Here is a 139,320-nt window from a genome sequence, read left to right as displayed (position 1 = left end):
TTTCACACACCTCGCATTGATACGGTTTTTCACCTGTGTGGGTTCTGTAGTGGACTTTCAATGTTGTACTGACATTAAATCTTTTTCCACACAAACCACACTCATAGGGCTTCTCCCCCGTGTGCACGCGGAGATGCCTCGTTAACGATGAGTTGAAAACAAACTCCTTGTTGCAGTACATGCAGCGGAAAAGCTTTTCGCCTGTGTGAACTTTCATGTGCAGTTTCAATTCTGCATTCATTTTGAAACTAGTACCACAAATGCAGCACGTGTGCGGCTCCACTTCGGTTTGAAAATGCTGGTCAACATTTAGGTCTGTGACAGAAATGTCTGTCTTTTCAAACTCAGACCGTATCCATTCACCTGAATAAGTAGACTGCGCTTCTTGCTCTGTCATATTTGGAGTTTGATGAGGATCCAACCGCAGAGTCCCGTCTTCACTGGGGTTGCTTCCCTCACAGGCTGGACTTAACTTAAAGGCCTCTGCAAATAGCTCCTTCTCATCACTGGTGCAGACTTCTTCTTCCTCTTCCTGTTTAACCTGAAGCTCCGGGTCTGCTTGATCCAGACAAGTGTTACTCTCATGGTCGAAATGAACACTCTCCTCTCTGATGGGTGCCTGCGAAACATCTGAAGAAAAGGATCACATTGTTTACTCTTTAGTTTCAGGATATCAACGCAACCACACGTTTCCCTGACGGAGAACGTCTCCCATTATGGCACTGTTACAGCACCCTGAGTGACCTGCGTTGTCTTAAGGAGAGACACCGCAGGTCCTTCCTTCCTGCTGAAGTCAGACTGTTTAACCAAGCCTGCTCCCAGTAGATCATAGCACACACACACAATTCATTACTACTTCTTGTGCAATAATAAGAAGTCGCATGATCTTATCTGTATTTCTAATTTTATTTACATTGCAATAATATTTCATGGTACAAAGTGTGCAATAACATGTCCATCCTCATCCTTGATAGTGTTCATACAGTTTGTACAGACTTACATTCTGAAGTTAGTGGCTCCTTTTAATTATTTTTTCATGCATTTTTTTTTTTACCTAATTTAATTTTTGCACTGTGTCCTGCTATCCTGCTGTAACACTGTAAATGTCTCCATCTGCGAGATGCATAATGAGGTTTGATGATGAGGTTTGCGACATGTCTGCCTTACTAGAACTGTTAGGCTGCATGAAGACGGTGTGGTCCACTGTTCTTTCAGATATCATTCATCGACTCTGTTTCGGGGCATTTTTGATCCAAAGTATGAATAATGAACATTTAAAGAAGTGAAATGTTACACACCTGTCCGTTGTAGTCTTATGTCTGGTTTAAGGACGACATCTAATAGTCTGCGCTGACGGACGATCTCCTCTTGGTAGACGCATAAAGTTTTTTCAAATACTCCGAAGATTTCTTGAGCTGCGACTGTCAGTCTCTCGCTCACAAAAGTTTTCAAACAGTTTACTGAATCTAAAGCCATTGTAATAAAATGACATAAACTTTACAGGCTGAGCACTAGCAGGGCTTGCAGGTTCGTCTTCTTCTTCTACTGCCGCTAAGTCGTTTTCCTTTCTTTCATGGCGGCTGGTAGATATCGCGGTAGCACATTACAGCCACCTACTGGTGTGGAGTATCACTGCAGTAAGTGGAGGTGTGTGTGTGTAGGTGTGTATGTATGTATGTACACAGCATATATATAATATATATATATATATATATGTATATATGTATGTATACATATATGTGTCAAATGAATGTTAACCTAAAATTGCTGACTGCAGAAGTCATAACCTTTTCCCCTTGCTTATACTATATTTTTTAGGGTATTTTTAAAGGAGTTAGATTTCTATCTCTGAACCATTTCATGATATAAAGACATAAACTTACATCTGAGACCAAACTTTTACGCACAAAAAACAGCATTTAAAATGAATTCAAACTGAACTGAAATTAAGACAAGTAAAAACAAAATAAAAATAAAACAGGCAGATTGGAAATGATCCTAACCCCGCTGAAAACAAGGTAAACTGAGTCACCTCCTTCAGGTATGTTCTTTTGTTTTTGATCGACGATTATTAGTCGATTGAAAAATGACTGATACAAAATCTCTTGCATGGAGAGAACAGTATGTGTTTTATTGTCCTTCACTCAGATTCAAGAAGTTAATTACTCACACAAGGTTAATAGACATGATTAAAAAGAATGTGAAGTTGAAGTTATACAATCAAGACACAGCATGTGCTTACATGTGTTCAGTTTCTGCAGCTGTTCAACATGAGTCTGGTTCTGCCTCTTGAATGCAGTTTGTCTTTGCCACTTTTACTTCACTAGATACCTCAGCACACCTGTACAGTTCAAGTGATCCTGACCTGACGAGAGTGGTGAGTTCACAATATGAGGCAGGTGGTCATACGGGCTGATTGGTGGAATCGTGGAGTCTTCTCATGTGGTCTTTCAAGGTTTGTTTATCTCGCACAGATTTGCCACAGGTGTTGCAAGTAAATGGCTTTTCCCCAGTATGAATTAACATGTGAGCCATTAATTCCGTCTTCTGGAAGAATCCTTTTCCACAGGTGAGACAGGAGTGAGGCTTCTCACCTGTGTGTCTTCTGACATGGTTTGAAAAGTTACCTCTTGAATTGAAAGATTTGCTGCATATTTTGCAGGTGTAAGGCTTTTCTCCTGTATGAATTCTCATGTGGGTGAGCCACCCGTCTCTTCGAATGAATCCTTTTCCACAGGAGAAACAGGAGTACAGATACTCACCCGTGTGTGTTCTCATGTGTGCCGTCAAATCCTCCTTTACTCTGAAAGATTTGCTACATGTTTCACAAGTAAATGGCCTTTCCCCTGTATGAATTCTAGTGTGAATTGTCAGTTTTGACTGCCGAAAGAAACTTTTCCCACATGTTTTACAGGAGTGTGGTTTTGTGCCTGCGTGGGTTGACATGTGGACTTTCAAAGAACATTCTCTTTTGAAACTTTTTCCACACGTTTTGCAAGTTTTTGGCTTTGAACGTTTGTGGACTTTTGCATGCGTTTCCAGTAAGCTTTTGAAACCGAATAGTTTACCACAAGTTTTGCATACATACGTCTTCTTACCGGAGTGAACACGCATGTGTGTATTTAACCATGATTTAAAAATAAAACCTTCTCCACATTCGTCACATCTGAAGAGCTCTGCAGCCGTGTGAGGATCACATTGAGTCTCTGACATCTTTGTGTCATTGTTTCTTGTTTGTTGACATTTGTTCTTGGGTTTAAGATTCACATTTCTACTTGATAAGGTTTCTCCCTTCTTGTTGTGAATCTTTAATATTTTACGTTTTCTATTTCTTCTTTTACCTCTTTTTTTGGGGGATGTTGGTTTTGATATTTCAGTTGATATAAAGTCTCCCTGCTTGACTCCTTCAGGACCTTGGTTCTCAGAAACTTGAGAGTTGTGACAGGGGAGCTGAGGGTCACTGTTTGCTTCTGGATCACTGTGCTCACTTTCCTCATAAGCAGGAATCCCCAAGAAAGTTTCAGCCTCCAGCTTCAGATCAAGCTGCTCTCCCTCCTGACTGGTGCTGACTTCCTCCTGCTCCTCTTTAATCTGTGGAGGCTCTGGCTCCTCTTGGTCCAGACTGGAGTTCCTCTCCTGGTTACAGGGCTGCTGGTCAGAGAGATCCTCTTCCTCCTTACAGAAGTACTGTTGTGGGAGCTCTGTAGTGAACAAAGAGCACACATTCTGGTATTACTGTGACAGGAGAGAAACCGTGGATTAAAGTCCGTACACAAACCTGAGAACAAATATAAACCGAGCTCCTCACTTTATAACAAACCTTTTCTGTGTAAGTGTATTTGAGGTTTCCAAATGACATCCAGCAGTCTGCGCTGACGGTCGAGCTCTTCTTCGTACTGGATGATAGTTCTTTGAAAAACTGTGAAGATTTCCTCAGCAGCAGCTGTCAAACGCTCGCTGACAAACTCTCTCAAACAGTCAACCGAAGACATTGTTTTGGTTTTACATGTGTGTGTTTTAAAGGTGAGGTTCGATCAATGGGTCAAAATAATAACTGGACCGCTTATTGCCACTGTGTGTCACACTATTAAGGACCGACAGGGAACGTGTCATAGTGTTTGGTTCCTTCCTCGTTTTTGTTTCGATCAAACCAGCCTTAAGGCGCATTAGCGCCACCTACCGGAGCAGATTGTGGAGCAGTGGATTGGCAGACAAAAGACAAAACATGAAATAGTAATCAAACCCTAAGTCCTTCAAGATTTAGGTCAGGTGAGTATGTTTAGAAAGTGTTTGTATCCATTTAGGAATTAATATTCAACGATTGCACCTGTTACAGAAAACATGACAGGGGTTGATGTTTCAGACCGTTACAGTAAATAAATCTGTCAGGAAAACATAAATAAAAAGAAATTCAAACTCAGGCATCAACATGTTTATATAATAAAAAGAGGTTGCAAATGTTTTTTTTTTTTTTAAAAAGATGTATGTCATTCAGTAAACTCTGCTGTCCACATTAAACTGTGATTGGTCCAGCCAGTGCTGTGCACTCAATTGAGAACAGAGTTCCAAAGACAGAGAAGAAGTGAACATAAAATGCTACTAAAAATGATGTATAGATCAGGTACAGGAAATAATTTGTTTTATTTAACATTTATTTATCCAGGAAAAGTCCCATTGAGGTTAAAAACATCTTTTTCAAGAGAGTCCTGCAAAAGTTACACAACATACAGACAGCAAGTAAAGTTATTTTTAAAAACAGTTAAAAGCCATCAAAGTTATAAAAACGAAGCTCATATGTTCTCAGCTTGGATTTATAGGCATTTTAAGAAATAAGTTATTTTCAAGTCTTTTTGCAGCATATTTAATGTGGAAGGTGAAGAGTGGACGAAGGCCGTTTTTCCCAGTTCTCTGCGGGCGAATGGAACAGCTCGCAACAACTGATGATTTAAACATAAACTTTAAGAATCAACACTTCTCTTTGCGATTAGGTTGCAGATGTAGGAGGAGAGTAGCCTGAGCGTGGCCTTGGAAATGAAAGTGAACCAGCGTCCCAGCCAGCTGGTGGTCAAAGAAGGCCATCCCACTTGAGAATACAGTTCACAATGATGGGCCCGGGCTCCACAGTTAGTAATAAACCTCAGAGAAGCATGATTAACAGCATCAATCTTACTTAGGCACTTAGCTGAAGCATTCATATATATCAGGTCTCCATAATCTAAAACAAATAAAAAATGACGTTGGTGACCACAGGTGGAAGTGATGGGTATGAAATCCTGTTTTATGATATAAATCTGAATCTTATGTTAGCCTCAGGTGAAATCATTCTGCCCATCCTTGCAAAGAAAATAAAACCTGATCTGATCATCTGTAACAGATCGGTCAGGAGGGCCAGTTCTGTCCTCTGGACTCTGTAGAGGAGGTGGGTGAGAGGAGAATGTTCGTGAAACTAACGTCCATCATGAACAATCCTCTCTCACCCCCTGTGTTGGAGCCATTGATGCAAGCTTTTCGTATATTCAGAATCTATTATGTGCTTTGATGTGTGTTGTTCATGCCTGTGCAGCATGCTTAACTGACTATAGCTGCTGACTGGTTGCTGCTCGGAGCATGCTGCCTGTGTTTGCTTGGTTGTTTCATTCGAATCTGTAGAGTCATGGTAGCACACAAAACATTTTGTTTTATTTTACTTTGTAACTTTGGATTTGGATGTAAAAACAAAAAAAAAAGCTTTCAGTAAAGGATTAAAGCGAAGTACCTTGGACTGGAGTTTTTTGTCAAGTAGGCGTCAACCATATGTTTACAGCTCTGCAGTTTGTGTGAACATTTTTCTGGTGAAAATAAGACAGAGGCACACTAACACCCTGCATGACACTGTGGGGAATCTGAGCAGCTGCTTCAACAGCTGACTGAGATACGCACCCTGCAAGACTGAGCGCTACCACAGGTCCTTTATTCCATCTGCAGACAGCATCACCACCTCATGACTCTGCATGATAACCATCAATATCATTAATGCTGCACACTGTGTGTGATTTGAATAACATCTGATCCGTCTTTCCACAAGTCAAAGTGTAAATAGTGTTTATGCCTGGTGTTATTTAATTCGGTTGTACTTTTCTTCCTTTATTTAATTCAAACATGCTTGTAGATGGGGTTTTTTTTAACTTTTTTTTATTGATGCTGTTTATATTCCTGTTTTCAAGCTTTTGTATCAACTACATGTCCCCCAAGGTGAGGGATCAATGAAGTTTATCCTTGTCCTTTTTTCCTAAATGCAAACTCATATGCTTTGTCAAATCAGAAGAATCAAAGAACCTTTTTCCACAGATCTTACAAATTTGCAGCTTCTCCATGCTGTGCATTCTTCTCCTGTGTATCACTAAATCACTACTAATTCTAAAACTTTTGCCACAGTTTATGCAGGAATATGGCTTTTCACCTGTATGAATTCTCTCATGCCGAGTAAGCTCAGCTTTCCGACGGTAAGATTTCCCACAGGTGAGACAGTTGTACGGTCTCTCACCAGTGTGTATCCTCATGTGGATTGTCAATTCACCATGATGTCTGTAATGTTTCCCACATGTTTTGCATATAAAGGGCTTCTCCCCTGTGTGGGTCCTCATGTGGACATGCAACACACCGCTAAATCTGAAATCTTTTCCACATATGTTGCAAGAAAATGGCTTTTCTCCTGTGTGGACTTTCAGGTGTCTCTGCAATCTGGAATTAAACTTAAAAGTTTTCCCACATGTGTCACAGCTGAAACATCTCTTCTCTGAGTGTGGATTGGACTGAACATGTTCTCCTTTCCTTAGTTCTGGAACACTGTGGCCACTTTCTTCACAAGGAGGAATCCCCAAGAAAGTTTCAGCCTCCAGCTTCAGGTCAAGCTGCTCTCCCTCCTGACTGGTGCTGACTTCCTCCTGCTCCTCTTTAATCTGTGGAGGCTCTGGCTCCTCTTGGTCCAGACTGGAGTTCTTCTCCTGGTTACAGAGCTGCTGGTCAGAGAGAACCTCCTCCTCCTCCTTATAGACATTCTGCTGTGGGAGCTCTGGAGGGAGACACAGGAATATTACAAAAAAAGAAAAGAAAAGTGGGCTGCTGACGTCACTGATCAGAAACGCAGACGTGAGGAAAGTATTCAAACAATCGACTGAACACTTAAATGGATCATGCAAGTTGTACAAACCTATTCTGTGTAACTTTATCTCGGGATGTAAAACAACATCCAGCAGTCTGCGCTGACGGTCGATCTCTTCTTCGTACTCGATGACAGTTCTTTTGAAAACACTGAAGATTTCTTCAGCAGCAGCTGTCAAACGCTCGTTGACAAAACCCCGTAAACACTCAATAGAAGACATGTTTGCTTTCTGATGAGTGAAGATAAAACATTTTTAGGAGCAACACATCGTCTGAAACATTTCCATTCATTAAGGTTTTGATCCCAGCAGCGCCTTCATTGTGTACTTCCTGTTGTTGTGACACAGTTGAGCTCCGACAGGGAACATCCGTTAGACATTCGTTCCGCTTTCAAAAATAAACTTCTTCCATGCTTTTTGTTTTATTTTTTATTTATTTTAATGACACCATTTACATAGAGGAGGCATGACCAGAAACAAACTCCTTCGTCAGTATTTCACTTACAGATTTCCAAAAGTCAATTTCAAGAGGCCACATTTTGTATAATTTTTATATTATAATTTATTTATTTTTAAACGATGCGGGTACCCATAGTGTTTTTTTGTTTGTTTTTTTGTGGGATTCATGGACTGTATTTACATTAAAAGCAGAAACATTTGATAAAGTGTAACTGATGTGGAAACAAAAACAAAGACAGACATTTGATTTAAAAGAGATGAGCATGTTCACACAACTCGGAAACAATGACAATTTGTGAACATTAAAAAACATCTGAAAATTATTTTATAAAACATCTTCTGAATTAGGGAGCAGATAACCTAGTGGTTTGGTGACTCCTCTACAGAGGCATTAGTCTCCCGAGCAGGCGGCCCAGGTTTGAGCCCAGCTTGTTGCTCGGTTTTCTTGCTCACACAAACGTATACAAGAACAGGAAATCCAGGAATACTGTGGAATATGTGGAAGTGTTTCACTTCCATTAGATCAGAGTAAGAAGATTTATGATGAGTTTAAGGGTAGTAGGTTTACTGTTCTCATCATTAAGTCTTATGAGATTTGTTTTATGGAGTTGAGCACACGTAATATATTTTGCCCGACTTATCTCATGGAAAAGTTTATGTGACAAACAAGTTCAAGGTTTTGACTTCCATGCGGACCAAGCCGCACAACTTGCAGGACTTCAAGGATCGACTGTGACATCTTGGTGCCAGATACCTCAGCACACCTTTACAGTTCAAGTGAAGTTCATGTCTCATCAGGTAAAGCCTGCTTCGATCCTGACCTGACGAGAGTGGTGAGTTCACAATATGAGGCAGGTGGTCATACGGGCTGATTGGTGGAATCGTGGAGTCTTCTCATGTGGTCTTTCAAGGTTTTTTTATCTCGCAAAGATTTGCCACAGGTGTTGCAAGTAAATGGCTTTTCCCCAGTATGAATTAACATGTGAGCCTTTAATTCCAACTTCACGAAGAATCCTTTTCCACAGGTGAGACAGGAGTGAGGCTTCTCACCTGTGTGTCTTCTGACGTGGTTTGAAAAGTTACCTCTTGAATTGAAAGATTTGCTGCATATTTTGCAGGTGTAAGGCTTTTCTCCCGTATGAATTCTCATGTGGGTGAGCCACCCGTCTCTTCGAATGAATCCTTTTCCACAGGAGAAACAGGAGTACAGATACTCACCTGTGTGTGTTCTCATGTGTGCCGTCAATTCACCTTTTGCTCTGAAAGATTTGCCACATTTTTCACAAGTAAATGGCCTTTCCCCTGTATGAATTCTAGTGTGAATTATCAGCTGTGAATTCAGAGAGAAACCTTTCCCACATGTTTTACAGGAGTGTGGTTTTGTGCCTGCGTGGGTTGACATGTGGACTTTCAAAGAACATTCTCTTTTGAAACTTTTTCCACACGTTTTGCAAGTTTTTGGCTTTGAACGTTTGTGGACTTTTGCATGCGTTTCCAGTAAGCTTTTGAAACCGAATAGTTTACCACAAGTTTTGCATACATACGTCTTCTTACCGGAGTGAACACGCATGTGTGTATTTAACCATGATTTAAAAATAAAACCTTCTCCACATTCGTCACATCTGAAGAGCTCTGCAGCCGTGTGAGGATCACATTGAGTCTCTGACATCTTTGTGTCATTGTTTCTTGTTTGTTGACATTTGTTCTTGGGTTTAAGATTCACATTTCTACTTGATAAGGTTTCTCCCTTCTTGTTGTGAATCTTTGATATTTTACGTTTTCTATTTCTTCTTTTACCTCTTTTTTGGGGGGATGTTGGTTTTGATATTTCAGTTGATATAAAGTCTCCCTGCTTGACTCCTTCAGGACCTTGGTTCTCAGAAACTTGAGAGTTGTGACAGGGGAGCTGAGGGTCACTGTTTGCTTCTGGATCACTGTGCTCACTTTCCTCATAAGCAGGAATCCCCAAGAAAGTTTCAGCCTCCAGCTTCAGATTAAGCTGCTCTCCCTCCTGACTGGTGCTGACTTCCTCCTGCTCCTCTTTAATCTGTGGAGGCTCTGGCTCCTCTTGGTCCAGACTGGAGTTCCTCTCCTGGTTACAGGGCTGCTGGTCAGAGAGATCCTCTTCCTCCACACAGACAGGCTGCTGTGAGAGCTCTGCAGGGAACAAAGAGCACACATCATGGTATTACTGTTAGAGCTGGCCCAAGGCATAAGCAAACTAAGCACCTGCCTAGGGCCTTGTGGCCACTAGGGGGCCCCCAAGACCTATCAACAAAAAAACATATATAACTTTTTTTTTTTTTTTGCATGTATGACTGATGATTTCTACATAATCAAATATATATAATTGTACACAAAACAATGTAAGGTCAACAGAGTGCTGCTGATGATGTCGGCCTAGTGATTCTTCCAACCTGTCAAAGCTCTGCTGCAGGTGTGCCTCCTGCCTTGCAGTGCACACTGTGCAGCCAAAGCCTCGGTAGAGGCAAAATAATGTCACAAAAGGTTCACATGTGGATTATGGTAGTTTATTTAGATCTTTTTTTTTTACTAAACTTGCTGCACATAGTTATGTACATTTACATAGTTTAAGTACCTTGTTATTGAACTTTATATTTGTTTTAAAACTATTTTTGTTACCTTGCATCTGGTAACTCTGTTCATTAACATTATTGAAATATTTGATTTAATTCTCTTTGTTGTTAAACAAACTATTACTATTTTTATATATCTAGGTGATTTTATTGTTGCACTTAATTGTTGTTCTTGCATTATAAATTATTTTTGCACCTTGCTGTTACGGGGGTTTTTTTGTAACCAAAACGTTACATAAAACCTGAATGTTAAACCTCATGCCACTCTTGCAGCTGAATGTTCTACATTTTGAGAAAAGGAATCACATGTGACACCCTGGACATCATTCATCGTTGGTATTATTGCATTTGTATTATGTAAAAACATGCCAGGCTGACACTAGGACAATATAAACAACACTACCAGAGCCGCAATGACTTCATAGTGTGTGAATGATCAACAATCAATATTATAATATAATAGAGGTCCCTAAAATCTAATTTTGCATCGGGCCCCATGGAGGCTGTGACAGGAGAGAAACAGTGGATTAAAGTCCGTACACTGTTTATATCAGATATAAACCGAGCTCCTCACTTTAGAACAAACCTTTTCTGTGTAAGTGTATTTGAGGGTTCCAAACGACATCCAGCAGTCTGCGCTGACGGTCAATCTCTTCTTCGTAATCGATGATAGTTCTTTGAAAAACTGTGAAGATTTCCTCAGCAGCAGCTGTCAAACGCTCGCTGACAAACTCTCTCAAACAATCAACGGAAGACATTGTTTTGGTTTTACATGTGTGTGTGTGTTTTTAAAGGTGAGGTTCGATCAATGCATCTTCTTTCAAAAGAACAACTGATGCTGTCGTGTATTTCATCTCCGCCGTGTGTTACACTATTAAGGACCGACAGGGAGCGTGCTCTAGTATTTGGTTCCTTCATCGTTTCCTCGTGTTTAGATTGGCGGGTGATTGTCGAGCTGTTGATTGGCAGATAAAAACAAAACATGAAATAGTAAACAAACCCAATTTCCTTGAAGAATTAAGTCAGGTGACTTTGTTTCCTTTGAAGCGTTTCCAAGCATTTTTTTTTATCGTGACATTTTACTTAATTGTCTATCGATACAGAGTCCAGTTCCTTTCTGTCCTCTTTATGGCACATTTTTGACAGACTCTGACTCAGGTCGTCTTCAATGGTTCAAACTTCCAGTTTGATCTTTTCCATTTAAAAGAACTAACTAATTCAGCCTTGTACGTCTTACCCTGTGGATGACTCCTTTTACTTTACTGTTCCTGCCCAGCCCTCTACCCAAATGTGCACATTTTTACATTACATTGAAGATATGACAATAAAAGTTTCAGCCTCCAGCTTCAGATCAAGCTGCTCTCCCTCCTGACTGGTGCTGACTTCCTCCTGCTCCTCTTTAATCTGTGGAGGCTCTGGCTCCTCTTGGTCCAGACTGGAGTTCTTCTCCTGGTTACAGAGCTGCTGGTCAGAGAGATCCTCTTCCTCCTTATAGACATGCTGCTGTGGGAGCTCTGGAGGGAGACACAGGAATATTTAGAATAGTGGGCTGCTGACGTCACTGATCAGAAACGCAGACGTGAGGAAAGTATTCAAACAATCGGCTGAAAACTTAAATGGATCATGCAAGTTGTACAAACCTATTCTGTGTAACTTTATCTCGGGATGTAAAACAACATCCAGCAGTCTGCGCTGACGGTCGAGCTCTTCTTCGTACTCGATGATAGTTCTTTTGAAAACTCTGAATATTTCTTCAGCAGCTGCAGTCAAACACTCACTGACAAAGCCACGTAAACATTCAATCGAGGACATTGTTATGTTTATTTATAAAGCAATAAAACGTGATGCAACAACACTGAATTGTCGCGTACTTTCGCACACAAAGACATCCCGACAGCGAAAGTGTAAAACGCGTTTGTTCAGCTTTATCTGTGAAATCAATAGTTAATGTTATATGTAGTTAGTGTCATAATTAAAATGGACTTTCTATGCTCAAAATTTGTCTAATTTAATTTATTTTATTCACACATTGTTTAAAGAAAAGACAGACAGGAAAACAAATCGAATTAAAATAAATAATGTGCAGGTGAAAAACCCATGGATGGACATGATGAACATTACCTAAAAGACATGAACACATAGGTCTCTGGAATAAAATAAAAATAATAACAACACAAAGTAAAATATCAACTAAACGTGTTTTACCCGATTTAAAAAATGACATAAACTCATTGAAAAACGAAGAGAGCAAAACAGGACACATAGGCCTACTGTAAGCTGAGAACATGACAAAAATAAAATTAGATCAATTTACTAGGCTATACATTACCTAGGCTACAAACCTTTCTGACATCAAAGTTATTTTACGTCTAATTTTGCATCAGGAAAAAGTCCTCTTTTATAGTGTGCTCTGTATTTGACTCTACTGGATCTGATGAGATGTAGTCTATGATACAGATTAGAAACGGAATAATACAATGTGAGTTATCTTATACTCCGCTCCAAGAGATGGTGGTAGTGCACCAAATGTACCTAAAAGCTTTTTTTCTATTTCTTTTTTACAAGCGCCGTTTAAGAAGAAGAATATCCACCGGAAGAAAATAGGCGACGCGGGCTGTCGTGTAACTTGTATGAATACACTGCTGATGTGAGTCCATTAAAAACCCATCGTTACACCTTTATTATATTGTAATAAAAAATGTCTTCTATTGAGTGTTTACGGGGTTTTGTCAACGAGCGTTTGACAGCTGCTGCTGAAGAAATATTTGGAGTTTTTAAAAGAACTGTCATCGAGTACGAAGAAGAGATCGACCGTCAGCGCAGACTGCTGAATATCATTTGGAAACCCGAAATAAAGATGTCAGGGATAGGTGGGGAAAACTCTTGTCAACAGGAAGTCATTATAGCCCACATCCAGTTGTTTAGATGCCACTTGCTTTATGTACACTTAGTCATAATAGAAGTAGGCTTGTATCATTTTGTTTTGTGTCCCTCTCCAGAGCTCCCACAGCAGAATGTCTGTAAGGAGGAAGAGGAGGATCTCTCTGACCAGCAGCTCTGTAACCAGGAGAAGAACTCCAGTCTGGACCAGGAGGAGCCAGAGCCTCCACAGATTAAAGAGGAGCAGGAGGAAGTCAGCACCAGTCAGGAGGGAGAGCAGCTTGATCTGAAGCAGGAGATTGATAGCTTCATATACACCCCTGCTTATGAAGGCAGTATCGACAGTTATCCAGAGCCCAAAAGTGATCTCCAGCTTCTCTCTCAAAATGTTCATGTACTTGAGAGCCAAAATCAACAACGCAGCAGGCGTGAAGTCTCAGGATTGACTGAAAATGCAGAGTCACAGTCAGGGACTAGATATGACTTGCATGAAAGTGACAGTGACAATGTAAACAACCCCAACTGGTCAGAGAGTCACTGTAATAATGAAACGGGTAAAAGTGAGTTTAAATGTGACACATGTGGAAGAGTTTTTAAGTATGTTTCACTTTTGCAGAGACACATGAGCATCCACACAGGGGAGAGGCCATTTTCATGCAAAACATGTGGGAAAGATTTTCGATTGAAAGGCTCTTTGAAAGTCCACATGAGAATTCATACAGGTGAGAAGCCGTACATCTGCAAAACATGTGGAAAAGGTTTCAGCGACGTGTCGATGTTTCGAAAACATGCAAAAATCCACCTAGGTGAGAATCCGTATGTTTGCACGATGTGCGAGAAAAGATTCTCCAACATTTCCTTCTTGAAGACCCACATGAGAGACCACACGGGTGAGAAGCCATATACCTGTGACACGTGTGGAAGGGCTTTTCGCTTTGTATCACTCTTGCAGAGACATGTGAGCATCCACACAGGTGAAAGACCATATTCCTGTACGATTTGTGGGAAAAAGTTCAGACTCGACGGTGCCTTGAAAGTCCACATGAGAATCCACACAGGTGAGAAGCCGTACCTTTGCAAAACCTGCGGGAAAAGATTCAGTGACGTGTCATTTTATAAAAAACATACAAGAATCCATACAGGTGAGAAGCCGTACGTGTGCAAGACCTGCGAGAAGGGATTCTTCAGCATGTCAGCTTTGAAGATCCACATCAGAACCCACACTGGTGAGAAGCCATTTGTCTGTGTAACGTGTGGGAGAGCGTTCAGCTTTAATGAAAACTTGATAGTGCACGTGAGAAGAGCACACACTGGGGAAAAGCCCTTCCTGTGCAAGATCTGTGGGAAAGGACACTTTCGTAATTGTGACCTGAAAAGCCACATGAGAACCCACATACGTGAGAATTCTTTAACTCACATAACTGAAAGCGAATAAAAAAAAAACATCGCCTCACATACACAAATTATGTGAAGCAGGATTCAGCATGGGTTGAGTGAGGAGCCGATGCAGAAAGTGTGGGAAAGGATTTCTTCTTAAAATTCTTTAAAACACCTGAATAACAATATAAACAGTGCAGATTCTCTGTCCTCCTCCAGAAGCTTCACATCTTGTCAAACATATCCTGTGACTTGTCTGTTTCTTCCTCTTGACTTCCCTACATTGTGTCAGAGTTACTTAGATAGAGAAGTAGATATACCTGCAGCATCTTTTGAGACACTTATATTCTCTATATTCAAAGGAAAAAGTTAGTTTCAAAGTGAGTGCAGAGTAATTATTGTGCCAAATCTATTTATTACAAATATGTTCTTCTTCTAAGCTTTACATACCGTATTTAACATCCATGTAACTAAGAGGCCTGTAGCATAAACAGTAGGTCAGACTGAACACCTGAGAGGCCACATAAATGTGTTATGTCAACATGTAAGGAAGTCCTACTAAATGTAGGTCCTTGTTTGTTCAGTTTTCGTACACGTCTACATATAATGTCTGAAAAGTCTGTGTTGGAATAAAACACCTGTTTTATATAGAAATAAAGAGACTTAAACTCACACAGTGGTGAGAGGCTGTTTATTGGACTTCAGTGTGATGAAGCACTTCTTTAAAAGGCCACAGAGAAGTCACCGGTGAAAGACTGTCACTGCAGCACAGAGGTTCCAGTAATAGAGTCACTTTACACAAGCAGAGAGTTCCTGAAACGTTGATGCAAATATTGCATTTGAATTGATCTGATTGAAAAGCAGTGAGCATGGCATAGGTCAATTGTAAAAAAATGTTTTCACCACGTGTACGAATCACACATTTGCAGCAGTGTATTCTGTGTAACTACGTAGAAAATGTTTATCTTAATAATAGCATATAATACCGAAGCGGAAAGTTTTCCTTTTAAAAGGACTAACATTTTTATATTTCTGTCTGGAATAATCTTTTTTTATATTTGCACTCCTGAAAATGTTTAGCTTGCTTCTGACATTTTTACACAAGAGTTTCCCTTTTTTGTTGCTTTACAGACAATGAGTTATAAATAAATAAAAACAACAATAAAAAAGGATAAAGTAGGCTGTTCAGATAAAGATTCAAAGAGAAATAAAGGACAATCCCTGTAATATTTATTTATAACCTTATATACTTATACTACATAAGAAATGCAATAAAAATGTACAAAGATAAAAAGACACACACACACAGAAATGTGCAGATATGAATGTTTATTGAATTGCAAAAAACCTCTGGGACATTTGTATAACAGAACACAACCCCACCTGTGCTTATTCCACCCGCCAACTGTTTCATTTATTTTCTCAACATAAATCAGAGCGTGGATATTTTATTTTGCAGGTCTCCTCTGTGGTTCTGGCTCTTTAGTGCTATTTGCTATTTCATCTCTTTGCTATTATTTGAGATTAATTTACAGTAACTGGCCACTATTTTGACAATAAATCGATTTTAAGGCATTTATGAAGCAATAATCTCACAAATTTGGCATCGAGTAAATTGATCAGACTGATAACATGTATCAATAGTTCAAGAAGGCACATTTACATTCAACAGAACTTCCTCTGTATTTAGATCTGACTTCCCTCAAAGATGTTTTAGAGATTTCATACACGACTATTGACTACCATGTGTTCTGATATCTATAACATTTCAAACTAAAATGATTACAAGATCAATAATAAATAGAGATTAAGTAAACCATCAACCACACACACATTACTCTACTTTGACAGACGTTTGCACTTAAAATAAAACCAGAGATTCCCATTGTCATACAAATATATGAAGAGAAATGTACAGTAAGATATGCACATTCAATCAGGAAAGATATAGCAAATGCAGAAAGTCTATTCCAGCTCATGAACGTGTCTACGGGAGTTACATCTCAGTTGCCATATAGAGGCATCCGATATAAAAAAAATCTCAAAGTTTCAACAACTAGGATTATATTTGTGATATAAAAGTAATCAAGTATGTCACTGTAATATGTATTAGCATGACCAAAAATCATCTCGATCAAACCATCATGTAAAGAGACACTGCTTTATCCATTTGACTAATATTTTTAATGATTCCCCAAATGCAGTTTGTAAAAAACAAAGTATATGAAATACACAAGGTGAAGATTAGTGAACATAGACATTTTAGTTAATACAGTAAACATTTTACATTAATTACAAAGTTGTGGTTGTGTAAAGTCAGAAGGTGACCATATAACCACAGGAGTTTCAGCTTTCTTGTTTATAGTGGTTTGTCCTTGTGCTTATTTAAAGGTCACATATTATCCTCCTTCTAACAAGTTTCAATATGTCTCAGAGCTTCCCAAAACATGACCTGTGAAGTTTTGTTATTAACCCACTCTGATCCTGTACTTAATCATGCCTTTAAGCACCTCTATTTCAGCCCTGCTCAGAACAGGCTGTTTCTGTGTCTGTAGCTTTAAATGTACTGTAAGTGAGCTGTCCGACCACGCCCCTCCAGAAGTGGAAATGTTTCCGATTTTTCCGCTCCGTGCTCCATTGTTTACGGTGAAAAAGTTGACTCAAAACAAACACCTTGCTGTAGGAGTGTCACCCACCTGGGGGGCGGGGTTAAGCCCTGAGTGTAATTACTTTTAACTACGCGTACGCAAACGCATGACATCAGCCTTGCATATCCTGCGGTGGTTTGGAGCGTTGGTTGTCCAAGTACTCAGCTACGCCTCCACGAGATGCAGTATGCAGTGTTGAGTTATAAGACCGGATGTGACAACATCAGAAACACTGAACAGCTGTACAACAATGGCGGAAAGTTTTGAAAACGACATAATAGATCACGTCTGTAACTACCAACATCTGTATAATGTGTTGTTGCCGTAAAACAGCGACAAGTGACTTCCTCGAGTTTCGCACGTTTGTTTACCTTTCCAGAATCTCTTGTTCGATGTATTACGCGGTCTAATTTATGTGGTGCTCCCTCTAGAGGAATCCTCCAGTAACACGCGGTGTACAACAGCAGGCATGTAAACGTCTACGTTCACAAAGCACAAGTATGAAAAGTTTAAAAGCAAGTGCATTTGAGCATTTTTTGCCCTTTGTGATGTAACAAAGGTAAAATATCTGCTCTTTCTATTTGAACATACATTTTCTGAAAAGTGGAGCAGGCAAAGGACGGAGAGGATGGACTTTCCTCATAGTGGAGGGTTTTTAGGCAATCTAAGGACACATATTAGTGTTAGAAGAGCATGGCAAAGCGTATTTTGCATCTGTAACCTTGAAAATACAATACTCACAATAAGTTAGGGGTATCCTTAGGTCCTCAGTGGGTTTCATACATAAGGTGTTTGCTTCACTTCAGTGATTTTTAGGAAAGGGAGGCAATTGTATTAGGGTGATAGACACACCTCATTTTGTGTTTTCCATATAATGTCACCTGACCTGAAGCCTATAGAGCCTGTCTGGGAGCAGGGAGTGGATGCTCGTACCCCACCCCCATGTGACCTGGCAGAACTGCGTGGAGCACTTGTGGAGGAGCGGAACGCATTGCCTCAGAATAACATCATGAGGCGTCGCTGTCAAGCCGTCATTTCAGCAAATGCTGGAGACACCGGCTACTGACTGTCAACTTTGGTTATTCTGGGCTATCTTTGTTATTGTCTACATTGTTAATAATGCACTGATAAAAATGGTGCTTATTCTCATTTATTAATAGTATTATCAAAGGGAACGATGACTTATTTCATTAAAATTTAGACCAAATAGTAATAGCACTCGTGTAAATAACAATATCCCTGACTTATTGTGAGTGGTGTATGTAGATTGAAAGCACACGAGTAAAACTTCTCTCACTCACGGTGCACTAATGAGGTTCATTTCTGTGAATTTGTACAGTATGCGTTGTGCAGTGAAACAGGAGAAGTAAATAGTTCCACAACTACAAAGTCTGTATGTAATTTTATGTGCCAGCATATGTCTGTTAAAGTGCAGAGAATTATTTCTTCTTCTGCCGTTTCAGCGGGGTCGACTCTAAGCTGTGTGGGTTTTCGAGTGGTTCACCAGGGAATTCATGTGCCTAAAATCTTTCCCGCACGTTTGGCAAACAAACGGCCTCTCCTCCGAGTGCGTCCTCATGTGAACTGTCAGGTAACTGTTGTGTCGGAAAGCTCTCCCACACGTCTGGCAGACAAACGGCTTCTCGCCTGTGTGAATACTCATGTGCCTTCTCAATACGGACAGGTCACTGAAACCTTTACCGCAGGTCTTGCAAAGGTGCGGCTTCTCACCTGTGTGTGTCCTCATGTGGACTTTCAAAACACACCGGAGTCGGAAATCTTTCCCACATATTCGACAGGTGAACGGCTTCTCACCCGTGTGGATACTCATGTGCGTTTTCAACACTGAAAGGTCGCTGAAGCTTTTACCACAGGTCTTGCAGAGGTGGGGCTTCTCCCCTGTGTGGGTTTTCATATGCCTAATTAATACTGAAATGTCACTGAATCTTTTATCGCAAGACTTACAAGCGTATGGCTTCTCTCCCGTGTGGGTTCTCATGTGGACTATCAAGTAACTGCTCTGTCGGAACTCTTTCCCACATGTTTTGCAGGTAAACGGCTTCTCGCCTGTGTGGACTCTCATATGTTTCACTAAAACCGAAAGCTCACAAAATCGTTTTCCGCAGGTCTTGCAAATGTGCGGCTTCTCCCCCGTGTGGGTTCTCATGTGGACTTTCATGACGCTGCTCAGTCGGAAATCCTTCCCGCATATTTTGCAAGTGAACGGCTTCTCACCGGTGTGGATACTCATGTGCCTTCTCAGCACTGAGAGGTCGCTAAATCTTTTACCACAGGTGGGACAAAAGCATGGCTTCTCACCAGTGTGCACACTCATGTGCCGTTTTAGTACTGAAAGGTCACAGAAGCCTTTACCACATGTATTGCAAAGGTACGGCTTTTCCCCCGTGTGGGTTCTCTGGTGCCGCTGCAATTTGGACTTACATGAGAAGTCTTTACCACATGTGTCACACTGGAAAGACTTTTTACCTGTGTGCGCGTCAGGGTGAACTTCTGGTAAGTTAGATTTGTATACATTGAAAATGTGACTTAAGCTGGTCTCTGGTCGTTGCCCTTCATTTCTCGTTAACTCAAAGTCTTTAAACGCATCTCCTTCCTGATTCTGGCTCTTAACTTTATGAGGGCTAGAAGAGGGGTCCTCCTGGTGTACGTTCAGACCTGGTTCACTGTGGCCACTCTCATCATAAGGAGGGTTAAAAATGAAGGTATCAATCTCCTGCTTCAGTTCAAGCTGCTCTCCCTCCTGACTGCTGGAGGCGTCCTCCTGTTCTTCTTCTTCTTTAATGTGTGAAGGCTCTGGCTCCTCTTGGTCCTGACTGGACTTCCTCTCCTCGTCACAGAGTTCCTGGTCTGAGGAAGCCTCCTCTTCCTCCTCTGTGCTGCTCTGGTCATGCTGCTGTGGGAGCTCTGTGAGGATGAAGGACACAGAAAATACTCAGTGATACGGTCTTTTTTCTTCTTCTATTGAGTGGTGTAAGAACCTGACTCACCTATTCTGTTTAACTTTAATTCTGGGTTCAAAACGACACCCAGCAGTCTGCGCTGCCGATCCATCTCTCCCTCGTACTCGACGATTATTCGTTCAAAAACTACAAATATTTCCTCAGCAGCAGCGGTCAGTCGCTCGCCGACAAACTGTCTGAGATAGTCAACTGATGACATTGTAGTTTCGCATTAATAAACCACAGGAAAGGACTACAATGTCGCCTTCTTCTTCGTTTGACGTTTGCTCGGAGCTCAAATTGTATTTTTATTTACTTCCGCTTGGTGTCACACTGTTACATTCCGTCAGTGGATGTGGAGGAACTTTTCGCTTGGAATTTATCAGCGTACTGAAAAAAAAGAGTGTTTATTTTTGGCACCCTTTGTGCATTTTTTTTGTTTAAGGTAATAACCGTTTTTTTCAACTTCTCTTATGACATATTTGCCTTAAAAAAAAGTAAGCAGTTAACGACATTAAAATGATTATATATACATGTATATATAATCACTACTTAAAACTATATATATATATATATATATATATATATATATATATATATAAAGCATTTAAAGATGGCTGTTCTCCGCTCTCAATACACACACAATCTCCAATCTTTTAATAGAAATTGTTCTCCTTAAACCATAAACTACTAATATATGGCTTTATACAATTAGTTGCATAGTTGTACTTCATTACATTCAGTGTTATTTGTAAAGCAATAATGCAACACTGTTGGCATGCTGTCATCACATAGCACATGTCAGATTAAGGATATTCACATTTAATGGGTCTGGAAGGATTGTTTTTCACTCCTAAATACAATATCTAAATTTAAATCAAATGAATTCTGAGCTGATATAAATAAATGTGGAAAAATAACTATAGAAACCACACCTTTGATGGCAGTCAAATGATCACATTCACTACCTTACCTGTTGTTCTTTTAAACACTTATTGTAAAACCATTGTTTTCCATTCCAGGAAAATGTTAAGAAATACTGTAACCACCAGAAATACAAGGTTTAAAAAAAAAAAAATCATAAACAATGTATTACTATGTATACTAATGTATTAAAAAAAAGTGAACACTCAGTCACAATCAAAATGTCTTCATAGGAATTCTTTTTTGGTAATCGGGGAGACTTCTGAGTTCATGTGTTTAAAGCTAGAACTAAATAATCAATGTGTATCGTAGACATGAGACTCATTGGCTTTGGTGGTCATGGCTTTGCAGTAGAGACACATTGAATGTACACTACTTATCCTTATGGCCATGAGTGTTGAGTTTTTTCACTAACATGGGTGTTCATATGAACCAACAAGTTGCTAACCTGCACGAAGTCTCTTCCACATGTTTTGCAAACATACGGTCTCTCTCTTGTGTTGCTTCCTATTTGGATATTCCAGGCATCCCTCTGTTGGAAAGCTATCCCACATGTTTTGCTATGTCTCGTCAGAGAGGAAAGGACACAGAATCCTTTCCCACATGTATTGCAAATGTACGGCCTCTCCCCCGTGTGGATTCTCATATGGACTTTTAAGACACTAGTATGTCTGAAATCTTTCCCGCATATTTCACATGGATAAGGTTTCTCACCCGTGTGTATTCTCGAATGCCGTTTTAAACCTGCAATGTCACAGAATCGTTTATGGCAGATTGTGCACATGTGTGGCCGCTCGCCTGTGTGTGTTCTCATGTGTAAATTCAGTTTTGAATTACATGTAAAATCTTTTCCACAAATTTTGCACAAATAAGGCTTCTCATCTGCTTGAACGCTCAGGTGTGTCTGTGATGTGGAGTTACACCAGTTGTTGCTGGGATTGTTTTGGTTAAGTTGATTGCTTGTTCCTGGCTGAGAGTTTCCGTCTGATCCTCTAACAGATTCATGCTCTTCATCTGTTTCATCTTGGTTCTCTGCACCATAATGGTTGTCAGAGAGGAGCCATTTGTCACTTAATAGTTCAGGCTCGCCTTCCTCATGAGAAGAAGAAGTTGACCCAAAAAGATCAGTCTCCCGCTTAAGTTCAGGCTGCTCTCCCTCCTGACTGGTGCTGACTTCCTCCTGCTCCTCTTTAATCTGTGGAGGCTCTGGCTCCTCTTGGTCCAGACTGGAGTTCCTCTCCTGGTTACAGAGCTGCTGGTCAGAGAGATCATCCTCCTCCTCCTTACAGACATTCTGCTGTGGGAGCTCTGGAGAGGGACACAAAACAAAATGATACAAGCCTACTTCTATTGTGACTAAGTGTACATCAAGCAAGTGGCATCTAAACAACTGGAAGTGGGCTATATCTAATGACTTCCTGTCGACAACAGTTATCCCCACCTATCCCTGATATCTTTATTTCGGGTTTCTTTATTTCAGTAATCTGTTGAGGCTCTGGTTCCTTTTGGTCCAACATTGAGTTCCAATTCTGGTTACAGAGCTGCTGGTCAGGGGGAACTTCCATATCCTCTTTGAAGACATGTTGCTGTGGAAGCTCTGCAGGAAAACCAAAAAGAAAAAAACATTAAGCGTTAGAAGGAAATACTCCACAGATGGAGGTTAATGCTCTCAGACAAGGACCTTAGGTGTGAAAGACTGATTCAATAGACATCCTCACGCGGTAACAAAACACTGGAGCACACGAATCACACAAGTTATCTAATTTCAGTGTAAAGGACTAACATCTCAATGATCTCTGCGTCTTTCTCAGAGTCAGAGTGACTAAAGAAAAAGCATCTGTTTGCATAATCACAAAAGAGCAGACAGAAAATTACTAAAACAAAACAAACAAGTTAAGGTAATAAACTCCAGGATAGTTACACAATACAAGGAAGGTAAGTGAACAATTGAGTAATCCGTCTTTTCTTTAATTATTGACTTACTATTGTTGTAAATGAGAATCTGTCGATACATGTTTGATTGAATCACATGATTTATGAATAAAAAACACATTTACAAACCTATTCTGTGTAACTTTATCTCGGGATGTAAAACGACATCCAGCAGTCTGCGCTGACGGTCGATCTCCTCTTCGTACTCGATGACAGTTCTCTTAAAAACTCTGAAGATTTCTTCAGCAGCAGCTGTCAAACGCTCGCTGACAAACTCTCTCAAACAATCAACCGAAGACATTGTTTTGGGTTGTTGTTTTTTTATGTAACAATAAGGGAGAGTCGATGTTTTATTTAAAGACAAATTAATGTAGTCTGGTCAAGTCTCTCCACTCTGCTTTGTTCTATTTACTTCCGCTGGGTGTTACACTTTTGAGTTCCGACTGTTGGTTGCAGTATGGCAGTGTAGGTCAGAGCAGGTCTGCTATAATATAGATTTTTAATTTTACACTGCATCAGTAGGGAGAACAGTTTTCTAACATTACAAAAACTCTTAAATGTTTACACCATATATATATATATATATATATATATATATATATATATATATATATATATATATATATATATATATATATATATATATATATATATACACTCCTGTCCGCTAGGTGGTTTGCCAACCGCCAATTAAACTAAAGAAGAAGATCAATTTCCGGGGGAATATTTCACGACGGCACTACTTCCTGTTTTGCTTTTGGAGCAAGCTTGCAAGAATTTACTAGACACGTTTGACAATATAGGAAGAAGTGCAAGGAGTGATATTTAGTGTATGGTGTTCAGCTGCGTCTTATAAACAGTCTAAATGGGTGCACATTACTGCGCCATATGTAGACAAACAACGTTTAACGGAAAAGGACACATCTTCGGGAAACATCACCAAAGCAGACTGAGAGTTGTTCTACTAAAGTTCTTAGAGAAGGTATCGTGGCCATATAACATTTACTACACAAGCTTTAGTTTTTGACAATCTTTGCGTGTTTGTGTATACGCGCGTGCATGTTCGTGTGCATAATGAACATCACCAATGAACAAATGTGACAGATACTCGTGCTGTTTTTCCTGTTGTTGATTAGTTTGTTCACGGGTCCTGGAGTTTAATGTAAAATGACAATGCAATAATTCATATATTATCTATTATTTCACTTCTTTAAACTTGAATTTAATCATTGAGAATAACCAGTAAATAAGGGGGGAAACACCAACACATGTTAAAAGTTCATAATATGACCAAACAACATTTCACCCTTCCATAAGTAGAGATGCATTGATGCACTTTTTAGCAGTTCTGATCTGATTGTGCTACCTATACCGATATTTATTCTGATGTTTCTTTTTATTGTGATTAATATTGTTGTTGGTGTTATGTGTAAAGCTCCACAAAGCTGTAGTAAAGCCATCATTGCTTCTTTTTGAAATAGCAACATTCATAAAAAAAAAAAAAAAAATCATTAAAATACTCATAACTTAACTCAGGACTTTTGAACACAATATAATAATTCCTTCATTCCCCCTCAAATCACCACAACCTCACTTACCTCACTGGACTGTAAAAACAAACACAAAAAAAAGTGCAATATATTTATCTTTATAGCTCCAACAGTAATCTCACATATATATATATATATATATATATATATATATATATATATATATATATATATATATATATATATATATATATATATCCTGCACTACAATGAGCAAATGCAATGAAATGTCTCTCTTATTTGCACTGTAATGTTCAAATGTCAATGACAATAAAGAAAGTCTAAATCTGAATAAATTGATTTATACTTTGTTCTGACTGCAAATACTAACAGGAAGCAGCCACATACGACAAGTTTTTTTAATCAAATATTTGAAACTGGAGTGCAATAATTGTGTTTTTAATGAAGAAGCTGTTCCATGTTGTCTTAACGTCTTGATCTTTCTTGATCGGCGGCATCAGTCCGATATCTGATGTGTAAATTACGTCAATACCGATGTTAGTCATTGGTTGTAATTCAAGTCGAACATTATGTCCTATGTTTGTTTCATCCACTGTCTTCTAGGTGAAAGAAGCTCGCCGGACACTTAAGAAACCCCAAGTCGAGAAGTTTGACTGTACACGACACAAGCAGCAGTTCTGGTGTTACTGCTGTGAGCTTGAAGTTGACAGAAATGTAACAGATGGCAACATGACTGTCCTGTACGGGGGCTTATTAGAACACATGGCCACGTAAGACAATAACGAAATAAAACCACTGACAAGGTCCAAATGAATATGTGTTCTGCATTTGAAAGGAGAGAAAAAAAGTATTTTAGTTAGAGCTCATACTGCAATTATCAAGCAGCTTATTTTCCCAATCTAACAAACAAAGGGATTTGTAAAAGTTGTTTTGATAGGTGTTTTTAATTTGATCTGTTTTCAGCCCAGAACACAAGAAGAGCACTCACAAGTTCTGGTGGGAAAATAAGGCCGACCCGAAATATAGAGACAAATTCATCATCGCAGAGGACGAAACTGAAAGGTAAGCCTGTTAACCTGATGAGCAAAAAGTCTGTATTAAGTTTAAGTTTGTTAAAAATATGATAATCTGTTCATACCATGTGTTGTTTTGTTCCAAGATTTAAAACTGAGGTCGCAAACGCCTTGGAGTCATTTGTGGAAAACGAGGACGAGTTCATTAAACAGGTAACTCAAAGTGGCTTTTTAAACAAACAAGACTCAGACTCAAGCAGCAAATCAAGCAGCTCCCTGCATGTGTGTGTAGAATTTCACGACAATCTGTCCTATAGCTGTTGTGACATTGCACTTTTTAACCCATAATTGTTTAACTGGTGGCTCGAGAAGTCAAGAGAATCCCTTTTTATTATCTGAAAGAAATGTCTGTGCACCTTGGATGTATGATTAAGTGCTTTTCCCACTCTATCTTTTAGACACTGACACATTTTCGAAAAACTATATGTCAGTAAACGCATGCCTGTCGGGGTCTATACAGGAAAAGTCAGTTCAAGTTCAGTGTACCATGAATGTCTGTGTCAACGTTTGCAGGAGTCTATTCCACTGTTCTTTAAATGTGTCCATTTGAACGAAAGTGGCGGTCGTCTGTCATTCAAATCTGTTCTTCCACTGTTTAAACAGCTGTTCTATTTTAACAGACAGAAATCTGCTGATGTGAGATTCCCCCCCCCCGCCTGTTTTTCTTTTCATTCCTGCAGCAAGCTGATCACATCAGGACTCAGGAGAAGCATCGCCAAGACGTCCTTCAGTCTCTTTTAGAGGTTTGTTTTCCAGGGATGCAGTGGCTGTATCCGTCAGTGTGGCTTCCACTGTTTGTTTGTCACGATAGAGAGTTCCATGTCAGATCAGGAATATCACCATTATTCAGCCAAATGCCTGAAACTGCCAAAGTAGACAGCCGAGGATCCTCTGTTCGAGATCCGTTCTAAATCTGAAAATAGTTCTGGCTGGTGCAGCCATGTATTTAGTGGCTACGGTGATTCGAGAAGAGGGTAATTTGCCTCTTCAGGTTACAGTTAAGATGACAGGCTGAGAGCAATATGGTCAGATTTGGATTGAGGTTGAAATAGTAAAACCAAAGTGTAAATACAGAGTGGCTCTAAGATGATGGTGGTAAAGCTCAGATGTATCACTTGACTAGTGCTCAGACTTCCTCTATGAAACACTGTTGGCTTTTCCTGAATCAATATCAGCGTGATGCAGAGCTGGAGTTCTTCAATGGATCCAACGGTGCAGACCTATCTGCAGAGGACGCTGTCAGGTAACACTGTCCCTCCTTTACGTTTGACCCTTCTTGCATTGTATCATTAATGGCTCTTGGTCTGATTGGTTTGGGACTCCTCTTGTTGTCTTTGGAACAGCTCTCCTTTCACATCTCAAGGATCCAACCAGCAGGCGGGTAGCGGCTCTGTCGTGTCAATGGTTGAAGCACCGCGGGCTGCAGCAGGACTGGGCCTGACTTTCATTGGGTATCAGGTAGAGACAAACACATCGCGAGAAGAACGTGTTTACGTGAAATGACAATGTTTTTTTCCTAATCCTTTTCAAAACACGTCCTTCCTCGTTTCTGTGTTGCAGGATTCCTCAAACAGTGGAAATGTTTACACAGGTACTGAAGAAAGTTGAACTGTTGTTACTTTAAACGACTATTGTATAACGTTAATTGTGTGTTAAATTATAACTCCTCTTCTGTATTTTTTAAAAGACTTTGTTTTGTGTTTCACTCTAGCTTAGAGTATATGATGGAACTGTCACTATTTTTCAGTTGTGTTTTCCTTGCTTTCCAAAGCATGTGAAGAAACACAGTTTATATGATGGCTGACAGTCTAGTTCACGTCTAATGTATGATTGATAAAGCATACTCACATAGCCTGTGCGTGTCACAGGCGCTGTCCCTCCTTGGCTCCAGGACGATCCTCTGGAGGGAACCTCGGGAGCTGCAGCACGTTCAGAGATCGGCCCATCGCTCCAAGAGTTCCTCAAACAGAGTAACAAACACACCCTTTTTAAAAAAAAAAATGTAGACGCTTGAGGACATTTTTCATATGCAAAACCACTGCAATAGGACTGCTGCACATTTGAGAATCAAAGCACTTTAGATGATTACCTGTACCTGATCTTGGTCTTAGTCAAGCTTAAAGACACAGGTTAAACCCATGCCATGACCACTTATTTAAAACGCAAGGCAAAAAAAACATCTCATAAAGATTGGTGTAGTACTGTTAACATGTTCCAATTTGTCATCTTTCAGAGGAGAAAGAGAAGCTGAAGAAGCTTCCTCCAAACAGAGTGGGAGCAAACTTTGATCACAGCTCGCAGACAGATGCCAACTGGCTCCCCTCCTTTGGCAGAGTGTGGAACAGTGGCAGGCGCTGGCAGTCCAGGTAAGATCACAACAGTGTTTATCAAGCCTCAGTCTTATCTAGCATAGTTACATATTAACACTCTGCTGCCCTAGTTCCATTCGTTTCAGGTCACACATAGGCACTTTGATATACTGAATGACACTCAGTTTAATGCAATATAAGTGAAATAGTGTGTATATATAGTTTTTACAAAAGTTATGTTCTTCTCCATTTTTATAAGTATATACATAAATTCAGTAGATTAGACTTGCTGGTCAACGTTTTACTTTTCATTGCATTTTAATATAACTTTTTCTCAACAGGCACCAATTCAGACAAGAGGAGGGTCAGAAGAAGAGGCAGAAGAGGAAGAAGGAGCACAGCACAGAGGGGTCAAAAAAAGCCAAATCTGTGGATCCCTTGGCAAATTTAGACACTTAACATTCAGTATGATGTGTGAGAATCCTTAAGTGTGTGTATGTGTATAGTTTCACAGATGTAGTCTGATTAAGCCACTAAGTGTTCATATTAAGCTTCTTAAGAGCTGTCATTGGTTAAAAGCACAGACTGACTAAACTACGCTACTGTTAGCAAAACTATGTATTTAAGTCTGAGTTTGCAATTTTACAATTTGGAAAGTTTGCATTAAACATAAGAATTATGCAAATATACAAATAAAAGCAGAGTTTATATACTTTGTTTTATATATATATATGGGGTTTTTTTTCATGTTAAAAATATGTTAATGATTGATCTAACTTCACAAAATCCTTTCAACATAATGCATGAATGAAAAGGTGAACAATCATCCTTTCATATGAATTTTTCATGAAAAATGGAACACACTTCTTCAAAATCACCAGAGGGGTAAAAACCTCATAGATAGAGCTGCAATTTATTTATTTATTTATTTTTTACCAAGTACAAGTTTTGAATCAGCAATTTGAGATCTGAAGATAGCGTGACTGTTCTGACAAGAAACAGCAGGGGGCGCAGGACAACCAACTTACAAAGTGGACGACATGGCATAAAGGCCATCTGTTGATGCCAACATTTATCACAAGCTTTTAAAAAGATGAACTAAACAATGGCTTTTTCAGGATGTATTAACGAAGAATGTATCAATAACATGATCACCAGCTCACATTTATCAACACATTATCTGTTTTGCAGTTAAACCACCACAAGCGTTCATTCCCCTTTTCTAATGCATGATAAATTGCTGGACAGGTGTGTCACTTTAATCGAGTGCTGAGAACTGAGACTTCAGCCTGTTTCAAATCCCTTATCATTGAAAAAGGAAGCTAGTTAATATTTACAGTTTATGGTTTTAACACATGTTCTTCTGTGTGTAAGGGGTACTATTGCTCTGTAAGTTCAGTACTGATTCCCAAAATCTACATTGAAGGTAGTCTGACAAGAAATCCGAATTCTTCTTGGGGGGGGGGGGGGGGGGGAAGTAACCAAGCATTCGTCACATTTTGCTGTTATTTTGTGCCTGCGACTAAACATTGTGTACAGGCATTGATGGACATTTTAATTTCTACATTTACAACTCCAGGTAAAGGGCAAGGGACATAAACCAATTTTATATCATTACCTTTAAAGGCATGCATCCTTGACTATGTCTGTTATCCTGAATTAATCTATGAAAATGTAATGAGTGTTATGGTGCATAACATGATATAATACCTGGTAAATGGCTTTGTGGTAGCTCTAATTTGTGCAATGAAAAATGCAGTAAATACAGTGCACACTCCATGCATCCAACACCCTGAGTTTTCACCAGGCCTCTCTCTTATTTGTATAGGCCTCATCCTCTCCACTGCCCTGTAAAATCCTAGTGTAGTCTGGATAGATGGGCGTGGAGCTCAGTACAGCTGCAAGTCAATATGGGGATACAACGTGTGGCTGATCTATTCTTAGATCTGTGACAAGATGGCTAAAGCAAAGCTGATTCAGTGCAAATGGAAGAAAAGAGAGGGGATCGCCATTTGAGAGCGAATTTAAAAGTGCCAATAAACCGTCAATTCTAGATTTGTCAGTGATGTAATATTATTTAAGTTTATTGGTTGTATGACAGGCACGATTTGATGTTAGCCCACACATTTTGTTAAAATAGTAAAATGTCTTATCAAAGGCCGGAGCTTCAGCACAACGACAATCCTTTGCACCAAAGAATGGGAGGAGAGGAAAAAGCACGTGTACTGGGCGTTACTATAGCTAATCCATTGTCCAATCACGGATCTGTATTTTGTATAAATCTGCATGTTTTAGAGAAAGGCGTAATCCTCGAGTGGTGATAGGTTACTCGGGGTAGAAGCGACCAATCAGTTAAATGACAGACGCTCAGCTGGCCGTGAAGCCCCGCCTCCTATATATATAAACGGGCAAATCCCGGAAACGTCTTCGCTTAAAGGGACAGAGGAAACATTGCAGGCAAAAGGTTGAAACAACGAAAACAGCTGCGAGCACACAAAAAAAGGCAGCCAGAGAGAGGGAGGAAGAAACGTAGTCAGCCAACTAGCAAGACAGAGTGGGAGGACGAGACTGAAATCCCCGATTATTTTATTCATCAGAAGCCATCCAGGTAGCGTTACTAAGGACGGTCAGCTTCTGATTTTCGCCTTTTCAAGTAAGCAACCTGGAATAACGACAAAGCAGCAGTCAACCTGGAGTGAGATAACAAAAAAAGGCCAAACTAGCAGACGACAAGGACGCGTCAGTCCAAGCTTCTAGGTGTCCTTCTCCTCCCGACTCCTCCTTTTTTATATGAGGTGAGTAGGCCGAGGCTCCACTGGTCAGATATCTCTCTGTTAATCTTCTGCTATGTGTGTGTGCTTTAAAGATAGCTGGACATGGAAACTGTTGGTAATGTATTCCTTCATGTCTGCATGATTACAGTGACATGTTTGCACTCTGAGCCCGCAGGCGGTCACATTGTTAAATGTATCGAGTAATCTATAAATCTGAATAAAGAATGACTGGAATCCAGCCTAGTCCAGTTGATGACCTGCCTGACAGTAGGTTGCAGGTTGCGGGGTGTAGGGGGCGTTCCCTGCTTTGTCTGCTCAACACACACTTGCTTAGTGTGTGTGTGTGTGTGTGTGTGTGTGTGTGTGTGTGTGTGTTCAAAATCCCAATTTAATAATGAAATGCATAGGCGTGTGTAAAAAATATTGATATTTTCTGTCATAACTTCACAAAGATGCACTGCAGGCGTTGTGGCCTGTATGGGATGTGCCTTAAAAAAAGACTGTAGCATATATCTGAGACTATGACTGAGGCTCAGAGTGAAATGGGAGCATCGTTCCATTGGATTTCACATTGGAGTTGCATTGCATCATGCAATGGAGAGATCATGTTTGTGTTGATACAGCAAATTTGAAATCTACTGTGTTTTAAAGTACAGTCAGTTATTACAGTCTCATATGCCCTGCTGCAATGCAATGCAATGCCTCCCATTGTCCTGAAAAAGCAGGGTATTAAAGGCATTGACATCCACATTAGTCACATGTGTATGCAGCTGTTCTCCCTCTATACAGCACACGTGCATAGGATCTTACCAGCTGTCTCAAATGTATGGAAATTGAGGGTTACTGAAAACATCTACACATTGCAGCATCTGTAAGTCTACATTTTACCCTTGCATTGCTCTAACAGCCCCCCCCCCCCCCCCCCCCCCCCCCCCCCCCCCCTCTGTCTGGGAGAAACCAGTGGGCTTTGTCCTCAGCTGAGTGTGACGTCATGCAGATCTTTGCAGAGTAACCAACCCTGAAGGCGAGGTGCATGTTGGCCTGGGTCCTTGGCCCGGGCTTGCCCCAATGCACAATAAGTCTTTGACACCAGTTTCTAATGTGTAATTAAATACACAGGGATTCGTCTCTGCTGTTCAACAGAGACAAAGAAACGTATAAATTCCTCTCACAACTGAAGACAAGGAAGGGATCAAATACTCACCAAGGATGACTGTGAGACATTTAAAAAAAAAAAAAAAAAAACCTCAGCAAGGAAGCCTTATTATCACCTGACTTCAGCGTGTTTATATGAAATGTACTGTGTGCTTACTTCCTTGCCTTACAAGTAAAACAAGAGTGTGGTCATGGGTGGAAGCATGTTTTCATGATATGGAACCATGGGTAACTTGTTACGCTATTTAGAAGAAGAGTGCACAGTGGTCAACATGATACTGACTTGAGACTTGTAATGCTCCAAGTGCTCAGTTTCTCCTGATTATGCCTGAATAGATTAGGTCCAGACTAACAATGTTACATCCTCTGACAAACATTAGCCTATACCGGTAGCCCTTCCTACCCTCAGTTCACAGACAGAATGCAGTTTTATGCATGTAGTTAAGATGATATTCACTGATACTAAGAGCTACATGTTTAGGGTGATCCTGCTGGGCCCTGCCTGCACCCATATCTAAGTTTAAAGAACAGCACATTTACCTTCTGTGGTCTGTTAATGCTTATATGACTGAGAGGTTATGATTCAGTGTTGCAGTTCTCCTTTTTATTGCGTGCGTGTGTGCGTGCGCGCGCGCGCGTGTGTGTGTGTGTGTGTGTGTCAAAGGTGGGGGTGGCTTTTAAATGCTCTGAGCTGATGAAGGCATGTTGTCAGCCCTCCAATGTGTCTCTGCAGGATTTGATGTCAGAGATTACACATGATTATTGTGGGTTACATCCAGTACTCCGGTGCTCCAGCTCTTGGGCTGTATTGATCTCCAGTGTGTAATGTGTTTGCACGAATTGTACTTGCATCCTTATGAGACTTCAATTACCTCTCTTAAATAACGAGTGATTTAATCATTAAGGGTATGATTAAAGGCTAAGAGATAGGCTCCTCACAATAGTGTCATTGTGAAAACATGTTTTAAAGTATCAAGAACTAGAGCCACTAGAGTAGGCAGAAAGGGACAATTAAATACATTAGTCTGGTCTTACAATGGTCAGAAAATGTGTCTTATTGGCTTCAATGTAATTCATCAAACATCTATGTAACAGGGTCACCTTTCGATTTTTCACTTATTTTCTTCGTTTAATGGTAATGTATTCTTTTTGTTTCATCACTAACATTAGGCAGTGTCTGGCCTGAGATGTTTTAAGGATCGCAGGCCTGCGTTTGAGAATCACTACAACTCAAAGTCAGTCAGACAGATGCTCTAGAGTCCAGGGACAGAGTGAAGTTTACTTGAGAGATAAAGTTAATGAGAGGACAGGTCAGTGGTTTGGTTGTATTCTCACCTCGATAAATCCCTGTATGTACACAGCCAGTGAAGGGACATTATATAGTGTAAACTTCTGTTTTAAAGTCATTTTAATGAATTACGATTTTTTTTAAGTGTGTTAAGTGTTAACTCTCTTTCTTCATACCAGCTTATTTCTAAAATAGCTCCTTTGCATGATAACCCTGAAACCCTCACTCTGTCGCCTTTGCTCCTTTAACACTCACAATAACTAAACCGACCATGAAAGGTCAGTCAGTCGACTTAACAGTCTGTCAACAACAGAGACTCGTTAGTCCTCTTACACCTGTCCATTTGTTGCTAATTACTCTCCAACATTAATAGGTAATAGGTTAATGACTGTGTAGGGAACTGAAGGTAATGCCAGGTAGGAGGAATATAAGTGATGGAGTGTGTACAATTATTGTCTTTTTAAGCCAACAAAGCTGTGTTCCTTCTGATTGACCTTGCCAAGGGTGGATACTTAAGAGGACTGAAAAGAAATCAGCTCCTTCACAAGTTTGAATCCAGTTAGAATCATTGCATTTGTAGAATATCTGCAGAATGGAAATATTGAGATTTAGCCAAAAGCTTATATGCCAAATACTACTTCTTCCAGTTTCTTTGTTCACACTCATGTTTTATTAGTAGGAAGCCATCATCCCACATCTTGAGTTTACTCTCCCATCTCCCTCCTTCAGCTGACAAGTCCACAGAGAGGGAGCAACTGTACCACCTGCTGAATAAATCAGCACGGTTTGACATTACACCCTGAGAGGCAAAGCGCTGTGATATCCAGCTCCCTACAGGGTGAGTTCTCTCGAGCTGTCCTTGTGTTGGGAGTAAACACTTTGAAACTTTTCAATATCATTTCAAGAGAAAATGTAAAAGACTTGGTGTAGAGCGCAAGTCGTAACTCGCCTGTCATTGTTTTGTATTCCTATTTAGCGCTTCAGTTAAGCAGATGTGTAGTTTTTGGTCATGTTTAAGGAGAGTAAATAACTGAAGGGTTTGTTTTTTTGTGGTGTCTGAAGATGAGGGCAGTGGGTGCACTCAGAAACAGTGGTGAAAGAGTGAGCTTTAACATGCAACAAAGTGCAGAGGGTCGGAATTAAACCCGGGCTGCAGGTTGCAAAGATTATAGCCTGATTGTACAATTCATCATTGACTTTTTAACATTAACAATTTCCCCCTCCCCAAGAAAATGAATGCCATATTTAATGTTTATGAAAATTATTGTTTCCCTTTTTTTTTTAGCCATTATGAGACTGAGTAAAAATGAGGATTTGCATTTTCCTGGATGTCTTAGGTTTTAGAACAGTTTGGAAGAAACAAACCATCTAAAAATCTCCCCCTTCATCAGATTCAGATTCTTTATTGTCCCACATGGGGAAATTTGTTTTTGCACTACGAGCACACAGAAGACCAGAAGCACAAGCACAGCAGTGCAAAATCTACGTAAAAGCAAAGTTTGCTCTGAACGTCTGACATGCATTCATTCTACACGTTACATCATAACATGCAGCGTGCCACTCTGCTGAAATGGCTTCCATATATAAGCCTGGGACTCGCTGAGTAGATGTTGGAAGGCAGATGTATCTCACTTCATTATATAGGTCAGGTCAGCACAAAGCTTATAAAGCTAAGACCTGTACACTCTCCGTTCCTCTCCCTTTCGACCTTGTCTCTTTTGGCCTCCATCCATTACTCTCCAATGTGATGTCATGTGTTTCATTACCCTTTCCTTGCATCAAAGCCCCCCCAACCCCCCATCTCTCTGTGCTGCATTTATTCACATCTCTCGATCTGGTAGAGGCTGAGAATGTATGGCTGTTTGGCTGGGGGCCTTGGCGTGCATCATCTGTCACTTAAATTGATTTCTATAGAGAACAAAAGAAAATCTGGAAAACTGTGACAACCACTCAGTCGTTTATTTTGTGTTAATGTTAAAAAGACAGTCATGATTTGCAGAAAACCATCCATTGTGGGTCCTTTTCTTGCACTGACGTTGTCTTGCAGAGTTGAAGCTGGACTGGGACCTGTTCAACAAGCACTGCAATGTTATTGCAATATGAAAGCAGCACACAGTCGGGAGTTTGCTGCAGGCCTGAAAGCATTAGTACGTCTCATGTCCTCCCAAACAGTTCCAAAGCTGTGCCACGCACAGGCGCCTGCAGGAGATCCAAGGCTGTGCACAAACTTGTGCGCGTGTGTTCGTCTTTGTTTTTCAAAGTTAATAAACCAAATGAAGTGAGTGCTTATCACTTATCACACCAAACAAGTAGAGCCTTGAAGTTCTTAGTTTATCTTTGGGGCATATCTGTTCCTTTATTTGCACACTTGAGTTGGTTGTGTATAGGTGTGCTGTGGGTATAAATAGTTTTGTGTGTGCCTGTCTTATGCATCTCATCGGGGTTTTTATTCAAACTATGATTAGAGTTAGCCAGTATGTTTATGGCTAATTGTAAGAAGTAGACGACACCATCCGTCAGTGTTTTGATTTTAGTTGAGTGTCAAATGACAAGCTAACAAGGGTACTCGCAGAGTTCAGCATTTATGACTCCTTTGGCGTTGTCACGTGTGTAACTAAGGTGAGTCAAATGTTGACTACTCATCGCGTTTTCAGGGCTGTTTAACGTATCTCAATTCTTCCTGTAAAAACATGACTTAGTGTTTGCAGTGGTTTTCTGCCAATGTGGGGCAACATCATACAGTACATCTTGTGGCTTTTTGCTGTGGACCCAAAAGTAGGTCGTGTAGACGTCATCAGTGGGTCACGAAGGTGTGCCTGGAAAAAAAGTGTCAAAACGTTTATGATGCACTCTTCAAACACGTTTAGTTTTGTTCTGTGTCTTTGTCATGTGACATGTTTTGTACCGCCTAAGATCCAAAGGGCAGCATTTACCATTGAATAAATCTTATTGGGATTAGGGTTGCCATTTTCATGAAGGAGTTGGTGGATCTTCAGCCACAACTTTTGAGATTATTGTACTCGACTAAATTTCCTGTAGAAATCCTTCACAGTGGATTTAGTAGCCTCATAGTTTGGAGTAGCGCTCCTAACTGTGAGCATGTTGACGTTAATGTAAGCATGTCGTCATTGAGAATTAGCCACTTTAGCTGCTCATTGTGACAAAAATGTACAAAGACAGCAAGTTGTAGGCTATCAATTCAAATGTTATGTGTTTTGTCAAAGCACCACTGTGATATGTATGTGTGACGATAAGGATGTTTGTCACACCTTTGACTCAAACACAGGTTTGCAACTCTTCTGGCACCAAAGCTTCCTGTTATTAACGGCTGCCAGGGTGTGTGTGTGTGTCTGTACGTATATGTGTGTGTTTGTGTTTGTGTTGGACTGATCCTCAGGATTAACCCCAGCCAAACCTCTCTCTGCCCTTCACCCTGTAAACCCCTCCGTACCAAAATGGATGAGTCGCTCCACGATCAGCAAAGTGCACATGGTGCAAGCTTCATCAAGTTCAGATTTAGTTCGACAGCCAGACTCGATGTAAAGTTGTTTGTTTTCTCCTTTTGTAGTTATTTAGCTGATTGGTGTTTTTGAGCTCTAAAACTCAACTTTAGCACTTCCCACACAATATCATTGATCCAAAGTGCTATACGTCGCAGATAGAGGAAAAACAAAGCATAGGAAGGTAACAAAGTGAAGGTGACAAAAAAAAATTTAAAACGTAAAAAATATTGCCATGATGATTTTTGAACGACATCAATAACAGCATGCTTTAGTTGCTGACAACACAATTGTTCAAGATGAATCTTCAATCAAGTTAGATGGTAAGAGCCTTCAAGTGGCAGTATTCCCTGGTTGTGGTTAAGTGAGCAATTAGAAAGAGAGGGATGTTTCTCTTCCTTTCTTTTTTGTTTCACTGCCCAGATGGTCGACAGGACTAGCAGTCGGCCGCTACCAGTCTTAGCGGCGCAATACCGCCATGCTGTGCGAGATCTCCAAGCATGAAAGGAGAAAAGGGAATTACTTTGTAACTGTGGGAAGATGGACAGAAAAAAAAATGCTCAAGCTCAAAGGCCAGACGAAGGGAGAAAAGGAACACAGACAAAGGGAGTGGTGTAAAGAGACAGAGAGGTAAAACGACAGGCAGCTGAATTTCGGGTGAAGGATTGAGGACCGAGAGGGGGGAGAAGGGAGGTGCGGAGGGAAAGAGGGAAAGCTTTATTTCCTGTCCTCCATGAATAGGCAACATATTTCTCTGGAACATTCCATCCTCTGAGCTGGCCCGGTCAGCCACCAAGACTCAGGGTGCCATACTCCTCCCCATCTCTGCATTTCTTCCCATTACTGTCTCCCTCTTTTGTCCTTTAACGTCAATCATGACTTGATTTTGTGATTCCTTTGCTAAAGTGAGCTAACTGTGGGGTTTTTTTGTCCAAGCATTTCTGACAAAACACTGAATGGCATCACAAATATCTACTCCTGTAATTTGATTATTTTACTGATTATTAATGTTAATTAAAACAAATCAGAAGATGTTTATTGGTGGGTAAATATATTGGATATTAACCACATTGTTTTTATCTTTAAAACCGATTTTCATTATAGCAAGTGATGACAAAGAACATATTCAATGCTACTAGTGGATTGATTAAGATGTAAAACAAACAGAAGTTATATCAGGTATGTTTAAAAAGGACCAAATAACGAATGTTTTTAGAAAATAATTTTTCTGCAACTGCTCCACCTAAACCCAATCCTATATTTATCTTTCTTTATAGACACCATTAAACCACCATGTTTAGTCCATTATGTAAGTTAAGTATTAAGCTAAACTAATTGCGGGAATCTTAACTTATTTACTTAAATGGCATGTACGTAATCACACAACCATGAGCACTTTTTATGAAAATACTGAGACTTAAATAAACCTGTCTCTTTAAAAATTTGTGAACTTTTTTTTTTTTTTTGATCAACACACAGCTGCTCAAACATTCCCTTCCAGAGCGAGTTCATCTCACCAGATTGTTAAAGTGCTCTGCAAATGTAAATATAAAGAAATCTCTGTGGAGCAGAAAACCACTTAAAAAGAAAGCATGTGGTCTGAGGATGACTTCAGCTTTAGTTCTGGGATCTTTGATTGGGCTGGTTAAATGAACAGGTGAAGCATCTTATTCAAAGGATCTGTTCAGTCTAATCCAGACAACTGAAGTAGAAAGTAAGATGTGCAAAGACGTCTTCAGGCACACATGTTCTTTTTATAATCATGTTGGGACAAATAATAACTGAGGATGCCTAAAATGGAAAATGAAGACTCAGACAAAAAGCATGTGCTCTAAGATTGTGAAAGCTAGTTTTAATTTAGCTCGAACTTATTTGTGTCCCACAAAAAAGGGAAGAGTTTAAAAAAGACTTAAATCTGCTTTAATGATCCGAGTAGGTCAAACGGTACACAAATTGCCGTCACAATAAACTTCTGTCAGCTATCATACAATGTGTCTGGCTTACTGCATACTCACATTCACACTTCATTTATATGTTACAATAAATCCAGAAACATTGCATCACAAAATGCAATGGCTGAGTCAACACAGCCTTGAACACCACTGACACACTCGTCTCCGTATGTGTGTGCTACTAACACACTGTTTGACATTACAGTAGGCATAAACACACACACACACACACACACACACACACACACAGATGCACACACACACACACACACGTGTGTGTCCATGCCTCTTTAAACATGTCCTGTACACACAGCCCTCCCTTCGCACAAGCTTTCCTTTCCCACCCTTCCTCCACCTCCCCTCTTCCTCTTCTCCTCCTTGTGTTCTCTTCCTCCCTGAAGAGGAGGGGGAACTGGACCTTGTTTTGGATTTTCTGAACTGACTAACTGATGAAGACGGTGTTGGTTTAGTCAAGTCAAAACAATAAAAGCGTTGTCGGGCTGTAAATGTTCAGTGCTGGTGGATGAAATCTCCCCCAAAACAGAGCTGGTTATAAAAGCCTCTAAAAACAAAGTATTCTGGTGTCAATGTGTGTCACGCAGACTTTCATCTGTCATAGTTGGAAATGAAACCTGAACGTTGTCTCACAGGCACCAAAATAAACAGTGTCATGTTCTCTCGTCAAGATAGCATCAATGTGTGTGTTTGATGGAATGTGAGTGTTTTCAATGCCTCTTTCTCCTCAGCTGCACTCACAGTGCCCTTGAGGGAGGGTCTTCATGAATAAGACACACCCCCTTTTCCCGTATATGGAAGGCAACTTGGGCTTTTAAAGGAACAGAGTTGTGTGTGTATGTTTGTGTATGCTGCACCACAAAATCTTAAATAACAGTGCTGGTTTGGAGCAGAAAATGATCATTATTGCAGTTCTCTTTTTTTTTTTCACTGGCTTTGCTGTAAAAATAACAGCCGTCAAAGGAATTCTCAAACAGACGCCTAGCCTCGTCTCAATCTTCAGCTGTCTCTCTGTCAGTTTGTCTTCCTCTTGCTGTCTCAGTCTTCTTCACATTCAACCCCCTCCTCGGTCCCCACATCTCTATATTTGGAGGTATGTCACTAGAGACTTTTTTTTTTTTTTCAAACATCTCTGCTCAGTGTCTTTACTCGTGCACCAGAACTACTATGACATACTTTCACACAAATCCAACACTGCATCCGTCATTAAAGATTGACAAAATGTAGAGTGGAGAATATTCATCAAACAGTTTGCAGTTTTTCTTTTTTCTTTTTTTTTTTTTAAATTAGTTTTCATGCTAAACTGTAACATCATGGACAGGAAGGTTTGGGTTTTGGAGTGAAGTTTGTAAAATAGTTTTGAACACATTTAGCTCTGAGATATGTTTGACATTTTTCACTTGTTCTTTACAAACCTGTCACAGGTGTAATATTGCAATATTGAAATGTTTCCTGGTAGCAGCTGGTTGAATGCATGCATGCAAATGGACATTTTAAGAGAACTGCAACCATGGCAGGAAGCTCATCTTTTCAGCAACAGCAGTGGAAGTATAAAACAATAGGCACAAGGTAGAACTAATTGGTATATACATACATCGCAATCACCTTACAAGGATCAAAAACAGTAGATATGAACAATAAAATACAGCTACAACAGATTTGTGCAAAACAGTTAACTTATAAACAAGAAGAAGATGCAGTCACATTAATAAGGATATGCAATGTTTAACATTGAGAATTACATCGATTACAAAAAACGATACTCAAGTTTAAATTACCAATGTGGCAGATTGCCGGTGTTTTTTTAGTTTTTTTTTTCATCCTCAAAGGCAACTGGCAACCATATGGTCCATCCTGTTTTGGAAACATGCACGGTTGCTACAAAACACAGAAAGAGAAAAGACGTAGAGGAGAAACGGTGAGTCAGACACAAAGAGAAGGCGAGCTGTCAAATAGGGTTGTTCTACATGTCGACTGGCACTCATCTGATAACGGGGTTTCCTAAATAAGGAAAAAGCTTAAGTCTGGAGGTGTGTTTTTGCTGGGTAAAGATGAAATAGGTGTTCTTGACGGCTTCATGTGTGCACAGTGCGCTGTGTAATCTCCACCTCTAATATTCGTTTCTGTGTGTTTGAGGTAAAAGAGCAAGTGTGATGTGACTTGCTTGCATGGTGTGTACTTTAACCACACCACTCTGTTCGAAATAGTTCTCGCCTCGTCAACATGCTGCTCCTTATGAGCTAACAGATGGCAAAATACACGCAAACAATCACACACATGCAGCTGAGGGCAGCTCCTGGTGCTCTGCTGATAATTTTTTTTTCACATGCACTTTATCTGTACTCCAGCAGCAGATAAGTGCTATTTGCTCACGTTTGTGTTTGCTATCAGGGCTGTGTACATTTCATATACACACAACAGAATGCCTGTGTGAGGGGGAAAAAGGAGCAATGAAAGGGGGTGGATGCTTGTTTATAGTTATTTGCTTCTTTATTTTCTAAGCCATTAACTTCTTTAGTATCAACTGTTTTTCTTTATTATACAAACACTCACATGTGGCTAGATGACGCTGTAGAAAGACTAAAAACATGCTTGGAGATATATCAAGGCCATAAGTTTAACACAAGTTTAACACACACAGTGCTCTTTGGTTGTTTTACAGCAGAACAGGCTGAGCAGGTGGGTGTGGTTTCAGCTCCCCACAACTCCTCCCACCCTTCACTTCCTGCCCACAGCCAATCACGACCACAGCCACTACAGCTGACCCCCCTTTTCTCCAGCCAATCAGCTCTCAGTGTCAACCCCCACCACCTTTCTTTCCTCCCTGTATGCCTTCACTGCTGAGTGAGCAAAGCATGCGCTGCTCTATCAGCTGAGAGGAAACCGACAGAAAGAAAACACAGCGAGAGAGAGAGAAAAGGGGGTTGAAAGGAGGGGCCTGAGAGTAGACTAGAGGAAGAGTGGAGAGGGTGAGGTAGAGGAGAAATGAGAGGAGAGGGGAAAGGGGGGACGCTAGCATGTGAAGTGGCTTTTGTGTTCGGGATGTTTTGGAGGGGCGCGAATGGGAGAAAGGAAGAAAGAGGGGCAGGAGGGGGAGCTTGAGAGAGAAAAGGAGAGGGAGGGAAAAAGCAAGAGATGGGTGGGGGGTTCGAGTTGTCGATGGGTTTTTGATGTGTGAGGGTGGAGAGAGGTAGACAGGAAGAAAACAAGACACAGAGAGAGAGTGAGAGGTAGTGTATGCTGTCAGGCCTCCTGACAAAACGAGCACAGGAAGGTAGAGAGACTTGACTTGTCTTTGTCATTTTCAACACCAGCGTTTCTGGACGAAGGGAGCACAGAGAGGGACAACAACGGGGGAGTTGATATGAAAAGAAGGCAGTGGAAATAGAGACAGGACAGAAAGAAAAGGCATCAGTGTCACCCATCAGGCCAGCAGACGAAATAGAGGAAGGAAGAACAGAGTCAAGACTGCGAGATAAAACTCCTGCCTTCTGAATAGGGTGAGTGTCACAAGTTGTCCTGCTGATTTGTCCCACTGTACTAATGCTCCTCCTGTCATCTTGTCAGCTGGGCCTTGGCTGACTCGACGTCTCCTAAAATGGCCACATGAAAGGCAGACTGACGGATAGAGCCGGCAGACACACAGATAGACAGACAGAGGTAGGGAGAGAGAGGCAGAAAGGGACCTAGTGTCAAACAGCATTCTCAGCAACTATCTCACTGAGCCAGCTTAGTTTAGACGGCCTTAACTTGCCTGTCAAAGTACTTTGTGTGTGTGTGTGTGTGTCTGTGTGTTGAAAAACTGTCTGTTCAAAGTTTTATGTCTCCTTCTGTCACTTTTTGTTTTTCTTTCTATTTCCTGTCTTCTGCATTTGGCTGATGCTCAAAAACACTCACAAACAGGGGCGGCTGTCATTCCATCCCTTTTGTACACAATCAGATTTCCAAACCTCAGACAGCTTCTGTAATCCAATCAACAGGTGATTGTTTGCAGTGAGCACTTAGCAACTTTTTGTGTCAGCGTGTGTTTATCAGCCTCCAGGCACAGAACGGGCCTGGGAATAGATCTGGCGGAGGGGCAGCTGCTAAGAGTTGATGAGACAAGTGGGGCACTTGGGAGGCTGCTAACTTCTTGCAGATGCAATCACACCTAAAGGGTGGACCGAAGACACAGAGGGAGTAGCTGAGCAGATAAAGGCGAATATTTCCACAAAAGGCCCATTCAAGTTGATTATGTTGCTTATATCACTACGAGAAAGAAATCATGTCCTTAACTGAAACACAAACACAGCTGACAAAGGCTTCTCTTTTATAAGCAAAAGATTTCAAGAAAAAAATCATGTAAAACGTTGTGTGCTGTGCAAGATACTTTGGTAACCAATTGTCAACTATCACTGTCATTTTTATAATACACTTCCATCTGCACTTCTTTTAAAAAGAGTGCCTTTCTTAGTGAAAATCTTAAGGCTAAAAAAAACCAAAACTATCTATTTGGATTACTGTAGAGTTGCATCAGTGCATACCTCCCTAAGGGGTTAATTCTTCCTTTTTTAAAAACAAAACAAAAAACATAAAAAGGGAGTGTCAGGAATAGTCCAAGGCAAATAAGGCTGTTGTGAGAAACTTAATACCCAGAGCTGATTCACAAACATTTAACAATATTCTAACTTAATTATATTCCTAAGGGGAGTAAAAACATGTGGACAATGCAGGGAATTTCCCCCAGGAGCCACTTGTTGATCATTTACAGTCTACTCCTCACACATGTATAGCATAAGGTTAGCAGGGGAGTTTTATGATAATGGTAGAATAGACTCTAGAAAGAGAGTTTGCAAGTTCTCATGAATATAGATTGCTGTGTACAGGGCAGCAGGTTTTTTTTTAAATGTGGACTGCAGAATTCATTACAATAAAATAAAACTGAGTTATGTAGTTGTGGTATTCTAGGCTTTTGTGCGTAATCATCCTCGTGGCTCACGGGCGTTGTGATGAATGTGCACAGGCCAAATGTCAGGGTATTTTCTGAGGCTAGCTGCTGGCTGTGAACTCTGCCCCCTTTACTTTCACACATAGAACGAAGAGCTGGTTACTAGGCCAGGGCCGACCAGCATTCCTCTCAATGACATGTTTATGTCAAACCTCTGTTTGATGTAACTTTTCAGAGTTTACGAGGAGCAACAGGGTCTTGAAGGGTACATTAGTCAGTTTTATAGATTTTTTTTTTTTAAATGACAAACTAATGCTCCATTTGTCAATCCAATAATGTGTCTGAGTCCAAGTAGCTGTTAATAGGCTGTTAAGTGGGTATGATACCAAAGGTGATTGTAAACAATTTGCGACATGTTACTTTTTTAACATTATCTCTCCCATGATGATCATATGACCCCCTTGTCCACCTGATAGGTCATATGACCCAGGACTTTTGGCCTTTGACTTCTTTAAAAAAGTAGTCCTTGGCCTATAGGAACACACATACTCGCAAATATTGACAACATCAGAAGCTATCCTCCTTAAAGGACACCGAACTAAATATTTCAGTTAGACAGAAGGCATGCCTTTATGAGGTCTCCATTTTCGCTTCAGTTTTAGTTCAAACCATTGAGTTGCAAAATGAAGTTATTTGCACGTCTTAGTTCCTCCTTTTTGATTGTTGATAAACTAAAAACTTTTTAGCATTTCCAATATGGCGACCATCATCTTGGGCTTCATCACGCCTCTTCGGAAACCAATGAGTAACATCAGTCAAGACTGTTTCCATGTTTTATACAGCTATGGTTTATTTAGCTGAAACTGTTGTGTGGGATGTTATTCTTTACTAAATATTTCTGAACCATTTACTTAACCTGACAAATATTTCATTTTATAACAGCTTTTTTTTTTCATTTATAATTTATTGATTAGGGATATGGCATCCAATATTAAGATCCATTTGCTCTGTATTGAAACAACCTTTTTAGTGTTATTCAGATTTGATCATTAAGTAAAATAATGTGAACTGTCCAAATATGCTTCTTAAAGTTTTTATTTTTTTTATCTATAAGCTAAAAATCTGTAGCTGGAAAATATACATTATAAAAAAAAGAGTTTATTGATACGCCAAAGAGTTACCTATTAGTAAAGCTTAATAAAAAGGCCAGACCAAAAAAGTCCCAGATCTACAGGTTTATGTATTATTGCCATAAACACTGGAGACTTCTACCTGTATTTACAGTATACCCTCCTCTTTGGCTCATCTGTAGTCTCCTTCTGTTCCCCCCATCTCCTCATCTTTTCTCTCTTTTTTTGTCGCCGTCTCAGTCTGGCAGCTTCCCTGTTGTTGGGCGTTTCTCATTCCTTTGTCTGTCATCTCACCATTTCTACTCTCGCTCCGACTCCTTTTTTTTTTTTTTACTGCTCCATTTCCAGAGATGCTGCAGATGTTACATTAAGATTGTACCTTGCCTGCCACTGATGTGTTAACGTGTTTATGCCACACATCTGCAGTGTTCAATCAATGAGATGTGATATTATAATCAGGCACTGCTTCTTTACAAACACTGAGCTGTAATAAATGCTCTAATATAATAATTGTCATTGATTTAATTCATTTTTATTTTCCAATATCAGGCCACCAAATTAGTCCACTCACCACTTGTCTGTAGAATTATGTTTATCTGTTGGCATTGGAGAAGTGCAGGTGCCAATATTTTAAAATGCACTGTAAGCAATGCAGTTATAGACTCAATTCTGAGCTGGCACACCCACCGAGAAACCTGAAGTCTGTCTCTGGGGAAAGCCTGGGTGTTTCTACTCTCCTGTGTTTGCTCGTGGATCAAGCCTGAAAAGGGTTGTGCAGTCTCTGCCAGCCTCTGGCTCAGCTGGTTTAGAATAAGGACAGAAATCCAGTGGGACCCTGCAGGGACCCTTTAGGTACTCCCTCTGAGCTCTGATATAGACGAAAACTATAAATAGTCATTGCTGACTCCTCTGTCATACTTTTCCCAACCCCCACTCTGTTCTTCGGCCTCTGGGGGCAAACACAGTTGACTCCACCTGTAACAAGGTGATTCCTTGTATTGTGTTGATTGAAGATCCATGTATAAGTAATGCTTATTTTCTGTTATTTGACTTGGTAATGATATAGACTGGAAATCCCTGTTGACTAGAGATGTACTAATAGGACAGCTTTGTTTGTTTATTTAACACCAAATGTTAAATAAATAAAAAAGCAGCATTTGGTTACCATTTATTCTGCAGTTGTGTATTTGGGTCAAAGTGGACGAGACAAGGAGGGGTCTGTCTATCTTTTCTTTCCATTTATGTCCTGCTGTCATCTTTGACATGCGTCCCTACTTCTTGTCAAAGGTTGGAGAGCATATTGAACCAAGTGAATGAAGAAAAGTGAATAACAAAATTGAACACAAAACTTGGCTGTACAAACACTTGCTCTTCAGCCAAGCCTGCAACTGGTTGTGTTGAATGTGGCCCATAACCTCAATGTCAAATAACTTATTTGAGTGCAACTCATTTTGAATGCATTTTGGTGATTTTATTCAATAACCCCTTACACTCCCACCAGTGGATTCATTTCAGCTGTGTTTCATTCTCATGGAAAATACCTACAAACAACTTGCATTACGTACATTTCCCTTTTCTTACAGGCATTTTATTTCCTCTTGCTTAACGTTAAGACAGATGTAACCACGTCTGTGCTGGTAATAGATTTCGTCATGTGTCATCAAAGTTTTGTCATCATTTAAAGTGAAGTAGCTGGTTGCTGTAATGTTGGTCTAAATGGGAACTAACTGCATTTTTCTTTATTACAGATTAAGGTGCCAGCCGTGTGTGTCAGATTAGCTTTCTTGGCTTTTTCCGAAACTACTCCAACTGTCATATTTAAAAATTCAAGCTGTGAATTAAATTTGTAAGCACTTCAATCAAATTATTTTGCCCGCTTTACATTAATCATACAAAATCTTTTATTTTGAGATTTTTGGCTGTCTGTACATGCCTCATGGAGGGCAGCCATTTTTTGTGTTTGAAGGTATTTTCTCGAAGGAGCATCTTTGTGGGTCTATCCCTGGCCCCCAACACCCCCCACTGTTCATCCTCTCTTCTCTAGCTCTGCTTTTTTTCTCTCCCTCTTTGTGGCCAAACACAAAGGAGCCGTTATCCTTGGGCTACTGGTTGCCATAACGACAGCTCACTGTGATTCCCCCCTCTTTCAACATTCCCAAGTTCTGGTCCAAGTGGGTCGGTAAACGTCCTGCTTCTCTTGGCCTTGCAGCATTTAGTGCCAAGTTAGAGCCTTTGGTATCAACTCTCTGGGGGCTTCTCCTCCATTGATTCACTACAGCATTTGATCCTCCACCTGGAGTGTTTTGGCTATTTTTCAACACTAATTTCCTGTTTCTCCATAAAGTATTCATTATTTTATTTGGGATTTCCCCTGAATTTCAACAATGGACTGTAATATTGAAGTCATTTCTGAACCCTATTGTGTTTGTGCATTATGAATACTGCCATCTGTAGTGTGTGCCAGTAAGCGCAGTAACATGATCTATGTGATTCTTAGGGTTTGTTCTCATCTGAAATTCTGAACACATTTATATTTGCTGTTATGTCTTTTTGAGTGAAATCGTCTTTTGTAGTGTTCTGATGAAGCACAACACTGACAACTGGTTTGTTTTGCTTTTTTTTGTCTTTCGGTGTCTTCAGGGATTTATGGTGGAATGATTCTGTCATGATGTCACAGCTGTGCCAAAACCTATGCCCAGGTGATCAACGAGGGCGTTTCTGGTTATCAACCAATCAGAAATGGATCCTAAATAGAGTTACCTCAAAATCCTGTTCAGAGATAGTTCCTTTCAACGACCTCCTGCATCACTGACACTCCAACTCTCAGGTGAGATTAGGCCTCAGTATGCTGTCTGCAGACCAATTTGTTTTTTGGTTTTGTGTAAAGTTTGTAACAAATCATTCTTATAGCCCAAACTACTTAAGCATGCCGACACATTTGCAATGTATACAAGCATAATAAACTGACTTTGTGTCATAAACTTTAATGTCTATGATAGTATTATTTGGTTGTAAATTTGTTTTTCAAAAAAAAAAAAACAACACCCTTTTTTCTTCTTAGGTTGTAGCTCCTTCATTCCTTCTCCTCCTGGATTCCATATTGTTTCAATTTCCTATCTTGGGATGTTGGCGTGGTTTCATGGCAGCTGCCATGGAGAAAGATTAGTTCCTTTCGTAGGTTTTTTTGGAAACAACCTCCAGATGTTGGGCCAGATGCAAGTTGTCCACAAGGGCAGAATTAGAGAAGGACAGGCACAGAGGTGAGACACTGATCATTGGCATTGTCTTCAAAACACTGTATTTTTCACTGAGACTTTAGGCATATGCCTGACAGATATTATATTCTGTAAAATGGCAATGACAGAGCTGCAGTTCTCTTCTGTTTGAAATGTTAAGATTCCAACTAATGTTTAAATGTTATGTTCAATAAAAATATATAACAATTACAACTACCTTATTAACCTTTGCTTTTGTGGAAGGTTTATTTTCTTAGGTCAAAATAAGAACACTTTCACATTGTTCAAATACCATCATGAAATAGTGAGGTCATGACGCCTTATACGTTTCAAGGCTGTTTCTTAAAATCACCAATGAGAGGCACACTATTCTAACAGTCAAAATAAAGAAGGCAGATAATAGGTGTTAAGCTTCCAGCATTCATTATTTTTGTTATAATTGATTGCTTTAAAATCAAAACCTGTCCTGAAAATAATGACTGTTTTTCCTCTCAGGTGCTATGAAGCTCCGCTTCAGAATTCCCACTGTTTGACACCATCACAGCAGGAACTATAGGACTTTCTAATCCTGTGGAACATCTTGCTCTGCCTCTACTAACTATTCAGGACCAATCTGACCCTGTTACAAAAAACTTAGTAAAGACTTTTCTCCATCTTCATAGACACCATGCGGCACATCCACGTTGAGTTAGCCCATAAAAAGACTCCATTAGAGCTTCCAGCCCAGGAGGGAGACCTGCCTCCACCTACATCCCCATTACAGGGACTGGACCCTGGGGTCAGACCTGGGGCACCAAGGCACTTTGGCCAGGAGGAGTTGCGGCTCCAAAAGGTCTATCAGCTCTCCATTTTCTCCCAGTTGGGGGGGTTTTCTAGTTCCACAGAATCCCATGCTGATACCCAACAGAGACCTGTCCGGTTGGCAGTGAAAAGGGGGCTAGAGGAACCCCAGGTGGCACATAAGCGTCCCAACTTAGGGGATTGCTCAGACAAGGATGTGTTGCAGGGAGGGGTGCTTTGTGGGCCTGCCCCTGCTCAAGGAGTTGGAATGGGGTTAGTGACGGGCCCTAGTGGGCTTGGTTCAATTTATTCTTGCACACCAGTGGAGCACAGAGACTCTGAAGGAGGACTGTCACCAAGGTCTCCTTCCCTCTCCCCAGTCCACAACCCTTCCCGACGCCCAACGCAGCACAATCATGACAGGCCGGTTCCTGATGTATTTGCTCCACTCTCTCCTAAATCCCCCCCAATGTGTGACCCACATGGTCACCTCTCTGACCAGGGTTATTCCCTTGGGAGCTCAGCCAGAACGGAGACACTCAATGGGAGCCACACACCCACCTATACAAACGAGAGCTGTAGTAATGGCTCATCTGGAGGCCAGAACAGTCCCCACTTATTTGACGTGTCCACCTATGAGACCCCCAACCCTGCTAGCCCCACTAGCCCTCCAGGCCCTTTCTCTCCCCCACACCACACAGAGCTGCAGGAGCCGGGTGAGGCCACTGAATGGGAAGTTGGACTTGAATCCTCTCCACCTGAGCGAAGTGCCACCCAGGCTGCATCCTCCCCCTCTACTGGCCTGGCTTCCTGGGAGAAAACCCCCAGCAGTAGCCGTCTCTCTTCTGGAGGCCACTGGCCGGCCAAGAAGAGGCTGCTCTCCCCGAGCGACACGGGGGAGTCATGTTCAGAAGATGAGGGACCCTCCACATCGAAGAGAAGCAGGTTATCATTGCTGGCGTCAGGACTGGGCCCAGCGTCATGTCGCAGCACTGATGCTAAAGCTGCACCTTACTGGAACCATCTGCTGCCCTCTGCATGGGACCAGCCTAAGGTCAGCGCGCACACACACACACACACACACACACACACACACACACATACACACACATACACACACACACACACACACACACACACACACACACACACACACACCCCTATCAGATGTTCATTTTGTATAATAGTATGTTTTGCTGAATTCGCTAATACTTTATGCGGTTATTAATTATCTATTGCTGTCATAAAAAAGTGACATCTGGTGTACAGGTTAGCTACTTCACAAGTTAGCTTAGCACAGTGGTTCCCAAAGTGGGGGTTCAAACCCCACTTTGGGGTTGCTAGCCACCATGAGGGGGGTATCCTAATACCTAATAGAAGGGAAATTGCTGTTGGGTTCAAAACAGTTGAGTCCATCACATGCTGAAACTTCTAAGGCTTTGAATTCTGAAAAAGGAATAATGTTTGATTGGTAATAAACCTGTTAGCCTTGAAAGTCTCTGAAAACCCCCAAACTAAGACAATGAATACAGGTGAAAGAATGAAGTGAAGGCCAGTTCATGATCACACCATGCTGGAACAGGCTGAGTAGCTCCAGAATAAAGCCCATTGAGGAAGGGTTCATTGTGTCCAGTGTATCTAACACATGTACACACATGTACACACACACACATACATACTGCGGGGGAAAAAATGGTTCTGGAAGGGAACTGACCATTTTTGTAAAACCAGAGGCCAGAATGCGAGTTTGCTAAAGGGGACAATAGGGTGCATTAGTTCACTAGCTTGGTTTCATGCAGTTGTTAGAAACGTTGTGACCACAGTTGTTTAGGGTATGTGACAGGGATACACGGTGAGAAACAGATGCATGTAAGAAAGACTTGAGGTTTTAAATTAGAGGCAGAAACTTTAGTAGCATAAAGAGTTAAAAAAGGAATGAGACTGAATCATCATCATCATCAATGGTATTTGAGTAAATCAAAAGTTTAGAAAAAGATTTTTGAGGGACACAGAAAGTGTCAACAGGAGGATTGTCGAAGATGCTGTCTACGTTGTCAATCCATGGTGACAATGAGATGACAAGCTGACAAAGAGCGAGGGCTAGAAAGCCAGTGTAACCCCAGGTGAGCTTATATCAAATAGCTAACCATGAGTGATAGTTTAGCTGTTAGCAAATGGCTAGTAGGTAGCATAGGTTTGGCAAGTGATGAGTCTCCTAACAGTTGGGTGACCTTTATGATGAATGGTAGTGTGGAAATGGGGAACGTTTTTGCATCTGACACAACATCCCACGGTCAGAGCTCAGTAAGTAAGAAGAAACCTGAAACAAAAAATGTAGCTTTCAAACTTCTCTTACAGACACACATTAAGTAAAGGAAACAGTCCTTGGCTGTTCTTTTTATTGCTGTTTGCTAATAAAAGTTTCAAGTGATGTGCGTATACTGAAATAGCGAGGTGCTGACATAAATCTTGATATGGTATAATAGTTGTTTTACTGTCTTTCTTCAGACTGCCACAGACTGCACACGACCAGGGAGACGGCTAAAAAGTGGGCTTCGGCTAAAAAGGTGAGTGTCCACTCCACTTCAGACTAAGTTCTGTCATGACAATATCGTTTTAAAAAAAGAGCTTTCTACAAGGATGGAGAAATACATATTTGAACTTCAGCAGGTGCCTTAGATTGGTGTATGCATTAGGGCATGCTTGGATCTTGTCAGTTAGATTCACTGCAAGGAAGTCAACACGGGGGAAAGAAGGGAGTCAGCATAGGCAGCCAGTTATTCTAAATTAAAGGGTACTTTGTCTGGACTTGACACATTCTGATGCATGTGAAATGTTGTGTAATCTTAACCACTAACCAGCAGTCTGTTTTGTGTGTTTGCGGTTGCATTCAGTCGGCAGCTGCGTAGCGGGAGACACGCACAAACCGGCCACTCCACACGTTCCAGTTGGCCATCATCTTCCATCAGCAGAGCTCTCCTCGGCAACTTTGAGGTACACGTTTTAAAGATATTGATAACTTCTTGAGACACTGCAGATCGTATGCAGTATGTCGCTTATGTCCATTTTCTATTGGGAGATCAACATGCAAATCTAATTGAACAAGTCTGAACCCATTTCAGATGGAAGTGGGCAAGTCTTGGTACTTCCAATATCGTGTTTCTAATTGGTTTGTATTCCACATAAACAGGAAGAGGATGGCAAAATATGCCAAACACCTCTTGATTTAGTGTATTAAAGTACAACTTAACATGTTACTATGATTATAGTGTTTAAACATAATTCTGTTTGTCATGCAGTTATAAAAACATTGTCTGAAATTATGCTTTTCTTGGATTATGCTGTTGTGGAAAACAGATGTGTACTAACTTCAACACTGCTCGATTTAATCAGCATGAATACATGAAATATGTTATTTGGATTTTACATTAATTCTGCAGAGTGTTTGTCCAAACGAAACTCGGAGTGCATCAGTAAAGCTTGTTCAAGTCTACATACTTTCTTCTCTGTATCTTGTGTATTCCAGGAGTCCATACTGAAAGGACGGTTCTCCCCATCTGGACGAATCGAAGGCTTCACTGCGGAGATCGGTGCCAGTGGCTCCTATTGCCCACAGCACGTCACTCTGCCTGTGCAGGTCACATACTACGACATCTCAGAGCACAGCGCACCCTCACCCTTCCTGGTCAGTTTTTTTTTTTTTTTGGGTGCAACTTAAGTCAAAAACAAACAATAAACCAAAGAAAAACAGACATTGTTTTATTGCACATGGGAGATCACTTGTTTGCTTCTGAGCAAATACTACAGCCATCCAAAGAAAAACAAACCCGAAACAAATAAAGAATTGGCGAGGACAAAATTGCTGTTGGCTTGCTTCTTCGGCACCAGATGTACAAAATATGTGGCGTGGTTTATCGTCTTGAAGGCCTTTTCTACAACTGTCAACAACAGTACTAAATACAATATTCATAATAAAAAATCCTATAATAGAAGATGACCAAGTCCTTAGTAAGGTAGGACCTGCCATAACATGTAAACAACCTTCATCATGTGTCTAAGAAATGTAAGTTTGTCTCTGTTGTTACACTGGAACCAGCTGTTGTCAGTTTCTTAGCTCCATGTCTTATCTTGACTCTCAATTGTTGTGTGTAAAAATGTAGAATTGTAAGCCTTCTTTTATTAACTTCTAAGTACTTTAAATTAGATTTTATAATCACATATTAGGATGATTTGTGTAGCTGCTGTTTTTTTTGGGGGGGGGGATTGATTGTGTTTAAGCATCTGGTTTTAAATGTTACCTTTCCAGATGTTTCTGAGGATAATAGTCACGCCAATGTCATACAGCTGCTTTAAATTGACACTAATCACTCTTCTGATCTCTATGTAAAAGTTAACAGTTAGTAAAAGAAATGAAAGAATTGCCGTAGCAGTGATTGATAACTTTCTCTGTCTGCCTTACAGGGGGTGGTATCTCTCGAGCCTATTGGAAAGAAAGGATATAGCATACCCAAAGCAGGGACCATACAAGTGGTAAGTTTGTCTTTTCATTTCATCTTCATTTTACCCTGTAAAAACAGAAAATACCTCATTGCTTGTTAAATGAAGCATCTTTGAGATATTTGATCTGTGCTTGCACCATTATCTAAAATGATAACAAAGGAATGTTTTGATATTTTAATAATCATACTTAGATGTTTTTTACTTGTCATTGCAAGGATGAAACTATGGGCACTCCTTTTTTAACTATTTCAGGAGATAAAAAACACTGCACTCATAACTCATGGTTAGGCAGCGGGTGCATATACTAAATATTTTCATCTGTTCTCAGACCTTATTCAATCCCAACAAAACTGTGGTGAAGATGTTCCTGGTGACCTACAACTTTGGAGACATGCCCGTCAATCACATGACCTTCCTGCGCCACAGAATCTTCCTGGTGCCTGTAGAGGAGGGGGTTGAGGGGAGAGGCGAGGTGTCACCAGGGGATGGAGTTCAAGACAGGAAGAAGATTCTCTGCTACTTGATGCATCTCAGGTATAGTAGAGGTTTCATTCACTTGTGTTGTGATGCATGTGCAGTTATTTTCCAGGTTCTAACAGATCTCTTGTTTTCCTCCCAGATTCCAGAGCTCCAAATCTGGAAAGATCTACTTGCACAATGATATCCGGCTGCTATTCTCCCGCAAATCCATTGAAGTGGACACAGGGATCCCTTATGAGCTGAAATCTTTCACCGAGGTGCCAAGAAACCCTAAATACTCCCCCCGCGTGTGACCCCAGCTTGACCCTCCTTAACGTCAATGCAGCCCCTCCTGTGCTTCCTAAAGGAGGAAGAAAAACAAACAGACTGCAAGAATGATGGACACAAAACTTGATTAAACTTGATGAGACACACCACATGCACACGAGACACACATGCACATTTGATACAGTTTTTGTGAGAGTAGAAGTCCTGCTTTAGTACATTTTGCATTAAAAGTAAAACACAAATGTAAAAAAAAAAATGATACTCAACCAGGGCATTCATAGTATCTTCCATTAAGTATAAAAAGATTAGAAATGATGCAGGGGCATGTATGCGGTCAAAAGCTGGACTTTTACAACACCTTAAAGTGTACAAAAATAAAAAGACACAAACACTGACACACACCAAACTGATTAACGAGACTCACACACAGCACATACTTTTCATTTGTGGTGGCGACTCTTCAGTGTTAACATGCATGCCTTTTGACTTAAACACCTGAATTTTTCCTCTAGTGCCGTATCACACTGTCCTTCAATCTGCCTGCAACTCCAGCCGCCTCATTGGACCAATCATTTCCACCTTTAATTGACACTATCAACAAACTATAAGCCCTTTGCTGATTGTGGGGTGTTTTCCCCAAACGTATACTTTACATGAACACTTTCTGACCAGAGAAGTGGGGGCAAGAAGATACATAAACACAAGCGTTCTTTAGTTAGGAAAGGCTGAAACAAAATCAGCCATCTTGATTGGATATTTTATTATTTAAAACATAACTATATAAAAACATACTTGCATAATTTGACGAAACTCAGGACCTCTGTTATAGAATAAATTTAACTTCTCACAATTTCCCAAATCTTGGTACATACCACTGTGTACCCTTCAGACCGAGGGGGTTATACCAGGTCATGAAAACAAGGGGATCCAGTTCACTTTATGTAGCCAGACTGAGGGACACTGTGCTGATTTCTATTTTAGAAAAAACACTTTTATTTTTAGATTCTGTTCAGAACAGACTGATGTTGAAGCATAAAATGAAAAGAAAAAAAACGACAAGCTGTAGTAGATTTTAATTTATGTTTTCGCAAATGTCTTAAAAAGCAATATGCTGCACAAAGTAGAGTGTGTTTTTGTCAGCCGGACGAGCTTTCTCTTTGGAGTGGGGAATGGAGAAAGCGAAGAACTGAGAGTAAGGGCAGGAATGGGAGGGAGGGGGGAGGGGATATTGATGGGTGAGGGGAGGGTGGTGGGGTATTTAATATTGGGGAAAAAGTCTATGTATATTTAAAAGAATAAACCCTGTGACTGGCGAGTAGCACTTGTTTAATGTTTTTTGTTTAAAAGTCTTAACCTACTACTATTTAAGGTGTTGTCCATATATTTATACTTGGTTTACTATATTGAATCATTGTGAAAACATTTAAAAACATTTTAAAGATGCCTCAAGGGTTAAGTGAGGGACAACAAACAGCACTGAGTTCACACTTGACGTGCAATATCCACAATCAGCTGACAACTCCATCTAATTGATGGTCTAAGAGGACGAATCTTTTTAAAGATGAAATGTTTCTGACATGCTGGTTTAAACAGCTGCATGGATGGAAATCAAACTGAATCTCTGTGGTTTCAATGCTTTATGTAGACAATTACATGGCTAATCGTAGTCTGCCTGACCCAGCTTGCAGGCGTAACCTCTTTTTCTGCATAGGCCTACAGCAGTTTGTGTGACTAATTCACCTCTAGCACATCTCTAAAGCTCTAAGGTGTTTTTTGTTGCCTTATTCGATTCTCAAATCTTCCAATCCACACAAATCTCACGTCATATCTATATCAGTTTACGCTATTTAAGAATAGCCAGGAGCATATCCTTTTTAAGCAAGAAAAGTAAAAAAAATAGATGAACCCATTCACCCATCTCATCCACAAACCCACACACAGACTGTTATTCATTTACACACCGAGTTCGACTTCTGCAGCAGCTCGTCTGGGTTTGACAGACTCAATAGACTTTAACCAGGATAGAAACAGCAGTCCTGTATCTACACCAGTGCCCAAACAGGAAGGAGAGCTGATGCATTACAGTTGCTGATTTTCAGCTGGCCGTGGAATACAGCTGGAAATTAGCCTCAAAGGCTAAAACTGCTCATTTTATTGTAAAAGGGGACTGACTGTCCACGAAATAGTAAACTAAAGTAAACCGGGTACACATTTTCCTGCTGCCTCTTTCTTTCCAACCCTCTCTAACGTGTTCATTGCACAATTCTATTTAAAGGCAGAACTGAATTATCCGAGGCATTATCCTGACGTGGATCTGGGAAATTGATCATCTTTCCAGAAAGACTGAGTTTGTTGAAACTGGCCATTAGACTGTCTCAAAGCATTTTCTGACCCCTGGTGGCAGCAGTAAGCATTATCCAGACCTGACAGCAGGGTGCAACAGACTGCATTTAAGGCCCATTAGATCACATGGTTGATTAAAGAAAAACTACCTTGGATTATCAAATATAAACTTTTTTTTTCATCTGCAGGGTAGTGATGATTAAGTATTTTTGTAGCTCTGGTAATCATCTCATGTTGCTTAGATAACTCACATATTGAAGTATTGTTTACTTTATTTAACTGTCGTTGCAACAGTCTTTCTGACTTAAACTTCTTATTTTGTATGCCATTAAATTGAACAACTTTACCAACGGATGGCCTCAATATAGGACTTCTGGAAAGCAAACTGTCAATTTAGAATTTTCTACATAGGCTTTGCATTGTGAGTCTACTTTCCTCATTCCCAGATGGTCGGCTCAGGGTTGCAACTGTTTAATGCTTCCTTCAGATGAAATGGCTTTAAAGTCGCATACAAATGTCACAATAAAAAAGTTACACATCATAATTCCCTATTCATTGTGACTCATTTTGAGAGATTACTGATTTGACAAAGAAAGAATCAAAAGCCTGTTATTTGTTTATTAAAGATGTACATTTAAAAGAAGAGTCAGTAGAAATGTTTGTTGTAGCTTTTAAACACAGTGGCGGTGTGAAGACTTCATTCATGAAAGTGTTTGGTGGAGGAGCTTTAATCATTGATCCCTCTCACTTAAAATCATCCATAAAAGTCCCATCATTGACTAACTGGGTCTCATGGGCTGGAAGTCCCTGTGTTTCAATAAGAAATAATCCCTGAGCCCATTTTTCTCTCCTTGTCCTCCACTATATTACATCCACCAGTGTGTTGGCGGCGCCCTCAATGGCCTGGCTCAGAACTGACAGGTGGTAGTGCACTTTTTCCCAGTCTCTGGATTGTCCTGATGACTCAGCTTTGGCAAAAGCATCGGCAAGGCCAGGAAAGGTTTGCTTTCCAGCACTGCTTGAAGCCCAGATTACATGCCTGTGAATCAAATGGGAAACAAAGATAGATTAATCAAAAATAGGCTGAAATTTTACAAGCAAAAATACATCATCTATATCGTTCACTTATATATTTGACTGTTCTTACAGCTCTGTGAGGCTGTCCTTCAGTAAAGCAGTGCTTGAAAAAACATTTGTACCAGCAGGATAACATGCTAACAATTTCATGCTAATTTTGTAATGCCGATATAACCCTCACTTTATTCATCCTTCTGTTAGCATGAAGCATCATATATTTCTATAAAAATGTCTTTCATAAAAAAAAGTAGATCTTTCGGTAAAGAGAACATTTCTGAAAATATTTTGTTATAAGCCATTTACACAGTGGCTATTTTACTCTGATGTCACGCTATGGAGGAAAGCTCAAACCTTATGTCCTACTCCTGGGTTTTAAAGCAATGCAAATAGAGACTCTGTCGAATCATCCCCTTTTTGAATCACTATGACTTTATGTAAATTATTTTGGGACAAGTTTTGGGAGAGTGAAAATTATCCAAAAATAATTTCAGGTAGGATATAAACTCCTAGCTAACATTACATTAGCTAGGATCAGGAATACCTGATTTTGTTATTGTAGTAATACAACAAGTAATATCAATATCATAATCATGTTAGCCTTTATGGTAGGTCTATAGCCACCATAAAGGCCTACCACAAAAGACAAGATACGAAAATTTCACAATATTACCACACCAATGACCAAGCATAGTTCTTGAGATAGGCATCTTCGACAGCTGAGATTGATAGGGAAATCTTTCGTTCAGCATTTTTTGGATATAAATCTCAGTTTAGGACATGATTGCCTGTAACAATTAAAGGATAGTGATACCAAGGTGGTCCCTATTCCTTTCAGAAATAGCATTGATCAACCTCATGGTGACATGAGAAGAAGTCAAAGAACAGCTAAAATTAGCAGTTGCACAACTGCAAAACTTTTCAACACTCTTTTTTCCTTGTAGTGCCATGTCTTCATAACAAACTGCATACATTAGCACGCTTCATGACATACCTGTATGCATATTTATCTGGAAATGCAAGAGGGTTCAAGAAAGCTCGGTCCATCAGCATGAGCTGGTCGTTAATCCTTCTGACTTTCAGTGGTCTGAGGATGAGAGAGATAAAGAAAGACAAGGGTTATTCATTGCATTTAGTTCACATAGAAAAGCCATTACAATGTGTTGGTACGCCATGTCTGTGCTCTTACGTTTCATTTGCCAGGTCAGAGGTTTGAATCACCTGATCCAAATGAGATGCTGCATTCGTAAAGCTTTCCACTGCACGTTGCAGTGGTTCTGAAACAAGAAACAAATCCGCCATACATAAACATTTTTACCTATCAATTCTTGTCTGACTGCTAACATTCTACTGTTGTTTGTATTGCTCTTTAGTCCAGCCTGGAGATGTTTTTAGCATCATCACTTCAAGGTGTTCATGTTACAAGGATGGTTCAATGCAGGTGTTGTACGGTCCGACCATTTTAAGTATAGAAGTAAGTCAAGTTATTTATCCAGCTGCCTTTACCCAGAATGGATGCACATGTGTTTAAACTATGAAAATATCTTTCCTGTGCTTACCCATGTTAATATTTTTAGCTTGCAGTTGGGTCTTATATAGACTCAATGCTGTATTGAGGTAGGCCTTCAGGACCTCAGAGTAGTCACTGCAGATGAAGGGTAATACCAGGCTGTCAGCCAGTCGGATCAGGATGTTTCCTGCCGTCCTGGCAACGGCCTGGTGACTGGTAAACCCTGAAAGAAAGAAGTGGTACGATGAGAACTAGATAGACAGACAGACAGACAGACAGACAGACAGACAGACAGACAGACAGACAGACAGACAGACAGACAGACAGACAGACAGACAGATAGATAGACAGACAGACAGACAGACAGACAGACAGACAGACAGACAGACAGACAGACAGACAGACAGACAGACAGACAGACAGACAGACAGACAGACAGACAGACAGACAGACAGACAGACAGATAGATAGATAGATAGATAGATAGATAGATAGATAGATAGATAGATAGATAGATAGATAGATAGATAGATAGATAGAGATTTCTCACCCGGATCAATGAACTTTGAGGCATAGTCGAAGGTGTCATATGCTGTGTGGTAAGCAGGATAAATCCGAGCATTTGTTTTACTCTGTAGGAATAAAATACAATCATGATATGAGTTACATTACTAATTAAATAAGTTATACTTAAACATGTTCACACCATTGACTGCATAAAGGGAGCAAGCATACAGTAGTTTCTTAGATTCAAATGTGACCATCTGTTACCAGATGGGAAACAAAAGCAACTTTTCTTTCATATTAATACCTGAGTAGAGAGTCTCATAATGAGTATATTGTCCTAATTGCTAATTTCAAATTTTGCTTTCCTTGTTTATACTTCTGTTTTCAAAATATGTAAAAAAATAAATAAAAAAAAAGCAGATGGAAACACCATAATGTAATACAAATGTTGACATAGCCATGAGTGTGTCACTATGTCCAATTCCTATAAACGGTCTATGATGCAAAAGTAAGCAATGCAGCAAAACTGCAAAGGGCATGTCTTTGACCAAATGAAAATTACAGAAGAAGGATTAACAAACAAAGCTTCATTTAAGACCACTGAGGATATTTTCCGCATTTGCAGCTACCTCATTAGCATGCTGATCCTTGATTCTTTGGTGTAAACATTCAAGTGAATTACAGGTAAAGGACCTGTGAAATCAGAAGACAAATATCTATCACAGTGAAAGGCAGCAGACTTCTTTCATACCCTGTCGTATGTGTATGACATATCTATGGAAGTGATTCCCAGGTAATGGACAAAGGCAGCATAGTCACTCCCTGCTCCTGTCAGGTATCCCATCCTGTCAAATAAGAAAGAAAATAAAGGGAGTCTTTTTTTGGAAGTATCACAACAATGAGTTTTACATTTGGAAGCATACACTACAATGCAAATCAACACCAAAAACAAAGGATAACTACATGGTAATCCTGAAAAAGATAAGTCCTAGAATGTCCACGTTCTACTTCTATGAAGAGCAGCAAAAGTTGTTCAGCCTGTTTCTGTTGTTACTTGGCTCTTTTAAAGAGGCACAAACATAAGATTCATAAAGCCATACTAAAGCTATACTCAAAAATAGGCTGACAACAAATGAGATGTACCAGAGACCATGGTCAATTATCTCCCAAGATGCATTAAAAAAGGGGACAGTATAGTAGTTTATTACTTGGGAATGACTTTGTTTTCTTGGTTTGTCCGATTGGAATACTTGATCCAGTTGTCGTATACAGACGAGGAGACACTCCCAGGTGCGCTGACCTGGAGAACAAATAGTTTCATGTGGCAGTATCAGGATGGTTTAAAGACAACATTTTTTGTTACAGCACAGCAGAGACCCATTTCAATAGACACAAGTTTTTTTATTTAAAAGAGTTCACCTGTTTCGCGGCTCTAAAGATGACATTCTCCACTGATGGCATCCCCGAGGCTCTGAGTGTTGCATTGGCTAAAAGGGACAGGAAATAGGATTATTTGGGATTAGAGTGACACAATAAACAGGTAAATACTCCAGCTCCAACTACTCCAACTACAGCTTCCACCTGAGATGAGTCAGCCAAACATGTAATTATAATGCAAACAGACTGTTCTTTCATGCATTGTATCTAAATAGTCAATACAGATTAATCATATTGGATTACTTTTAGCTCCAACTCCTGGTGGTTGAAAAGTCATCACAATCTTTCGATCACAACGTTTTGCTAATCTAACATTTTTGTGATGAATGTCTGTTACTTTCAGTGTGTTGTTGGGCTAAATGTGAGACATTATTATAAACTTTTGACAATTGGTAAAAGGAGAGCTTCTTACCAAAGACAGCTATATCAACATTGATGTACGCAATGGTGCGTTCACTCAGTTTTGTGAAGTATTGCTGAGGAAAAAAAGAGAAAATATGTTTTTCACTTGAAGTTTATGAGAACTACTTAAAAATTAAAAATCTATTTGAAGCCTATCTATTTCTTATATAAAATGTGTTTGTTAACGGCATTTTAATACAGTAGAAGTGTGTGTTCTGTTGCTCATGATTCAATATTTCAATTTCCATCAGCTAAGAATGACATGTTTCATATTTTACAAACACATCTTGTCTTGTAGATTCATTGCAATCACCTCTGTGTATTCTGCAGACCCAATAAGGCCAAACTCCTCCGCTCCCCAGCTTCCAAAGATAATAGACCTGCGAGGCCTCCATTTTCCTGCCACAGAGAGATAAACAGAAATTAACTCTAAATCCAGCGCAATTAACTAAATAATTCACTAACTAGGACTGTCCTCCTCACCCTGCTTCACCATCTGGCCCAGCACTCTTGTCAATTCCAACATGACTGACGTCCCGCTGCTGGGGTCGATGGCACCATGAACCCAACTGTCCCTGTGGTTCCCATAGATCACATACCTGTCTGAGCACAAATACAGAGAGCCACAAAGCAATCAAAACCTGAAAAAAACTGCTGAAATCTGAGGGCAGATTTGGACTCTGTGTCTCACCTGGCTCTACACTCCCTCTGATAATGCCCATCACATTGGAGGAGTTCTTCAGTTCTCCATAGTTGAAGATATCCAGTTTCACATCACTGGAACAGAAATTAATCTTCAGAAGCAACAAGACAGAGAGACATGTAGACTTCAAAGTGCAATATTATTGCTTTATCTCTATCAGGAGGTATTCAGACATTTTTTAATTTTACACTCAAGATGTAAAAATTCTGAAGATTACCGCAATGGAAGATAAACAGTAAATAATATGTTTAATTTATTCAAATAAAATTACATATACATTTTTTTTGGAGCAAGGCTACACCATTGAAATAAGATAAAAAGTTATTAATAAAATATAGGAAACAAAAAAAATGTTGAACAGCTAAAACTTTATTTTGTTATATCTGAAGAAGGTTAGAAAAGTAAATATGCATGTGGTCCAATAGGACATTTACTGTAAATGTAACGTCAGTGCAGCATATAACTTAAGTATATTTTCAATGACATAGAATTAGAAAACTTTTCTGAATCCTCACTTATATCTTTTGGGACTCGAACAAAACAATTCATTTATGAGTCTTTCTCTTTACCTGGGGAGTGTCGTTCGTGCATTTGTGCGATCTCATCTCATTTGAAAAGAGGGTCATAGAACTGGAACCGTTAATGTTCAAAAAAAGATCTTACTAGTTAGGATGAGAATTCATCTAATGAATACACTTGTCTTGTACTTTCCTACCTGGCATTAAAATGTGATGTATTTCTGAACCCTGGACCTCCAAAGTTGTATGTACAGTTGAATCCTCCCTGCCATGTCATGGGTGCTGCTTCTCCACCAAGCTCACTAGAAAAACATGTACGAGTGAATTCTTAAACAACAATTTTAGGCCAAATCAATTCAACAAGCAGATTTGTTTGTTCACAAACCACATAAGTATGAAGGCATCCTCAAATCCGATTGGTTGAATTGGAATAGGAGGAAGCCCTGTAATGTCCTTAACTGGAATTCTGTAGGTATCCTCTGAAATAAGAAATAACATTTTAAAAATATAAGACTTTGTAGTATATATTTATTTCAAAGTATATCTAACCAGGACACACCTCTTTACAAGAGTGCCCCAACAAAGACAGTCAGCAGCACAATTGAACAAAGTAACAGACATAAATCACATACATTTCATTTGTATATTTGTAACTTTATGACGTGCACTTTGTCAACTATAATTACACATTTTACCGCTGACCTTTAGCTGCCAGGTAGGGTGTGAGTAAGTCTCCATAGTGAGTGTTAAAGGAACCTCTCTCCACACCAGAGGGCGGCAGATACCAGGAGTGCGGATAAGTCTCATTTATATCAGACATGAGACCATCATTGATGTCCAGAGGGTCTGTGTAAACGAGCACACCAACCACACCAAAGGGTGCTGCATTGATGGCCTGGAAGAGACACAAAAGACTTTTTTATGTTAACGTCTCCTCTTCAGAACCTTTTTAATTCACACATTATGCCTTTCAATATTTGTTTTTGACAGAAAGTCTTCCAATTAAAAAAAACCCCTTAATACAATAATAGGTAGCAAATAATCACACAGCAATCCTTTTCAGGCCATTTGCTGTTTTGTGCACACAGAGAATTATCGATTAAAACAATTATACAATTTGAATCTCTTTTTCAAATTTAACATTTTTATAATTAACGAAGAATCAATAACAAAGACACCTTAGCAGCTCTTCCTGCTCCACCATATCTGGTGATAGCGATGGTTCCCCTGAGGTCCAGTGTCTTATTCAGCTCCTGGTAGTCACTTAGTTTCCCCTGGTTGGCATACACCAATTTCCCCTGAAACCAGCAGAAAAAGTAATCAGTGATTAAGGGACAATGAAGGTAATAATGAAGTTTTCCACAGAATACATGGGGTGTTTTTGTGCAACATAATTGCAGAAGAAAGGTTAACAATACACAAAATCCCTTACGGGGACAATACATCGCATAATTTTTTTAATTTCCCTGCTAGGACCTTAAGATGCCCAGGACACACTATAATGATATGTGCATCAAACACAGACAATCAAACACAGAGACTTCAACAATTAACAGAGACATGACGTTTCTCTGCCCCTGTAAGACAGGGTCAAAAGTTGTGTCAGATAAGCTGCAGTATGACACAGAGATATGACAATCATGTGATTTTTAGTGTCACTGACTGACTTTCCAGTTAGTATGCTTCTTTAGAGTGGTGCTCCCATAAAAAGGCTTCTCCTTAAATCTATCCATCCATGTATAATAAAAGACTAAAGGTTTGACTGTGTTCTCGCTTCTGTACGGATATTTAATTTAATGGCATTCAAGATTAATAATTCTGTGTATTTGTCATTTTCTTAATATATCTGCACACATGAGGAAAAGAAGATGAAATGCTTTTCTTCCAGCCCGGAGCAGTGTGAGATACGTAAAAGAAAATGGGACATATAGACATTTACATATACCAAAAAAATCTACTAAGGAATAAAATCACTACTTAAAGTACAATAAATTATGCATAATAAAAATACATTACCTTTAGACAAAAAAAAAGACTTGAATCAAAACAGGGCAGTATACAGTTAGCTCCACCCGTTGAAGTAAATTGTAAGTTTGGATTGTAGAACAAAGATTGTCAACTTATTTCTGTCCAAACAATTATTCTGCTTGTTCCTATAAAAAAAAGACTATAACAAATCCACTAAAGACCCATGCAGGGAATGGTTTAGGCATCTTGAAGAGATATTTAGAGAGTGTTTAAGATCTGTATTGAGGGTTTTTTTTACCTTTACATTACCAGCAGGGGAGTATGCTGCATATGGCTGAACCACCTCAGGATCATCTTGGTCTGGGGTGTAACTCTTCTCTTTTTCTCTGATGGTGTGCAGCACAGTTTCAGATGGGTTCACTGAAATCAAACATCTAGTCACAATTCTGCTTGTGCATCAGTGAAAGGTCAATAATTGCACAAAAACATCCAACAACCATCTTTGACAATTGTAAAGAAAGATTAGTTACAGTTTGCTTCATAAACTGGATTGAAAAATAACTGACTGAAAAAAGTGGGTTTTGAAGAAACGTGATAAAAATGTGGTCAAAATGTAACACTTTTTAAATGAGCTGAGGACTTCAACCTACTGGGATAGTCATATCACTTTAACTGCAGCTTTTAAACAGATAAGATAAGATACCTTTATTGTCAATGTTCAAGTACAACGAAATACTACTGGAGCAAGCCTCTATATGCCTAATATCAAAAATATACAAAATAATAAAACCAAATTTACAAATAAGAATAGGGATAAATAATGCAATGATACACTATGCAATGAAATACACAAATGGTTGAAAAGTGACATGTGCTGGATAAATATATTGCACTTAGTTGTGGGTATTTCATTTGGGGGATGATGATCTCTGACAACCTTCTGTCATGTCATAAAAAGATAATAAAGAATCAAGGTGTAACTCACCTACAGTGACCTTGTTTGGGTTCTTCTGGTTAGGAAATGACAGGTACACCTTGTATTCCTCTCTCCAGGCATCATCTAAACCTGTTTTGGGGTCCTGCCATCTTTTCAGCATGTACTGCACAGTCTGCTCGTCTCCAGCTGTGGTGGCCATGTGGGGCACTTTGGTCAGCTCCCTGTATAGGATGATTGGTACAAGTTTGATGCAGATATGTTTCTAATATTTTACTGGCTTAGACCTAAAACAAGTTACCAAAGTAGGGTTATAAAACCCACACACTTCAATGGTCTTGTTTGTTTTTAAGAAAATCACAAATATGTTACGATGGATATAGACGGACTCTCTCTAAAATGTCCTGTTTAGACGCTCTTCTCTCACATACAGTATGTTAAATCCTTTGAACAAAAATGACAACCTCATAAAATAATAAGTGCCAAACAAAACCCAATTTTAGTCGTTCATAAACTCACCGGAGGTTCTCCTGAATCTGAATGTTGTCCACCTCAGACAGGAACATCTCGATAAAACTCTCATCCACATCCTTTACTACATCTTTTACCCAGGATGGTGCAGAGCTCTTTACGATACCATAGTTTCCAATAAGAATCCCCACAGTGAATATGACCGCTCCACACACAATCCCAATCAACACCTGCTTCAACATTCTCTTCTGTGGTATTAAACTCTGCTGAAAAATTCGGCCACCTTTCCCTGTCACTTGAAGTTGCCCCTGACAGGGAGGATCCTCCACTTATACTGGTGTTACTTATGTGAGAGATTCTGAAATACTGGCTGTAAAAGTAAAGCTGCAGCTCCCAGGACAAATAGAGAAAGTCACTTGGAAGTTTACTAATTAATTTTTGTAGATGGGGTGGACTTTGTCCCTGTTTGTATGATTTTGAGGGAGGCTGTCAATGTATTTTCAATGTCAGCGCTCATTCTCTGTGATTTTGCTACTATATTTTTGGACTACATTTTATACTTTGTCTCTAGAATGTGACAATAATTCCAAAACAAAATAAACGTAGAAGAAATAAAAATAAACAATTAAAAAAAAAGCTTTCATTTGAAACATGGTCTTTTTTAAGGATAAAATGCAAAGTCTTTTGTAATAGTTTCCTTTTTAATGTGTGAAACATTGCCTTGAAAGAATGAAAACTGATATTGTCTGACTTTTGTTAACAGCAAACAAATCTTTGCACTTTGACTTTCCTTCCTGTTTTTTTTCCAGGATATTCTTAATTTTCTTCTTTTTTTTTAACTCCAACTTTATTGAAAATTTCAACATACACAAAATGACAAAACAAACTCTTAAAAGGATGAGCAACAATAGCTAAATATACAGAACAAGTACATTAAAAACGTGAGTCAGGACTAGAGGGGATTAAAAACAAATAAATTAAAAGAGCAGACAACAAAACTGGAGCAATGTAAAAAGGAAAACAAATGACAAACAGCCACAACGAGGAGGGCCAGGAATCAAAACAAACAAAACAAAGGATATTCTTAATTGATTTAGAAACATCGTGACGATTCTAAACTGCGCATTTATATGAACATGTGACAAATAAAAAAATTGAATCTTTTATCATTGGAGAGACACAAAATGTTGTATTTTATAGAAATAGTGCCCTCTAGCGGTGACACATGTCATCGCATTCCACTGCAACACGGAACTTCCTGTTAGGTCTATTTCCTAGTTTAACACGATCGATTTTTTTCTTAATATCCCTTTGTCACCACTAATGGAGATCCCTATTAATGTACCAATGGAAAATATACTGGCGTCGGACTCATTTTCGTTTATAATTTATGTTTTTTCGGATGTTTCTGAAAGCTGCCATGAAGCACGTCCTGAAATTTCCAAAACATCTGATGTTGAACAATTATTTTCCACACAGCTGTAAGTATCAATGACAAATGAAACGACTTGAAGTGATATGTGTTGACGGTTCTTGTGGTAGCCTCACTCCCAGCATGCATCTCTTGCCTCCTGTGTTTCACTTTCACTTTTTAATAAAACGTTGTGTGCCGTTCAGAGATCACAGTAGGTAAGTTTATCATGTTGCACACTCAACTTTCCATCGAGCATTGGTAAGAAAGATGGTAAAACAATAACGCATTTGCTTGGTGAAATAACATGATCTTCTATTACGTATTCCTGAGCTGAAATGAATGGAAGTTCGTGTGATATCGAAAGTGTTGCACTTCGAGCTGTGTTGTCGTTGTGTTAAAACGTGTTTCTGCAGTTAAATAAAATACTTCATTACAGAAAGGAAGGGGTGTTAAAAGGAGTTCACTGCTGCTCACATGCATCCTGGTGTATGTACGCATTGATGGCACATGTCCATTAGCAGGAGAACACAGCTTTCCTGGATCAACTACGCAAGTTTTGGGGGGCTTCTTGCCTCAGTTCGATATGACAGTGGATAGAGTAACAGGGGAGAGAGAGGGGGGAATGACAACTACAGGTTGCTTGTTTGTCAGTGATCAGTGAGTTTTTGACTAAAAAAAGAGGAATCGAGGATTGAGTATTTGAGACTTAGACGTCGACTATTTTGCGAAATATTGTCTCAATACCAGCTCCATAAAGATAAAACCTATTGTCGAAAATTTAGAAAACGTACAATAATTAAAATGGTATTTAAACATGAAGTTGTTTTTTGTATTTTTTTGTTTTACAGGTGAGAGGACCTCCTGCTTTCTTCATCACCATGTTTGTGACTCCTCTCCTGCTGCAGCTCTTCCTTCTCTTTCCCCCCTCATCTGGTGCACAGTTACCAAATCAAAACCAAGCCAAGGATGCCCCACTGGCAACCAACGGACAGCCCTTCCCCTGGGACCACATGAGACTCCCTAAAACCGTCTCCCCCCTCCACTATGACCTCACTATCCACCCCAACCTCACCACTCTTGACTTCACAGGCATTGTTCGAATCCAGCTGAATGTGCATGAAGACACCAGTACTATCGTGCTCCATGCCAAGCAGATGCAAATATCCAACGTGCTGCTCCTTGCACCCGAAGGCGTGAGGCCTTTGCAGGTGTTGGAGTATCCTCCTTTCCACCAGCTCGCCTTGCTGTCAGACTCTGTACTGACCAGAGGGAGGAGGTATGAAGTTCAGCTGCAGTTTGCTGCAAACTTGTCCGACAGTTTCCATGGTTTCTACAAGGGCAGCTACCGCACCAGCAGCGGGGAGGATCGGTAAGGGCATTAATGACATACCATTCTGTGTTTCTTAAAAGCAGCCACATGAAGCATCATGTTTATCAGTTAATTAGGAGCAGATTTGTTGTTGGCTATTACAAGATAAGGCGAATGTGATTGTGCTGTTTTTGTATAAGAATATGGCACCTGATGTCCCAGGTTTAAATGAGCTTTGTAGTCTTACAGTGATTCTCAAACGCTGTCAAACTGATCTGATCTCTGAACTTGTGAATTTCTGCAGTTAAATAAAATACTTCATTACAGAAAGGAAGGGGTGTTAAAAGGAGTTCACTGCTGCTCACATGCATCCTGGTGTATGTACGCATTGATGGCACATGTCCATTAGCAGGAGAACACAGCTTTCCTGGGTCAACTACGCAAGTTTTGGGGGGCTTCTTGCCTCAGTTCGATATGACAGTGGATAGAGTAACAGGGGAGAGAGAGTGGGGAATGACAACTACAGGTCAGACTTGAACCTGGGACGTCCGTGTGAAGGACTTTCGCCTCTATACATGGGGTGTGACTTGACCTCTAGGCCATCTGCGCCCCATCAGGTTCATTTTAAGAGACACAGCACAAAGACCGTTTGTAATGTCAAACACATGTCATGTGTTGATGGTTAATGTGCAGCTGAAACACATTTTTATAAATGGTAAGTTTGTAAAGCAGCTGTAAATGTACTTCATGACATAATTATAAATGTTTTTAATTCTCGTTCACACATTTAGGGTTCTGGCGTCCACACAGTTTGAAGCCACCTTTGCTCGTGGAGCTTTCCCTTGTTTCGATGAGCCCGCCTTCAAAGCCAACTTCACCATAAGGATTATACGAGAGCCACGCCACATAGCTGTATCCAACATGCCCAAGGTACACAAGAATGCCAAAAAAATAATAAGAATTAAATGCCTTCCTCCATCTTGGCCGTTAACCGTTCTTACATGACATGAGAGGAGCATGACATTTTTAAAAGGGAATTCATTTATTGTACTTTTTCTTTACTTGACCTTCCGACTTTCCCTCAACATCCCTCTGTTTTCTCCGGTGGTTCTCAGGTGAAGACAGTGGATTTGCCTGGTGGTTTGCTTGAGGATCACTTTGACACCACCGTTCAAATGAGCACTTACCTGGTGGCCTACATTGTGTCTGACTTCCTGTCTGTGAGCAAAACCACCCAGCACGGTGTCAAGGTGAGAAGGACTTCTTTTACTTGACGCTACACAGTCATAAATCTGTGTCTCGTTGTTTTTAACAGTTTTTTGGTCTTCACTTTGCTCTTTACTTTGGTTTCTGTCAGATCTCCGTCTACGCTGTAGCTGAGAAGATCGACCAAACAGCCTTTGCTCTGGATGCTGCCGTGAAGCTATTGGACTTTTACGATGACTATTTTGATATTCCTTACCCTCTTCCCAAACAGGGTCAGTGGAAATACATAATGATCAGTATTTAGGTGTAAATCAAACTTGTGTTGTCATTTCTCAGTGTGGATTATGTTTTTACTGTCATGGACCCAAAGCTTTCCCCTTTTTGGGATGTGCTTGTTAAATATTACCAGCCAAAAACACTTTAAAATAACTTCACCAACACATACACACACCTTAAACTGAAGAGCCTATTGTGTATATGTAAATAACTTGTAATATAAACTTGAATTGAGGTTTTCAACAGTGACAATGTCCAATGAAACGGTAAACCTGTAAAACTGTTGGAGACATTCCTAAAAAAAATAGACGCAGTTATATTTTTTTCCAGCTGGTGAGGGAAAATATGACATGTTTTGTTGTATGTATTTGCTTGCTGTTCCCTGCAGACCTGGCTGCTATCCCTGACTTTCAGTCCGGTGCGATGGAGAACTGGGGTCTGACCACCTACAGGGAGACGGGCCTCCTCTTTGACCCTAACAGGTCGTCCGCTTCAGACAAACTGGCAATCACCAAAGTGATCGCTCATGAGCTCGCCCACCAGGTAGCTCGTCTGCATCCTTTTAGTTTTTTTACAAGTTTTCTGGTTATAAACGTTATCGTTCATTATGAGAGCAGTTTAAACACCATGTACTGTAACTTCTTGAACCTGATGAAATGAAACTCTTCTTACATGTCTTCCTCCCTGTCCAGTGGTTTGGGAACCTGGTGACGATGGAGTGGTGGAACGACCTGTGGCTCAACGAGGGCTTCGCAAAGTTTATGGAGTTTATTTCTCTTGACATCACCTACCCAGAGCTGCAAGTGGTGAGGGCTGACTTTTAACCTTTTCATCATACTCTACCTCCATATCTGTCTCTTTAGGTTACATTTAGGGGAGTTTTTAGAGGGTAACAAAAAAGAACCTGAAACATGTGTGAACGTATTCTCTCTTTCAGGATGACTTCTTCTTGGGGAAATGTTTTGAGGCCATGGAAGTAGACTCCCTCAGCTCCTCCCACCCAGTCTCTACCCACGTGGAAAACCCCACACAGATCCAAGAGATGTTTGATGATGTGTCATATGACAAGGTCAGCCTTAATAATTACACTGTGTATTTAAAGAACCAACAAGGGGCAGGAGTGTACAATGACAAACATCTATAAACTCTCTGTGCAACACATCGGTTGGCTACACTTTCCCTATCAGTAAAAATAAATTCAATTCAGTGCCACAACAAGACCAGCTATATCAACTTTGCTAACTTGATTCGGGAGTCGTTTTATTTATTGAGTTCTTCCTAAAGTCAATCTTGCATGTAAATTCCAAACAAAACATTTAAAAACAGAAGCAAGTAATTCATCTTTAAATTGCCTTTAATTGTATTACTTGATCTGCCTTTTGACACCTATTGTTGTATTTTTCTTATTCCTGTGATTTGTATTTATATTATTTTGTAGATGTCTCTGTATTTGACCTGACGTTTATTGTGCTGTTGTCCTTAGTTCTTGTTTTTGCTTTGTCTTTCTAAGCACTTTGTAAACATTGTTTTTCTAAAGGTGCTCTATAAATAGAGTGATTCCTTGTGTCTGTTTTGTCAGGGAGCATGTATTCTGAATATGCTGCGGGACTTCCTGACTCCTGATGCTTTTGAGATTGGCATCATCAGATACCTGAAGCGCTACAGCTACCAAAACACCGTCAACAGCCACCTGTGGGAGAGCCTGACTGATGTGAGTGTTGTGTGATGGAGAACTGATAACACAACAGGGATTGCCTACATTAAAGTTACACTAAAGATACAGTACTTAGTCCCTTTTAAAGTCCAGTGTCTTCAGTGCATGTCCTGTTGAATTTCACTACACATTTAAACACTGATCCATTTTCTTGAGAAAGTCCCTCTGAGGTGAGAAGATGAGCTTAAAATTTGGAGTTAATATCAAATCTAGTGACCCAGAATGTGTGAGTTGATAGGAAGACACCAGGTATAGCAATTTCCCCGAAAACCATCTCGAATGTGAATAAAGAAAAATACGTTTTTACGTTCATTTATGCCGTACAATATTTTTGCTAAAAGAAGAGTAGGTTGTTACTTGTTTTGCAGTTTAAAAAAAACAAAAAAATTTTTTGGGGAAAAAATGTTTTTCCCAAGTTTTCAAACCTGAAAGATGAGTGAGACAGTTAGGATAAAGCATTTGTGTTCAAGACTGTGTTGACAAGTGTGTGCTACATGTGTCTACCAGTGGTGTTTGTGCTTGATTTTTTTGTGGCATGTTTTTTTAATTTTATTTTTTATTCTCCACCAGATCTGCAACTCCGATGATCTGGAAGAAGGAGGAAAGAAACACAAAGAATTCTGCTCCAAACGTGACCAGGTGTCTGGATCCTCTGTAAGTGTTCATCCAGGTTCAACAAAGCACATCAACTCAGCTAGCAGAGCCTGGACCATCTGTCATATACTACTGTTGTGTTCAAACATTGTGAAACTTTACATGTCATTTTTATTGTTTCTACCAGAAAAACAGTTTTTAGTTTATTAATTCTTGCTTAAAAAAAAAAATCTAATATTCTTGGCATAATATGCCTTATTTGTATGTATTTGTGATGCTGAATCCTTTATTATGTATCAAAAGCAGAAATGGTTCTCTGGTGACGAGCTGGATGTCAGAGCCATCATGGACACATGGACACTGCAGGAAGGTTTCCCACTGGTCACCGTGGAGGTCAGAGGTCGGGAGGTCAGGCTCAGTCAGGAGCGTTACCTGAAGACAGATGATCCCTCCCTCACTGAAGGGTAAAATGTCTGAGTCACTGTTTGTTTTTCTTCCATGAACTTGAGGTCATCAGCTGTTTCTTTGTCCCATCACCTGGCTGTGACTGAGAAAAAAAAAACCAAATCAAACACTGCACATGCTGTTGTAGCTTTAAGACAAAGTACAAGAGTCATTTAGAAATACATAGATGAATATGTCAGGTTAGAGTAGCACAGTTACAAGAATCAAGTTCATATGCTAAATGCTGTTTCGAAGGGTGAAATCTGGTAAAGTTATAACTTCAAAATAATCTAAAGTCCTTAATTGTTCTACTGAATTATTAATAAACTCGTTTAATTTTCAAAAATAAAAAAAATGCTTCGTTATAGTACAGGCTTGTCCTCTGATGTTAACCTTCCCTGCAAAACAGAATTAAGCTAACAAAGCCTACATTAGCATAATAGACAACTTACTTGTCATTGAATTAACAACAGTATTGTTGCAAACTTTGTTGTTTTTTTATTAAATTTAAGACTATCCTCATAACGTTACTACTATTGTTCTCTTAGTTATCATGTCTAATTGAATGTTTAATGATCAAGTTTACTCTTTCTAGTTAAATGTTTTTGATTTTAACATGTTTAATATGTTGGCTGTAAAAAAACAAAGCTCAACTTACACATCACTACTACAGCTGCCAGAATAGAAGGTCTCCCCACACCAAACCTCAAGGAACTCAATAACACGGCCATCACATGCATTACAATCTGAACAGCACAGGACATCACACACACACACTGAACACACTCACCTCGACCCACTTCCCTCAGGGCGGAGGCACAGAGCAATGATGTGGAGAAAGGTTCGCCTTGGGAGGAGCCTGATCCCCGCTGTCATAGCGTCCCTGAACAGAAGGCCTCGCTGAAACAGGCCACAGTGGAAGTCTCGACTCTTGTCTTGTCTTACTCTGTTATATTCTGTGTTTTGTGCGTGTATGTTCTTTGGCAGAAACTTATCTGTTTGGACAGTAAGAGGGGCTTTAGGAAAGAATTTCCCCAAGGGGAAATTAAGTCAACTCATTCATTCATTATTCTTTGCTTTGCATAGATTCCTCTGGCAGATCCCTCTGACCTACATGACCAGTGCCTCCAGCTCTATCCACCGCTTCCTGCTTAAGAAGAAGACTGGTGAGTGTCTCGCTCAGTGTGATATGACCGATTCTTAAATTTGTATCCTCTATTCCCGCACGTCTCTTCACTTTAAAGTCTTTGCTCTTCCTCCACACAGATGTCCTGTATCTGCCCGAGGAGGTGGATTGGGTGAAGTTCAATGTGGACATGAGCGGATACTACATGGTCCATTACACAGGCCAAGGATGGAACTCCATCATCAAAGTGCTGCAACACAACCACACAGCACTGAGCAGCAACGACCGAGCAAGCCTCATCCACAATGTCTTCCAGCTGGTCAGGTCTGTCCTGCTCTGTTTGCTTTTGATCATTTTAGGGAAGGAATCTGATTTGCTGGGATTAAAGTCTGTCACAGTGACCATTCCCACTAGAAGAACTGTCCAAATACCAACTCTGTGGTCAAAGTTTTTCTTATAAAACATTGGCTTAGGTCCCCTCATCTGACCAGACCTCAGCATAGTGTTCTGTTGTGTGTGTTGCAGTATCGGGAAGGTGAGGCTGGACACAGCTCTTGAGCTGTCTCTGTATCTGTCCAGAGAGACTGAGATCATGGCTGTGACTCAGGGCTTTGGAGAACTCGTTCCTCTCTACAAACTCATGGAGAAGAGAGACATGGCTGCTCTGGAGAACCAGATGAAGGTTAGTAAAGACATTATTAGCTGCACTCTTTAAACATGGCGCTTGTGCTATCTTTTGCCACGGCCAATCAGACGTTACTACGCTTCGAGAGTCTGGCCAATCAGACTTTCAGTCCTGCAGGCGCTGCTGGTCCCGCCCCAAAAGTCCCTAGACCTTCAGAAAGTACATAACCGCTTGTAGGGTCTTTTATCAGGGTAGATTTTTTTTACCCGTACGCGGGTAAATTTGGTCGAAACACACGTAGTTCCTTTAAAAAAGACCAGAGTTCTGGGGGATAGTTCCTCCGGTCGAAAAGGGGCTACACATGCATTTATGTTTTAAGGATGGATCTCGTAAGATTGAAACTTTAAAAAAATCTGCTATATTGACTATATTGCCTGTGTAGTGTCCAAAGTCATGACACATTAAGTTAACGTGTTGTTAAAGCTCCTGTGAGGAAGTTACACTTTGTCCTGTCTTCTGTCAGTAGTTTTTTATTTGTATTCATTGAATCAGTCAAGTGTATTACCATGTGAAAATCGTATTGTTTCAGCCGTGCTGGTATATATTTTTTTCTCGCTCCCTTCTCCTCAGCAGAGTTTTCATGCGTTTAAAAACAACGGGAGAGGAAACCATTAATCCTAATTCTGACAGTTTTGTTTGTTTTTGAAGCTCATAAAGAAGCGTCAGCATCACGCCTCGCAGGAGCTTTAAGTCATTTCTTCATGTTGTTCACTCTAACCCATAGTTAGAAACCAAGTATTTTAAATGATGTAAAAGAGAGAAAAGCAGCTCAACAATAAAAACTGCAGTCATAAATGTCACAATGTCTTTATTATGGCCTGTAAGATTATACGTTTTCTCTATTACTTAAATCCAAACTTCAGGTTTAATTTAAAATGAGAATTCAACTTTGACTTTATGAATGTCTTTAACAGTGAACTGATTGTAAAAACACGTTGTACAGCTCGGATCGATAACATGTCTGCTGGGGATTTCTCAGGGCTACATTGTGGATTTGTTCAGCGGACTGATTGATCGTCAGGAGTGGACTGACTCTGGATCAGTGTCAGAGCGGATGCAGAGGAGTTACCTGTTGTTGTTTGGCTGTGTCAGGAACTACGCTCCCTGTGTTAAGAAAGCCAGCCAGCTCTTTGACCAGTGGAAGGAGTCTGACGGCAAAATGAGGTCAGGAGTGTGAACACCGCAGTCTTTGCTTTTCTGATGCAGTGATAGTTGTATGAAGAGAGTAATCCTGTCTTGATTTTCCTTTTTTTTTTTTAGCCTCCCTGTTGACGTCACTATGGCAGTGTTTATGGTTGGAGTTCGAACACCAGAGGGATGGGACTTCCTCTTTGAGAAGTACCGCAGTTCGATGCAAAATTCTGTTAAGAGCCGTCTGAAGTCTGCCATGGCGTTCAGTCCCCTGAAGGACAAGCTCAAGTGGTGGGTACTTGTGCTGTAGTTTCCCTCGTCTCTCTGTCATCCATCTCAGCTCCTCTCAAGTCTCTGTCCCTCGATTTTTTTATTTTTTTACATGGACTTTTTCTTTGCCTCTTTCTTCCTGCATTCTGCTCTGCTATACTTTTTCTTATGTTTCCTGTCTGCAGGATGATGGAGCAGAGCCTCCAAGGTGACGTGATGAAAACACAGGACCTCCCAGATGTGATCGTCTCTGTCAGCAGGAACCCTCATGGCTACCAACTGGGCTGGGACTTCCTTAAAGCAAACTGGCACACAATGATCAAGAAGTCAGTCAGCCCTTTAAAGCACATCAATTATATTCCTGTCTAATTTAACCTGTACTATGCAACTATGTGTGAGCAAAAAAATACTCCGTATTTGCAGAAGTATCATGGGGAGCTAGTTAAATAGCCATGACTGAAAACTCAAAAAATGTCTTTATCGCTCTAATGTTTCTTTAGTACAACATGTTGGTGTGTGTGTTTCACTTTGTGTATTGTGTCTCTGTTTACTTTGATTGCACAGATTTGACCTGGGCTCCAGCACCATCTCATATCTTGTGACTGGGGTGACAAACCAGTACTCCACCAGGGAGATGTTAGATGAGGTAAGCCAAACTAAGGGTCTAATTTGGAAAATAATTACACAGCTTTTGCGAACCAGTGCAAGTGAAGCTAATAGACATGACCCCTGACTTTGTCCCCTTTTGATTAGTGAAACTAAAATTGTGACATCAGTCACCCTTTTTTTTATAAGGCTTATTTTTGGATGTCATATCAAATATTGGATATGTTTTTAAAGCTAACAAAACTGTGTTTGTTCAGGTGAGAAGCTTCTTTGGCTCCCTTTCTGAGGAGGCTGGCTCAGAAATGAGATGTATCCGGCAGGCCTATGAGACCATCGAGGATAATATTCGCTGGATGGATACCAACGTCCCCTTACTGCAGGCCTGGCTGGACAAACGCGGCCACAGGGTCAAGCATGAAGATTTATAGTCATAAGTGGAACAGAGAAGTCTGAATTGGACAGTTGTGTTCGCTAAAGACACAAACCAAATGATATTTGGAAGCTTGTTGGCAGAATTTGAGTATCTCTTGAATTTAGACTTGAATCAAAAAAAAACTGATGACTTAAAATATGTGGACAAAAATGATTTATCTTCGACTATAACACCAGCCACTCTGGTTTTCCAGAGTGGCTGGTGTACAGTACAGTATGTGCAGTGTTTAAATGCTGGTGTTTTCTGGTTTTATAAAGATAATTGGAAAACATAAACCATTGGAATCCTGGTAAATGGACACATACCCAATCACATCCATTCACACTCCCCATTGTGTGTTATTAAAAACCTTAACCTAAACTGACCTGACTGAGTCAACATGTAATACTTACTTGAGACTTTTTCTCAGGTTCAAGGGATCTAAGTAGTTATACATTTCCTGAAAGAGTACCCTCAAGGCAAAGGCTTGTTCCTCTCTGATATGTTATAAAAACAAAGTTTCTATAAAGGTTATTATTGGATTTTAGTTTTCTAATGAAGGTACTCTACAATGGTCATGAGCCCTAAGGATGAGGGGTGTCTGTTTGTTAAGTTTGTTTTTGTTTTTTTTGTTTTTTCCTCAAGGATGTACACATTTAAATGAAAAGTTCCTTTTGTGAATGTCTCTTTTTGTAGATGTCCTTTTCCTTTGTGCTGCTTTGTCACTGCAGAGAGCAACATGAACATTGTTCAACTAACTTTTAATTTTCAGCAAATCTTTTGGTACCAGACCACTCCATCTCACAAATTAAAATCTAAACAACGTTAAAAAAAAGTGTTTCCCTCTTTAGATAGAAAACCAACAGCAGGTCTTCTGCCATTCTTTGGTAAAAAGCCTGTAAGAGCTTATACTACACTGTTTTGAGCTGTTTGCTTTAGTTTGTTATTGTTAATGTAAGAATGAATTCTGAGACTACTGCTCCTTCTTGGTGGAATTTCTTGATTTTCTTAAAGATGACAAAAGCAAGTGCACTATGAATAAGACGTTATTGGATGGAGTTTTACATCCAGTGTTATTGTGTATTGAAAATACATTTTTCATGAATTAAAAACTGCACCAATTCAGGAGTTTGGACTTGATGTTCATGTGTATTTGTAATTTTTTATTGATAATCCTTGAATTTAGAGTATATCAATGTTACTTTTGCACCTTTTCTTCTGTTCGGCAGGTCACACTGGATTATGGATTTCCCAATTTTGCTTACCTATAGGTGCTTCTCTTTGATCAAACACAGACGCACAGGCTTGCTCGGTTTATGGTTAAACTTAACCATTTGGTAAATTGTTATGTTACAAGAGGAGTGCAATTCCACATAAGTAAATGCAACGTTAACAAACTTTCTGCAAATCGAGATTTCACTTGTTTTTCACTTGAGGCCACAGAGAGAGGGCTTCTCTGTAGCAATAGAAGAAGACATTTAAGTTATTGGAGTGCTGTCCTGGAGTATTTTCATCTGATTTGAGGAATCAGCACCCACACGCACTGACGGTGAACTTGTGTGTTCTTATGAACTCTTAAGTTCTTTTAAAATAACCTTTCATGGTGTCAGTGGTGTCATCAGGGCTAATCTGCTTGAGTTTGAAGAAGTTGTTTTTTACAGAATGTCTGCCTGATGTGTGTGGACCAACTTGATTTAAAATAGTATCATTTTAAATCTAATATCATTAAATGTAGGCTTCATATGATACTATGACTAATCAAATAAATGTGAGAATATTTTTTGTTATAATTCCACAAATCTAGCTTTGACTAATGCTATTTCATCTCACAGTTTTACCAGTAATTGGCTCATGGCCTCTCCATACATCTTTTTTTTTTAAGATTATTTTTTGAACATTATGCCTTTTTTTTGATAGGACAGTGGATAGAATAGGAAAAGGGGAGAGAGAGTGAAGAATGACATGCGGGAAAGCACCAGTCCCAGCTCTGTTCTTTTGTCAACACTGATGGACCTTAAGCAAAGGGTGTTCTTGACTGCTTTTACTCTCCAAATCATCCAGATTAGTTTAGATTTGTTCACAGTTTAATCTTTTAAAACGTAAACATTTATTTCACTGCTTTTCCTCTGCGGCTTTTATTCCTATGGTTACCTCCCAGCTGAAGCCCTTTGAAGAGAGAGGTAGCTGTCACTTTAAGTCTTGTAACTTGGCCATAAATGCTTGTGGTGGACCTTTAGCACATACTAATAAAACACACCATGTTCAAGCTGATAAAACACACAGACACACACACACACACACTCAAATGTATTTCACCATTTATTCATACATGTAGTATTTTGTTAAGATAGCACAAACTTACACACACTCTTCATATATATAATATATTTCAATTTTTGAAGGTGTTGCAGGGGCTGATGTGAATGCTGGGCTTTGCACTCACTGCCATGCTTGTACACACATAAAGAGAAAGAAACCAACCTCCTTCTCATCAGCACACCCACAACAGAAACTGCACTCTGCTCCTGTGAGATTTCCCTCTCAGTTCAAAGACCTGAGGAGAGACTAAAGGTAAGAAACAAAAAGTTTTATTTTTTTTACTTCGGTGTCTGAATTGGATGTATTTTGAAGTACATGACATAAAACATACTTGGAGCTCGGAAACTTTGTTTGTTTAGTCAGTATTTACACAATCGGCCCCATGGTCCAATGTGCTCACTCGTGTTGTGAATTTTGACCTCACTTCTCATGTGATTTTTGTATGCCATGGTTTTGCTCACTTTTAACTCATAATATATTCAGCAATTAATGATAGGATAATGGTGGACTTGCTAGAAATATGTCTGGCATTTCAAGTCCCAATAAATATATATTCAAGATCATTGAGCAATAAGTAATCCTTGATGAGAGTTAGGTGAACAGTGATACTTAAAATGTGGATCTGTTCGATTGCTTTTTTCAGCAAATCTATCACCTTGGATCAAACAGTTGTCAGCAGTGATTTGGTCGACCTGTAGGTTAACGCTACGTGAGGAGAACCTGCTGAGTATTCATCTCAGTTTGTTCAGTTGAGGCTTTTTCAAACATTTTTTCAATTGAGCAGTTTTTATTTATTATTTCACAATGTGTTTTTCTGTAGGCTTTAACCTATGTGCTTTTGAATTACATATAAAAGTGTTTTTTTTGTTAATGTCCTATCAAAAAAATAAACAAACGCTACAAACACAACAAAAATGCTTCTTTCCAGCTTTATGTTAATGTATTTGTTAAGGCAATTCTGTGTTTTTTATCAATGGTTCTTTTACTGTGTTAGGCTTCAGTATCGAGGCCTTTTACCTAATACACTATGACTTCACACTAGAGTAACTGATGATTAACTGATAGGTGTCCACTCACAGTGGATAAATGTGATCATTAAAGTGTGGCCAGTGCAGTAGTGCTAAATGACTTTAAAACCATATATGAGGTTACTGGAAAACTTTTTTCCTGCTTGATAAGTGCTTTTGTAAGTACAGTAAGGTAATAAAATAATCTTGGACTTTGCTGTCTTTAAAAAAAAAAAACATTTATGGGTTTTAAGTTCAAAGTATGTTTATCAGGGGGAAGTCAGAGAGATTCAGAGAGCATCAATCAGCCGCCTGTGACGTAGTCGTCATTAGGCAAGAGTGGCAAAGTCTATAAAGAGGTCAAATCTTCTGTTAGATGATAAACCATGTGATGAACAGCAACAAACATATTCAATGTGTGTTTCCTCCTTCAGGTTTGAACTGTGTCTCTGACTACATCTTCATTTGGATCCACAAAGGCTTTGTCTTCATAGTTTGAGGATGTCATTACACTACATCCCCATTCTAGAGTAAGAGGCTTGTTTTTCATTTCTATGTTTTGGGGTTTTATTCAACTCTTTTTTTTGTTGACATTGACATTGAGTTGTCTCACAGCATTTACGTTTTAAGTTCTGCCTCAAGCTGTGCCACTGATATGGCTGAAAAAATCCACTTCTACAATATTTTTTAAAATATACAGTATTTGGTAACCTGAGTGTCAACCAACCCACAAAATGTGAAATAAATCAATCTTTATTTTATTTATCAATCTTTATTTCTATAGCGTCGATTCATAACAGGTGTTATCTCGAGACACTTTACAAGAGCAGTTAGAGGAACTTACTCTTTATCTGTTAACATTACAAAGAGTACAAAAAGCAGGCAAAATACCATATTACAAGAGCCCAGCTTAATCCATCACAGTCCTTTGTTTATGGTCTGCATAAGTCTTACAACCCAGAGAAAAGTGCTCCATTTCACCTTTTTATAGTCCTTGTGATATCACAGTGGGATCCTGGTAAAAAAAAAAAAAAAAAAGGAAAAAAATCCCCTCCCCTGTGTTCTCCACCCATAGACTCTACCCTGAGCTGAGAGGAAAACTTTTGTGCAGGTCCGTCATTTTTATTCTTGCTAGTGAAGGAGTGATGTCTACCTCAATGCTCATTGCATTTAAAGAGACACACACCAAAACAAAATGTGCACAGCACAGATGGTTCATGGAGACCACAGGGTACTTTTTTGAAAAGGTGGAAATGGGTATAATATATCCTCTTTAAAGCAAACTTTCAGTCTGCATTGATTTAAGCACCTTCACTGGACAAAGGAGTACCTCTTGTCTCTTTGCTGATTTTGTCCTGTTTCTGTGTAATAGTGTTCTCTGATAAAAAAATAATAATAAACAAATCCTCTCCTGTTTCTCCTGCTTTGTTATCTCAAGACAAGAGCAAAAAGCAAAGTTAAGAGCGCAGCAGAAAAAAGGCCTTACTCTTTGTAATATTTTTTAAGAAGACCCAACATTAATCCATCATCTCTACAGCACTAAGCAACATTTAGCAAATTTACAGTGGCAAGAAAAACTTCCTTTAAAGAGGCACAAAAAGGAGAAGGAGAGAGACAAGCAGAGCAACAATAAATAACTGATAAATACACATAATGTCAGTAATAATGGTAAAAGTATGTGTATCGTGGAGTAGCATTAGCAGTAACAGCTGACTATGATAATAGACTGATCAGTCTAATGTTAACAGCCATAAAATGTACAGTAAAGATGATGAAATGGGGAGGACCAATGTTGTCAGTTATTGAAGTTAAAGTTGACCACCTCTAAGATTCACTTCAATCGGGTAAATAAAAGATAATAGATGTACGTCTGATGTTGTGAAAACAGCACTGATGCATCATATTCTCCAATGGATGCTGAAATTAGCTAAGAGACATTTTATAGCATTTTACATGTAATCTATTAAGAATTTTTTCTTTTTTTACAAAAGGCTTAATTTACTTGCTCTCTGTTTCATTTTGTAGAAAACGTTCTTCTGAATTGTACTTTTAAATTACACTTAATGTACATGTCCTTTTGTTTTCTTTCACCCTCATCTACTCTTCACCCTAAAATCATTCTTCCTCTGTTTTGCACCCATGTCCATCTTTCTCATTCTACTCCTTTTCTTTCTCTTCAAGGATATTCCTTGGCTTCCTAGGCTTCGGGCTCTCCATCCTGTTCTGCACCACCTTCTGTAGGGCATGCAGCCGCATAAGGGAGCAGCAGATAGAGGCAGAGGCGTTGAGACGTAGTGAGCAGGATGGCCGTCCTCATTCTATATATTTCATTCCCTTCCCTGGAAACATGTCGAGGCAGAACAGTGAAGACCACTTCAGGGTACCTCGATACAGCCAGGAGGTCCAAACACCACCAAGATACAGCACTGCTGGATACAGTGGGCCCCCACCTTCATATAATGAGGTCAAAACAAAATCCAAAAACTTTATAAGCCTGACTTTGATGAATTTTCAATTTATTGCAAAAATAATTAGTAACATCCTCCTCATTCTTAATGTCCTGCTATTGAATGTTCAACATTGTGTTGTTTTCTGTTTTCCAGCTGGCATTTAAATTTGAGGATCTCCCACCTGCCTACACAGAGCACAGCATTCCTATGTGTCACACCGCACCTCCACCTCCACCTCCACCTCCACCTCCACCTCTACCTCCACCTCGAATATCCGCGTTTCAGCCTTAAACAGAGACACCACATTAAGCCAGGACTCTTACACTGTGCCTGTGTTGAGACCAAAGACATTCTTGATTATTGAACTGCCTCGTGGACTGGAGTGAGCTTGCATTTTGTCATGTTTCTTTTCTTTTTGATTATTATTATACTAAAGATTATGATAATGGAACAAAGGGAACCATAACTGTTAAGATGTCATCGGGTTTAAAGCAACAGTATAATGGTTATATAACACAGGCTCCAAACCTATAAAACACTTAAGACCCAAAAATACATAAGATTTTATCCCCACATATGATTTTTGGAGCAATTTAAGATTGCCAAATAAAAGATATGATTCTGGTTTGAATTGTTTTGTGACATTAGCAAAGTGTCAAAAACCCATATATTAGTATTTATGAGGTTATAAATTTATATCATTGACTGTAGAAGAAGTGGGTATAGCCGCCCTGACTACCTTTTCAAGCCCAGAGTTTGACATTAGGCTACATTTACACATTCAAAACGCCATTTATAGTGTCGTTTTTGCTTTTAAAGAAAAACAAATGGTTTTGAATGTTTCTCATAATAATTGACAAAATCATCTCCCATGGATCAATGTCTGTTTGTATTTTAACACAGATTACAAATAATGGCAAATAATACAACAGATTTAAATGATCCTTGTTTATTATCTTATTGTAAGACATATTATCTGTAGTTAAACTGTGTATTTTGTGTAATAAAATTCATAATATATGTTTAAAAAATGAATGCATCATATACTTTAAGTTATACCGAACTGAGTAGCAGCCTTCAGACAAGGCTTGAGAAGCACATGTTCTTACTGTTTAACTCTCAGGAAAACTTCATGATTTATAACAAAAACATAATCTCAGGGGGTCAAAGTTTACATCAATGTTCTGTTTTTCATTTACTGTATTATCATTTTCCCTTTGTTGTCTTCATTTTAGTTTCAGTGTTGCTGGTGGCTCACAGTATTTCCTTATAAGCAGTGTTGTTGCAACAGTCCACTAAAAGATAAGAGCTGTTTGGAGAGGTTCTTTTTTCATCAAACAATGTCAGTAAAATGTTGTCCCTCTATAATTGTTAAATTCTCAAATGTGTATGATATATGTAAAGTAGCTGGTCTACTGACAGATCACTGAATTAAGGAATCTAATGAAATGTAGCTCTCTAATGTCAGTATCACTGAGAGTCTTAAGAAGTATTGAAAAAAGAAAATGGAAGGCTTTTATACTGTATGTTATTCTATACAAAACCTCCATGTAAATATGTGAGATGATCACTGTGATGAGACTATGAAAACGGTTGTATTTGCACACAATAAATATGGCACTTTGATTGTAGTGTTGAGTGTTTCCGTGTTTTGTTTGATTTGTGTGCAGATGATGCACTTTTGTCCGGTATAAAATGGCATGCCAGGGTTTTGTCTTACAGAGTTTATGCATGTGAATCTGATCACAGTTTCTCGTTGTTTAATTGGCGCTTTAGCTCGAACTGATTAGTAACCACCTTTTGATCACATAGTTGGGTTTTTTTCACATTAAGATTTTGCTCATGGTGCATGGTGTAGGAGCCGTTTTGTGTTTATTGTTGGCATGTTATTTAGTTGTGGAAACGTCTTGTATATTATTTTCCACTAGGAACACTGAAGGCACTGGGGTGTATATATAGCGGCATTCATGTTCAGACCAGCACTCAGACAAACAACTGGAAATGGTGTTTTTGTTCTCATCTTATCCATCAAATCACTAAAATAAACCATCAACTCAACTACAATAACGGTTGAAATATCATTGATTGCATCTGTGTAAGACTTCACTCCTACCTGTGCGTTAATGGCATTCATTGAAACAGAGGAACAAAAAATGGAAAATTGCCATAACACATCTTCATCATCTCATCTCATCTCGAAGGATAATCTCTGGCAAAGAGAAATAAAAGAAGCCTTTCATTAAACCCATAAATACAAAATCAAAATGAATAACATTAGGGATCATACCTTGGCCACATACCTGTCCGCCTCTGCCTTAGGGCAACTCATCATCAAACTGATGGAGTGCCTGTGCATGTGGGTATAGGCCTGATCAGCATAGAAATATGGTAACTCGCCAGAATTGACACAAACTGTAAATCCTCACAGGAGATTTAATCTGTGAATGTAAAAGTCGGTCAAAACAGACAAACATTAACTGCGAGTATATGTCTAAATAAGACTCATTAATCCTTATATAAGTCTTTCCTTGTAACTTTTTGACAAAAAAAAACATACATCTGCCAAATGAAAGTGCACATACAGAAGCAGGCATGTGCACATAGTCAGAAAAGAGGCTCAAGCACCTGCCTCTTTACAGAAAGTGCCCAGTTTGAGGTAAACAATTCCCTGGACTGGCCTGCTAAACAGATAGCCTATATGGTTAAATAATAAATCAGGTTGTGTGAGACGTGTTTTATGATGGCATATCGCTCCCTGTTCTCTTAGGTAATCTTTGCTTTGAATTATCAGTCTGGCTGTTGATGGTCTTGTTTGCCGATGTAGCTCATAAAGATGCATCAGTATTTATCTTATTACTTTAAATACCTGCTGAAAACGGATTTATGTCAATGAAATAGTTTTAAAAAATGCCTATGTCAGCCATGCCTGCTGTGTGTTCAGACTGACATGAAGCCACACATGGACCGACATGTGTCCCAGACATTTGGACATGATTTGAAATCCTATATATGTCAAAAGGTTGACGGCATGTCATTTCTCTCTGTTTCAAGGCAACTACATTTGGTGTCGTCTGCGAGCCTCTGCAGGGAACGTCCTCTCCTCTTACAAATATCTGTACTATTACTTACACATACAGAGCAATTTTCTATGTTTGGTAAGCATGTGTGTCTATGTGGATTTGCACATGAGCATAAATCCCGGAGCATATTTTTTCCTGTGCTCATTTTAGAGACACAGTTATATTATTACACATGCAGCTGTTCCTGATCACAAGAGCAATAGGACAGTTGAGCTCTCTGGATCTAAATATAATGTTATTGAGCTGAGTGTTTTCTCTCTAGTCTTTCAGGGGAAACAACCGTACATACTGTTAGTGCCATACATTTTTTGTTGTTCTTCATCTTCTTTTATTTATTTATTTTTTTGCAGAAGACGTATTGTATCCTAGAAACACTAAAGCAAATAATTCTATCATCTATTCAGGTAAATAAACATATGCTCATTGATCTCAGGAATGCAACTCAGTCATAAGGTTTAACCTTTTTGCAATTATCTTAAAAATGCTCAGAAAAAAAAGGAAATTTATTTCACCTATTTTAATTTTTAAAAAATCATTCTAAATTGAATCTCATTAGGAACTTCAGGCACATCTATGTTGTTTGTGTGGAATAACTTTAGGCTGCTACACATCAAACACTAGAGGGCAGTGTTAGGGTGCGTGCATGTGCCCATGTTAATGACACTAGCAAATAAAATACACTAAATTGCCAGAAGAAGGTCCAGAAGACTTGTTAAACTATGACCTGTCTACAGAAACTACAGTGGTGCTGAAGGTCAACTGAATTTCCCTCGGGATCAATAAAGTATCTATCTATCTATCTATCTATCTATCTATCTATCTATCTATCTATCTATCTATCTATCTATCTATCTATCTATCTATCTATCTATCTATCTATCTATCTATCTATCTATCTATCTATCTATCTATCTATCTATCTATCTATCTATCTATCTATCTATCTATCTATCTATCTGCTAAGAAATATATTTCACTTGCACAAACTGGAAAGGGTATGCCCGTACTACTTGTGTGTGATTGGTCTGAAGCGTCTTAAGTCACGTCAATAAAAAACATGTGACTCTTCTGTTGTACTGTCTGCAGTGTGTCGTCTTCGGTGTTATATTTTAGACCCTCATCGGGTGTTGACAGGAGAGTTTAAAAGTGGGAAAATGGACTGCATTAAAGTCAATTTTCCAAACAAGTGGAACACAGTTGTAATGGGTAGCAATTATTCTTTTATTAGACACCTGCGGAGGTATTAATTAGGGCCCGAAGCACTGACAAGTGCGAAGGACCCTCTTGTATCCAAAGGACCCTATTGCATCCCTTAGGAGAGTTTTTATTGTTCTGCCACTTTGCAGCCATATTTAAAGGCCTGAATGTGAACGAAAAGTCTTTTACCCCGTTTTTGATTGGGGTTTTTTTTTTTTTTTTGCCTGCACAAGTGACAATTTTTTTCACACGTTTATCATACCAAGACCTACAAAAAAAGTCAGTGAGCGTTTGGCTGCAATGTCAACAGGAAGTCCACTACGTTTTTTTGAAAGTCCAAAAAGCTTTTGACCGTTTACATGTGGCCCTTGGCTGCCACAACAATTAAAACAGCATCAACACCAATACAGCCTATCCTACCACATGGCCCCACTACTCAGGTCAGGTGGGCAGCCAGAGCCAGGACATAACCGGTGTTGAGCTTTCTCTCATTTCAATCTTTGTTCCCTTTCTCTCTCCTGATCCATCCTCCTCCTCCTTTCTTCTGTTATACTCCCTATACATGAAAAGGGTGTGAAGGAGGAGGAGGGGCACACTGAAAAATCAGAAAGCCTTGAACTCTGTGCCCACCCTTCAACTGTATTTCTTTGAGACTTGGCACTAACTGGCTGTGGCTTGGTCACATCAAAACAACATGTAGCTTTAAAGATATTATGTTTGGAACATTCAATTTAGCAGCAAATGGCCATATAAGGATATATTGGAGAAATGATGGCTCCCTTAGTAAAGAATGAAGTCACCGTCTCTGCTCATGTCGTAATAAAAGCTCTTATGTTCTTTGTTTTGGTAGCTGTAGACAGGCCGGTTTGCATGTCAAGCACTCACCTTGTCTATAAATAAACAAAAGTGAAAGGACGGGGGGTATACTTCTAAGAACTGTAAAATATAAAAAATGTTCCTCCCCTTCCAAACATATGAAGAGATTTGTCTGCTGTTGGATCTGTTTTGGTTTGGTATAATTGGTTTGGTATAATTAAAACAGTATATAAAACTCTTACATGTGTTGGCAGAATGAAGTTTGAAAGAGTTCATATCTAAAACAAAATTTACTTTGAGGTTTCCTTCCAAATTCCTTTGAACCACTTTGATCTAGGATTTTTTATTCTATGGTAAGCAGTGCTTGCCTGATGTTGATCTGTCCATACAATGGATTTTTTTCTGTCTGTATCGTTCAGTGGACTTGTTATTGTCAGACCACAATTCAAAACATTGTTCTGTGTGCTTGAGTGACGCATGGCCTCTGCAATAGCCTGTGTGCAGATAATGACCTACGTGGGAAGTTTACGAGGTTAGTATGTCCACTTCAAGTTCCAGAGAAGTCTGTTCATTAGTGGTTCAGAAATCCTGCTCAATAGTCGAATGAGCAAAGCTACAAGATTAGAAACGAGCAGATCATAAAGGTCATCGGTTAAAAGTCAGTTCACATTAATTTGCTATATTGCAAAAGCAGATTATCAGAGTGTGTTGGTGTCTCTGACTTTGAATACTTCTGGTCTGATAAAGGCATGCAGCACACAAGAATAGATTACACTCAGAGGGAGAAATCCCCCCGAGGGCTGCAGAGGCAGAGAAAGGCATGGATAATAATAAAAGACATGGAGGAGATGTTTTTATCCCCGTGCATGTGAGTGTGTCTGTAACATATGAAAGAGTGTCAGAGCAACAGAGCTGCTGGAGGTATGCACTATGCAGGGAATGCTGGTTGGCCTGTGTTCGTGTAAGTCTGCTCTCTGTTAAATGTTAACTCTGGACAGTTGCTGCTATTGTAGCAGGATGACCAATCTCTCATCTTACGCCTTCCTTCTGTTCACTTTTGTTGGTCTTCCTCCACACTGTTCTATTTCATATGAATACACACTGGACTGGAGAAGTTCCTGGCACAACACTGTCTGGTGACGTTCTCACTGAGTCTTTACCCACACTGTTGTCTTTGTCTGGACAATATCACCATCACCAGTTTGGCTGGGGCTATTTATGAACACAAGCTATCCATGCATGTGCAGTTTGTAAGTGTGTATCTTTGCTCAGTTTGAAAACAATACAAACGTGTCCTGGGCAAATCTCTTAAAATGATATATGCTCACATAAAGTGTGTTGAATGATAGGAGCATATTTAGAACCATCTGTCTATTTGTAATACTTTGTTTTTGATTTACAAAAGGCAGTATCATCTCAACAGCTTTGCTGATCAATATAGCTTTAGTGTTTTTACATACCATGGGTGCTTGCATTATTAATTATTATTTGATTCTTCATATTTACAATTTTATATGAAATCAAGGACACAAGGAGGGGATATTACAGATATTGATTGGCATAGCAGCCAATGACACTAATGTGGGAAGATTCAAACACAAACAACAAGGGTGACAAATGAAGCTTAGCGAAAGTTCAGTAAGGAAGACTTTAAGTGATCCACAATCAGGTTTCTCAGTCACCCTTTTTCACGCTATCTCATTTCCGCTGTCATTCTCGAGCTGTCAGTTTGGGCCGTCCGCAGGTTGATCAGCTGTCTGTCACCGGACCTCATCTAACCAATGGCGCAGCGTTCCTCCTTCGTTTTCGGCCTATCATCGTTTAGCTCTCCTTTTAAATATGATCCTTTTTCTTCCCTAGTTCTTTCATGCTGGCTTCGTGCGCCCCTCCACCTCCCCATCACCGCCATCTTCAGGAGCAGAGGCAACTCCCATCAATCTTTCCCCATCCGGGCTCATCAAATCATCAGTCCTCCACCACCAGGGTCTGGACTCCATGGGGGGATCTATCCTAATGACGAGCAGGACTTCATCACAAAAATCGCATCTCCACCCCATAGAGTCCAAGCGCCAAAACATTCTGTCAATCTCATTCTGTCCATCACTTTTCATTGCAATAAATTCATTCTTAATATCACTTGTCTCTCCTGATTGAACTGGCTTGTATGGTCACTTCTGTCAATGGTTTACCATTGGAGATCACATTTCACTAGCGCTGCATGAGTCACAAATGTTTTACATGCTTTTCTTAAAAAATAAAAATAAAAATATTGCAATCAACGCCTACAAAACTTCAGAGCAAATAATTGTATGAATTTGAGTAACATGTAGGATCAATAAATTAACTCATCTGAACTTTGATATATGTTCTTTCAAAAAATATATGAATGTTGGAGCGAGGCCACGGGTTTGTTAATTAAAATCCTTTATTGTTTTTTTTAATATGAAATTAAGAATTTAATTGGATTATTATAAAATCAATGACAGCAAGACATGTAATTTACTTACATATTCTAAATAAAGATGACGTCATGATGGCACCCTCGTCTGATGTGATACTTTCTCTCAGGTAAAAACTAAAAGAGTGGCACTTTAAAGCTCACACACCATGTATGTGCAACATGTTTTAAGTGTGGGGCCCTCTTTGAGGAATTCAAGAGAACCAAAGGTCACTGGAAAGGAAGGGGTTTGGGGAGGGAGAGAGGTAAGGGGGGTATCATCTTTCTTTGGAACTTGTCTGGTAAGATTTACTTGATGGACTTTTGTGCATAATTGGTCATAAGAGGCATGTTAACAGAACTGTGTGTGTGTGTGTGGGTGTGTGTGTGTGTGTGTGTGTGTGTGTGTGTGTGTGTGTGTGTGTGTGTGTGTGTGTGTGTGTGTGTGTGTGTGCGCGCGCATGTGTGTACATTGTTAAAAAGGGGGTCGGTAAATATGGAGCTGACGGAGGGGAGTATGTAGACGACCAACATTCCATTCTTTCCTTAACCAGCCTGCGGACAGCGTAGTGTCATTCTGCCTGAATACTGAAGGAAACTTACAAATTTACACACCTTTAAGACAAACCTTTCCACTGTTTGAAAAAAAAGGAGAGTTATCCTCCTAATTTTCCTGCTGTTTAATTAAATGTTTTTGTTGCCAATGAAAACATTTGCATTTTCACTCACAAATCAACAGGCTATGTTAAATAGCAGTTTTCAACTTGCAGACGCCTCAGCATGGAGATCAAAATTGGGGGGACTTGGTAGTGTGGATGGGGAGGGTGATTGATGTACTTCTGTTAGCCTCAGACAGGGGACTTCTGTCTGTGCTTGTCCCGTTAGATCTTAGTGCTGCTTTTGACACAATTGACCATCAGATTCTGTTACAGAGAATAGAACAATTGCTTGGAGTTACAGGGACTGCTTTAAGTTGGTTTAGATCCTATTTATCAGACAGATCTCAGTTTGTGCATGTTCATGATGAGTCCTCTATGTACACCAAAGTTAGATATGGAGTGCCTCAAGGATCAGTGCTTGGTCCGATTCTATTTACATTATATATGCTTCCTCTAGTTAGTATTATGAGAAAACACTCCATGAACTTTCATTGCTATGCAGACGATACTCAGCTCTACATATCAATGAAGCCAGAAGACACCAACCAGCTTTGTAAACTAGAAGCCTGCCTCAAGGACATCAGGACCTGGATGACCAGAAACTTCTTACTGCTCAACTCAGACAAGACTGAAGTTATAGTGATTGGACCTAAGAACCTTAGAGAGACTTTCTCTGCCGATATGACGGCCCTTAGTAGTATTAGCGTAGCCTCTAGTACCACTGTTAGGAACCTCGGAGTTCTGTTTGATCAGAATATGTCCTTTGATTCATACATTAAACAAATTTCAAGGACAGCTTATTTTCACCTTCATAATATCTCTAAGATCAGATAGATCCTGTCACAAAATGATGCTGAAAAATTAGTTCATGCATTTGTTACCTCCAGATTGGATTACTGTAATTCTATTTTAGCAGGGTGCTATGGTAAATCTCTAAAGACCCTCCAACTCGTCCAAAACGCTGCAGCTCGTGTTCTGACTAGAACTAGAAAAAGGGACCACATTACTCCTGTATTGGCTTCTCTCCATTGGCTCCCTATAAAATCTAGAATAGAATTTAAAATCCTTCTTCTCACCTACAAAGCTCTAAACGGTCAGGCACCATCCTATCTTAAAGAGTTAATTGTACCGTACTATCCGACAAGAACATTACGTTCCCAGAATGCAGGCCTGCTCATGGTGCCTATAGTCTCTAAAAGTACTATGGGAGGTAGAGCCTTTAGTTATCAGGCACCGCTCCTTTGGAATCGTCTACCAGTCCGGGAGGCAGACACACTAGGTACTTTCAAGAATAGACTTAAAACTTTTCTTTTTGATAAATCTTATAGTTAGGGCTGGCTTAGGACCAGCTCATAGTTATGCTGCTATAGGCCTAGACTACCGGGGGAACTGGCACCAGGATCTTTTATCTCTCTCTCCCAGCTTTCATATCTTATTACTGCTTGTCACTATTTTTATATTCTAACCTCTCCTTTTTTTTGGGGAGCTCCCGAGCTCTCTTAGGTTCCTTGGGACTGTTGGTGAGGATGGCCTGCCCAAACAACCCCCCCCCCACACGAGGATGGCCTGCCCAGACCCCCCCCCCCCCCCCCATCCGTCATGAGCCCGGGTCTGCTGAAGATTTCTGCCTGTTAAAAGGAAGGTTTTTTCTTGCCGCGCTATGACGGATTAAGCTGGGCTCTTGTAATATAGCCATAAGTAAGGTCCTTTACCTGCTTTTTGTAAACATAATGATGAGCATGGTCTTGTTACCTGCTCTTTCGTTAATGTTAACAGACAAACAGTAAGGTCCTTTACCTGCTTTTGTAAAGTGTCTCGAGATAACGCCTGTTATGAATTGACGCTATATAAATAAAGATTGATTGATGTAAAAACCTGAAGTAGAAACTCTTCAGGTCTTCAGCCAGTCTATTGTAAACTGCAGGGGGTGGGGGGTTGGGGGGGGGACATAAAAGCTGATGTATCATGAGTTCAAACCACTCCAATCAGTGCAGTCAAAGCAGGACTTTAACTGTGTACATTTCTTCACTGACATCACTAATGCTTAGGTGTGTTCAAATTCTGCCTGTAAATCTGGATTAGATGACCTAAACAGTGATCAGAGAGTCCCAAAGCTGCACAGGGACCAGAGGGACACACATCTTTTTAAACTGTGCAGCTTTGGTCCTCTCCAAAAGTCTCTACTTTCTAAAGTGAAGAACTTGTCAAAACTGGTTTACTTTCAGAGTTTTCTCCCAAATTGTATACCCCAGCTTGAACCTTGCAGCTATATGACCTGCCAAACCTGTCAAACTGACACTGCAGAACAACAGAAAATTCTTATGTGACACACGTAGATTGATGAACCAAAAGACCAGGTGTTGAAGTTGAACCTGAACATTTAAAAAACAATACAACACCAGTATTGTACTTTCCTTTTGTAATTCTTCAGGGAAAATTGACAGTTTCAGGTGAAGGATATTTAGTTTCTTTAATTTCATCATAATTTAAGTTATTTATAAATTAGTCAGACACAAAGGGAGGGAGGTGGTTGATTTGTTACTGGTTTGGTAATTGGTTTACTGGCTCACCACTCACAAAAGCTTTAGGTTGTGTTGCATGTTTGCAGGATTTTCTACAAAGAACAAGTTTATGTGCACGTTCCCATAACAATGCAGAGTACAGAGTGACAAATTCTACACTGTGGTGAGCCACAGGGGGGGTGAAGGGGTGAGGCTGCGAGACTACAGACAATGTTAAAAACAATTATGTGACGGGTACTTCTCTCATAGACTTTATGTTCTTTGTCCACCAATAATAACCTGGAGTAGAGAAACCGGACTGATGAGAGCGTTTGAATTAAAGTGTTCAATTCTAAATAGTAATGTTGTTTTATAAAAGGCCTGAAACTCTTTTTTTTCTCAGCGACTATTCCTGTGTGATTGACTTCACTTGTTTTCATTTTTGTACTGTTAATTGATTTACTCTGTAAAACACATCCTCACGTAAGTGATCAATACTGATAGCTTAAGCTTCTTAAGTCACATAAGCAGGTTATTACCCATTGGACCGATGGCAAAATGTTTACACTGTTCATACTGTGTTTACCATAGCATTTTAACGTCTTCATATATCTATATACGTTTATTTGAAAACAGGGACAGTGCACATTAATAACATTTCTGTAAATGCGCCAGAATTAGCCAAAGGGCTATTTTTCATCTGTCGTCCCCAGACTCTTGGTTAGACACTTCAATGCATTTTAAACGCTCAGTACTTTTACACGTTGAATATCAGTGAAGACAAATGAATCTTCTATACTGTACTTAAACCAAATCCAATAAGACAAAAAAACGGACCAAATTTGAGTATAACGGTGGTTAACCAGATTAGTGTAAAATATTACATCTGAAATATTTCAAGTTAGGAATAGACCACAGTCTGAAACTTTCCCACATCTCAAAACTAATGAATTCCAGTTAGCATGCTAACTACACAAGCTAACCTTTATAATGATGTTGTATTGACATCAGACTTAGAGAGTACATCTGCAGGTGGTGATTGCATAGAGCTGAGTATGAATCCGGCAGGAATGATTTAAGTGTTTCTGTTTCTTGACAAAGGCTAGTACTAACCGTGACAGTCCGTTTCTGCAGCAGCATATTTTCTGCTGAACGTCTCTGGAGCTGCGATGATGAGCTCACCGGTTTATGAATTTTTTTGTGGCAAACTATTTGAAAATATGTACACAGCTCTACAAATGTATGATAGATCTACAAATGCACACACAATGGTAATTCTAGAGTCCTTTGGAGCAAAGGAAAAAAATCAGGTAGGGGGCGCTCGAACCAGCGTTCAGCAGGACAATAAGAGTGAATGCTGTCAGACAGGGCCCTCTTAGGGAGGTTTCCTACTGTCATTGCAAAATTTGCTCATAATGTTTCGCTGCCTTAGTTTAAATCCTGCCCTCTGCCCGCCCCCAACAAGCAATTGATCTGCACACAGATCGACAAATACACACACAGAACCACAAATACACACACAGATCCAGAAATGCGTAAAAGGTCCACAAATGCTCACACAGACGCAACAATGCGTGTTCTGCAAATATATTCCAAAATGTTTACTGATTTAATAATTGCAGAAAAGTTAGCTTTTAACTAACTACAGCAAAAACAGCTAACTTTTCTGCCAAGTAAGAATCAGGGCCCCTGAAAAAAAATTATTTTGGTTCTGACTTGTTTTTTTTTGTCGTTTTTTTTTATTTATTCTGACACTGAATTCTGATCTTTGGGAGCCAGAATTCTGAGAAAAAGGTCAGAACACTGAGACTTTTTCTCAGAATTCTGAGATTCTGAGAAATCTAAATTCAGCATCCTAAACAAAAAAAGATAGAACCCTTTTTTCCAGTGACTTTCATCCTTTTCCGTAAATCAGTAAACGTTTTTCAATTTGTATATTTGCAGATCAGTACATGCATATGTGGATCTGTGTGTGCATTTTTGAATCTATTTACACATTTGTAGATCTGGATAGTTTTTGTTTTGTTCAAATAGTTTTGCCATCATAATAGCTCCATAGGCTTCCTAATGTAAATGAATCACAAAGAGATGACAAGAAGGCACACATTGTTTTGAATTCCCTTTGTTGGTTTATCTCAAGAAAAAATGTTTATGAAATGGCAGGTTGTTTGAGGCCTTGTATGATAAAAAAAGGATGAAAATATGTTAAAACAAGATTTAAAAATCAAAACAGAAATAGGACATGAAAATATAAAACAAATTGTGCACGTGGTGTCGTCGCCATGTGCTTAGGTCTAAAAAGTATTCCAAACTGATCCAGAAAAAGGGGGTGTGGCAGTCTATGGGCCACTCTCTTTCTCTGTCTTTGCTGTGATGGAGGGGTTGCATAACATCCATCACCATCCAGCCAATAGGTAGCCCAACTCTGACACAATAATCTCACAGAAGGTACTGCACGTGCATGTGAATTAGGGCGGGGGAGACGCATGCATGCGTAACTCTCTGCGCGTCTCTCCACGCCCCCCATCTTCCGTCCCAGTCCTCCCATAGGTTCGGTTCAAAGGTAACAGAAAGACCAGGGGCTCTATAAAGATCCACTTTGTTCCCTCGGTCTCTTTGCTCGTTCCTTCTCATCGGATTGTCCCGTAATCTTCAGCACATCATCCAAAATGCCCAGCAAGAGGAAGAAGAACAAGCGCCGCATGAGGAGGGTGGTAAGTGGTGGCGGGCGCACATTTCATCTTCACAATATCTAATACCATCGGAATTGTTTTTTTTGTTGTTGTTTTTTTCTAAATGTGGATTTCAGTGAATGGAAACTTATTTTCTCTCGAAATGTTCTGTTAACACACACTGTTAATACACTTTTTTGAGAAGTGCGTTGTTTAATTTCAATGCATCTACTTAGGGTTAAGTTAAAAAAAGAAAAAAACAAACATTTTCTCCTCACAACACTGCTGCGTGTGAACTACTAATATTCCCCGATGTTGGTGCACAATTTGATTTAATCTTCAGCAACCACTTAAATTGACACAATTGTAACGAAATGAACGAAAAACACGAATTCTTTCGGTTGTTTAATTAAATGTTAACTACATTTAATTGTGCAATAATAATTGGTTAATAATCGTACAATCACAGGCTTCTTTTTTTTAAACCTGTATTAACCAGGAAAAGAAAACTCATTTAGACAAAAAATTTCTTTTCTGTCCTGGACACTACTTAAAAGCAAAATTGCTTTTACGCACTGAAGTCAGGGACCGCTCCATGCTCCGTGCGTAAAACCTCGCTAAAACATGAATGTGCCAAAAAAAAAAAAAAAAAATACATACATACATACATAAAACGAAAAAAGATGCAGCGAAATAGAAAGTCGTGTTTATGTAATAGATTTCAATAGTAAGCATTCAACGTGCATCTGGCTGTATTCCAACATTCAAGAAAAAAACTTTTTGGACCTCGTGCGTTTTGCTCTAGCTGAGACAATGATGTGATACAGATTTGGATTGATCATCATATCCTTTATTGTCATTAAACCAGAAAAGTACCTCGTAGACTACTTATCACATATTGCATAATTTATTTTGCTAATATAGACGCCAATTATCATGTTGATGGACGTGTATGACTCCTGTCCCCACCCCCCTTCTTTTAGGTAACTGGTAGAAACTTAACTCCTGAACATTCAGTGCCCAAAGGCAAATGGTGGGCGTGTCAATGAGAGGAGGGGTCTATCCTTAGTGAGAGTTGCACAGAATACATAATTTCTTGGAGAGCAAAGCTCCATGCAGCCCCAAACACTCCATTCTCCATTCTTTTCATTCACAATAATTGATGATTCCCAACCACACACTGTTATCTAATTTCAAAGCTCACTGAGGCACACTCCATGAACTTTTAGCAGACTTCTAGGAATGCCTCTAGATATCTGTTGCATTCTTTCACAGCCATTTCACCTCTCTTTTTAAGCCTCACTGAGTGGTCTGACTCTCAGCACCAACCAACCCTCTATATTTGGTAGTGTGTTGACCAGAGGAACTTTACCAGATTGTGTCAATGCTATCCCTCTTCGCTCAGTCTGCTTTGGACAGATAAGGACACTGTCCAGGGCTAAGCAGGCTGTTCTATAAAAAAAAAAAAAAAATCCCCTAAAGATAGGGGAGCTGCAGGAAGAGAAGCACCTTTAAAACATCAAGTTGGGTATTCCTTTTGGTAACAAAGCAACCCCAGACTCGAATTACACATTGAGCACACAATTAGCTTCTATTAATGGAAGAGTACATTTCTAGTTGACAAGGTATTTGTTGGCGATGGGAGGGTTTGTTTTGACGGTGACTCTGTTGATGGACATTGTCATATCCAGTCACACACCAACACATGCCTTGCTGGCTTACAGTGCTGTGAATGCCTAACTGCTGTCAGCCTAACAAAAGCATTTCTGGGAGTGATTGTAACCTGATTATATTGTGATTAGTTCCACCGACTGGCCTTCAGGGTATCCAGTGGTGCTGCTGACTCGTACGGTTTTCGTTCCCGCTTCACCAGACCTGTCAGGACCATTCTTATTCAACTAATTGGTTCCCATTATCTATCAAGCTTTTTGCTGGATCCCCTCCCAGATACCCAGCCCCTCCCTCCAGCAGTCTGCACTCCTAAAACCTCTATCAAAAGCCTGAGGGTGTTTTGTCCAGAGCCGAAAAAAGCATGTTGCATCTGGCTGTGGTGGCATGTCTGGTATTCCTGCAGACACAAAGGTGCTAGAATGACCCACAGACCAAAATAACGTAACGGTCTCTGTAGTATTTAAAGCAATACAACCCAGAATTTCTTCACACTTTTTCATAGATATCCCTTTTTACTTGTAATATACAAAAAAATGTATTCACAGTAGTCGCAACTGCAGTATTTAAATTGTTACAGTCTTTCCAAGACACATTTCATAATCTCTAATCATTTTTTGTCTTTGTTCTCTTGCAGCAGGCCCAGAGGAGAGCCCTCGAAGAGCAGCATGCAGCAGACCCGCCGGCCAAAGCGAGCCCAGGGATTGCAGTGAGTGCGCCCCCTGCATCAGTCCCAAAGAAAGCGGCACCAGCCCCAAAGAAAGCGGCACCAGCTCCAGTAAAGATCCCAAAGCCTGTTCCTGTCCCCATTGTGGAAACACCAAAAGAAGAACCAAAACCAGTTGAGACAAAACCTGTTGTTGAGCCCGTCCCGGTTCAGGTAGAGGTACCAGCGCCTGAGTCTGTGGTGGTGGAACAGATTGCAGCAGAAGTCGAGGTTGAAGTTCCTGCACCAATCACAGAAGACGCACCAGTTGTTGAGACTGTACCAACACCAGAAGAGCCCTCGATAGTTGAAGAAGTACCAGAAGCTGAAGTTGTACCAGAGGCGGAACCTATCATTCCTGAAACAGAACCTGTAACTGAGGTAAGGAGCGTTTTATTTATACCAGAGGTGGATGCTGAAGACTTACTGGGTAGATTAAACTGTGGTATTTTTCAGCAAAATCTCAGAGTCAATCAAAAAGTACCTGCAAACAAAACGGCCAATGAAATCAGAATCTTTGTGTTTAGGTGTTGAACACTGTTTTACCAGAGAATCCAGAGATTCTGAAAGTGTAGCTACTTACCAGGTTCCTCTCCAGTTATGGGGCCTTATACTTTTTACAAATCATCAGTTTAGTTCATTCCAGGTTAAATGAGCAACAGAAACCTAGCATGTACCCTCTTTAAAATCAATGCAATTTCTGAAAGGGGTACTTTTTCTATTGTGATATGTAAATTGGCTGATTGACAAACCAGGTTTCATTTTACTGGAAAAAGGCCCTTTTGAGTGGCTATTTCTGTAAATTGTATGTCTGTAAGAGTGAGTCTTTTGGATGCCCAGATTAGACGTTATGAGGTGAAATGGTATGTGTACTATAGCTGGTTCCTTATGGGGGAGGGACCATGGTGTGGGGTGGAAGGCAGCAAGAACAAAGTGTTCCATTTTGAAAAGAGTGGTAAAGTAGGCGAGTCTATTTTTCATATTTTTGGGGTCTGAGCGAACTAGTTTCTACATGTTGAATTGCATTTTTTTTTAATTAAATGCTCTGTAAGAAGTGTTTAGCTGAATTTAAAAATCTGTTTTTTGACATACCTGTATCAGGCTGTTTTGAACTTAGTCAATGGAAGAATGGGTTAAAATATCGTACTGTCCCAAATGAACAACTTATTTGCGACTTTTTTCGCTTAGTTATAACTTTACACAAGCACATCTTGCTTTTTTAATGCATGCTGAGCTGTGTAGCAAAATGTGATATCTCTAAATTATCTCACTAATTGTACAATTATTTTTTCTTTTTGCATGTAAAACATGGTAGCACTGTGTTCATGATTCATGCAGCCATCGTGTACATGATTTGGGAACAGAATGTTCTGTTCCTGGCAGTAGGCTGCAGGCTATGTGCACACTGAGACGCTCACACTGCTTGCACATACATGTAACATACATCTGTGTGCTGGCACTTGGTGTACATGCACTTTCACCCATGCAGACCAAAATGTGTGGTCTTTCCTCCCAGTCAGAGTGATGACCACATATGGTACACAAACATGTATGTTGGTCACATGTATATTAGGTTAAATGCTGCCCAGGAACGGTGAAAGAAGTTTACACTGAAGCTTTAATCAATGGTGTGGACAATAGTGATAACGTTTCACCAAGTGCCTTGCTTTTCTCTTTATTTGTTTACCTTTAAGTAATCTCCTCCAGTTGAGCCCTTGCTATTATCGTAACCTTTAGGAGTTCTGCTCTTAGGATGGGGGCTAAATGGGACCAATAAATACATTTCTTTCCGGGATAAAGTGCCTAGTGTTGTGTATCCACTCCCCCCCCCCCCCCTTTTTTTTGTCCATTACTCCCACCTTCGCTCCCTCCCTTCTTCCCTCTCTCCCTCCCCTCTCTCATTCCCTGCTGCCACACCACCTTTCATTTCCCTTCTTCTCTTGCTTCTTCTGCTCCTACACTGCTTGCAGATGTGCTAGATTCAACTCAGACGCTTACAAACACAGATGTCCATTTGCAAATCGAGTTATTTAGTCAGTACTGGACATACCTGCAAACGCATGCAGACAAAATTTACTTTTCTCAATTAAGACTTCTAGAAAATTGATGAGCCTGCTATAGGAAGGTTCCACCACATGTCAGGTTAGCGTTGGATGTCCCTCTGTCAGTTAGTTGATCTGAAGAATCAGAGCAGTTACAAATGGGGCTTGTGTTCAGCTGGCTTTGGGGCGAAAAAGAGGCGGTTCCGCCGCTTCTTGGCGTCACCACGGAGACTCAGGTGAGTGAGAAAAACCCACCACCCAAACTTGCTTAATGTGCTTCGTGTTTCTGTGGCGGTGGGTGTGTTTCCCACTCAGGCTGAACATTTTGTACCAGCTTGCTCAGTCCATGCTCCAGCTGCCCCCAACTCCAACCCCCACCCTTCATTCCCTCCATCTTTCCCTTGTAAATTCAGTCTCGCTTTTCACCCTTCCTCACTCCCACCATAACTTGTTCATTTCCTCTCTCTGCTCCCTCCCCCCTCTTCTTCCCCCCCTACTCCTCCCCGCCCCCTCCTGCCCTATGGCTTCTGAGCACGTGCACTCATTTATCCATCATTGGGTCTTGGCTGGGAGTATTGGGAGTAGACAGAATGTGGGTATTCAGTTCTGAGTTTGGACATGTGTGACATATGTGCCTGTAGCTAAGCCTTTGGTATTTGGTTTGTTTATTAGAAACTTACAGACAGCTGTCCCAACCTTTTTAAAAGTCATTGAAAAACGTTTTTATTAACGCCTGACTTGGGTTGCATTTGGTCTTTGCCTGCTAACTATAAAACAATGCTTGGTTAGCATGCTAACAAAGACTGGTGAGCAGATATTCTTTAATTGCACTCGACATGAGTTTTATTTTTAGTGTACTTTCCCCAAGTGTCTCCCCTTGCTTCACACTTCCGGACACACATTAGTCTTATGCATCATTTTAAAGGGATTTAATTTCATTCATATTTCACGACAAACCCTGTTCACTGATCGTGATTTCATGTTTGGTTTGTGCTTATTTTGTTCCTTAGCTAGTCTGTTGAAGCTGGATCTGTGCACAGATCAGTTTTGTACACAGTGTTCTGGTGCTGGGACCCAAAGGAGGGGTATACTAAATACTTGGTAAACATGTGTGTGGGGGTGTGTCGTTCCCTGTTAAGCAAGTTCCCTGTTAAGCAAGGGAAGCTATAGTATACCACTCCCTCTATCCCTCCCTCCTTTCTCTCCCTTATACCCTCCTTCCCCCTGAAGCTATAGCAGGAGTATATATTTACCATCAACCATGCATGCGTTTCTGCTCGCTTGGCTTTTGTTTAAAAGTAGTTACTTTCCCGGAGGACAGGTTCCTGTACCTCCTAGTTGTAAAGCATATAGAAAGAGGTGGAGCAGATAAAGTAAATGGAGTGTCAACATGAGCATTTGCACTCAGTTCTGTGGTCGTTTTGTTCTCTTATAGACCTTGGTCAATACACCATTCTTAGCTAGCAGTAGAAGCTTTGTCCTACTTTAAGACAGGCTGGCATTGGACAATCTAAATAATTCACTGTCAGACTGTTATGCTTCCAATATTTATGTGCTGCTCCCTGTGATGCCACTTCAACTTAACACACTCTGCTGCACATTGGGCGCTTCCAGTGGCCATTCAGGCCCGGTCTTACAGTAAATATAAAGGGTAACTTCTGGAAGAAATAGACAAGTTCTTGACTTACTCGACATATAAAAATGTATTTTTTTACAATTTGAGGACATTATTGGTATTATTTTTTGATGAGAATCTGACACAGGTAGTATAATGTTTTTTGACTCTAAGCCAGATTGTATAAAAGGAGGTGAGAAATGGGAGTACTACCTTCTCATTATGCAATTGGTTGTCACATTCTTGTAGGCTATATACTGTTCCTCCATGCCCTTTAAACTGCAGATGCACAAAAATAAGCACCCTTCAAGTGTGAAAATGTTGCCTGTTTTTGTAGGCAGCCAGTGTGTATTTTTGATCACTCTTTTTTTTGGCAACGTTTTCCCTTCTTTAGGACTCAACTCCCTGAGGCAATAACAGTTTTAAGTTTGGCTTACAAACCAATCTGTTCGTTTTGCCGTGGGCAGGGTTTTAGGACTTATATGAGTTTGTACCCCTCCCAAACAGGATAATGGCAGCAGTGTAACTTTAGGGAAAGATGTATTAGTTCATTGTCTTCCAGGCTGCCTCATTAAGGAGAAGTACTCAGCCACCTCTTTTTTTTTTTTTTATTCTATTAAAACATGCACATTTTGCTTTCTAATTTCCATTTTGGATCTTAATGTTTCTTTCTTTCCTTCTTGTCCTTTTATAGGTCACACCACCAGCTGAGGCTCCAGCAGAGGCTCTTGTTGTGACAGAGGTAAACAAACAAAAACACACGTGCACACAATTGGCCCCTTCAATCTAGATCACCTCCGGGCTGTTAATACTTTTGGTAGATTCCAGGGGCAGATTGTTTCATAGGTGAGTGAGTTTGAGAGGAGTGGAACTCAACATGACATTTCAACCTGTAGTTTTTAAGCAGCTTTACTTACAAAGACTACTTTAAATATCCTAACAGTGTTCAGCAAAGTAAATAAAGCAATGTTGATTAAATATATAATATTGGTAATTTTACACAAATCTAAGACTGTTTTGGTGTCCATTCAAGCTTACCATGTAGTGGTTACATAAAGCATGTAACAGCTCATGCATTGATTACAACAGTTACAAACACACCAAAGAGTAAGTCAGAGTTTCCACTGAGGTTTTTATAACTTTCGAGTAAATGGACAACAGACAATCCACTCCTTAGGAAAGTGTTTCTGTTACTTAAGCTTCACACCTTCCAAATAACCACTCTCTGTCTCAGGCCTTTCTCTTACATAACACAGCTCTCACATCACAACGAGCTCACCTACTCAAATTGTTTCCAGGAAAAACGAGACAGGACAAAAGCAAAGGCGGCTGTTCAGATTACATTTCATGGACTCTTAATAGATAAAACATTTTCTTTTAGAGTTTTATGAATGTGCAGACGGCTCATCAATCCATTCGCTGTCATAGCTTTAAATGGTTTTCAATAGATTTGAAACAATCTGAAATTACAGCTTGTAGCACTTTCAGATCATCATACAACTTTGTCCAGTTATTAGGGTTACAGACAATCAAAAGAAGATCCATCTGCTTTATAAGTTATGCTTTATAAGTTATACAGTTTGCTTCAGTGTTTTTTTTTAATTTCTTCTCATTAAGACCTTGACAGAGGAGACACCAATCGTAGCCACAGAGACTGAACAGGTAAGACTGACTCAAATCTCAGCATGGCCTCACATTATTAAAAATGTCATTTTACATCCTAGAGTCCATCCCACCTCTTATTAAACATCAAATCACGTCGACAAATTCTTGCCTGTCAGATGTTGATGTTATCCCAGCATGATGCATTTAAACAGAAAAAAATCTGAAATATTAACAATAAACTGATCAAGATGTATGTTTTCAGTACATGTAGCAGAACATGGCTTTAAGATTATATTGCATTGGTTTACATTCAACCAATTAAAGTAAAGTTGTTTCAGAATATGAATGTTTGCAGTCATCTAATTAAGGACCTAATTTTTTTGTTTTTTAAACCAACATATCAGGAGTCTGAAGTTCTTGTTGATTAAAATCAACAGTGGCTTAAAAAATATGCCAGGCTTTAATTTGTCCCCTTGTTGCATGTTGCATGGTTTTTCTAACGTGTGCCGTGTTGGTTTGCATGTGCAGACTCTTATTGTCTGCGAGGCAGAAACTGAAGTGGTGGTCGAGGCCTTGGCAGAGGAGGTTGCGGTCACTGAAGCCGAGGTGGAAGTGGCCATCGCAGAAGTGACTGAAGAAGCACCCGCTGTTGACCAAGCTGAGCCTACTGCAGATGAGGTCACCGAAACAGTGGCAGAGGTTATCGAGGTGATACCTGAGGCTGTAGAGGTGGCAGTCTGTCTTGCACCGCCGGCTGAGGATGACGCTGAAGAAGTAGAAATTCTGGCTGAAGAAGAAGTGGCACCAGAGGTTCCGGTTGAGCCTGAAACAATACCAGAGGTGCCACAGTGATTTAAAACAACACAACCTTCTTTCTTCTCTCTTGAACTCTTTACTACAAAGAACAGAAAGCTTTACAAAATGTGCTTTGGACTTTTATCGTCTTTGACACTTTTATCACGTGAGCATCTTGTTTTCTGTGCAGCATGCTGCATGAAGAGTTATTGGTGGTTGTTTTGGAAGTTCTTCAGCATTCATTTTCATTCAACATTGTTGCTGTAGAAGTGCTTTTTAATATCAAACATAAAATAACTAAATTAGTTTTTAAATACTGGCAGCTTAGATGAGCAACTTTTCTTTCCAAGGGGGTAATCAGTCAGGTGTTCAAACATATAACATACTCATAGAATACATTGTTTGACAATGACAATTGACATACTGTTTATTTATTTTGTTTGCATCAGGTTGCTCCTGCACCAGCTGTGGAACTCGCAGAGGTGAGGCTCATTAAGAAGTTGCACATTAAGATTGATAGGAATGGTTACACTTTTACTCATTACATTTTGCAGCTTTGTGCTACATTAAACTTTCATATATCATGTCATAATTTAGAAATTGTATTCATAGTTGAACTTAATAGTAACGGGGTCCTTTCTGTCATCGCGGCAGGTGCCGGTCACCCTCCCTGAGGCTCCGGTAGAAGACGCTGAAGTTGTTGAGGTAAAAAGTTAACCTTGATACATCAATGAGTTATTCCATTAATTTAATCTGCTAACTGATTTATAATAAGGTAGCCAGCTACTCACATTCAATGAGACTTTTAACACACTGTCTCTGAAATTTGTGGCGTGCACAAATGAATCATCGAGCTCAGAGGCTTCAGTAGAACTTTCCTCTTGGGGTGTTGCTAACAATTCCCTTTGTCTACGACGCTTTGAGCAGAAAACCTGAAATCTCTCTCATATGTTCATATGCTCTTGTTCTCGTTCTCCAGGCTCCTCCCACCACACAGGAAATCCCTGAGAGTCTGGTTGACGACTTTGTTGTCACAGAATCAGCCTCAGCAGTGGAGGTTGCCATCACTGAGTCGGCTGCTGTCGAGCCGGTGAGAAATACAGAGAAGGAATTAATCATGAGACACGACAATGTTAACATTATCAGGCAAAATCATTCTTTGAAGTCACTAGCATGCACATATCAACATAATTCTCTGATCCAGTGTGTCAAATGTAAACTTCAAGATAAAATGATTTAGTGTGAAGATTAGTTTATGCAATGAAGTAAATACTTCTGTTGACGTTCGAGAAGTTTGTCAGAAAAAAATTCTTTTTACATTTTGATCAGTTTGCTGAACAGGAGCTTTTCTGCTTTTTATATGTAGGAAATCAAGGAAGTCATCCAATCAGAAACTTTAGATGTGACGCCTGTTGCAGCTGAGCCCGTTGAGCCCGTTGCAGCTGAGCCTGTTGCAGCTGAGCCCGTTGCAGCTGAGCCCGTTGAGCCTGAGCCTGTTGCCGCTGAGCCCGTTGAGCCTGAGCCTGTTGCGGCCCCTGAGGAGGAAATGATCATTGTGAGTCAATGTCAACTATTCAGTACATTTTATTGCCATGCTTACAATAGCGGTAGTGATAATTTGTAAAAGTGTTTTATAAAGATACAGGTTATCCTTTGTCTTATTACTTTCATTCATTCTCCAATCCAAAACCGAATTTCTGGTGAACATGACCTTCTCTCTCTCTCTCTCTCTCTCTCTCTCTCTCCACCTTTCGTTCTCTAGGATGCCCCAGCTGCGCAGACTTGTACAGATGTGATAACAGAAGAGTTTAAGACAGAAATCTGTGAGATGCCTTGTCAGCTGCAGCTCGCTGTTGAGTCCATGCAGCTCAGCTCAACAGTAAGGGGACAAACTTTTGGGCAAGGGGAAAAAGTTCACTCATTTTTTTTTCTGAGAACACATTACATACACACATATCCCAATTATAATATTGTTTGTCCTGTTTTCTGCTCAGGAGATTGAGGCATCACTGAATGGACACATTGTTCCAGAGGTCTCCATCGAGGGCTAAATACACATCTGCTTGGAGGACCTTTTTTGTCTTTGTAAGTTTCTCAAAGTCTGTCCTTTTAAAGATTGCATTTATTTTAAATGTATACATGTTAAAGTTGCGTGACCACTCAGCAGGCTCCTCACTACTTCTTTGTCTCTTTCAGATTCTCCTTTGGTCATCCAAATGACTCAAAGCTTTACAGGGAATCAGTCAGCCAACTTTTTTTTTTTCGTTTTTCTTTTTTTTTCTTTTTGTAGGGCTTACGACAGAACTGCCAGGAAATTGAAGGGACATCCACACTATGAAGTGCCTTTCCGGCCCTTGTTCCTGTCAAAACACCAAACCATATGTCCGAATGCCGAAAAGGCAGCGGAACAGACGGTTGTCATTGGTGTGAGGAAATGAAAACGAACACATTTTGACTCATTTTTCTGTATTTCTCCCCAAAAGCACGCACAGTGAACTTGCATCAGCAGTGGACGCAGGCGTGCTTGAGTGATTTGAATTCATAGACCAAGATGAGCGGCAGTGCCTGATATTTCTTGTTAGGTTCAGTCTCAAGAACCTCTGCTTCCACTCAGTGCATGTAAGAAAAAAACAAAAAAACAAAAACAAACTAGTTCTCGCTATATGTGGCTATAGTTAACCCCTGAGCCTACATCCATAAAAATGGAAGGGAACTTTGTTTCACATTTCAAACTCACAGAGTTCACTCACAGTGCCCTTTTCACACTCTGAGACGCAATTGCAATCTTTCCCTTTGCATTCATTTCTGTCCTCAATTTCTCCTCACTGCCTCAATAAGGGCCGCTGGTAAGCTTAATGTGATGTTATAATGCATCCTGGAGCTTTAGAGTTTACAATTTCATGGCCATCAATCCCGGAGAATGAGAGTTGGAGAGGAGGATCTGAGAGCTTGTTTTTTTTCTGTTCCTATTGTCTCACTTTCTCATTTTTTAAAACTGTTTTGTATAGACCATATGATGTGCTACAGTTTATTGTTCAAAGTGTGTGTTCAGGAAGGGAAATGTTATGACCTGGTTAGTAGTATCACTGTTGAGCAGGGCTGTTGATAGACTGACTTCATCCACCTTTGAAATAAAGCTGTAACTCATCACGAGTGCTTGTCTTTCTTTCTTTATACGTTTTCATCTGTAAAATACATAAATGTTTCAGTAATGATTTACAATATAAATGACAAAGATAACATTACATAAAGCTGCTGCATGAATTGACACCACTCACGTTGGCTTTTAAATAATGCTCCGCTAGAAGAAAAAAAATAGTATGATTATATAACAACTGCATTTCTGTGCTAGCCAACAGGAGATGAGTTAAATGACTTTTATTGCCTATTGTTGCCAAAAAAAACAGTGGTTGGATTTAAGAGTTCAATTTATATTAAAGGGAAAAAGGCATGGCAGACAGGGTCAACAAAGTGGTTTAACATTTAAGCAGGAGGAAACATTTTTCACTATTACAAAACCCTTTACATCCTGAAAGCACTTCATATAACTCAAATGCTTTGACAAAAAAATGCATCTGTTGCAGATTTAAGAAGCATGCAGTATACTCACTTATTCAATGACCATGAACAGTGTTCCACAAGCTAAGCTTAATGAGCTAGGTGCACTAACAGAACGAAAGCTGGTTAAATGTAGTTTGGGCTGATAAAAATGGAAGGTGTTTCTCCCTCTCCAACGCACTCTCCTGTGGACTGGTCGAATGAGAGAACAGATTTATGAGTTAAAGGGGACTGCCATGTACCCTCTTGCAGTTAAATATTTTCACAATCCAGCTTCCTCTTGTTTTTCTCTGGTGGACTGCCCGTGCTTTAGTTACAAACAAGTGATGTGTAAACCCTGTAGCCTAGCTCACAGTAATTACAAGGCACACAGGAATAGCTTTAATATGACTAAACAGCAGAGTAAACTTTACTGGAAGTTCACTTATATTTTACACTAATCTGGTAATGTTGAATAATTAACTGCAATTAAACTTTCTAAATGTTGCAGGCATCCATTAGCATTGTCTATTTCAAATGAGAACAGACTGATCAATTGACGCTACACAAACCAGATACAAACAGAAAATAAACCAGAATACGTTCCAGAACGAAGCACACTGCTCGCAAGAATCTGATGAGACCATTTCTGATTCTCCTCGTAAGTAAATAAAGAGACAAAGAAAAAAAACAGATCAAAGGTTTTTTTAATTTTCTTTTTTTTTGCACTGAAATCTACATTCATATTAGTTATGATGTAATTTGGTACAGTAAACACTGTGTAGTTTTGCAATCCTTCTCTATACTGTCAACGAGTTTCAACTGAAACTCAAGCATCAGTTCAATTTCTTTGTTTCCTCCTCACTCAGGTTGACTGGCCCCTCCACTCGGAATTTGAACAAAGTGTCAAAAAGCAAAACAGAAGAAAAACACTTCAGTTCTGTCGTGAGAGAGAAAAGAAACAAAAACTTATCAAAAAGACAGACTGAACAGACAAATGATAAACAAACTGCTTAACATCAAGGAGGATATATATATTTATATTTGTAAAAGCACATTCGTATTAATAATAGACGCTTTGGAATGAAAAACAGCAACAAAGAGGCTCAACGTGATCAAACTGTCCCACTTGCACTCAGCACATTTTACGTATATATTATCTGACAATTGTTTTACTTGTGCCATTTATATGCATGAATACATGTCATTATAACCCTCAACCCTCCCAAAAGAAACAAAAAAAAAAACAAAACATAATAAATAAAAAAAAATAAACAAGTGATTTGATTGGTCCATGAGGTAACGTGATAGCGCAAAAGTTGGAAAGAGTTTTGGAAACATAACACGTCATGAAAAACAAGTGTGGAATATAAAAAGAAAAAAAATAGTGTATGCGGACAAGGAAGCATAATGCAAAAAAAAAAAAAAAAAAAAATGTTTTCCTCCACACACACACACACTCACTCATGCAGCCAATTACAAGCTCAATGACTAATCGATCGCCCAGCATGTAATCTTAACGAAGCCACTTGAAGGATTTCATATGTACAATTAAGAGCTGATTCACAAAAACCCCTCAAAACTTAAAGAATTAACCCAGAAAAAAAAGATTAAAAACAAAGACCATTATAACATATTCTCTTTACATTCCTTCACTTTATCATCTCCTCATATGCACTGGCAAAAAGAGGAAAAAAAACAAACCCCAAAACAGTCCAATGAAGTCTGTGCTGGAGGTGGGCGGGGCTTTCAGAGACAGAGAGAGGTTAATAATGACGAGGTGATGAGGAATGATTCAAAGCGCTGTGAAGACGTGTCAAGTTTGCAACGCAGCGTAATCAGGCAGGTAGACTTTAATTTGTTTCTGCTACAAGAAAAAGAGCACTTAAAAAAAACAGAATTAAAAAAGAGACCCTGCCCTGTTTGGACAACCCTGGTTCAAAATCAAACACACCTCCCTCCTGTTGTGTAGAGGTTTGGTGAAAGAGAGCATGCAGTTAGCTACACAGTAAAGCCTGAGTGGGTGGAATTAAAAGAGCACTTCAACAACAACAGACTGTCCGGCTTAGGTTTATACAGGACTCCGAAACAAGTCCAGCTCCTTTAGCAGAAGTTCAGGATGCAGATGGAGAGTGTATGCTTTTGTGTGTGTGTGTGTGTGTGTGTGTGTGTGTGTGTGTGTGTGTGTGCAGATAGAACAGTTATTATAGAAGCAGCACTAGTAGTGTTCAGCAGGCATTAGTCTTTGTATTTTTGGAAAGAAACAGGCTCAGGAGCAAACCCAACCAAAGTATTATGTGGTATTTTCAGTAGATCTACTTCCTTTATTTCAGTCCTTTTTCTGCAAGAGGAGTTTGTTTTGTCCGTTTGTTGCTGTGGTTGGTATGTTCCAACATTTATCAGCGATTTAATGAGGCAACTAAGCTTCAAAATGTTAACATTCAAATTACTGTAGACTTCCATTTGTTGCTGGCATGCTGAAAGATGTACAAGATTTCCATGTTTGTGTTCTTTTTTTTTTTAATGCATTCTTTTGAATGATAAAAACGACAACCTATGAGCCAAAATATACCAGCAGTTTATTAGTGTAGGTTTGTTGATTTTTTTTCCTTTCTGAATACCACCATTATAATATTCACACTGGTCATTTTTTTTAAGGTCCTTGTGTTATATGATTTCTCTCGTCTTCTTCGTGTGATTGTCACTCATTCCACCCTCCTGATGTTTGCAGCACCACTCAGGCATTGGAACAGGTAGGCAGTGAGTTTGAAAACGAACACAATGTTTATTTACCTGGCTGTTTTTGAACCAGTAAGGGACTTTGCCACAGCCAGGCATGAGGCAAAAGGGTTTTTTTTTTTGTTTTTTTCCTTTACTGTGGGGACAGAAGAAACTAGACGGGGACAAAGGGAGTGAAGGGAATGGTAGAGAGGACACCTCTCAGAGGCTCTGCAACCCTTAAGGCCCAATGTGGGCTCAGTCCTGTCCAAACTGGCCCGGTCCAACTCTTGTTAAGTTAGACGGAATCCAGTCCAGTCTGGTCTGGATGGGTCCAGACCAACGGTTTTCTTTTTTTCAGAAGAGGGCTTTGGATCCCTGGTTCTCGAACTCTGACCAGGCGTCATTTAATTCCATGAAGATCATCTTAGCATAATCTTCATAAGGCTTGTCTGTAGCCTGCAGACAGAAGGAATATGAATGAGGCATGCTGAAAATATACACATTTTTTTAACAAGTACTTGAATGGCCATTGCCTTAAAATGGGATAATCCATTTTGGTTCCTGTAACGGCTAAATGCATGAGGAGTATTTTTTACTATACCTTATCAGGATGGACAATCAGCACAGCCTTCCTGTAGTACTTCTTCACCTGGTCAGGTGTAACCAGGTCAGCCATGCCCACAGGCTTCCAACGAGTTTCTCCCTCCCACAGCACCGTGTGCAGGGTTGACAGCAGTGCTCGGATGTTTCGCTCCTTCCCCTCAATCCAGTCCAAAATCTGCAGCATTATTATAAACAAGGAATTTATCCTCTCTTAGAAGAATACGTTGCATTAACGGTTGAGCACTTTGAGGTTCCTTTGTGAGGTAAGGATCTGCCAAAAGGCGGCCTTGTTGGTCAAATACTAGTGTTTCACAAAGAGACCAAAACTGTCAGTGATACTGTTTAAACTTCATCTTGTAGGAAAGAGCTTTGTTTTTCAGAAAACACAATGAGCAAGTAGATGCATTAGCAAATATAAACATCCTAATACATCCTCAGCAATAAAAGAACGACAGGCAGTGCTGTACACCGAAAATGCAAAGATATAACCAGCAACCTGGTCTTCAAATAGCAAATGAAGAGAAAAAGTGCATTTCATCTACTCCAGAATGTGTTTCACCTGTAACTTGAGTGGATCAATATCTTTTGTGATCTCTTGTCTTCTCATTTCTGCGATGGTTCTCGGTCCCTTCTTATCAAGCTTAGAGGCAAAACCCTGAGTGGATAGCAGGTCCCCAAAATCGTCCTCCTTCACCTTCGGCTTGGGGCCTGAAACGAAACACAACACAGAGAATGACAAGGTTCGATTCTGAACCTGAGTGAGGTGCATCAGACTTCACCAGACATAATGATTTGGATGATGAGAAGATGGTAAAACAACAAATCAATTTAAAACGTCATAATCGCTGTCATGAGATTCAGTTGCATGACAGAACTGCAGCATCAAGGCGAATCTGAGTTTTTACTCGAAAAGCTCGCTCTACTAATTGTGGATTGCCTTTTCCTATTACATTTTCATTTAAAAATGAAGGAACAAATGTCTCTCACCAAACCCCGGACCACGGACCCCCCTGTCCTCTCTGCCTCCGATGACGCTGGAGAAGTTCAGGTTGTAGTTGGGTTTGGTGGGCTGTGCTCCTCCCGACTGGGACGCTGAGGATGGTTTGGGTGCAGTACCAGATCCGGATCCATGTATCCACGGTTTGCTCTGGGCTGATGAGGGTCTTCCAGACTGCCAGGGCTGGGCTTGAGGCTTAGCAGAGGACGAAGCAGAGGAAGAAGGAGCCTTTGTGTTGAAAGAAGGCCCGGAGAAATTACCGCTGGCGGAACCTGCTGAGAAAATGGAGGAATGGTGGATACTTAAAGTGGGTGACTAAATGAAAACGCTTGAAGTGTAAAACAAGCTGCTGATTTAACAGTTCTGTAGCTGGGACTCAGCATTAGTTTACAGAATAAGAGAACATGACATGACTTTGTCAGCACGTGTTTTGTAAAAGTTCTAAGAGCCATGGAACCTTTCATCATCCAGCTTTGCTCACTGCATCTTACCTTTTAATGTGCAAAGACCAAAGGATATTATTCTAAATGACAACCATTTTGCCGTTTCTTTGATCAGACATGGTGATGAGAAGCTGGAAATGATGAGTCAGTGTGGTGGAATGTAATCTAGCTGAGATGGTTTTGAAGGTTAAAGACTGGAAAGTACAGTTGGCTGGTTCGGCTAAGCTTTCAGAATGTACACCCCGTTTATAAGGACTACAAGTCCAACCCGAGTTTGAGTCCGACCCTCATCATTTCCTGCATGCCCCCCCCCCCCCCCCCCACTTTCTTCTCTCAATATTTCCTGTCTCTCTAATGACCCATTGTTTTAAAAAGTGCAAAGAAGAAAAAGCCTAAAAAGTACTAAATCTTATTTTCTGTGTGTAAAATGCATAGTATACAATCTCAACAATCACTGTCAGATTATACTGCAATGTATTTTCCACTGACAGATACATGAACATGTTGACAGGAGTATTTCCATCACTGCCTCTTACCTGGTAAATTGGATCCCAGGTTTCCTAAGTCAGCAAAAGGATCAAAGGTCTGAGACTTGGCCTTCGACATGGATGACATACCAGAAGCTACCGACACAGAAACCATATCTGAGTTATGATCAATGCGTTCTTTTTATGAAACTCTGAAAATGCATCGTGCTCTTAGTATTCTTCCACCTACATGTATTGGTGTAGTTCTGTTTGCTTGTGGTGGCACTCATGCTAGTGGTGGTGCTAGCAGCCCAGCTATCCCAGCCACCCAGCAGATCTGGTTGGCTAGCTGATGATGTCATCTTAGGGGTATCATTCACGATCTTATCTGTAAAGGCACAAACATACCAAGTATTACCTTTCAGCAGTTGCTTACTGAAAACGTCAGTGAAACAAAAACAAAAGGCTGTTTGTCTGGTAAAACGGGTTCGATTTTAAGCAGAGGGAAGCACGTTGTGACTGAAGGCAGATCAGATAAGGAAACAGAGGAGCACACGTTACATAAAGAGAGACAAATACTCACTGAGGTTGAAGAGGCTCGTGTTAGAAGCAGGAGTGGCGTTACTGTGGGCTGAACTGAACCCGCTGGTGGCTGAACTGTCAGAACCCAACAAGTCTCCAAACAAGTCCGGTCCAGAGGCCTGCCGAGAGGAAGCCACACTAGAGCCAACGCCAGAGGCAGAGCCCATTCCAAATGGATCAAACAAGTCTCCCATAGCTGCAACACAGGCAAAGCAAAGGACACATTCATAAAAACAAAAATAAAAACAATAGCCAGAAAAAGATTTTTCTAATAATGCAAGGGACTGTGCAGTGACTTACGTTTTGGGTCAGATGTGGCCCCACTTGAAGGCCCACTGAAGAACAAGTCTTCCTGCACAGCTCCTGTTTGGCCACCAGGGGGTGCAAACAGGTCATTAAGGAGGTCACTGTTGCTGGATGCACCTTTCATTCCTCCCTGGACTCCTTGCTGAGGAGCAGAGGAGGAGGCTGAGGACAAGGAGGGAGCTTGAGAGTCAGCGTTCAAGCCTAAGAGGTCAGCGGTGTCGCCGATGGGAGAATCCTGCGCTGCCGGAGGAGGGCTCTGTGGCGGGGACACCAAGGGAGGACAGACAAATGTGATGTGAAAGAAGAAAAAATATATTGGTGTGAGGTACTTTGAGTACACCTGTCAGTCCACCTACCAAGACCTTAAATTTTTGTCCGCCTAAAAATCACTTTCTTTCTGTTATTTCTAAATGGTAGCCTTCAAAGCAACATTTTGCATATAGTAGACATAATTCATGGCTCATAACCTGCAAAAATCTGACGAATCAAGCTGGACTATCTAGATCCTAAGTCGGGGACAGGCCTAATGTAATGTCATTTTTACTGTGTGGGTCACTGCTCAAGTCAACGTAACAGGAAGTCAATTAGGGATTTTGAGCATCTCTATCAGGGTGCGTTACAAAAAGGACGTCATAATGTACAAATGACATAATATGGTGTATTTTGCCATCCAGAACTTTCCCTACCTGGAAGTCAGCATCAAACAGCGGTTCACTTGGGTCACGTGACAGCGGTTCTCCACCAGGAGCAGAGTAAGAGTAGGACTCTCCTTCAGACTGATCACTCAGGTCCTCTTGGTCATTCATGGACCCCCCTCCTTGACTGTCGTCCTGAGAGCCACGCACATCTGCAAACACAATATATATATACATATATAAATACTTGTTTTAATAAATCAGAAAGCACATTTAAAGTCTAAATATCACAAACAAGAACCCAAGTGAAGTACCTTCCCAATCCAGTGTCTGGAAGAAGTTGTTCGCATTGCTATCTGGGCTCATAGGAGATTCCGGTTCTGTTGCACTGGAACCTTCCGGGGTCTGAGCCGGCTGTGGGGATTCTGAGTCATAGAACGCTGATGAACCTGGCTGGCGGGGAAGCTCGGGCTTACCTGCAACAGTTAATTAAAGTATATTTAAAAAGAAATATATAGAATGAACTCAAATACTGTTAGCTGTTATAAAATAACCCAGCTTACCAAATTTACTGAGGATCTCCTGCTGTTCATCACGAGAGCTGAAAAGGATTTTGGGGTTGAGGCCTTTGGTTTGGAAGCTCTCCCAAGGAGGGGACTTTGCGCTGGGTCTGTCCCTGGGTTCGACCTCGATGTCAAGGTTGACCTGAAACAAGTCTGGGTACTTCTCCTGGATGTCACAGGCGTCCAAGTCATACCTGACAGTAGATAAGATTAGGAAATGTTTAAAGGTGAAGAATTATGTTCGTCATAAATTTCGCTGAAGAAAAGAAACGCAACACTTCCATGACAATAACCTTGACCGTCAAAACAAAGTATTGCTTGTCTGAATTGTGTACATACTTGGAAAACTTTACAGTGGTTGCATTTCTGGGGACAAAGCCTGTGTGGAACTGGATCTGGAACATCTTCATGGATGCCATCTGGAACACAACATTTTTTCAAATTAACTTCTTGTCTCCATCTTATACTTAAACTGTCAGTAGGTTCTGAATCTCTCTACAAAGCCAGACGATGCACTTTGCACTTAAGCTTGAATACACGTTTGTGTACCTTGGCCTGAAGACGTCCTCCCAGTGTAGACCTTGCATGATAGATCACCACCAGCACATCTCCTTGCACCGTCACATTGAGGGGAATCTCTGCTCTCCCATCCTCGATCTTAAAGTCCCTTGATATCACAACGAATAGAGAATGAGTAACGTCAATAAAAAGCTAAAAGGCATTCCTGTGCATACGTCTACTCTCTCAACCTACTTCATTTTGTCGTATTCCTGCGATGTGGTGAGGACTCTCTCGTCTCCGACGTAAACTTCACAGAAGGGCCTGCACCCATTACGCTGTTTGTTGAACAGCGGCATGGGTGTCATGACGATGGAGCGAATGATTATGGGCTTGCTGTGGGGGATGATGGGCTCCTCTGCCATCATGTCGCACATATACTCTATATACCTGACACAGAAAAAAAAAAGATGATCAGAACCGTGTGAAGTTTGTCTTTTTGTTCAATACAATCTAAGTTCAGAAGTAAAAGCTTGAAAACAATACATTATGTGTTTTTGTTGTTAGAGAATCTTGAGGATGATTCTCCTACAAGTCACACTTAAAAACATCTATCTGTATCGACAGCTTAAGTGATGCGCGTGTTGTCGTACCTCTTGTGTGAAGGTGCTATTCCTGGTGGGCAGCGTTTCATTGAGAACATGTAGACAGCAGCCTCGGCTGTGGTGAAGAGGCGACAGAAGCACAAGAAGGAGCAAACTGCTACTGCTGATGCTGCCCTGCCGTCCTACAGAGATAAAAGGTAAGCATGTCACAGTCTTATTCCTCCTCCCTTTCTGAGGATGCACGAAGGTATCAAATCATCAACTTGAAGGTGATGAGCGATTACTTACCAGACAGTGTACTATACAGATGTTCCTTTGGTCTTGTTTGAGCCATAGATGCATGTTCTTACACACACTATAGAGACTGCGGAGGTTGGGAGCACGGCGCACTTGCCAGTTACACTCTGAAACCTGTACACAAACAAAAACACACTTCTTAATACAACAGGAATCTGAGAAAGCTGCAACATATAAAAAAAAATTCTCGTCTTAATATTAAAAAAAACAGAGATATGGTGCACATTACCAAACAAGAGTTTGATGATGCCTTTAAAGGGATACTTCACCCATTTACATGAAGCTGTGTATCATTAGAAACATGGTAGCAGTGTTGAATGGTCGTGAATCCAGCCATTCAACACTACTACCATGTTTCTAATGATACACAGCTTCATGTAAATGGGTGAAGTATCCCTTTAAGATGAATGCTTAAAGGCTCCACAAATCAAACATAAACACACAGCTTACAACCTGGAGGAGTCCAGAATCCAAATGGGGCCTTCTGCAATGTTTATTTATTGATCAATAATAAATATATTGTATATCGAAATGTATTGCACACAGGCTCATGTGGGCCATGGCTAATACCAAAACAAGAAATGTGCATCGCTGTCTGTCATCCATTGTGCAGAAATGTCATCTCAGCCCGTCTTCCTGTCACTAATAATAAACCCATAAAAGCCTAAATGTGTTCTCAAAGGAACGTTTTCTTGCATCACTGTAGACAAACAATCACATGATTACAAAACAAAAGAGAATAGCTGCATGTGTTTTGGATTCCTGTGAGTTTTGTGAAGTTGGAGAAAGGGTGAAGAATCACTGCCTCACACACAAACACACACACTGACCCTGTTGTGGAATCGAGAAGGCCTGTAGGATCGTTTGGAGAGGTTGTACACTGCATAATGACCAGCATGGCGGGAATCCAGGAACAGACGGACGTCCTCGATGTTGTTCTTTATCGCTGACTCCACCCCTTCTGCTGGGAAGGACATGACTACAAACACAAACGCAAATTTAAAAATATATATATATATAAATAAATAAAACATGAACAACAAATTTCATGAAATCTTGTCTGTTTCTTGAAATGTTTCAATCCTGCCATACGTTTCAGAGGTGTTTTAATGAAGTGCACTGTACCTACCTGCTATTCTGGACGTGATATACGAGATATCCAGGTCTCCTTTGGCATAGCTGTAGAGAAATTACAAGCATGCTTTTAAATAGAGTTTTTACAGAACACAATAGAGAGGGGAAATCGCAGATCATGATAATTATAGAAAAAGATAAGTAAAACAGTTTGACTAAGGATTGGGAGAACTCACAACAATTTCGGGGAGTCTGGTAACAGAACAAAGTTTCTTAAAAAAGGAACCATGATATTGAGGTATTTTATTGTGTGATATTTAAACGGGTATAACGGTACTGGCTTTGAAACACAATGCTGCAAAAAGGAAATCGTTCTGGTCAATTCTTAAATGGGCCTCTCTACCTTAAGAGACTAAACAATTAAGAATAACAATAGATAATAATGAAGGCTGCCCCACGCGGACACACACTTAAATATCTGTTCTTTGAGTTTAAATGGGGGAACATGCATCTGGTAGACAGAGAAGGACTGTTCCTGCCAACGGCTGATTTGTTGAACTGAAATCGGCAGTAAAAAGTAGTAAACAGGCAGACACACTGGATTTTATAGCAAAAAAAAGAAAAAACACTGGAAGGCTGAAAATTACAATGTTTTGCACACAAGCAAACTGTAGGCAAAGCAAACACGTGTGTTGATCTATGCTGATTGTTGTTTGTGTGTGGCGTCAGGGCCCACTTGTGATGCAGGTTATAACAAAGCTAAAGCTGAAATGGTGATTTAGTAAGCAGTGGAGACACATCAGCCACTGTTCATCCGCTCAGTCAGTCATTCATGTAGCGCTACGATACAGATCCACGTCTTTTGGGGTTAACGCAGTAGGAAACCCCCCCCTCCCCCCAAAAAAACGGTTGCTCAAATAATGTAAATGTAAGATTTAAAGTGCTGATGAAACAATGACAGAGATAATATGTTATGCATAGATTAAAAACAGGTCAAACAAGTTACAATAGTAAGCTCAGAGTGGTGGAGACATGGGAAACCAGGTGGTGAAATGTTACAGAAGAGCAGTTCAGTTATTTGAGAATCGGTTCAGAAAACTCAAAGTAACTGATCAACAGATGGATAGTTTTTTTTATATTTGAGCTTTTAGTGACACTGTAGTCGGAGGTTATAATATTAACTTTATATAATTGGCTGAGGGTGAAAAGACTGTTACAACAAATTATACAATGAGCCATATATGGTATTACAAAGGAAGTTTGATTATTATTTAAATGAAGAAAGGTGATTACAGCTAATTACAACGTCTGGTTATAATGAATTCCTGTCACATGCACCAAGGTCATTTCTCTTGTTTTATTAATTGCTAACCAACCATTAGACCCTTCCATTCATTCTTAAGATGACATCCTCTGTCAAACTCTGCTCGGCATTCATTCAATCGAGATATTGAATGTGTGATGTTAGGATCAGCAAGCTACGATGACACAGACATTGCACAGTAAATAGCTTAATGGTGGGGGAGGAGGAGGGGGAAGGGGGTTCTTCCTCTAAATCAAACACATACTACAAAAAAAACCAAAAAAAAAAAAAAAAACACAGAGCAACGCATGAGATGACGCACTCCACCGACCCGCATTTACCTTGGGTTGCTAGGTGATGGACACATAGTGGGACCATGAGGGATTGGAACAGAGGAAAGAAACAAAAGCAAAAAATAAACAAAAGAGCAAATAAAGGGAACAACTGATGACAAAATAACAAATGAAACATTAACCTTTGAAATGACACGGGTAGAGGGGAGAGAAGGAGGAACACTTTGTTTAATTAACCCGTGAGCATAAAAGTCACAGAGGTCACTTTCTTCCCCGGCAACAAATATCATCAAGGATTTCTACAGCAGATTGGACCATTCACTGAATGATATTACTATCCAAGTTGTTGTTAAAATAGCTCCAATGAGAGGTCATTTGGTAAACATCTTTTTCATTTCCTTAACATTTTAAACTACCGGTACATATAAACTGCCTTTGCAGAACTCTTCAGATGGAAAAGCAACAAAATGCTCCTTTTGAAGGTAAATCTGGGGACCAGGTAGGAATGAATATGAAGGGTTAAACATTTGCAGGGGTACAATCGTCTGGATTCATTTGAGGTTAATGCATTTGTGATGAAACATGATTTAAGGCAACTGACATAAAGTGATGTTAACAAACGTTCTGAGCACATTAGACTATACAGTTAGCACATGATCCCATTATCATGACACACAAATAGTTACCGAAGCACCTGTGCTGCTAACTCTGTATGATAATTAAGTAATATGATCCATTAGCTTGTGCAACATGTCGGAAAAATAAATGTTTAGCCAACTCCGCACAGGTTGAAACACACAAATAAGACTGACTCAGCAATGCAGGCCCACATTATGCTCCCTGATGGTTTACTAATCTTCAACGGAAATATGCAACTATGATAACCATGGTAACACGAGGGGAGCACCGTACCTTGCTACTGATTGGATGACCTTAGAGGACGTGTCCTTGATGTTGGTCAAGAAGCGCTCTGTTCCTCCCCTTAAGATATCAAAGAGGCCACTGCCCGACTGATCAGGATCATATATACCTTAAGACATGGGAGGACAACAGTGATAAATCTACTACTGGAAAGTAGTGTCATGACTTGGTCACAACAAAAACATTCATGCAGTCCGTGCATGCAACAAGCTTTTAAAACAAAGTGATGTTTGTATTTTTACAACGTAACAAACAGCTCGAATAAATGAAGGAGAACATCAATCAATCATATCAGTTGTTTGAAGTTGTAGGGGAGCTGCCCACTGCTGGGACTGAATAACTGGCACATGGCTCAGATGGACTCAACACAGTTTATTTCCCAGCTGATGGTCAGAATGGACTAAAGAGGACGAGGCCGCTCCTTGAGTCAAAGAGCAAACGTACTCTGCCTTTCGACAGATGGTTGACTGGCATGGAAGAAATCCTCTTAATGGACCGAGCCTGCATGTGTGTATGGATGGGAAAATGATAAGCCCATTACACTCATTTAGAGAAAAAGTACAAATCAACAACTCAAATAAGATTATCTCACTCGGTAGCATTTACTTCTTAATACCAAAGAAGGGCCTATAGCTGGAGATGCACTAATTGTACTGAGCAAATGCCTTCAAGTCGTCTGCTGTGTCAAAACTTGTTTTCTAACACTTCAGTTACTTTAGTCCAGGAGTTTAACCTTTTTATTCTGCAAGAGATTCCTACTGAAACAAATGTACACGTTACACAAACTAGTCTTTAAAGACTGAAAATCACTGCACGTAACTATAATGTGAAGATAAAGTAGCAAGGGGTGGAAACTACTTTGAATCAAAGCTCCTACTGTTGATCAATCAACAAATAACTGAGATGAAATTAAGATCCAAGTGTAAGATTTCCCATCGCTCCAGAAAATTCCAACATATCCAACATGGTTCTGTCAATCTGTAACACCGATGTAGGATGTAGACCAATGGGGTTTAACGCTGATGATCCATTGCCAGTTGGTTATTTTGTTTTTTTCCTTTTACAGGAGAGAACACCATTTTTTTCTACATAACTGTGTGTGTGCTGGATAAACAGAAGCTGGTGTGTCGTGTGTGTTATGTGTGTGTGTCAGCAGGGTGGTCACTGGTGATCTAAGTAGATTACTTGTTGAGTTGGGTGACTCAATGATAAAGGTGGAATATGGGTTGGGTGGCGTTTGGATTACATGTGCGACAGTGACCACGTGCTCCTCGTTACGCCTGCATGATATGAGGAAGAAACCTGCGATGTGAAATAACACAGTTGAATATTGTGTTGACGAGATGACTTGCAATATTAACTGAAATGTGCGAATGAGCTACATGGTCGTGGTGGTTTGCCTTTTCGTTCTTGTACTGTTACACAGAATAATGTGTGTTGGTAAAAGGTCATCTCACCTGAATCCAACATAATTCCCAAAAGGCAGCAGTGTTGTTCATTACACCACAAGGTCTTTATCAACTACATTCATCTCCCTCTTTTCTCAGCTAACATGCTAGCAAACGTTCCAGTCCATACCAGTGTGACAGGGAAGCATCTGAGGGAAGCTGGTAGCAGGGGGATGTCTGGCCAAATGGCCCCATGTATGCAAGGCTCCATCTGACAACATTGCAACCAATATTTAACTTCCTGGTTGGAACAGTAAGGCACATGAAATAGATTTCAGGCGTTCATTGAGCCTAATCATATTGAATCATTGATGAATATGTGATTTATTGTGAAAGCCTTCTTCCGGGCTAATTAGAAGCCAGGCGCTATTAAGAAGGAGCAGATAAGTCAAATTAAGCTGTGAGAAAGCAGCAGCACGACAAATGTATGCATATGTAAGAGTTCCCTCGTAGACTAACAGTTTTATCTTTGGAAAATCAACGAGTGGTAATATCGTATTTGAGAGAATAGCTTCATGTTTTCAGAGAAGATTCAGATCATCCCTCCCCCAACCTGAAGTGTAAACACACTAGGAAAAAGATGAAGCACTTCATTACAAATACAGGGACTATAATATTGTCATCCATACACACGCATTTACCTGCATTGTTTTGGACGTTTTGGATCTGCATGGGCGGCTGGGCTCCGTTGTTGCCGAACCCTCCGTTCTGCTCCAGAAGCTGCAGACATTCATAGCCGTCATACACTGGACGCCAACAGTAGTACGGACTCAACATCGTGGTAGGTAGGTCAACAAAAGTAACAATAAGCTGACAAAAAAAAGGACTATAGTATATCTGGGCATGTCATATTCAAAATGAATACAAGCCAGGAGGAGCAACAGAAAAGAGTTTAAAATGAAGAGGAGAGAGTCAGAGAAAAAACAGACTTCTTCAGAACTGAAAAAAAGTCATTAAAAACAAAAAAAATTCTAAATCCAGACAGAGATTAAGATGACAGCTCTTTCCCCTAAATGTTCCATTAAAGATGAATGAAGTGAAAAAAAGTAGACACATATGTGCCAGTTAGCTTAACAGGTTGACTCAGATGTACTAGATAAAATATGTTCCAGCTGAAAGCATTCGATTCTCAGGGTCAGCGTGACTCTGTGTTTCTCCTCCCTTCTGCTGTCTACTGTATTTCCCTCTCTGTAATTCTCCTTCCATCTCAAGGTCTCTCCTCTCCTCGTTCAGCCTCTCAGTCAGTCTGCCTCTCCATATGTCTGTGCCGAGAAGCAGCAGAGTGAAGAGTAGGAGGAGAAGAAGAAGAGGAAGGAGGATTATAATCTCCTTATGTCCAGCAGAGAAACCCCTTCTTAACCCTAATCAGATCAGCGATCGCCAAATGTGCCTTCACTCTGCACACATTTACCCTCCGAATCCACAGGATTCATTTGATGAGAAATTTGGTTGTAATACTCAGGAACTTCCTTCTGCAGGTTACTTTCCTCACTGTTTTCAATGATGACATAATCTAACAAGAAGACAGGAGACTTGAGAGTATGTGGCACTACAGAAACAGAAGAATATATTTCATCAGTGATGATCACCAAACAAACTCGCTGCATTCGCAAGTTCGCAAGTTTATACTAGTCATATGAACGTTGCACACAAGAAAATAGCTGAAGAGGAGAGAGAAAAAAAAAAGTAAGACTGAAGGTTTTTGACTTTGAAATCAGCTTTGCATATAAATCACAACTGTGCTGGAGGATTTGCTGATAAGTAGCAGGATTTGTGGTAAGAAATCAAAAGAGGCTGTGGCTGCTTAGTTGGTTAATGACCTTTCAACATGCAGTGTGGAGTGCTTTTTCTGTTCCAAAAGCTTGGCTAAAATCTTAAAGCTGATCATGCTGGATTAGATACCCTTGGTGGTGGATGAAAAAGTAGTAGTAGTAGTTTTGAGGCTTACAGTGCAGCACAAAATGCTCCTGTAGCACTGAAGTTTAAGTATCACTTCAAGCTTGTATTAAACTTTGTTTCACCCATTTTCCCCCTCTCGTCTGTCTGTCTTATTGGAGCCATTAGGACTCTGCCAGCTGGGAAGAAAGGAGTCTTGGAAAAGAGAAATAAAGCAACCGAGTGTGCTTGTGTTGGTGTTCTGTCAATAGTCTCTTCAGAGGCTGAATCACGTTGTTGAACTTGGTAAAAGTTGTACCAACAGGGGGCGCCGATGGCCAAGAGGCCCGGCTCTGAATCTGAATCTGACCCGTGGCTCCTTTCCCACATATCATTGTCCACTCGCCTTCAGTCCCTGATTCTCAAAACTCTACTCTCTGCCCTGTCTTGGACCAGCTCAAAACTGATACCTGAATTAAAGAGGATTTGTAGAAGTTTAAGTTCCCTTCTTAAATCTACTGTGCTCAGTAACAGTGAACAACGCCTACCTCTGTAATGGGAGACTTGGGGTTGACGTTGCGTGCTGCTGCTATCTCCTGGAGCTGGTTGACCAACTCTGTTATAGACAAACGCTCCTCAGGATTCACCTTCAACATGGAACCTGGACAGGAGGAGGAGGAGGGTGCAGCCAACAACAACAACAAAAAAAGAACTGTCAATCATTTAGAGAGGAAATGATTAATTAGAAGGGTGACCAAAATGTGGTCACTCATTACTGCACTAATAGAAAGACAGGACAACAGTGATATCATTAAACAAATCAGGAATTAGACATTATAATATTGAACATTTGTTACAAAATGCAGATAATAATACGGGAGAAGAATCTTAAAGACAGAGCCTTTAATTGTTTTGATGTCAACATATATAAACTGTCCACCAGGTGGAGCTGTGAGTTTATTAGATTAGCTGAAACAAAGTGTTGGAAGCGCTTCAAACACAAGAGGTGCCTGCTTTCTTCAGTCTATTTTAAAGTGACAGAACATTTGACTTTAGGTTTCCACGATGAAGAAATGTGGTTGACGGATTGAAACGAAAATGGTACTTACGTATGAGGTCATGATACACAGTGTACTTGACGTCGTTCTGAGGGATGGAGTACTTCCCATTGACGATTTGCAGCTTGGCCCCCTCCTCGAATGGGTGCAGCTTAAAACACAACAGGTAGAGGATGCACCCTAAAGCCTGCACGTGAGGACGGTGAAAAGAAAGGTAAACGAAAAACGTTCAAGCTAAAATTAAAGTCACTGAAACAAACTGACAATGAATCTGGTCTGCTGACTGGTAGCTTTGGTACTTGCCATTCAAACAACACTACTGAAGATTTCTTCTCTGTATCAAACTCTTTCATCTATAGACATTGTGATGGTAAGCTAAACTGTAAAAAGCCCTTTGATAGATGAATATGACATTGAAGGACAAAGAAGAAACGCAATACGCTCTGACCCAGATGTCCTGTTTGTCGTTGATGGGGAAGTTGGAGTAGAGGTCGATCATCTCTGGCGTACGGTATGCAGGAGTGGTGTTCCTTGTGATCTACACCCAAACAGAAAAAAAAACAACAACAACTTAAAAACACATACAGCTGCTGGACGTCCCTCAGGTGTTGCAGTTTGATGCGATCAAATGCAAACATCCAGCTAAATCTCAGCTCTGACTGATGCTTGAGCCTTCTGATTGTTTTGTTGTTTTTGCCATTTCTTATAGAAAGACGAGAGTCAAAGCTAAACTTAAAGACATAAAAAAAAAAAAAAAAAAGCTCTTTTGTGGTACCGACCCTGAAAACGGTTGAGCAACGAATAGGATGGAACCAGAATCTCTGGGGACCAACAAACTGAGGTCATCCGTGGGTTTTGTGTCCGTGTGGTTCTATGGCACAAATAAAATTAACCTGATTGATCAGAGCTTCCTGGACCTCTCGCTGATAATTCAATCAAACGTTTCTGGTTCCTGTCTATCACCATGACGCCTGTATTACACTCAGCGACTGGATCTTCTCATTGCTGTTTTTTTCCCACTCTTAATTGAAGAATCTTTCTTTTAGAATACAATTACAAAAGTATTATTAGCACTGAGAGCAACTGGAAGTGATTTTTTTTTGTTACAACTGTGAACTACACATGCTTTAAATAAAATGCTGCTGGAGTGGGAAATGTGATGCAAATGATGAACGTTTGTTCTATATTCTCCAACATGTAATGAAGACACTGGGTATGGCATACTACTGTTCAAGTATTTATTAACTCTTTCCGTCTACCAGTTAAAAAACCACGAGTCAGAACATTTTTTTATATTTTCTCTAAACTGTCTTCTTGATATGCGAGTTCTTTTTGACTCCTTACACACTCAGCAGCTGAAACCTACAAATGGTGTGCGACTCCTCAAACCGGCTTTGACCTCAAGTTAATATGTGGACTCTCTCACACAGTGTTGCCAACTCCTCTGAAAGGAAAGTAGCCATTGGCCGTCCTAAAAGTCGCTAGAAGTCTTTAAATGATGTCATCATATAATTTGCATAATTGACAATAAGCATGACCTGGCCAAGAGGGCAGCAGCACACGCCATAATAAGTAGTACATGATTAAAAAACACTTTACAGACAATAAATTAAGAGAAAAGCATAATTTGAATTTGTGATCATTCGAATTTTAACCTATAAAAAACCTTTTTACATTGCCGTTTGAAAAAGTATTCCCTTCTCAAAGTGATAGGTATATGGTATCGTAAAATAACGTGAATAAAAGCAAAGACAGAAAAGTGGTTTTAAAGAGTGTTGGGGGCGGGGGGGGGGGGGGGGGGGGGGGGGGTTTGTTTGTACCTCATCCTCCACCATGGACCTTTTCTGTGCTGACCAGCTGTAGTCGGGGTAATGTGACACTGTGGTGGCGCTGCCAAAGTCGCACAGCTTGATAGTGCCTTGGTTACTAATCAAGAGGTTCTCAATCTGCAGCACATCAAAGAAGCAGTGGGTTACCAAAACACATCTAACTACCAGACAAATAGTGTGTGTTACATTTCAAAATTGATATCATAAGATACAAAATGTGTTTCTATTGAGGGGTTCAGTTGTATTTAATCATTGTTGAGTTTTTTGTAACAGGATACTCCATCACTCAAAAGGTCTTTGACACATTATTTCGTACCCACCTTGAGGTCTCTGTGTATGATTGGAGGCTTCTGTTTGTGCATGTGCTGTACGGCGCGGCACGTCTGGTAGAGGACTTTCAGGACTGTGTCACATGACAGTGGAGCCCTCTGCTCGACACGCTTTATAAAGTCCACCAGCTGACCTAAAGGCGGGGGGGGGGGGGGGAGATAGTAACAAACGAATGAATGAATAAAAATCCATCAGTCAAAGCAAAAAGCAACTCCTTCCTGTCTGCCTCTCACTGCAGCTTGTGTGCAGTGTCTCATACTTTCAGATTGGAGTACAAACACTTCCCTAAATAATAAAAAGATTATTCATGTCCTGTAAATGAATGTCTGAAATGTTAAAACATGATTTACAGGGGTAAGTGCAGAGTTCTCAGATTATACAAAACTGAAAAGTCAGACGGACAGGAAGTAAAGCAGGAAGTGGAAAAGGCTTCAGACAGGAAACCGTTTCAACACCAGTGCCTTTACGTTAGAGTTACTGGGAACAGAATTCTGCTCAGTCAGATGAGTCAGTACTGGTTCAGCAGTATAGAAAAAAAATAGAGGGTGTTAAATAATTGTAATTGGAGAAAAAGAGTTATGTGCGTGTGTGTGTGTGTGTGTGTGTTCTCACCTTTACACAGCTCAGTGAGGATCAGGAACTCGGCCTGTCCGGTGTCTGACTCCTCCTTACTGATGGAAGCAGCAGAGCAGAACTGAACCATGTTGGGATGACCAGACAGCTTTTTCTGTAGAGCCAGAGGGTCAAGGAACATCTCCTGCTATCTAAACAGATCGAGCCTGCCATGCACTTTCCATCTCAGAGCAGCAACTCTAACATCAACCTCTTCTGCAGCTTGGTGGTCACACATTGAATGCAAGGAGAGTTCAGTGTTGGGCGATAGAAACTTCACTTACTTACTTTAGATATTATTCTTTAGCACATTGACATTCAAGGTTTTACTTCTATAACACGATGTTTAAACAGAACCCAGAAACATGTTGTTTTTCTTATAAACAGCGTGTGCCTTCACAGTGTGCTGCACAACTCTTACCCAGCAGCACAGGAGATTTCCCTGCACGTTCTGCTGTGGCTTTGTTTGGTTCAATGTCTGTGCGATCTCTTTGATAAAAGCCAAACACCATACACACAATGGATGCTTTCAAGATGTGAGCTGATCCTCCTTCAAAACCACATCTGTGAATGAAACCTCTTCATCACTTCTTTTCAAAGGAGGAGCGCACGTTTGTGAACAGAATCTGTTCATATATGTTTTCCAGTACGGCGGCTAAGACTCCATCGATGTTGTGATAGTTTTCCTTTTTTGATTTAATGTCTGTTTTCTCATTATTTCTGTCTCGACTCGATGTCACGATAAACAAGGGCTGCCCCTCAATGACTCAATAAATAAAGGTTGAATGATCTTATAAACACTATGACACTTGCATTAGGCTGTTGTTTTCCGTTCACCTATATATGTTGTATCTGTCCCTATCAAATCAAACATTAAACGATAACTTAAACAGTGTGATCTGTGTTTTTATTCCTCACATCCTCTGTAGTTTGAGAAAGTACATTTACATTCTTTGTTGTAATCAAAACAGATATACATAAGACAAAATAATGTTGCAATAAACTCAATACAGTGTGTTGATCTCAAGAATTAGTTTGAGCTGCATAACAAAAAAACATGTTTGGATATGATTAAACGCTGTTAATAGATATTAGCGTCTGTGTCGTTGGTGTTGCCATTTTAAACTCTCTCAAAGATTTGGGTTAGACTTCGCCTCGCCTTTGTCACATGTGCTGTTTCTGATAAGGGCTCAAACAGAAAAGCTCTCCACTGTTCTTAAAGGATAAAACAAAAAAAAACATGTGTTTGAATTGGTGTAGAAATGATAAAGGATACCATAAAGCAGACTTCCTGTATGATCTCCTTGTTCTTCTCTTCCTCGTTGGAGAGCAACCTCTGGAACAAAGCACACACACACAACGTTGTTTTTTTGCTGTTTAGCTATCCAGGATCACACTTTCTTTTTAAATGATGCATACCTCAGACAATGGAACACACTTGCTTTAAACACGAGAAAAACTAAATTAACACCCAAGTAAAACAGGATAAGAGATTATCATACTAACCGCTGTCTGCTGGTGTAAAATGACTTCTTTAGCTTCTCACAACTCTGTTGGATGTTTGCATCCCCCCCCCCCTCCACTTTATCTAAAACTTATCACATTAAATGTATATCCGCCACATGTTCAATAGACAGCTGTTGTGTAGCTGCATGCTGAACCCTTTTGTTCTATAAATCAAACTTATCATTTCAAGTACAGACAATACTTTTTTTAAACGAACAAACCAAACCAATAGTACAGCCGGGCATTATTCATACAAAAAGGGACATAAATAATAAAACAAGCAGCAGATGGTCCCAACGTAACGACATCTGTACTATAATTCATAAAGCCCTTGTTGGGAAACAGAATCATAAGGATGTCCTCAGCAGTATGATGAAGAAAGTTCCCATGTCTCAATAAGAGAAGAGCAAATGTTCTCTTTGTGTTATACTTTCAGAGTTCAGGTCCACTTAGATGTAAAGTCCAGTAAAATGAAGTAATGCTGTAGTTGCTATGTCTTTATATTACATATATGTGATATTTGGCTGCACTTCATTAGGATGTAGAAAGCTGAATCTGAGCAGTTATGTTCTTTATCGAGTATATGATTTATAAACATCCCCTTAGCTCTCAAACAAATGATTCATGGATGAAAGTGAAATAATGACATGTGTCAGTCGCTGAACATGAGACACGCAGAATGTCCTCAGCGGGCGTCTTACCTTGAGGGCATAGTCTTTCCCACCGCTCATGTCCTGGGCTTCATACACAAAGGCAAATCCGCCTGAGACACAAAAACAGCAACCAGTGCGTCATTTACATCGTTCACAAGTCATTGTATCTACACACATAGTCCAAGCAGTCTTAAGCTCCTTCATACATCATCAGGAAGTTCTGTTTTGGGGGGTGTGGGGGTGTGAGGGTGTGTGGGGGGGGGGGGGGGGGGGGGGGTTTGATGTAAAACTCCCACAAAGCCAGCTCATGTTTGACAATGAAAACAGGTCAGAGTTTTCATATTGGGACTTGATCTGCCCAATATGAAAAACGTTTCTCTAAATCAGTCGTTAGGTGTACAGGATGCCAGCATCACAACACACAACAAATAAACAGCGGCTCCGGACATTTGTGCGTTACACATTATTTGCTGATGTCTGACAACAGGGCGAAAATCGGCCGATACCGACGTTGACCCAACGCATCGGTGCATCCAAAAGGGTTATTACAATTGTAAAGGGCACTGTGGGCAATGACTGAGGTAAGTGGTGGTTTAACTAATAGTCATTATTCCGTTAGATTATACAATTACATACATACTTAAATCATTTTTAAACATTAAATACCTCATCATATGTTTTAGGGAATGCGTCCTTTTCTAGTTTTAGGGTTTAAAAATCCTGGTGGTGAGTGGGCAAGAAACTCTCAATGTGCGTGTGTGTGTGTGTGTGTGTGTGTGTGTGCATGCATCAGAAAAAAAGACTTTAGAAACTCCCAGTCCCAACAAGACCAAGAGGTGGTTACCATAGGGATGAGTAAATCAACTACCAACCTTGGTTTGCTCTGTGAAAACCTGAATGAGCACGCACAGCACATTCTGATCTTCAAAGCTTTATTTACATAGAGAAGTACACCCAGACGTGTGCTTTGGTTTGTCTTTGGCACGTTCTGATTTTATTCCGCCCTGTCTTAGATTGAAAATGACTATCTGATGATGGGTCACACTTGAGCAACAAAGAGCACTTTTTTTGAATTGCATTTGTCCCTCACTTATTTGCATGAGCAAAAATCGTCACATTGCATCACATGAAGAAAACTTTCAGGCAAAGAAAAACACACTGTTCTCGTCTCAGGGCAAAATGAGGGCTGGATTCACGACCATTCAACACTGCTACCATGTTTATAATGGCAGTGGTGTAGTAGCCCTTTAATATATACCTTAGTCCAAACATTCTGCACCAACCACAGAAAGGTTCTAGTCACTTCACCTGGACAACACACACAGATCTCCCTCTGTTTGTGCTTGTTAATGGAGGGACTGAAACGTCAGAGGCTCCGTGTTCTCTGCCTAGATTATCGATGCATACCAAGAACAAAGCAGACATTTTTGGGGGAATAAATATATTCTCTCAAATCCAAACTTTTTAAGTACTGCTTGAGCACAATGGTTATGTGAAATTACAACTTTAACACAGTACATAAAGTACGAGGCCCAGCCGACCCACTTTAGCTCCAACTAATGAAACCCTTTTCTTTACTGTTTGACTTGCGAAAAAGGTCGTCTTGTTTGGCTATGTAAACACCTGTATTCCTGCTAGACGTACCTGTAGAGGACAGAGTAGTGAGTGTGGGGTCTGTCCTTAATACTACCATGATGACAACTAAAACTCTTTCCTTTACTAAAACAGCAAAGTGGTTTCAAAAATGTACACCAACAACAACATCGATCAGCATCTTCTTTAAAGGAAGAATATGTGACTTTTTGATCCAGTAGATATCGCCCTTGAGCACCAGCATTAAAGCAAACAACACTCCAGCTGCACTGTTGTGCTAGCAGGCTAATGGTAGCGCTCTTTAGTTTGCTCTCTAAATATAAAATTACACGAAACGACCATGATCTAAAAAAGCTTACGTGGCGTTTAAGTCAACAGTGAGTACAGTATGTTCTTCTTCTCTTCTCTGGTCCCTCGTCTAGCCTGACATAACGACGACGTCACAGACAGCGGGACTCGGGTGTCTCACTGATTGTAGACAGTCATGACAGTTGAGAGTTTTGAGAGGGCATACTTGATTTCAGCTTTATTTATGTGTCAAAGGTCGCACACTCAGCCTTTAAAGTTGAACTAACTGGTTACAGGCATCCTTTGTGTTCTCTCCCCAAAGACAGTGTTGAGTTCATTCAAAACAAAGACTCCATTCTCCACTCTATCTATCCATCCATCCATCCATCCATCTATCCAAGCGGTAGGATGCAAGTTTAAAGATGGTTTCATGTTAAATGAGCTTGAGCTTTACCATCTGCGGTGATTCTCCTTTAACTTCACTTTGATCAGATACCAGGGTTAAGAATGTGCAATCTCCTCGACTACATTTAAAACTTGATCACATGGAAATATTGTGTTCATGCGTTTCTCTATTTCATAACAACATATGCTAAACTCTGTTGGCAATCAAGTCTGTGAATTATTTGTTGTAGCTTTGCTGTTTTTTTCTGCCTCTGCTTTATTGGCTTTTATAACTGATTATATTTTGAAAGCAAAGCACTGTTTCTTCATATAACCTAGAGGAAGTGAAGTTTGGACACAAGAAGTGGACATGGTAGTGTGTTCTTTGAATGACGGGAAAGACGTCTCCCATCGACGACTGCTTCTTCACACTTAAAGTGATGAAACAACAGCTAGAGGGAGTCATACATTTCCAAGTACTGGGGGCACTAAAGTTTCACACGTCTGACCGCAAACAATGAGCATGAGTAGAAGAAAGACAGATGATGCAACATTAAACTGACGTTGATATCTATCTGTCCTTCTTGATAAGTTTCCAGCCTGATACTGACGACTTTTAAAAGAAGAACAGGTGAAGCCACACTATTGACAAGTGACCCATTGGTCCGACTGGGCTGAAAATAATGATGACGATAAACACATAAGGACTTACTTTGGGTTTCCTAGTCTGCCATTGTAAATAATAAATCTAGATGCTGATTTCACGTTTAGTTTATTGATATGCATTGTGATTAAAATTATTTATTTAATGTAAGTCACAAAAGAAACAGCTGTGGGTTCACACCTATCCCTTCACCAGTCATCGCATACAAACTAAAAAAAAACAACAACACTATTTCAGATTATCCTTCAGCAAAACTGTAACGTTGCAGTTCTTCTTTGATTTTTTTTTAAAGCCAATGGTGTAAGAGCCAAGTGTTATTTCATAAATTTAACAACAGGAACATTATCTGAAATCATTAATCTGCAGCTTTATAAAGATAAAACACACACACACACACCACCTTTGACTTAAGACAGAAGTTAAGTGGACAACAATACATGTTACATGTTCAGATATTATGTATTGAAAAAGACAACTGACCATTTTCACAATATGCAATCATATTTCATTAATAGTCTTTATTGCCTCTAGCCCTGTATAGAAACACATGAGTACGTCATGACTCATGTTTAAAAAGTGTGAACTTGAACAGTCTGTTACAGAGGACAGTATCCTGCAGATGTGTGCATTTCACTGTTTGGGTACTTAATATTCCAAACGAGGACTCATAATATCACACATCAAGTTAAAAGCAACACTGCTGTCGTTTTACAATGACGTGTATCCCTACTACTGTTATGATCTGTGACTTGAGTCAAACAGGTCTTACATCCATGAGAGATGATAAGGGTTGAAGTATGTAGTTGAGTTAGTGTACTTAAACACCTGCCTGGAAATAAAAACTCAGCAAATAGAAGAGGGATATTAAAGATGCCAACACATCTTCTTCAAAAACATTCAAATCTGGACGTGTAAATACCGAAACAAAATGATCAACTAGTGTTTACTCTGCAGTCTCAAACTGTATTGTCATTGACTCCCAGTAGAAATATGTCACTTTGTGCTACTAGCCTGTCGGCTAGGCGAGTTAGCTCTAATGCCGACCCGCACAAGACGTTCGCATCATTTCTCTCAGCTGAACAACATCTCACCTTCTGCGATCACCCTCTTGATCCTCAGTTTCATGTCACCAAGCTCAACGACTTGTCCGACGAAATCATTCTGGTCCCGACTGGCAGCCCCGACCGAGCCTGGCCCGGCGAGGAAATCCAGTGCCGACTGGAACAGGGACATTTTATGATCCGGCGCCCTGCTTCAGACTCACAGAGGGCGGCTGTGCTGAGGGGAAATTTGCTATCTGAAACCCAGCAGGTTAACTAGTGAAACTCTAAGGTGTTCAACTTTGTTATAAAGGCATCCAAACAGGCGCTATCATCCCTTTTCTTGACGCAAACATCCTCTTCCTGATGCTAGGTTGACGAGGCCGCCACCATCATCGCGTTGACTTCCGCGAAGGCTGGTGACGTCGGAGCACGATTCAGTCATGTGACGCAGAAAAAAAAGAGATGTGTTTTCCTAACTACAATGCAAAATGTGGACTTGTCTTAAATTGTTTAAATACATGCATTATATAACACACATGGCCAGGCTGAATGAAAGAGTCAAATAAGCCATCTCGTCAGCTCGTAGACCTTTTACTTGAACAAGTAGGCCTAAGTAGCGTCAACACTTTGCTGATGAAGTCAGGTATTTTTGTAATTTAATGTTATAGAGTGGTTTTAAGCTTAATTCCGCATGACAAATTTCATATGAAAGGCAAATTAATTTAAATAGGTTTTCTACAGCTTGTTGAATACGAAAACAATATGATCAAAGTAAGCGACATTGTGTATGAGTACGCCATCTACTGGACGTTTAGTCTATCTACCAAAGTGATGTTTATATGTTGCAGCACAGTAACAGGCACCCTACACCTTTAGATAACTAAGGTACCATGTTAGGATAATCTTATTATTCAGTGTTCATTTAAGTATTAATGTGAGACTTTAACAATAGCCGAGATAAAAGACAGATAAGGGGGCCTCAATGGACCAGTGCAAGTGGGCCATTTTGTAATGCAGGAGTTAACACTTTATACGAGAAACATGATGTAGTAAGTGAATCTGTAGTCATGTACATTTAACTTAATATATCGGATACCATTTATTCAATATAAATGCATCTTTGATTTTGTGGCAATTATTTAAGTAACTTTAAAACAACAATGTTGAAGATAGTATCTACTTATTTTGGTTGCATTAAATATAATCTAATGCTATGCTACATCCTAATGCTATGCTACCCCTGTTGCATTACATTAAACAACAACAAGGCTAATGCTAAAGCTAAGCAACGTCACAAGCTCAGAAGAAATTTATGACACAAAACACCCAGACTAATGCTATTGACTTTTTTCACTTCTCTGATTCCTGGATTTCCTGCCTTGGCCTTGTTCCTTTAGCTATGCCTTGTATCTCTTTGTGTTTTGTAAATTTAAAAATGTTTATAAATACCCCCCCCCCCCCCCCCCCCCCTTTTTTTTTCTAACCAGCAGTATGTTTTAATGATGGATAATTTAACAATCAAGTCTCCGGTGTTAGGTGTTAGACTCTGCACAGAGTTAATTACAGTAATAGCTTAGCTCTGCCAGGTCTGCCACTCATTTCACATTGTTGGTTGGAAAGACAGGAGAAGAGTTGAGAAAGTTTTGCTCCTGGGAAGTTCTAGATGGTAAGTAAAATAGTCAAATTTAATGAAATAAAGTGTATTAATTCTCTGAACTACCGTAAAATATTGTGTAGAGAATATGTACTTTGAAAGGCCTTTTAGGCCTTTTAGGAGTTTATTGTTATTAACTAAATGACTACAGTTACATGCACATTGACAAGTTAATGTTAGTTAGTAGTTAGCTAACCATTAAAATCATTAAGCTATCGATGAACACAAATAACGTTTAGTCTCTTAACCTTTTAGCAATGAAAGCATGCATTTTTTATTTTTACATTTTGAAGCAAATATGGTTTTGTTTTTTTTCCACTGCACTGTCCAAGCCTTATGGCCCTCATCTTTGCCCCCTTACTTTTGGCCCTCAAGTACGTGTGATGCATTTGGCTTTGCGCATGGCATTTGTGTGTCCTTTTTGTCTTTCAGAAAATGGGTGGACTGAAAAAGGGGGATCACTAAGGCCATTGTCGGAAACCTGTTTGAGATTCTCCATGAAGCCAATGAAATACAGTTTAAAGTTTATCAACACATGGATGGTGAGACCATGATAGCTTCAATTTCAACTTGACAGTGATCCAAGCCAAGTTCATAATTTTTAGGTTTAAAGAGGAATTTAAAGTGCTAAACGTCAGCTTTTCAAGTGTATTGTTTGCATGTAAGTAAATAGTGGCTGTCTGCTGTTTAATAACTAATTATGTGAAACACTGATTTAATCTTGTGTTAATTTGTCTCTAAAAAGTGTGGAGCTATACAAACACTGGGCTATTACGCTGAAGCTTCTGATGTCTTTGTGGCGGCACGGAAAAGGGTAAACTATGAAGCTACAATGCAGGGAGGACGACAAAGGACAGCCACAAACCAGCCCAACAGAGGGCAGCAACCAGTGCTGGTAAGTCTCTCATGTGGGAGGGCCCATCAGCTAGCAGGCCAATAAACCCTCTAGCAAAAAGCTAATGAATTTGAACTAATACCTATGTGAACTTTAAGGCCATACTAAATACATGTACCCACATGTCCAAGTGGTTTTTCCCTGTGATTGAAGGATTCTCAGAATTCCATTATTATGCTGCAGACAAATCATAGTTCAGTGCAATACCAGTCATCCTTGTGGTGACAGCTGTCTTTAATAATGTTGGAGATTTTCTGTTTTTTTTTTTTTTAACTTGTGCTAACTTGTTTGCTTTGTAGGCCTATATGTTTTCTAATGGACACTGGAGTCTGGTAATAAAGATGACAATGATGATGTTTAATTAAGGATCCAAAGAGCAGTAGTTGCACAATAACAAAAATGACAGATATAGCCTGTTACAAAATTGGAGTTGGGATTGAGACCAGGAGACATGAGCTCATATAGAGGTGGAGCTAAAATGAACTAGAGAAATCAGGCCAGGTTCCATTTCAGGTCAAATAAAATTTTACGAACAGATACATGTTTGTGACTCAAAAATCAAAAGCTGAAGTCACTGAATTTCTTTTCCATATAGAACAAAATCTGCTCTCTTTTTCACTTACTATCTATTTGCAGTATGAGGACTAGAATTAGGGAAAAGCAGCAACTGTGAAATATTTTTTTTTTCTTAGATTTCATCAAGATTTATTGATGCTGAAGTTTCACTCAAATATCTGATTGTCTTAACTACAAAGAGCATGTGGAAATATGTACTTTATATTGAAGACACATTAAAGTATTCCACATGAAGAAAAGAAAGGATATATTTCAAAGTGAATTAGTCAGTTGTTTAATTTATAAAATTACAATGTAGTGAAAATGTAAAAACAAGGGCAGCTCCACTAAAAATATACATATATTTTTTAATACCCATGACTCTCCCAGACTGACTAAAAACTATCTAATTTTTTGATAAATCCTTCTGTTGTAAAGATTTCGTTGTAGAAGAGTTACATTTCCATTTGGATGCTAAATATGTGAAAGAGAGAAAACAAGTTTCACTGAGCTGGCATGGTGGGAAGTAGTGACATTTTGATCCTGAGGTGTTTCACTCATTGAATCTTGTCCAGCAGGTTTGGGTGCATGGTCCTTTCTCACAAAAAGACATAACATGCATTGGCATCTTTCAGCTCTCATAGGGAAATAGTACTTACATACTGTACATACCATCATTAACAGAACTCATGCATCTTTAGGCTGGACAGACACCTGTCTCAATGCAGTTACTGTCAGATCAGAAATGGGGAAATCAGCTATTTCTTTTTCCGCACCAGACTCTTCAAAATATCTCCTTGAGGGAAATATTTTCGGACCCCATTTTTAAACCTTCCAACTTCTGTAACTAATTTTCGTAAGCATGTTTTACAACTGTAAAGCTGTTGACAGCTTCAGATACCTCGGACTCACACTAGACAACAATCTCACCTTCGACCAGCACACAACGGACATTAAAAAAAGGAGCCACCAAAGACTGCACGCCATCCGGAAACTCAAAGGACTATATGTTGCCCCCCATCTCCTCCTCCTGTTGTATCAAAGCATTGTCCAGCCCATCCTGCTCTACTGCTCCTCCTGCTTCTTCAACATGCTCACTGTCAAAAACCGAACCAAACTCACCCGTGTCACAAACATTGCAGCCAAATTAATCGGTCTCCCCACTCCCACCCTGTCAGAACTCAATTCAAAGGCCATCACACGCATTGCACACACAATAGCACTGGACACCACCCATCCTCTCAACTGCCACCTCTCCATCATGCCATCTGGACGCAGGTACAGGTCCCTGTTGTGCAGGAGGGCGCGATACAGCAGAAGCTTGGTGCCTGCAGTCATCTCTGCCCTCAATAAAAATCCACTTCAGTCCCAATCCCCGGTCCCCCCATAACCATATGCACTGTATGTCCTGTCACTGTATGCCCTATCACTGTATGTCCTGTTGCCCCACATGTATGTCCTGTTGTCCCACATGTATGTCCTGTTGTCCCACATGTATCTCCCTGTGCCTGTGTTCACCCTCTGTCGGCGCGCCGCCCTTAAAACTGTACACTGTGAAAAAGAATTTCCCCTCGGGGACAATAAAATAAAAAGTCTCTAAACTCTCTAATTGCATTTATTTTTATGCTCACTTAATTATTGAAATAAATGTAAGACTTTTTCTTAGGTCTTAGCTTCTTTGAAATGATAAAGCTTGTTGATTTGAGTAAAGTCTTTTATTCAACACACTTTGTTGTCTGTCTTTTAATTGATTTTGTAATAACTCAATGTCATTGTAAATGAGAGTTGCCTCACAGGCGCCTGTAAATAAAAGTTGAATTAATGAATACAATGACTGACAACTGTAAAAGCTTGAGGATTTTCATTTAAAAATAAGTGTCAGTAGATACATAAAATACACTTATTCTTTACATTTACAGAGAATTCCATTATAAGAATACAATATTGCAACTGGACATGGACTTTAAAAAAGTAGGCTACAGCCCGTAAGGCACAACTTGCGAAAGAGTGCTTTAAACTTTGCCTAAACTTGTCTTACACAAATGATCGTTGACACTAATGATGACACCCTCATACAGTGAGGAGGGTCCTTCAACGCTTTCACTGATTGGGCACACCTCTCTAAGGGCTAGAGACTTGCCCTCTAATTGGCTAGTATACCAGTTTTGAAGAACCAAAGCCAACTTGCCATTGATCAAACGACACGCCACTCCAACCGTGATGATACGCCCCCAACATAGACCGATCTGTCGGCTGATGTGGAACCAGTTTGCTACGAACCAATCAGAATCCTTTATTTCGACAGGCAAGTTACTCGCGCGCTAGAAAGATTTGACTACAAACCTATATTGTGCGCTCCCGTATGGGGGTGTTCAAGACTTCTATGGGGTGCAACTAGTCCAAAACAAAAATTAAAATATTTATTAAACATTTAAAACATGTATCACTTATTAGGCTTGGCCAGTATAAGGTAATTGGTACATTTCATTTAAGAGATGTATTTACTTAAAAAATAAGCACTATAAGTTTTTCAGGAATAAGTACATATAAGAGATATCTAATAATTCTTTAAGCGCAGTAGTTTCAAAGGTTTTTAAATGAACCTTAAATTCAAAATGTGGAATTCAAAAATTACATTGATGAAAGAGATAA

General features: G+C 39.9%; 14 protein-coding genes across 27 annotated transcripts in view; 6 read left to right on the top strand and 8 right to left on the bottom strand.

Moving 5' to 3' along the window:
- Positions 1-1,626, bottom strand: part of LOC306820243 (uncharacterized protein) — a 7,085-nt gene extending 5,459 nt beyond the window's left edge. Inside the window, exons 1-2 of the mRNA XM_079338027.1 lie at positions 1,299-1,626; positions 364-630 (exon numbers count right to left, since the gene is read on the bottom strand). Of these exons, the coding sequence (XP_079194153.1) occupies positions 364-630; positions 1,299-1,476 (445 nt within the window). The 5' untranslated portion in view covers positions 1,477-1,626. The remainder of the gene's footprint in view (positions 1-363; positions 631-1,298) is intronic.
- Positions 1,627-2,110: 484 nt separating this feature from the next.
- LOC306820268 (uncharacterized protein) lies at positions 2,111-4,132 on the bottom strand. Its single transcript, XM_079338074.1, has 2 exons — positions 3,821-4,132; positions 2,111-3,701 (listed from the first exon to the last, which is right to left on the bottom strand). Exons 1-2 carry the CDS (start codon positions 3,990-3,992, stop codon positions 2,404-2,406), a joined length of 1,470 nt encoding a protein of 489 aa, XP_079194200.1. The 5' UTR covers positions 3,993-4,132; the 3' UTR covers positions 2,111-2,403.
- Positions 4,133-4,634: 502 nt separating this feature from the next.
- LOC306820290 (uncharacterized protein) lies at positions 4,635-23,294 on the bottom strand. Of its 5 annotated transcripts, none has more exons than XM_079338109.1 (3): positions 23,046-23,294; positions 22,426-22,581; positions 4,635-7,051 (listed from the first exon to the last, which is right to left on the bottom strand). In XM_079338109.1, the coding sequence occupies exons 1-3, from the start codon at positions 23,215-23,217 to the stop codon at positions 6,240-6,242; spliced, it is 1,140 nt and encodes a 379-aa protein (XP_079194235.1). In that variant the 5' UTR covers positions 23,218-23,294; the 3' UTR covers positions 4,635-6,239. The 5 variants fall into 5 exon arrangements, with proteins under 5 accessions (XP_079194235.1, XP_079194238.1, XP_079194234.1 ...); XM_079338108.1 differs by lacking the exon at positions 4,635-7,051 and adding an exon at positions 20,691-22,292 and having other exon boundaries at positions 23,046-23,292; XM_079338111.1 differs by lacking the exon at positions 4,635-7,051 and adding an exon at positions 20,691-22,292 and having other exon boundaries at positions 23,036-23,121.
- Positions 7,554-11,067, bottom strand: LOC306820275 (uncharacterized protein). 2 transcript variants are annotated; one of them, XM_079338088.1, is made up of 3 exons: positions 10,782-10,943; positions 10,016-10,076; positions 7,554-9,755 (listed from the first exon to the last, which is right to left on the bottom strand). In XM_079338088.1, exons 1-3 carry the CDS (start codon positions 10,818-10,820, stop codon positions 8,458-8,460), a joined length of 1,398 nt encoding a protein of 465 aa, XP_079194214.1. In that variant the 5' UTR covers positions 10,821-10,943; the 3' UTR covers positions 7,554-8,457. The 2 variants fall into 2 exon arrangements, with proteins under 2 accessions (XP_079194214.1, XP_079194213.1); XM_079338087.1 differs by lacking the exon at positions 10,016-10,076 and having other exon boundaries at positions 10,782-11,067.
- Positions 11,248-12,010, bottom strand: LOC306820338 (uncharacterized protein). Its single transcript, XM_079338157.1, has 2 exons — positions 11,836-12,010; positions 11,248-11,709 (listed from the first exon to the last, which is right to left on the bottom strand). The coding sequence occupies exons 1-2, from the start codon at positions 12,005-12,007 to the stop codon at positions 11,501-11,503; spliced, it is 381 nt and encodes a 126-aa protein (XP_079194283.1). The 5' UTR covers positions 12,008-12,010; the 3' UTR covers positions 11,248-11,500.
- LOC306820260 (uncharacterized protein) lies at positions 12,715-14,653 on the top strand. The gene is made up of 2 exons (XM_079338062.1): positions 12,715-13,065; positions 13,195-14,653. The coding sequence occupies exons 1-2, from the start codon at positions 12,894-12,896 to the stop codon at positions 14,508-14,510; spliced, it is 1,488 nt and encodes a 495-aa protein (XP_079194188.1). The 5' UTR covers positions 12,715-12,893; the 3' UTR covers positions 14,511-14,653.
- On the bottom strand, positions 15,762-20,503 carry LOC306820253 (uncharacterized protein). The gene is made up of 2 exons (XM_079338051.1): positions 20,109-20,503; positions 15,762-20,025 (listed from the first exon to the last, which is right to left on the bottom strand). The coding sequence occupies exons 1-2, from the start codon at positions 20,278-20,280 to the stop codon at positions 18,575-18,577; spliced, it is 1,623 nt and encodes a 540-aa protein (XP_079194177.1). The 5' UTR covers positions 20,281-20,503; the 3' UTR covers positions 15,762-18,574.
- Positions 23,295-23,564: 270 nt separating the features above from the next.
- Positions 23,565-28,521, top strand: cenatac (centrosomal AT-AC splicing factor). The gene is made up of 11 exons (XM_079338147.1): positions 23,565-23,898; positions 25,031-25,197; positions 25,391-25,489; positions 25,587-25,653; positions 26,181-26,243; positions 26,676-26,743; positions 26,844-26,958; positions 27,061-27,091; positions 27,369-27,470; positions 27,734-27,866; positions 28,151-28,521. The coding sequence occupies exons 1-11, from the start codon at positions 23,782-23,784 to the stop codon at positions 28,266-28,268; spliced, it is 1,080 nt and encodes a 359-aa protein (XP_079194273.1). The 5' UTR covers positions 23,565-23,781; the 3' UTR covers positions 28,269-28,521.
- Positions 28,522-30,194: 1,673 nt separating this feature from the next.
- atosb (atos homolog b) lies at positions 30,195-54,872 on the top strand. 4 transcript variants are annotated; one of them, XM_079369022.1, is made up of 12 exons: positions 30,195-30,604; positions 32,936-33,048; positions 41,808-41,993; positions 47,191-47,377; positions 47,612-47,810; positions 48,282-49,620; positions 51,075-51,133; positions 51,461-51,560; positions 52,093-52,251; positions 53,028-53,096; positions 53,395-53,600; positions 53,686-54,872. In XM_079369022.1, the coding sequence occupies exons 6-12, from the start codon at positions 48,454-48,456 to the stop codon at positions 53,837-53,839; spliced, it is 1,914 nt and encodes a 637-aa protein (XP_079225148.1). In that variant the 5' UTR covers positions 30,195-30,604; positions 32,936-33,048; positions 41,808-41,993; positions 47,191-47,377; positions 47,612-47,810; positions 48,282-48,453; the 3' UTR covers positions 53,840-54,872. The 4 variants fall into 4 exon arrangements, with proteins under 4 accessions (XP_079225148.1, XP_079225147.1, XP_079225149.1 ...); XM_079369021.1 differs by lacking the exon at positions 32,936-33,048; XM_079369023.1 differs by lacking the exons at positions 32,936-33,048; positions 41,808-41,993 and having other exon boundaries at positions 30,196-30,604.
- Positions 54,873-56,845: 1,973 nt separating this feature from the next.
- naaladl1 (N-acetylated alpha-linked acidic dipeptidase like 1) lies at positions 56,846-66,029 on the bottom strand. The gene is made up of 19 exons (XM_079368758.1): positions 65,729-66,029; positions 65,261-65,433; positions 64,574-64,695; positions 63,486-63,605; positions 63,010-63,202; positions 62,693-62,786; positions 62,505-62,609; positions 61,778-61,863; positions 61,570-61,689; positions 61,400-61,485; positions 61,097-61,160; positions 60,667-60,734; positions 60,456-60,547; positions 59,999-60,092; positions 59,291-59,372; positions 58,790-58,963; positions 58,420-58,507; positions 58,225-58,317; positions 56,846-57,195 (listed from the first exon to the last, which is right to left on the bottom strand). Exons 1-19 carry the CDS (start codon positions 65,920-65,922, stop codon positions 57,018-57,020), a joined length of 2,226 nt encoding a protein of 741 aa, XP_079224884.1. The 5' UTR covers positions 65,923-66,029; the 3' UTR covers positions 56,846-57,017.
- Positions 66,030-66,900: 871 nt separating this feature from the next.
- erap1b (endoplasmic reticulum aminopeptidase 1b) lies at positions 66,901-77,993 on the top strand. Of its 3 annotated transcripts, none has more exons than XM_079341290.1 (19): positions 66,901-67,161; positions 67,943-68,463; positions 69,195-69,333; positions 69,519-69,653; positions 69,761-69,881; positions 70,274-70,428; positions 70,578-70,691; positions 70,823-70,954; positions 71,465-71,596; positions 72,170-72,253; positions 72,500-72,657; positions 73,724-73,803; positions 73,904-74,087; positions 74,289-74,445; positions 75,428-75,612; positions 75,709-75,870; positions 76,035-76,175; positions 76,414-76,495; positions 76,713-77,993. In XM_079341290.1, exons 2-19 carry the CDS (start codon positions 67,973-67,975, stop codon positions 76,881-76,883), a joined length of 2,823 nt encoding a protein of 940 aa, XP_079197416.1. In that variant the 5' UTR covers positions 66,901-67,161; positions 67,943-67,972; the 3' UTR covers positions 76,884-77,993. The 3 variants fall into 3 exon arrangements, with proteins under 3 accessions (XP_079197416.1, XP_079197414.1, XP_079197415.1); XM_079341288.1 differs by having other exon boundaries at positions 72,497-72,657; XM_079341289.1 differs by lacking the exon at positions 66,901-67,161 and adding an exon at positions 67,235-67,309 and having other exon boundaries at positions 72,497-72,657.
- A 1,343-nt stretch (positions 77,994-79,336) lies between these two features.
- On the top strand, positions 79,337-82,934 carry LOC306819787 (uncharacterized protein; the record flags this gene model as incomplete). The annotated part of the gene is made up of 4 exons (XM_079337339.1): positions 79,337-79,438; positions 80,628-80,723; positions 82,375-82,657; positions 82,797-82,934. The coding sequence occupies exons 2-4, from the start codon at positions 80,695-80,697 to the stop codon at positions 82,932-82,934; spliced, it is 450 nt and encodes a 149-aa protein (XP_079193465.1). The 5' UTR covers positions 79,337-79,438; positions 80,628-80,694.
- A 12,798-nt stretch (positions 82,935-95,732) lies between these two features.
- Positions 95,733-107,587, top strand: LOC306823850 (uncharacterized protein). 3 transcript variants are annotated; one of them, XM_079343720.1, is made up of 12 exons: positions 95,735-96,047; positions 98,311-98,760; positions 102,731-102,778; positions 103,654-103,698; positions 104,170-104,481; positions 104,886-104,918; positions 105,091-105,141; positions 105,416-105,526; positions 105,803-105,991; positions 106,199-106,315; positions 106,431-106,521; positions 106,633-107,587. In XM_079343720.1, the coding sequence occupies exons 1-11, from the start codon at positions 96,003-96,005 to the stop codon at positions 106,485-106,487; spliced, it is 1,458 nt and encodes a 485-aa protein (XP_079199846.1). In that variant the 5' UTR covers positions 95,735-96,002; the 3' UTR covers positions 106,488-106,521; positions 106,633-107,587. The 3 variants fall into 3 exon arrangements, with proteins under 3 accessions (XP_079199847.1, XP_079199846.1, XP_079199848.1); XM_079343721.1 differs by lacking the exon at positions 104,170-104,481 and having other exon boundaries at positions 95,733-96,047; XM_079343722.1 differs by lacking the exons at positions 95,735-96,047; positions 98,311-98,760 and adding an exon at positions 100,322-100,657.
- Positions 107,588-108,662: 1,075 nt separating this feature from the next.
- gak (cyclin G associated kinase) lies at positions 108,663-134,004 on the bottom strand. 2 transcript variants are annotated; one of them, XM_079343699.1, is made up of 29 exons: positions 133,613-134,004; positions 129,641-129,702; positions 128,710-128,769; positions 127,434-127,548; positions 126,812-126,954; positions 126,483-126,608; positions 125,111-125,200; positions 124,714-124,849; positions 124,153-124,265; positions 122,371-122,449; positions 120,273-120,390; positions 117,820-117,869; positions 117,521-117,669; positions 116,682-116,804; positions 116,442-116,575; positions 116,044-116,238; positions 115,840-115,957; positions 115,630-115,709; positions 115,291-115,484; positions 115,042-115,203; positions 114,779-114,939; positions 114,087-114,348; positions 113,788-113,982; positions 113,455-113,592; positions 113,274-113,360; positions 112,285-112,569; positions 111,857-112,005; positions 111,296-111,472; positions 108,663-111,150 (listed from the first exon to the last, which is right to left on the bottom strand). In XM_079343699.1, the coding sequence occupies exons 1-29, from the start codon at positions 133,752-133,754 to the stop codon at positions 111,049-111,051; spliced, it is 3,945 nt and encodes a 1,314-aa protein (XP_079199825.1). In that variant the 5' UTR covers positions 133,755-134,004; the 3' UTR covers positions 108,663-111,048. The 2 variants fall into 2 exon arrangements, with proteins under 2 accessions (XP_079199825.1, XP_079199826.1); XM_079343700.1 differs by having other exon boundaries at positions 112,285-112,566.
- Between the last annotated feature and the right edge of the window lie 5,316 nt (positions 134,005-139,320).

This window comes from Symphodus melops (genome assembly GCF_947650265.1).
Source record: "Symphodus melops genome assembly, chromosome: 1".
Taxonomy (NCBI): domain Eukaryota; kingdom Metazoa; phylum Chordata; class Actinopteri; order Labriformes; family Labridae; genus Symphodus; species Symphodus melops.
Note: the sequence above shows the minus strand (reverse complement) of the source record. Positions and strands in the feature narration are given on the sequence as shown.

What these genes read in the sequence shown, in the direction of transcription:
- LOC306820268 (XM_079338074.1), bottom strand. Translation starts at nt 3,992, where the DNA reads ATGTCTTCGGTTGACTGTTTGAGAGAGTTTGTCAGCGAGCGTTTGACA. An exon ending in AATACACTTACACAGAAAAG is followed by an intron (nt 3,702 to 3,820) that starts GTTTGTTATAAA and finishes TGTTCACTACAG; the next exon opens with AGCTCCCACAACAGTACTTC.
- LOC306820290 (XM_079338108.1), bottom strand. Translation starts at nt 23,217, where the DNA reads ATGTCTTCGGTTGATTGTTTGAGAGAGTTTGTCAGCGAGCGTTTGACA. An exon ending in GATAAAGTTACACAGAATAG is followed by an intron (nt 22,582 to 23,045) that starts GTTTGTAAATGT and finishes GTTTTCCTGCAG; the next exon opens with AGCTTCCACAGCAACATGTC. An exon ending in AATAAAGATATCAGGGATAG is followed by an intron (nt 22,293 to 22,425) that starts GTGGGGATAACT and finishes GTCCCTCTCCAG; the next exon opens with AGCTCCCACAGCAGAATGTC.
- naaladl1 (XM_079368758.1), bottom strand. Translation starts at nt 65,922, where the DNA reads ATGTTGAAGCAGGTGTTGATTGGGATTGTGTGTGGAGCGGTCATATTC. An exon ending in ACATCACATTTTAATGCCAG is followed by an intron (nt 61,864 to 62,504) that starts GTAGGAAAGTAC and finishes TTTCTGTTCCAG; the next exon opens with TGATGTGAAACTGGATATCT. An exon ending in TCTTTAGAGCCGCGAAACAG is followed by an intron (nt 60,548 to 60,666) that starts GTGAACTCTTTT and finishes TTTGTTCTCCAG; the next exon opens with GTCAGCGCACCTGGGAGTGT.
- LOC306823850 (XM_079343720.1), top strand. Translation starts at nt 96,003, where the DNA reads ATGCCCAGCAAGAGGAAGAAGAACAAGCGCCGCATGAGGAGGGTG. An exon ending in CAGCTGTGGAACTCGCAGAG is followed by an intron (nt 104,919 to 105,090) that starts GTGAGGCTCATT and finishes TCATCGCGGCAG; the next exon opens with GTGCCGGTCACCCTCCCTGA. An exon ending in CCATGCAGCTCAGCTCAACA is followed by an intron (nt 106,316 to 106,430) that starts GTAAGGGGACAA and finishes TTTTCTGCTCAG; the next exon opens with GAGATTGAGGCATCACTGAA.
- cenatac (XM_079338147.1), top strand. Translation starts at nt 23,782, where the DNA reads ATGGGTGCACATTACTGCGCCATATGTAGACAAACAACGTTTAACGGA. An exon ending in GCAGAGGACGAAACTGAAAG is followed by an intron (nt 25,490 to 25,586) that starts GTAAGCCTGTTA and finishes TTTTGTTCCAAG; the next exon opens with ATTTAAAACTGAGGTCGCAA. An exon ending in TCCTTCAGTCTCTTTTAGAG is followed by an intron (nt 26,244 to 26,675) that starts GTTTGTTTTCCA and finishes AATCAATATCAG; the next exon opens with CGTGATGCAGAGCTGGAGTT.
- gak (XM_079343699.1), bottom strand. Translation starts at nt 133,754, where the DNA reads ATGTCCCTGTTCCAGTCGGCACTGGATTTCCTCGCCGGGCCAGGCTCG. An exon ending in TGTGTATCATGACCTCATAC is followed by an intron (nt 124,266 to 124,713) that starts GTAAGTACCATT and finishes CCTCCTGTCCAG; the next exon opens with GTTCCATGTTGAAGGTGAAT. An exon ending in CTTCTCGATTCCACAACAGG is followed by an intron (nt 116,805 to 117,520) that starts GTCAGTGTGTGT and finishes GTTTGTGTACAG; the next exon opens with GTTTCAGAGTGTAACTGGCA.
- LOC306820338 (XM_079338157.1), bottom strand. Translation starts at nt 12,007, where the DNA reads ATGTCCTCGATTGAATGTTTACGTGGCTTTGTCAGTGAGTGTTTGACT. An exon ending in GATAAAGTTACACAGAATAG is followed by an intron (nt 11,710 to 11,835) that starts GTTTGTACAACT and finishes GTCTCCCTCCAG; the next exon opens with AGCTCCCACAGCAGCATGTC.
- LOC306820275 (XM_079338087.1), bottom strand. Translation starts at nt 10,953, where the DNA reads ATGTCTTCCGTTGATTGTTTGAGAGAGTTTGTCAGCGAGCGTTTGACA. An exon ending in AATACACTTACACAGAAAAG is followed by an intron (nt 9,756 to 10,781) that starts GTTTGTTCTAAA and finishes TGTTCCCTGCAG; the next exon opens with AGCTCTCACAGCAGCCTGTC.
- LOC306820260 (XM_079338062.1), top strand. Translation starts at nt 12,894, where the DNA reads ATGTCTTCTATTGAGTGTTTACGGGGTTTTGTCAACGAGCGTTTGACA. An exon ending in AATAAAGATGTCAGGGATAG is followed by an intron (nt 13,066 to 13,194) that starts GTGGGGAAAACT and finishes GTCCCTCTCCAG; the next exon opens with AGCTCCCACAGCAGAATGTC.
- LOC306820253 (XM_079338051.1), bottom strand. Translation starts at nt 20,280, where the DNA reads ATGTCATCAGTTGACTATCTCAGACAGTTTGTCGGCGAGCGACTGACC. An exon ending in ATTAAAGTTAAACAGAATAG is followed by an intron (nt 20,026 to 20,108) that starts GTGAGTCAGGTT and finishes TCATCCTCACAG; the next exon opens with AGCTCCCACAGCAGCATGAC.
- erap1b (XM_079341288.1), top strand. Translation starts at nt 67,973, where the DNA reads ATGTTTGTGACTCCTCTCCTGCTGCAGCTCTTCCTTCTCTTTCCCCCC. An exon ending in CTGTATCCAACATGCCCAAG is followed by an intron (nt 69,334 to 69,518) that starts GTACACAAGAAT and finishes GGTGGTTCTCAG; the next exon opens with GTGAAGACAGTGGATTTGCC. An exon ending in CCAGGGAGATGTTAGATGAG is followed by an intron (nt 76,496 to 76,712) that starts GTAAGCCAAACT and finishes GTGTTTGTTCAG; the next exon opens with GTGAGAAGCTTCTTTGGCTC.
- atosb (XM_079369021.1), top strand. Translation starts at nt 48,454, where the DNA reads ATGCGGCACATCCACGTTGAGTTAGCCCATAAAAAGACTCCATTAGAG. An exon ending in GCGCACCCTCACCCTTCCTG is followed by an intron (nt 52,252 to 53,027) that starts GTCAGTTTTTTT and finishes TCTGCCTTACAG; the next exon opens with GGGGTGGTATCTCTCGAGCC. An exon ending in AAGCAGGGACCATACAAGTG is followed by an intron (nt 53,097 to 53,394) that starts GTAAGTTTGTCT and finishes ATCTGTTCTCAG; the next exon opens with ACCTTATTCAATCCCAACAA.